General features: G+C 34.3%; 11 protein-coding genes and 3 long non-coding RNA genes across 27 annotated transcripts in view; 5 read left to right on the top strand and 9 right to left on the bottom strand.

The window, feature by feature from the left end:
* LOC133303473 (E3 ubiquitin-protein ligase UPL2-like) overlaps positions 1–4,523 on the bottom strand; it is a 17,013-nt gene extending 12,490 nt beyond the window's left edge. The window contains exons 1-5 of the mRNA XM_061503384.1: positions 4,385–4,523; positions 4,013–4,133; positions 725–820; positions 437–640; positions 1–311 (exon numbers count right to left, since the gene is read on the bottom strand). The exon at positions 1–311 is cut by the window's left edge and continues 6,251 nt beyond it. Coding sequence (XP_061359368.1) covers positions 1–311; positions 437–640; positions 725–820; positions 4,013–4,108 — 707 coding nt within the window. The 5' untranslated portion in view covers positions 4,109–4,133; positions 4,385–4,523. The remainder of the gene's footprint in view (positions 312–436; positions 641–724; positions 821–4,012; positions 4,134–4,384) is intronic.
* Positions 4,524–10,100: 5,577 nt separating this feature from the next.
* LOC133303474 (transcription initiation factor IIA subunit 2-like) lies at positions 10,101–13,667 on the bottom strand. Of its 2 annotated transcripts, none has more exons than XM_061503386.1 (4): positions 13,556–13,667; positions 13,235–13,383; positions 13,103–13,153; positions 10,101–10,560 (listed from the first exon to the last, which is right to left on the bottom strand). In XM_061503386.1, exons 2-4 carry the CDS (start codon positions 13,361–13,363, stop codon positions 10,420–10,422), a joined length of 321 nt encoding a protein of 106 aa, XP_061359370.1. In that variant the 5' UTR covers positions 13,364–13,383; positions 13,556–13,667; the 3' UTR covers positions 10,101–10,419. The 2 variants fall into 2 exon arrangements, with proteins under 2 accessions (XP_061359370.1, XP_061359369.1); XM_061503385.1 differs by having other exon boundaries at positions 13,551–13,664.
* A 3,949-nt stretch (positions 13,668–17,616) lies between these two features.
* Positions 17,617–18,475, top strand: LOC133303479 (uncharacterized). Of its 2 annotated transcripts, XM_061503391.1 has the most exons (3): positions 17,617–17,709; positions 17,804–18,008; positions 18,146–18,475. In XM_061503391.1, the coding sequence occupies exons 2-3, from the start codon at positions 17,862–17,864 to the stop codon at positions 18,269–18,271; spliced, it is 273 nt and encodes a 90-aa protein (XP_061359375.1). In that variant the 5' UTR covers positions 17,617–17,709; positions 17,804–17,861; the 3' UTR covers positions 18,272–18,475. The 2 variants fall into 2 exon arrangements, with proteins under 2 accessions (XP_061359375.1, XP_061359374.1); XM_061503390.1 differs by lacking the exon at positions 17,617–17,709 and having other exon boundaries at positions 17,755–18,008.
* A 409-nt stretch (positions 18,476–18,884) lies between these two features.
* Positions 18,885–23,616, bottom strand: LOC133303464 (probable rhamnogalacturonate lyase B). Its single transcript, XM_061503372.1, has 15 exons — positions 23,540–23,616; positions 23,321–23,442; positions 23,161–23,220; positions 22,893–23,012; positions 22,660–22,779; positions 22,340–22,481; positions 21,127–21,309; positions 20,825–20,980; positions 20,598–20,704; positions 20,393–20,483; positions 19,972–20,113; positions 19,674–19,830; positions 19,460–19,576; positions 19,246–19,372; positions 18,885–19,127 (listed from the first exon to the last, which is right to left on the bottom strand). The coding sequence occupies exons 1-15, from the start codon at positions 23,579–23,581 to the stop codon at positions 18,885–18,887; spliced, it is 1,929 nt and encodes a 642-aa protein (XP_061359356.1). The 5' UTR covers positions 23,582–23,616.
* A 10,315-nt stretch (positions 23,617–33,931) lies between these two features.
* Positions 33,932–38,630, bottom strand: LOC133303478 (uncharacterized). The gene is made up of 5 exons (XM_061503389.1): positions 38,464–38,630; positions 37,836–37,975; positions 35,876–36,012; positions 35,664–35,785; positions 33,932–34,216 (listed from the first exon to the last, which is right to left on the bottom strand). The coding sequence occupies exons 1-5, from the start codon at positions 38,505–38,507 to the stop codon at positions 34,177–34,179; spliced, it is 483 nt and encodes a 160-aa protein (XP_061359373.1). The 5' UTR covers positions 38,508–38,630; the 3' UTR covers positions 33,932–34,176.
* A 14,134-nt stretch (positions 38,631–52,764) lies between these two features.
* On the top strand, positions 52,765–80,431 carry LOC133303460 (MADS-box transcription factor 23-like). 3 transcript variants are annotated; one of them, XM_061503371.1, is made up of 9 exons: positions 52,765–52,853; positions 53,204–53,428; positions 69,472–69,550; positions 72,407–72,468; positions 79,574–79,673; positions 79,751–79,792; positions 79,866–79,907; positions 80,067–80,221; positions 80,301–80,431. In XM_061503371.1, the coding sequence occupies exons 2-9, from the start codon at positions 53,247–53,249 to the stop codon at positions 80,317–80,319; spliced, it is 681 nt and encodes a 226-aa protein (XP_061359355.1). In that variant the 5' UTR covers positions 52,765–52,853; positions 53,204–53,246; the 3' UTR covers positions 80,320–80,431. The 3 variants fall into 3 exon arrangements, with proteins under 3 accessions (XP_061359355.1, XP_061359352.1, XP_061359354.1); XM_061503368.1 differs by having other exon boundaries at positions 79,866–79,949; XM_061503370.1 differs by having other exon boundaries at positions 79,866–79,949; positions 80,304–80,407.
* LOC133303462 (uncharacterized) lies at positions 57,680–59,119 on the bottom strand. Its single transcript, XR_009750478.1, has 5 exons — positions 59,002–59,119; positions 58,585–58,892; positions 58,388–58,503; positions 58,096–58,300; positions 57,680–58,005 (listed from the first exon to the last, which is right to left on the bottom strand). It is a non-coding gene; the product is annotated as an uncharacterized LOC133303462 (long non-coding RNA).
* On the bottom strand, positions 59,136–59,724 carry LOC133303463 (uncharacterized). The gene is made up of 3 exons (XR_009750479.1): positions 59,522–59,724; positions 59,316–59,427; positions 59,136–59,238 (listed from the first exon to the last, which is right to left on the bottom strand). It is a non-coding gene; the product is annotated as an uncharacterized LOC133303463 (long non-coding RNA).
* On the bottom strand, positions 68,027–90,054 carry LOC133303461 (uncharacterized). 9 transcript variants are annotated; one of them, XR_009750474.1, is made up of 6 exons: positions 89,668–90,054; positions 81,085–81,275; positions 80,152–80,391; positions 68,940–69,003; positions 68,668–68,833; positions 68,028–68,515 (listed from the first exon to the last, which is right to left on the bottom strand). It is a non-coding gene; the product is annotated as an uncharacterized LOC133303461 (long non-coding RNA). The 9 variants fall into 9 exon arrangements; XR_009750471.1 differs by having other exon boundaries at positions 68,027–68,515; positions 68,668–69,003; XR_009750477.1 differs by having other exon boundaries at positions 68,027–68,515; positions 68,668–69,006; positions 80,152–80,351.
* A 14,325-nt stretch (positions 90,055–104,379) lies between these two features.
* On the top strand, positions 104,380–116,597 carry LOC133303468 (serine hydroxymethyltransferase, mitochondrial-like). The gene is made up of 15 exons (XM_061503379.1): positions 104,380–104,504; positions 104,590–104,634; positions 104,770–104,856; positions 104,976–105,097; positions 105,193–105,269; positions 106,144–106,268; positions 107,372–107,464; positions 108,464–108,556; positions 108,651–108,848; positions 114,419–114,523; positions 114,673–114,738; positions 114,870–114,947; positions 115,658–115,769; positions 115,856–115,966; positions 116,095–116,597. The coding sequence occupies exons 1-15, from the start codon at positions 104,421–104,423 to the stop codon at positions 116,241–116,243; spliced, it is 1,545 nt and encodes a 514-aa protein (XP_061359363.1). The 5' UTR covers positions 104,380–104,420; the 3' UTR covers positions 116,244–116,597.
* A 3,052-nt stretch (positions 116,598–119,649) lies between these two features.
* Positions 119,650–122,552, top strand: LOC133303469 (pentatricopeptide repeat-containing protein At3g24000, mitochondrial-like). Its single transcript, XM_061503380.1, has 2 exons — positions 119,650–119,832; positions 120,200–122,552. The coding sequence occupies exons 1-2, from the start codon at positions 119,740–119,742 to the stop codon at positions 122,366–122,368; spliced, it is 2,262 nt and encodes a 753-aa protein (XP_061359364.1). The 5' UTR covers positions 119,650–119,739; the 3' UTR covers positions 122,369–122,552.
* Positions 122,553–122,773: 221 nt separating this feature from the next.
* LOC133303467 (CBL-interacting serine/threonine-protein kinase 8-like) lies at positions 122,774–128,572 on the bottom strand. Of its 2 annotated transcripts, XM_061503377.1 has the most exons (14): positions 128,343–128,572; positions 127,451–127,513; positions 126,970–127,041; positions 126,737–126,844; positions 126,582–126,656; positions 126,413–126,466; positions 126,178–126,303; positions 125,791–125,880; positions 124,766–124,888; positions 124,179–124,298; positions 123,816–123,932; positions 123,540–123,596; positions 123,365–123,439; positions 122,774–123,278 (listed from the first exon to the last, which is right to left on the bottom strand). In XM_061503377.1, exons 1-14 carry the CDS (start codon positions 128,499–128,501, stop codon positions 123,177–123,179), a joined length of 1,341 nt encoding a protein of 446 aa, XP_061359361.1. In that variant the 5' UTR covers positions 128,502–128,572; the 3' UTR covers positions 122,774–123,176. The 2 variants fall into 2 exon arrangements, with proteins under 2 accessions (XP_061359361.1, XP_061359362.1); XM_061503378.1 differs by lacking the exon at positions 127,451–127,513.
* Positions 128,573–135,174: 6,602 nt separating this feature from the next.
* Positions 135,175–138,523, top strand: LOC133303466 (glycine-rich domain-containing protein 1-like). Its single transcript, XM_061503376.1, has 8 exons — positions 135,175–135,346; positions 135,514–135,631; positions 135,738–135,995; positions 136,330–136,785; positions 136,911–137,443; positions 137,669–137,864; positions 138,026–138,178; positions 138,274–138,523. Exons 1-8 carry the CDS (start codon positions 135,189–135,191, stop codon positions 138,355–138,357), a joined length of 1,956 nt encoding a protein of 651 aa, XP_061359360.1. The 5' UTR covers positions 135,175–135,188; the 3' UTR covers positions 138,358–138,523.
* Positions 138,524–138,793: 270 nt separating this feature from the next.
* LOC133303475 (protein PAL OF QUIRKY-like) lies at positions 138,794–140,437 on the bottom strand. The gene has a single exon (XM_061503387.1). The coding sequence runs from the start codon at positions 140,249–140,251 to the stop codon at positions 138,992–138,994; it is 1,260 nt and encodes a 419-aa protein (XP_061359371.1). The 5' UTR covers positions 140,252–140,437; the 3' UTR covers positions 138,794–138,991.
* Between the last annotated feature and the right edge of the window lie 3,043 nt (positions 140,438–143,480).

Genomic DNA, 143,480 nt, shown 5'->3' with positions numbered 1-143,480 from the left:
TCAAAATAAAGGGTAGTACCTATGCGATAATTGGATTGGTCATGACCAATCTCTACATCAGAAGGAAACAAGCACAGTGCTTCGTCTTGGGCTTTCTCATTTGCCATAACACAAGAGTACAATCCCAGGCCCTCCTCCTTGCTTCCCCATCCCTGTGCTAGGGACAAGAGATAGCTGTTCACCGAACCACAGCCAACCATCTTTGCACTTCCATGAAGCTTAGAGGGATTAATTTTTACAAGCGCAGAAAGGGTTTCCAAAGTAGCAATAAGAATCTCAGGATCTGTTGATGCAAGTAAAAGCTTGAAATGCTGAAGAGAAACAGAGGAAATATTAGAAATGAACCATTTGACTAAAATAAATAGAAGACGGAATTAAGGAAAATGTATTTAATTAGGACCAGCCTTAGATAGGGTATAATTTCTGTGAAACTAACCTCTAAGCCATCAAAGGAACTCTTGTTTGGACAGTTCTCTAAAATTATTTGCATCACCCGCAATATTTGCAGAATTGCATGTTTTGGTAAGGGGCTGTCATCTTCTAGATTATCTAACAAGGTCAGGTCATTTCTACATGACAAATAAGTCTTGAAGTATGTATCGAAATGAAGTAGTAAGGGTCGCCAGTGATGAAAATTCCCCTGATGTCAAAGCAAGGTATAAGGCACTGGGAAAATAAAACAAGTACTTAATGCAGCAAAATTAGCAGGTTATTATGGTATTACCTTATTGTATTCCCACCTAAAGCCAGAGAGTGGTATAGCTATATCTTGCAACGGACACTGGATGACCTTCTCAATGAAGGCTTTGATCTTTGGAGGCTGAAACCAATCAATTACCAAATTTAGATGACATTACAAGGATGACAAGGGAGGAATCAATGATGGAGTGTGTATAGATATAATTACACATTTAACTTCAAACATGAAAATACATACAAATGGATCTAAGAATATAAAATTACATTATTGAAGCAAATTTGCAAACATACTTATTTTACTTCATGCATTGTTCATGACAATCAATTATGACTGAGGAAAAACAGTATTAATCAAATTTTAGAAAAAAGAAAATCATCATCACCAAACATTAATTTCCCCAAAGGAGTATATGCAAATGGAGCACCTAAAATTTAAATGAACAGCCTAAGGAACTTGCCACTGAAAACAGTCCATGCACAGAAAAAAGTACCAAACACTAAAGCTGTACAAAAGCCAGAAGCTGCTATACTTTCTTGCTATCTGAGTAAGAGAGTAACTTTGTATTTCTTTACATAGGAAATAACACTCATGTAAGAGCAAATATTACCAAAACCTAAGATTCACTGTGCATAACATGAAACGTCAAAATTAAGTGCATAAAATGCAAATAAACTGGCTAAAAATAGAGAATGGCCGGTAAGTAGTGTCACAATGACATACTACTTGCAAGAATATTTTTACCAACCAATGTGCTCATTGGCATGGTAGTCAAAATTGTGTGTCAACTTGTAGGATTGTACGATCTTACGAGTTTTCCACCATTGACACGCCAACTTGATTGCAAAATCGTGAATAAATGGGATCGCTAAAGGAACATTCTCATATATTTAAAAGGACCATTTCCCATGGAATACTTCTGCAGCCAGCAACTTCCAAAGGTCTTTTTTCACTAACAGCCTTTTGTGATACAGATTGGGCTACAGATCCTAATGACAGGTGTTCTACACTTCTATTCTGGTTAATCTCATCTTTTGGTGGTCCAAAAAACAACCACTAGTGGCTCGTTTGAGTACAGAAGGCCAACACTGCTGCTGAGGTTTTGTGGGTCCAGACCCTCTTACATGAGCTGCAAGTTCCTATTCACACTACGGTCATCTGCTAATCAAAGTACAGTTTCTCTGGCTTATAGTCCTCTGGCTACAAGCAAACTTTGATAGATAGAAAATATTGCATTTTTCACTTTCGAACATCTCAGCATATCGATATGTTTTGACATCAATCCTTTTCACTTTTTTTCTATTATCTAAATTTACAGTTTAAAACTTTTTATATAATTAATAAAAACTAACTATTGAATTATCCTTTATAATTTAAAATTGCTGTTAGAGAATAATATAAACCATTAAAAAAGCCATCACCCAACACCTTAAGGTTTTGGGTTGAATTGGTTCTTTACATGGTATCAAAGCTTTTGTGACTATAAGGTCACGAGTTCGATCCTCACCGCCCCCCACTTTCAAATGTGATTAAATAAACACAAGGTAAAACAAAAAAAATTGGGACTGTACAATATCCACGCTTCAAGCCCAAAGGGCTCTTGCGTGAGGGAATGTTTTAGAGAATAATATAAACCATTAAAAAGGCCATCACCCAACACCTTAAGATTTTGGGTTGAATTGGTTCTTTACAATTGCTAACTAAATTTTAATAGTGACTTAAATGTTCTTTTTTTATTTATGTTATAATTTTAGATATAATTTAAGTAAGATCTTAACAATCCATGTCGATCCCACGATTTACAATATTTCCACTCCCTTCACATTTAGGTAAGATTTTGAGTTTGACTACCTTGCTCATTGGATGCGCAATGCAAGTGCATTTCATAGAATTGAAATTAACAGATGCTCAGCAACATAAACAGGAGAACTACAGCTAATCAATAATATTTAACTATTCTATGTTTAACGATTTGGGATACAACAAAAATGCATCCAGGAAGCCTGAGAGGTATTAGTTCCATTAATTATATAAATTTAAGCATATCACTAGTTCACTACCTTTTACAAGAAAGACATGTTCAAATCCTGTTTAAACCAGCACTAGTAAATTGCTAATGAAATCAGCAATCAGTATATTCCAGTATGAAGTACATCCTAATCAAATTTTGAGGTAACCGTACTTGTAAAAACACCATTTAATCTTAACATTTTTTTATTCCAGTAATGAACAACACAACAGACCTTTTAAAAATTTAAGAAACTAAAGTAACTATGCTTCAATTGTCTATTTTTTGAATAACACCTGCTTCGTAGGCATCCTACATACATTGTAATGGTATAAAGCAAAACCAATTCAACAGAAATTAAATACAAATCCCATAATCAAACTGAGACAAATAAAGAAGTGAGTTCCGTATCCTATTCAATCTTGCATAATAACTTTCTAGTAGTGGTAAATAGTTTTTGGACAACACCATATTCAGTCAATCTCAGACCAAACTCAAGTAGCTCATTTTGCAATTCAAAACACAGTCACCCACCTTTAAACTAAATATACACTACAAAAACAGCAATGCAGCAACCAATAAATCCTACCAAGATTATTGATTTGATAACATGTAGTGTTATTTTCCTGGTTATTTAACCAATCTCAAGAAAAAATCATCGATTTCTTTTTGCTATTTAAAAAAGCCATTTCCAGTTACAAATACGGTCTTCTTCGCAAGAAAATACTCTACTTTTGGATAAGCTACAAATTTTTCCTTCTTAACAAAGCAAAGAAAAGGTCAGCTTTTTTGTATCTAAAAGTTGATATGGTTGAATTATCCAAAAAAGACTTCCCTTATTAAAACCAACACCACTTTTGGGTTTTCAGCAAACAAAAATCACCTGAATGCGCTATTTGTTTTCCTGGCGATTTCAACTACTAAATGTACATGATATTTTCAATTGCTAACGATGCCTAATATTGATTTAATTTCCCTCACATATAAAAGCATACAGTAAAATAAAAACGGATTTTCGGGTGGCAAGTGCTATTTTCAAATCTTACTGGCAAAAGAATACAGATAGTAAGATACAATCCACTAAAAGGTGAAAAATAAACATAAAGTCTTTGAAAGTGCATTTCATAATGAGTGGCACTGCATACTAATTAATCCTTCATAATATTAGTACAAATGAATAAGAAGTGAATAAAATTCCCAATGGGGTTTACCCAGCACTTAAAAGTTGACCCCATTAAACCCTATTCGCGAACATAACAAAACGGTGAGTATACATTTGTGGAGAGAGAGAGAGAGAGCACACTCACGGGCTCAGAGTCCAGCTTGATGGAGGGGCCAACGGCACCCTCGCTCGAGAGAAGTTGGCGCAGCCTCGAAGGCCAGCTCGATCTTAGGGTTGTCATCTCACCTCAACTTCTTTACTCCGAACTACTTCCAAAAATAAAAATCAGAATTAAAAAAAAAAATCACTAATCAAATTAACAACCAAAAACAAAGCTTAAAAAACAGATTAGGTGATAATGAATGATTAAACCAAACAGATTCCAAAAGCGCGAAAAATCGGTAACTACACGATGCGAATCAGCAATTCGCATTAGGAAACCAGATCAAGTTCGTAACACAAAATAAACAAAGTTATGTGGTGATTAGACAAGCATGTGAAAACCAGATATGGATACCTGAGAGACGAGAGAGAAAGAAGATGGATGCGTACACATCCGAAGTGCGAAGAGAAAAGGACACGAGTGAGAAAGCGAAACGAAAACCCCAAACACGAAGAGAGAGAGGTTGAGAATCGCTGTGTCTGAGAAATTTTATTTACTTTCTACACAAAATTGTGCCCTCTCTGACGAGAGAGTAATATATATAGTGAGAACTTGCTTCCACTGCGGGCTCTTCCGAAGAAAGGTGGTTTTTTATCATTTTTGCCCCTAGGTTTTTGTGGTATTCCAACGTGAGCCTCTCTTTGTTTGTTTGCTGTGATAATCTGATTCCTTGTTTTCCGGTCCTAAACTTCAATTTGGTACTATCTTTTGAGAATGTGAAAAAAAATTAGGATGAGAATCTGTAATATTGTGTGACTTATTTTTTACAGTGAGAATCTGTAATATTTAAATTTAAAAAAATGCATTAAAGATTTTTTATTCTTTTCCATTATGATTTTTTATTATATGACAAGGTTCTCTAATCATAAAATATAATTATTTTATTTAAAATGATGCAATATAATATTTTTTAATTGAAAACTGTTTTCTTTGAAAATAATCTATGTGATTATAACTCTGTTAAAGAATTATATATGTTATTTACCACAAAAAAAAAAACAGAATGATATATGTTTAACATTTTTTCAGATAGTATTTTAGACAGTACAAACGTTGAGTTTATAGATGAAAAAGTAATAGCATGGCACCAATTATATAACTTATAGGTATTCACCAACTTAATATCACCAATCTGAATAATTATATAATATTTATCAATTTCAAATGAGTAAATCAAACCAATGTTAAATAATTCAATCAACAAACAATAAAAATAAAATAAAATAAGCTAACGATTACGTAGAGAGAGAAAAAAATAGAGCACATGCATTGTTGTCTCCTATTTAGGCAAGTTATTTATATTTTTCACTAAAAATTTTCATAAATTTTCATAAAAATATATATATTAAAGTATTAAAATATTAATAATAATAATTAAAAAAATTATATAACATGACAAGGAGGGAGCCATGTGGAAAAAATGTGAATAAGAAGAAACCAGTAGTGTGTGTGCATGCGTGCATGCGAGAATGTGCATGCGCGTGTGTGCGTGCACCCATGCACGTGTGCGCGCACACAAGTGTATATGCGCTTGTTTGTTATGTGTATGAACTTTCTCCCGCAAGTGACCAGTAAGTTATGCTAGGAACAAAATAAAAAAAAAATAAAGAGATAGAAGGAAAAAAAAAAGAATAGAGAAGGAAAAGAAAAGGAGAAAGGTAACATTAAGATAGTATAATTTTCTCTCATTTTTTTTTAGTTATTCTCTTAAAGATATTTTTAATTGTAATGGTGTTGTTACTCTACCAAATTCCTTTCATAAATTTCTTTTTCTACTTAACTTTGTTTTTATAACTAATTTTTTTATTATTTAGGTCTAAATTTTTTATTTCTTTTTAAGGTGATTATTAGACCGATGAATTATCCGGTACCAAAATAATTTTAAGAGAAACAAAGTTTGGGTTCAGACAGTTATACGATAAGGGATGCCTTATCTTGGCTTTAGCTCCACCAATTAGACTATGGGTTTTATAATTCTCATTCAACATGAGAATTAAAATTTTCCTACACACCCTTCGATTTTCGTGCTGACATGGATCTTACATATAATTTTTAACACATGGGTCCCACATGCTTTTTATTTCTACAACATAAGATTTCATTTCTCATTCAACATTAGAATTATAAAACCCTTAGACTATTTCGCATGCAGAAACTCACAGAGTTGGGCCTAAATTATTTTCAGTTAAATATTATACAATTTGTTATTTATCATTATTTTTTATATTATTTCATTTTTATGAAATTACTTGAGATAATGTTATTTTTCGTTATTTACGGCTTGAATGGTTATAGTTAAAAAACATTAATATTACTAAGATTTTTCTCACGTTATTTGCTTTATGCTAACATTTCCAGATAAGTATCACGCCGGATGGACGGTTACTATTTATCTTTATGAAGACCGATCGGAATTTTACATAGTAATTGAAATCAAAGGAGCTGTAGCCATATTCTATCTATAGTGTGTGAAGACTTATACTTATAGGCTAGATTAAAATGAAACTTATGTACTATATAAATTTTATAACTTTAAATAGTTAGAAATATAATATATGTATGGATCTGATATAAAATAATTTGGACGTAAACTTTATTGTAAGATATTTAGAACATAAGATGATATCAGTATAACCAGTTAATATACCTAAATTTATTTTCCTTTATATTCTTCTTCTTCTTATTAAAATATAATTTAAGAAATAATATGATATTATCTATACTAATTAATTTTAGAGGATGTTATAGTAAACATAAAAAGTATTTAATATGGTTAGTTCTGAGAGTCCAGTTAGTGAGCTTCATAACATGTGGAAGTGTTTTTTGTATTTTTATATATAACTAACTTAGGTAGTGTTTGGTTGAAGGTTTATTTTAAGATTGATGGGAAAGTATAGGTGGATATTGGAAAATACCACATTTGGTTCAGGTTTTTTCAAGAAATACCAGACAAATAGGATAGATGGGAAAATGACTTTTGTGTTGATTTTTTGATGAAATTCACTGTTACAGAATACCACTTGAGATGTGGTATTGTGAGATGACTGGGGAAGTGAAAAAACAGGTGCAAAGTTTCTCCCGAACATAGATTTTGCATATTTAAATAAATTTTCCTGGTAATATTTGGGTCAACCAAACAACTTTTTTTACATTTTCCTATCAAACTCACTTTCCAACCATTTTCCTATCAATTACATTTCCCTAGTAAAAAAAAATTTCTCCCGAACCAAACACTACCTTAGAGTCAAAATGATTTTCTAGACTTTAAATTAGATGAGTGTTAAAGTCTTACTATTAAATTGGTATCAATTTAGGGATTTGTACATTCTAAATAGATTATCGAATAAAGTTTTGTACAATTTGAATTTTAGAATAAATTGCTAAACTAGAAGAAAGGAAAATATTAGAAAACAAAGTACAAATGCATCTATGTTAATATTTTTTATTTTTACCGAAAAAAATAAAATATTTCTTATAAAAATAATATATTTATTTCGTAAGTAAAAATGATATATTTTAAGATATACAAATGTGATGAGTCCAATTACTATTGGATTGAATCACACACTGTTGAGCCCGATAAAATTGGAGAAATGAGATTAGATCTCTAATATAATGAACAAGTATTTCAGCAAGATGGTCCCATATCAAATGAGATTCTAGGTTAAGGAGGAGATTCGGGGTAACACATGTTTCTTCTATTATTCTTGATCTCTTCCATTAGGAAAAGACATGATCTGTTATGGGTGTTTGCAGTGATATTTATAACGTGAGGTTCCTTCTTTGAGTTGCCTTCGGATGGCGGTGTTTGCTTCTATTGTTAGGCTGGTGTCAACCTGCGAGGATATGTCGCAGGTAAATCATGTTTTCGGACTACATTTATATGTATTTTTGCGGAATCTTGTAATAAAAGGATCTCGCGGACGCTGATGCTTCTGAAAAGCTAATCTCGCTGAAATATTCTAGTTATACACGTTTCCCTTTATGGCTAAGTAATGATTATTGGGCCTCTTTCTTCAGTTGGGCTTTAACCTCATTCATGTAGGGTCCAGATTAGAATGATAAGCAAGGTCAATTTTTTGTTTCTAATCACTGTATTATTATTATTATTATTATTTTTTATAGCCACTGTATTATCTTTTTTCGTTATTAAGTCAAGATTAAAATTTTTATTTATAAATACTAGATGACGGATTGTTTTCAAAATAATTTTAAAGTAGATTTAAAAATTACATATTTATTATTTTTAAATTAATACAAATTTTATGAAAAATTTATTTTATTTAATAAAAATTAAAGAAACTTAAAATATTGATATTTTGAATAATTTTGAAATAATTAGAAAATTTACATTAATAAAATTAAATATATTAAAAAAATGTTTCTTTTATATATAGTTCTATAATATTGCACCTATATATTTATACACATCTTCCTAAAAAATATGTAAAAATGAGAAATAATTAATTTTGTTATTTTTTTCACAAAATTCTACGGGAAACTTCACTTTTATTAAATAACAATTTAGTACTTATCATGAAATATACTCGAATTAAAAGAATTACTTATCATGAGTTCTGTCTATAGATATTTTGAATAAAAAGTCATATTTCACCAATAGCAACGTGTGGGCAAGGTTTTAAGAGAAATAAAATGCTATCGGATATTTATATTGGGGTTTGCTGATAAGGTTTTCCTTTTGACGAAATTTGAAATAGGCAAGATTACATAAGCAAGTTTTGCAGGTATAAATATTGGAATATTCCTTAGAAACAGTAACGCTGCAATTATTTAAGGAGTTTTCATTATTATTATTATTATTATTGGATTTAAAATTTTTAAATAACTTTGTCTAATGTTCACCAAAGTACTCACAAAAAAGTGTGCTGAGACCATGTGGACCTATGTGAAGTGAAGAGAGAGAAAAAGAAAATATGAACCTCATATACTTTCATGTGTGTATGTGAATAAACATTAGATAAAGTTATTTAAAGTAACTTTAAAAACTTTAAAATCATTATTTATTGTTATTATTTATCAAAATTTTCAAATTAAATGTTAAATGGGACAAATAATTCATTAACGGATTCATTTTTTCTAAAGTTACTCTGGACAACTTTATCTAATATTCACTTAAACTAATTTATTTTAAGGTTATAATAATCTTTATCATTTTAATTTTTAATCTCAAAACAATATCATTTTATTGAACATTAAATAAAATTTTCTAAAATAACATTGAATACTGTTTTTCTCTCATTGATTTGCACAAAATATTAAGGAAAATGCTATCCAGTCAATAATTTTCTTGACAAGACGGGAAGCAAATGTGTTAGTATGATTTACTCTTAGCTATTTTGATGGATAATTCATGTACTCATTAATTGGCGATTTTTAAATTTCATTAGATTCCATTTTCTTTTATTTTTTGTGCATGTGCTCAGTAAAACTAATTAAATATTAATCGTTTGCAAATTGTTCACTTAACATCAAAAGAGACTAATTCTTCCATGTCTCTAAGGGAAAAATTTAATATACTCTAGGCCTACCATTTATTCAGTGATCCCTTTCTATAAATGGAAAACTTTCTTCCATTTTTACCGTTTTCTTTTTGATTTTTTCCCCCTCCGTTCCTTTTTTTTTTTTCATTTTTGGGAAGGGACCACCATGATCCCGTCCCATAAAAAATCTTCTCGTCTCTAGGTAGTCAAGGTGCTCTCATTAACCGTAGTCATCGAGCTAGTGGGTAAGAAGTGAAAATATTTAATATGCTCTAGGATCATCCAATGATTTGATGCTCCCTCTCACAACACTAATTTTTTCTTTTCTTTTTTACCCCTGCTATTTTTCTTCTTTTCCAATTCTACCCTTCCATTTACACTAAGAGACCACCTAAAAAATGATGGTCCCCGACCACAATAAATTCTCTCGTACTCCATACCCTAAACCTCACATCATCAGCGTGTATCTTTTCCTTTAATGCAACCGTACTTTAAATTACTTTCCAGTAACAAAATAATCAGAATCAAATTCTTAAAGACTGCGTTCCAGAATTTAAGATGGAGTGGGTATATTGCTTAGCTGTGCTGTGAGGGCAACTAACCTGTCAACCATAGTAATTTGACCAGGAAAAATTCTTTACTGGTACTCATGGAAGAATAGAACAGAATACAGTTAAAAGCGAGGAGATTCATCCAATTCCCAAGCGGTATTCTCAATGTATAATTCATTACCTAATGACATGGAAGGTTGATGGCTTTTAAATCTATACATACTATAGTTGCTAGTTCCTTAAGACCATCCATCACCATGATCTGACCACCATTTCAATAGCACCAGCAAATGACAACAATTTCTCCATGTTGGCAATGTAGCACAAATTGGGCATATTACTGTGTGAGCAACTTCGAGTCACAAGCCACTATCTTAACCCGTCCAACATTCTCTTGGCTATCTTCATTCTTAAATAAAGCATTTTGTAAGATAAAGGTCCAAACATTGTCACAAAATCTGTATGTATGGAGATGTCCCTGTGATTGAAAAGTGAAAAGAAAAATGAAACAGCTCAGGGGGAAGAAAAGGTGAATAATTACGTTCTTTACTTACAAAGACTTCAGCTTCAGCACGATTCATGAATTACAAATCAATATAATATATGCAGTATCGAACATAACATGAGCAGGTGTTAAATGGAGGTATTGGGTGATTCACTAATCACTACCCTCAACTTGTTTAAGGATAACTGTTACTGAACAAACTAGAAACATGAAATAGCAGCCGACAGTCAAATTAACATCGAATATTCCATGAAACAAGTAACAACAAACATTGCTATTTCAACATGCATTCAAAAGCACAAGAGACATTGCTCTTTCAACATGCATTCAAAAGCATCCGACTATCCGAGCAATATAATAAAAACAGTGGTGCCAAGTCATAAAACTTCATTCTCATAATCTGGTTTGGTCACATAAAATTAAACTATGTTGGAGAAATGAGAAAGATAAGCTAACCGAGAGCCAGTGAACAATGAATATATCAACTAGACACACTTCATGCGATGAGCATTCATTTTATTGTAGTGCATTTCAGGCTTCGTTTCGAACTACTGAAAAATGATCTAATTCAATTTTCTACGAAGATTTCAGTTTGTTAAACCAAGCTATCCATTTTCTGTTCCCTGCACAAGTTAACCAGGAGAACCAAAACAAAACAAACCCCTTCCAATTGGGCATCTTCACAAATAAAAATGCTACATAAACATACAATATCGGTCATCATCAACCTGAGACATGCTATACTTTACAGTCTCAGTATCTAACAATGTCTAGTTTCAACCTACTGCCCACCAACAAAAAAAAAAGGAGAGAGAGAGAGATTATAATGGAAAAGATTGCATAAAACAAAAAGGACACATACCTGACAAATGAATCTCAAATGTTTAAAGCCATATAATTAAAGTATTTATGGATGGATAATCATGCCAACACTCTTTGAATCTCATGTGTCGGATTGATAGTTTTGCAAATAGGAACATCAATGTCTTGTTATTGAGTTCAATAACATGTCATATCAGGCATGATTCAGCCATAAATTATATTTAAAAAATCCACTTTCCATTAAAGCTTGACTAGCGAGGGTAGGGGTGAGGGCACTTCTTGTATGCAACCTTACCCTTTATATTTGCAAAGAGATTATTTTCCGGATTTGAACCCATGACCTTTTAGTTACAAAAGAGCAACTTTACCACTACTCCAACTCGCCCTCAGCCACAAATTATATTTTAAATTAAAATATTTTTTCCACTCCAAAAACCAATACACAATCATGAAAATAACCAAAAAATGTACGAGAGAATATTTAAAAAAAATCTGTCCTTGGAGAGGGTATCCTCCCAGGGAATCTCCATATGTAATAAAATTTTATATTTGATCACCAACTTTGGCAAAATAACAAATATCAAAGAGTAGAATACTAATCGTAAATACAAACTAAAACAAAAGAAAAATGCATGAATAAAATTACTATTGTCCCACTTTATAAAATTACTTGTAACATTGATCATCAAGATCTCCCCAATATTACTCATTTAACGACTCTACATGATTCTTTTATTCCTTGTGTTAATAATATTCATGCATGGTCATAGCCATTCCTTATAGACACGAGTACCTAACTCAAAGCAATGGGGAAAAAGTACATTTTTGAAGGCAACAAGAAAATATTCTAACCAAATCTATTGATTGAAACCATCAAACAAATTAGACTTTTTGACCCATTTACTGAAGATAAGCAAACAAGCATCAAGATCAGTTTATCCCAACAAAGAATCCCTGTATAATCATCCTTACATGCTTGTTCTGTAGTACTCTTTCTCTTCCTTTTTGTATGTCATTTAAGGTAGTTGCAAAAGAATAATGGAAGTCATTAAACATTCTCTAATTTGATTATAAACAAAAAAACTACATTTGAATGACTTACTCTTTAATAATTAATATTACTTAAAATATTATTACTACTGTACTAATCTTATATTTTTAAGAAAATAATAATTAACACTTCATTTATTATCAAGTATGATAAATATAAAGATTCAGATGGAGTAGCCAACAAGCAAGCATATAACAGCAACTAACAAGCAAACATGATCCCACACACCATATTGCATGAACCTACAACTAAAGCTGGAGTGAGCTGAGCCAGCTCATAAACTTGCTTGCAGCTCGATTGTGGATTCATTAACAACTTAATGAGTTGAAAATTTTCACTCGTTTATAAATAAGCCAAGCTTGAGCTTTTACAAGTTTTACTCATTAGCTTAACTCATTGAGCCGAAAATATTCTAATACAATGCTCGATATTTACTTATTAGGTCAAGTAACTCGTCAGCTCTAAGGTGAGCCAAACACAGAGCCAAGGAAATAGGTTCAATTTCTTATTAAGCTGAGCTTCTCAGCTCTAGTCAAATCCAGTCCTAACTACAACCAACAGCAGAGTAAACGCACCTTGTCCATGCCCAAAATTTAATAGCTTATACTTAATCAAAAGAGAAGGGGAAAATAAGTTCGTCACCTTAATGGAGAACTTGCTCTTAACTTGCGTTTCCAGAGCCTCAGTCATAGACTAGAAATTCACATGCCATTGAAATAAAACGTTAAAACAGATCCAAAAACTGAACCACCAAGCCCCAATTCGTAAACATACCTTATCGAACTGGACGAGAACCTGAATAGCATGCTCGGGGCTGAGAGTGCCGTTCTGAACCATCTCATCCAAAGTCTCCGTGAGGCACATTCCGGTCGTCGACCTCCGGTACAGTTCGAACGTCGCCATGCTAGCTTGCGAAACGCGATCTGCGACGATTAACTTATATTACAATGCATGTATTGATAACAGAACCAAAACACGAAGAAAAATTTAGAAAATTGAAAATAAATAGTTATAAAAAAAATTGCGGGAAGGGTATGCGACAAGCAGCGAAGAAAAAAATGGAGATTTAGGGGATTGAAATCCATATTACGAAACTGGTGGCGACGTTTGAGACTTAAGAGTTGCTTTTTTCCCTTTCTTCTTCTGCTGGCGCTTCTCAGTGAACGTTTGGGTTTGGCTCGATAGCGTTTGCGAGCGTAAAAATTTGGGGCTTTTTATACCCTAGAATTTGGCGCTGAGGGTATATATAGTGAACATATGCAATGACCATCGTACCCTCCTTCACGTTTTTGTCACGTGAGATGTATCAGGTGAGGGACAGTGTGCCACTGTTGGCAAAAAAATATATATCAAAATGCTACGCTAATAGTAAATTTTGCCAAAATATCACGTGGTATATTTTGCTACACCGTGTCGCGAAATATTTACACACGTATTTCTCTACACGGTGTAGCAAAATATGTCACGTCAGAACCAAAAATGCCACGTGTCAGACAGGGAGAATTTCGCTACACAGTGTAGCGAAATTCTCTCTGTTTGACACGTGATATTTTTGATTCTGTGCATTCTGACGCGGCATATTTCGCTACACCGTGTAGCGAATTATTTGCACACATATTTCTCTACACAATGTAGCGAAATATGCCACGTAACATTTTGACAAAATTTATGACATTTTAGTGTTTTTTTTTTTTCCAAGTGGCACTTTGACCCGTGTTCCATCAGGTGACCCCGACGACTATAATCAATCATATTTTCTTTTTCGATTGAGCATAACATTAGTATTTACATTTAGTTCTCAACTACTATTTCTTCATCTTCTTCTTTTTCAATTGAGCTTTACATTAGTATTTATATTTAGTTATCTACTTTTAAATTTTTTTTTTTTTTAAGATAATAGTTAAAAAAAAGTTGATAACTAACTAAATAACTCTCATTCAGCAATTTGTTTGATAAATAATAACACAGTTGACGTATGCACGCACGCACTCACAAAAAGGTTTTGCGTTGTTTCTTTGTACTGAATTATAAAATATTTATAAAGAAATAAATGTTAATAATTGATGCATGAAAAAATATTTATTTATTTATTACTATTAGGGTCATTTGTCTCTCGTATATTAACATGACTTCAAAAAGACTGGACAGTCAAACTTAACCATACTTATAAAGAGGGGAATGCATGTGCCGATTGAATGCTAATTTTATCTAAGCATGGATGAAGATAAGCAGCATCTGTTATGGGAAGACCCTCCACGATCCATTTTCTCTAGCTGGCAGATCTTGCTGCGATGGGCAGACCCGGGCCCTGCTGTTCCAATAGTTTGGTTTGTTTCTTCTGTTGTTTTCGGTTGTTTTTGTTTGCTTTGGGCTTCGGCCTCTTTGTTTAAAAAAATAAATAAATAATTTACTTATATTTTGGTACATTTATGTCTGTTGGGATATTCAAGTGTGATGAGTCTCACATTGGTTGGTAATGGGTTAAGTGAATAGTATATAAGTGGAAGGACCCATGAACGCAATGCCTTAAGGTTTTGGGTTGAGATGTGGTGTCGGACTCACTTGGTGTACTTGTAGTAGCTTAGCTCATTGGTGGTGGCTCCCCGCCACGAGCTTCTCCCTGGACCCGCCTGACAGTGGTATCAGAGCCGGATTGGGCTCGAGCTAGCCTAGTGATTGGCTAGGAGGTGGGTCGAGTACTTTGCGCTTCGGGTACTCGGTTGAGGGGGAACATACCAATGGTGGGTTTCACACTTGAGGGAGAGATTGTTGGGATATTCAAGTGTGATGAGTCCCACATTGGTTGGTAATGGGCTAAGTGAAGAGTATATAAGTGGAAGGACCCATGATCCCAATGCCTTAAGGTTTTGGGTTGAGACATGGTGTCGGATCCACTTGGTGTACTTGGAGTAACTTGACCCATTGGTGGTGGTCCCCCGCCACGGGCTTTCCCCTGGACCCGCCTGACAGTGGTATCAGAACCGGGTTGGGCTCGAGCTAGCCTGGTGATTGACTAGAAGGCGGGTCGAGTACTTTGCGCTTGGTGTACTCGGTTGAGGGGGAGCATACCAATGGTGGGTTTCACACTTGAGGGGAGATTGTTGGGATATTCAAGTGTGATGAGTCTCACATTGGTTGGTAATGGGTTAAGTGAATAGTATATAAGTGGAAGGACCCATGAACCCAATGCCTTAAGGTTTTGGGTTGAGATGTGGTGCCGGACTCACTTGGCGTACAGACAACAAATTTAATTCACGGGAAAATATTTTAAATTTTCCTGAACTGATTCAGGGCTAAGATAGTCTGAACAATAACAAAAAACCCTGAAAATAATAATACATGCAAGTCTAAATTGTCTAATGATGTTTGTGTTGTCTATAATTTCCATCGGTTCCGGAGGAGGGGAATGGTGAATTTCAGAAGTAACTTTTGGAAGGTGTACACTGTTTTTAACATTTAATGATTCTTTTGTTTGTTTTTGTACGAATCATTTTAGGATTCATCTTAGTAGACTAGTAAATCTTCGTTTTGTTTCTTGTATTCGCACTCGAAGCATTTGTTAGAGACTCACCTTTTATTTGAGTACATCATATGTAAGACATTATAAAAACAAAAAGGTTTTATTAGTGTTATGTAACATAATGTAAGTGATGTTTTCAATTCTCACATCAAAAGGGAGAGAGAAAGTAGAATGATGAAAGAGAAAGAAAAACATGTGGACAACTCCTCTTTAATGTGTGTAGGAAAGTGAAGTTATATTATGTTAAATGATTAACATAAAACCCAAAAAAAAAAATGAATGTTGATATAAGCGACCTAAATTCACCATCAGACTTTGATACTATGGTAAACCAAGTCTAGAGGGACCTCGTGATGAGAGACTATTATCAATGGGTTAAGGTTGGACCAATCATATCAAGTGAGTTCAAGGTTTATATGTTTATTTATTTATATCCATTTCATTTTATCCATTATTAATCAATGTGTGACTTACCCTCAAATAAGAATCTAACATCAGTATATTCCTTCTCAACCAAATATTTAGGCTTAAAATATTCAACTCGTCTCGAAATACCTAACTAACTCGAGTTCAATCTGACTCTAATATTACTATCAGATAAGTTCATTAATAGCCCGTGATAGAGGAGTATCACTAAGGCTAAAGCACCATTTTAAAGTTTTTGGACAAAAGAATTGCCCGGTTAAAACTGATTGGATAAGTTTTTCCAAAGTAATGCAGTCAAACATGTCACCTATGCTAACGGGACTAGTCCCGTCACTGATACTGACGGAACTCATGCCACATCAGCGCCACGTAGGCAGTCCAATTATCGTAAAGCTTCGGAAGGTCATAACTTGTGACTCGGATATCCAAATCAGATGATTTTTTTTTATTTCACATAACTTTTCAAGATCTACGCAATAACACCTCATTTGATATATTTTATCTCCCACAAACACAGTCTTATGGATAAACACTCTTGTGATTGTGATACAATTGTTACAAATTCAAACTATGTTTGTGGGAGATAAAATATGTCAAATGAGGTATCATTGCGTAGATCTCGAAAAGTTATGTGAAATAAAAAAAATCATCTGATTTGGATATCCGAGTCATAAGTTATGGTCTTCCGAAGATTTACGGTAATTAGATTGCCTACGTGGCGCTGACGTGGCACGAGTCCCGTCAGTATCAGTGACGGGATCCGTCAGCATAGGCGACATGTTTGACTGCATTACTTTGAAAAAACTTATCCAATCAGTTTTAACCAAACAATTCTTTTGTCCAAAAGCTTTAAAATGATGCTTTTCCCCTATCACTAACAAGCTAAGTTAGATCAATCCGATATTATATCTAAACCTAAAACCTTAAAATATTGGATTCAAAAATACATCTACCTATATCCATTTTACTTATCACATTATCAATCAATATTGACACTCATGACACTTAAATATCTCAAGTGACCACCTCACAATCTTGAGCTAAACTGCAAATGCATTTCGGCAAACGTTTAAATTTCTAACGTACTTGGACGTTATTACAAATTGATTCGGTGGTATCACAAGTCACAATGAATGGTTGTCTTGTAAATATTAAAGATGTATATGATGATAATCTAGGAGTTCATACTTTAATAGACATAGCCCGAATAATATAATCAATCACTGAGGGATGACGAGAAAGGTAAATGACGCGGATAGGATGCATAACTGCCACGTAAAGAAAGAAGCCAGATTCCAGAAACGTGTGAGCCTAACTCTTATCTTTGTATGTTTCTTAAAAGGAAATGGGTTCAATTTCCAAGTTTATACTTTATTGTTGTCTCTTTCCAAATTCAGAGAGCAGGACAGAGCAGGTATTTTTTTTTTTTTCCAGCTAATAGTATAGCAAGTAGCAATGGAAGAGATGGGTTCTTCATCTTCAACCCCTTTGTCAAATCACAAGAAGACCTCCTTCATGTCTCACCTGAAGAAGAGTTGCTTATCTTTCGCAGCTTCTGTACAGGAAAGTTTCAGATATGTAAAAGCCTTTTTTGTTGGTCAGGTTCGAAATCCAAAGAGGCCCTTTGTGGCCCTTTCTATTTTTGGTGTAATACTGATTTCAATATATTTATTATTTTTCCTACAAAATTGAAATGGTCCCGTCTGATGGAGGGCTTGTGTTTTTTGTGTTGAAAGCAGGCAAAGACTATAACTGCAAGAAATGAGAAGGAAGCAAGTGAAGCTGAACTTGAGGCTACCAAAATGCAGGTTGAGGCTGCTGATGCTGCTGAAGATATCAAGAACAGACTCAATAAATCCGCGTAAATTTTCGCTTTTCCATCGAAACTACCGTTTTCTACAGAATTTCTTTCTTTTTTCTTCTCCTGATGCATAAGGGAAAGTGTGTAACAAAAATGTCTTTTATTAGCTCCAATATGTCCTTCTGGTTTAATTAAACATGATATATTGTTAATTAACTTTAAGAGTGAATTAATCTGACTTAATTGGATCATTTTATTCTATTTATTTTTTGGTTTGTATCTTTTATATTTGGTAGATAGATTAGTTTTAGTCTCTATTTTTTTTTTTTTCATGATCAAGATAACCAAAACATTTGACCTTCCATTGGCAAGGTGATGAGTTTTATTATAAGGTTCTTCTTGCTGTTACAATTGTCATGGACCTTTCACTGACAAATTCATGTTTGCGCATCAAAGCTCATTAGCAAGTTGACAAAATAAAAAGAAAGCAGCTCATAACTATATTTGTGGACCTAGAAAAAGGGAACAATGCGTAATGCCTGAAATATGTAATCTACTTTAAGTCTAATATCAAAGTTCTTATATTTTACAATACATAACAAGACAGCAAACAAGGTTGGAAATTTGTAACTGTAAAATCTGTGGAATGAGCAGGTTCATATTGAAAATAAGCTAATTTAATATTTTTTGTTAGGGCCTTCTAGACGAATATAGTCATACATTATCCCCTGGAAGGGGCCAGTAGCTATGGTCTGTGTTAGAAATATGGTATTAACGCCTTCCCCTAGCAGAAGACCTGGCATATCAATGCTGTATAGCCAGTAAAGTCCATGAATTCCATGTCTAGCTATTGCATTGTCCTTCCCAATCACCCCCGTTGTAAATAATGGAGGATCTCGTTTTAGATCATTCACTCTAACCTTCAAATTACAAACCAAAAAAACATCATGGGACGAGACATGGAATAGAAAGTGAAAATACTCAACAAATCATGGTTTATCTGGGAAAACTAGTAAAATACTTTGTGAGTTTCCAAACCTGTAATTCGGAGACATTTGCACTTGCAAGCGCCAATCGCAATTTATAGATTCCACTTGCCTCCACCTTATCAAGGTTGAACTTAATTTGCCATGTAGTTCCTTGGTAACTGCCATCATTTTTCTTCCTGTATTTCATGCACTAATTTCATCTTTCATGGATAACATAGGTGCTTTTAAAGAAATCAACTCTATCTTGTCTTAAAATAGTGTACCTGGTGACCTGTGCAAAGAACCAATCTTTTCTGTAGTCACTGACACCAACTGTATAAACCAAATCTTCATTTGGGTATAAATCTGCATATCTTTCCCACAAGCCATACTGCCTAAACCTGTCAATGAAATAGATGGTGGTTTTGTGGGAGCACAAAGCTAAAAAATGTTGAACATTTAAGGCTTAATTTATTATTTATCTAAAGAGGAACTGACTTGTCTGGATGGTCGACATAAAGCTTGTTTATGTACTTTGGATTAGGATCAGGAACGTAGAACTCAGCAGCAGAGCGATCAGGAATGCCTATCTCCCATAATGTTGGACCATCTCTTAGAGGCACATAAATAATGTCACCAACGTTTATTTCACAACCTACATATTGTATCGTTCTTATAGTATATAACAAACATTAACTGAAATATATAACCTTCACAGCTATATATAGAGTATCACTAAATTAGAGCCCATAACTATGGTACATCCTCTAGCCCTATATAATATAAACACAAGTACCTGGGGTTATGGTGAGGACAGCATTGTTCCAATACTCTCCAATGAAACCTGGGACCCAGGCGTAGAGACTGTAATCCCCACTACGTATATTATTGATTGAGAAGTAGCCGTTCTCGTTTGCTCTAGTCCAAAATTGGTATCCCTGAACAAAAAAAGCCTTGCAAGATAAAATTGCTGCCCAATCACTAATTGTATTCATAAATCTAATGTATGTTGAATACTTGGCCAGAACCATAGAAGAATTAAGGGAAATACTCTCATTTTATATGAGATAGTTATCCCCTCTCTTTTTTTCTTTTTTTTCTTCTCTTTAATGGTGGGTCCCACCTCACTTCTGGTACGAGATAACTACTCTCATGTAAAATTAGTATTCCCCAAGAATAAAACACAAATTTTGGGTTGTTTAACGAGCACATTCAACCTTGCATTCTCTTTGCCAGGACCCAGCGTCTCCAGGTGGTGCCAGTCCTACATACGCGCCTTGTGCTAACATGTAATCGTCACTTAAGCACCTGAAAATGGTCATGTTGATAGTCAATTCAATTTAAAAGCTGACGAAGATTATATTATACTTTTATAACAGTTTCAGATGTTGTTGCAAGGAGATATTGGTACTTTGGTGTTACCTGTCTTGAACTAGTAACGTGCCACACACACTGCCTCGTCTGCTAGATTTCTGAAAATCCTCTGAAGCTGGGAAATCATAGGCCCAACTTTGAACCTCCTCGTTCATCTAGAAGCCATTTTTGGTAGTCTTAGTTAGTACTTAAGTGTTAATTATTTGTAATATTTTCTTCCCAAAAGAAACTAAAGTTGTCCTTAACATAATTTTAACCTATAATGAAATTGAAACCTGATTTTTGGCGTCCTCCCAGAGCATCAGTGGGTCCTCATCATCTAACAAAGTGTTAAGATAGACAAAAGTTGGCCCGAAAACTTTTTTCCATGGCTCATTTGGCTGGAGTTTCAGAACTATATCCTCTCCGGCGTAATGAGCACTAAGAAACATCTGGCACAAACAAAAATATTGCTGATCAACATGAAATAAGATATAACTGTAATAGTTTTCCATCATTGAAACTAAGCACTTATCAACAAGTGATATTAAAGGGTAGGAGCAAAGTGAAGTGCATGCTTCACAAACAAAATACTTACTGCAAGGCTGATAGGGCCTACATGGGAGGTAAGGTTCTGTTTAACAGGGCCACCTGATCTGAACTCATTGCTGGGTATGATTACCCAAAACCCCATTGATGGATCAGTTTCGGATTCGCTACTTATCCACCCATGGACCTTAAGATCTTTGTTGTCACTTGAATACTGGTACTTGTCATCCACCTTTAATCAATCAATAACAAATTTTGTTAACCACAAATGATATTTTATAGAGTAAACCCTGTTTTTAATTCCTCCAAAGAAAAAGAATATTTTTATTGTCCAAATAAACTATGGAGATATTCAAGTGTGATAATGACATATTGGTTGCTAATGGGTTAAATGAAGTGAATATAAGTGGACGGACCCATGAACTCAATGCCTTAAGTTTTTGGGTTGAGACGTGGTGTCGAATTCACTTGGTACGATTGGTGTAGCTTAGTCCATTGGTGGTGTTACCCGTCAGGGCTTATCCTTGGACCCTCCATACAATGATATCAGAACCAGATTGGGCTCGAGCTAGCCTGGTGATTGGCTAGGAGGCGGATTGAGTATGAAGAGTCCTACATTTGTTGGTAATGGGCTAAGTGAAGTGTATATAAGTGGATGGACCCTGAAGCCAATGTTAAGGTTTTGGGTTGAGATATTATGTCGAATTCACTTGCTACTGTTGATGTAGCTTAGTCTATTGGTGGTGTTCCCGCCACAGGCTTCTCCCTAGACTCGCATAACATAATCTTACAAAGTTAATTTAATTCTTTAAAAAAATTACCAACAATTTAATATGTTAATTGCAGGAGATGACATTTACTTAGTTTTTTAATTATACAATGAATTAAAGATGCATTATTAAGCCAGTAGAAATGAGCTAGTGGGGAGGAACTTGGGTAATTGTATGAGATTATAAATTAAAAACTCAATGACATCATTGTATTAAAAAAATGACGTTGATTTAATCTCTCTAGAAAATAACATTAATTTAAGGGAAAATTATTTCTCTAGTCACTAATTTACCCTAAATTTAATTCTCAATCCTACTATAAAACAATTTTAATAATTAATATTACTTATCCTGATTAAGAACACTAATGTAAAATTTACCTATCTTTACAATTTGACGTGCAACTCAACAACTATGCAGGTTGTTTCTTTTTCTTATTTTCAAGTGTTGTACATCTAGTTAGTTGGTTATTTATTTATTTATTTTAATTACCTCTCCCTTGAACTCTGGCTCCACGGGGTTGACGAGCAAAACTGCTTCTGGGGGAACTAGTTCTTTTCCTCTTCTGGGTAATCGGTCTTCTGGGAGAGGCATGAATCTTTGTCTATTATCCGCTATGGCCATGTAATGAAACCTACATATAAAACCTCTAAAAATTATCTTTGCAGCAAGCTAATTTACATGTTCTTGTCAAATATCAGTTCAAGGCAACGAAGGGCATTAAACAAGATCCCTCCAATAGAATATTCAAGTCAGAAAATGAATTAAGATAAGGGAATATATTTCATAAGGTCACAAGGCGACGTCCATACTTGTCTTTTCGAAGCTTATAAACAATCCTGATTTGAGGTATGTTGAAAGCAGGCCACTCCTTTAGGTGTTCAAAGATGGCGTAAGAATAGAAGCCTGAGGAATTACGAAGCATCACATACCTGAAGAATTATTGTTGATATGTAATTAATTAATCATAATCATCATTTTGATTTTCAAAATAATTAATGACTGTGGACTAATTCCAGTCTTAAAGCAACATATGTAATGGTACCTTTTGTCGATATTTAGAGGCGATTGTTTTCCCTTCAGAGATAGATCCCACATTCTTGTAAATGAGATTTCAACCTGCTCCTCATTTTCCACTATAACATGAAACCTTGTTCCTACAACTCTGCATGTGTAGCCAATTAATTGCAAACTAGCTCATAATAACATCAATAAGACATCAATTGCAGCCAGAGTTCTAATGTTTTGGTTTATAATAAATAATCTCTGGCAACATTGGCAAAAGAAAAATATGAGAGGCAAGTATCACATACCGCTCAAATGTCCCTGTTGTTCCTGTACTTCCTGCTTCACTCCAAACAACGTCCCAATACCTAGGAATTCAATATTTCAGGGTAACCGTAAGTCGTAGTCACATGATAACTGACGAAAAATGATATAGAACACAAGATCTAAATCTCAATGTGCAGGTACCCTCTATTATCCCTTTCGTTAAGAACTTCAAGCAGATTATCAATGCCATTATATTGTATTCTAGTGACAAATCCACCCGGATTGGATAAATACACTTGCAATATGCCATTGTCCATGACCACCTGCAATTTGAAAGATCAGCGTCTCAAACCTTAATTTGTCAAAACTTCATAATATTATATTGAAATTCTAAATAACATAAAGAGAACAATGTCTTACATGGCTGTCTTCGATATGCAACCGTGCTGCTTGTGAGGACATGTTGAAGGAATTTCGTTAGTTGCTATATCTTGTCTTACAATATATGTTTGCTACAACTTGTTTTCTTCATATGTCATTTAAGTTCTTGAGGTTCAGATTTTCTCTTTCCTCTAGTTTTCTTCAATTAATGGCCAAGCAATTTTTTTTTTTTTATTTCATTGGTTTTCATAGTCAATTCTTTACTCAATGGCCACTGTAGCCGTGCACGTTTTGTGGGGACAAAACAGAAGCTGAAGCATTAGAATATGTAACAATTAGGACTGTTTTGTGACTTGGCTGATATTTACGTCATATGTGATGCCCTCAACAAAAATCACCAAATATATGTTTCATGTCAGAGGATTCTAAGATTGCATTATTGTGATGAATTATGATCGCATTTTTGGCAAATAGATCTCCTTAAAATTTTGATTATAATTTATACAGTCCTTAAATTTCGTCTCTTTAAATTCTCATCTCTTTGCCTTAGTGATGGATGAACTAATAAAAGATATTTACGAGAAAGTGCCATGATGTATGTTTTTTTGCAGATGATATTGTGCTTATTGATGAGACCAAAAAATGGTGTTAATAGAAAACTTCAATTGTGGAGAAGCACTTTGGAGTCTAAAGGATTCGTAGTAAGCCGGAGCAAGACTGAGTATATGAAATGTGATTTTTCTTTGGTAAGAGATGGAGATCAAGACCTCGTGCATCTACTTGGTCAAGAGGTACCCAAAAAAGATGCTTTTAGTCTTTAGATACCTGAGATCAATTTTACAAAAAGGTAGTGAGATTGATGAGGATATAAATCATAGAATCAGAACAGGATGGATGAAATGACAAAGTGCATATGGGTTTTTGTGTCATTGCAAAATACCCCTTAAGCTAAAAGAAAAATTCTATAGAACAACATTAAAACCTGCAATGTTATATGGAGATGAATGTTGGCCACTGGCCAGCACATAGGCAACATGAGCATAAAACGTGAGTAGCAGAAATAAGGATGTTAAAGTGGATGTATGGTTATACGATGATGGATAAGATAAGAAATAAAGATATTCGATGAAAAGTAGGAGTAGTACCTATGACTGAAAAGATGAGGGAACATAGATTGAGATGGTTTGAGCACGTAATGAGACGACCCCTAGATGCTCCCATAAGAACAGAAGTTTGTTACCAAGAGCTTGACACAAAGAGAGATAGAGGTAGACCGAAACTTGCCTGGAGAAAAGTAGTTAAACAAAACTTAATAGAGTGAGATATAGATTGACGGACGATGTATCTTATGATAGAATGGAAAAAAGTTATAAGCAGGGTGGAAGGTTAGATCTGTTGTTGTACCTATGTTTCAGATGGTCCCTTTTTAGTCATTCTCATCTTCATCCCCCTCTTTTTTTTTCTTCTTTTCTTTTATCTTATTTCCCCTTCCCCATTTTTTTTCGTACCAACGACTTCAATTAGCTTGGGTTAATTATTGTAAAGAACTACTTCAACCCAAAACTTTAAGGTATTGAGTGAGGATCTTTTCAAGGGTTTATATTATTCTCTAACACACCCCTCATGCAAGAGCCTTTTAAGCTTGAAGCGTGTATATTATACAGGTTCAATTTTTAATTTATTTTGTGCTTATTTTAATTCCACTAGAAAGTGAGAGTCAGTGAGAATCGAACTCGTCACCTTGTGCTCACTGAAGCTACCATATAAAGAGTCATTTCAACTCAAAATCTTAAAGTATTGAATAAGAATTTTTTTAATGATTTATATTATTCTCTAATACAGCTCTATACGGAAGAGTTTTTAAGTTCTTTGTGTTTAAAGCGTGTATATTATATAGGCTTGGGTGATGTCCTTTGTTAACGTTTATATTATTCTCTACCTGTTAATGAATTTATACAGAGGCGAGATGAAGCTCTCTTCCCCCTTTTTTTTTTCCCGCCTTTTTCTTACTTAGAACATAAAAGCCAGATCGCGAGAAGCAAAAGAACATTACTTGAGAGACAGAGGGCCAATAAGTTAAACTTTGAAAATTTGATTGATTTTCAAGTCAATCTTATTCATTTTGATAAAGTTTGAGAGAGAGAGCGCTTTAAAATTTTAGCAGAGAGAGCAGAAATTCTGTTTCAGAATATCCATATGATGTTAGAAATGTTCTTCAAAATCATGTGCGAGAGATCTTTTACTTTATTTTCGAATCTCGTCGTCACCCACTCACCCACTAGCCACGGCTTTGTTGTTATTTGCTGAAATCTCTGTTTAAAGGAAAAGAAATGAGAGAAAAAAAAAGATGCTGTAGTTAGAGTAGTTGAGTGATTGATTACAGTTTGTTTTCTAAGAAAGAAAAGCTTCGTTAATAAGAGCTTAACGGGTGAGCCAAAATAAGTAGCATCATCAATTTAAACATGGGTTCGCTTTTTCTGCAATTATTGCAGATAAGTTATCTGCAGTAAGTCCAATACGACGTTGTTTTGGGACGAAAATCATGGTGTTTTTGTAATTTGAATTTATTTTAGGGTTATAATAGTCTTTGTACTTATAATTTTTTAAGATTTCAATACCAAAACGACGTCGTTTTGAGAATAAATGCAGATAACTTATCTGCATTAACAGCAGAAACATTTTTTCCTTTAAATATTTAAAAATATTTGTGTAATTAATGCAGACAGTTATCTTTATTTATTTTCAAAATGATGTTATTTTGATATTGAAAGATTAAAAAATATAATTATAAGAACTATAATAATCCTGAAATAAATTAAAATTATAAAAACACAATATTTTTGCTCCAAAATGACATCGTATCGGGCTTACTATAGATAACTTATATGCAATAAATGCAGAAAAAAGTGAATCTACAAAGGAAAAAAGTTTCTAATGTTATTTTAGATAACTTTGTCTAATATTCACCAAAATGACGTCATTTTGGGATTGAAAAATCAAAAAATTAGAATGATAAAGACTATTATAACCTTGAAATAAATTAAAATTACAAACACACATGATTTCCGTCTCAGAACGACATCATCTCAATGAACATTAGATAAAATTATCTCAAGTAACTTTAGAAAAAACACACTCATAGACAAAAATCGATAAGGTGAGAGTAATTGTTCCTTTTAAACAAAACAAAAAAAAAAGTATAAGATAATAATAAAATTAGTAGTTTATTTGAGATGTTTTTACTGGGATGACCGAGGTGGTGAAACGGAAAGTACATTATACAGCGGAAATGGCGGAAATAAGCTTGAATGGTTTTCCGTCACTCCTCAATTGCCGGCTTCAATCTTCATTATATTATGCTTCACGAAAAGTAACAACGAAAAGCGTGAAGATATAATCAAACGAGATCAAGACAGATGGTATATTATCTTTTTCGATTTTTCATTATAATCAAGAAAAGAAAAGAAAAAATAGAAGATGAAAATTCGTATGGTATCAATTAGCGGTAAAACTGGGCCGGGCCGGTCTACAGGGGCCTACGGCTCGGTCTACATCAGGCCAGATCTGACCTAGTATATTTTGTACAATATGTCGGGCTTGGGCTTTAAAAAAGCTTGTTTAATAAAAAGGTCATAGGCCCACTTTCAAAAGGTCGGGCCTATAAGCTCACAGGTCAGCCTATATTGTACTATTTATTTTAAATAAAATAAAATAGAGTAATTATGTCTTGAAGAAAAAACAAAAGATATAAATTTAATCAATTACAATTATTTATAACTTAATTATATTCGATTATATTTTAATAGAAATCTTATTTTATTTCATATATAGGAGGAACCAACATCTCAACATGTGAGATTGTATATATGAATATATTAAAAGATTTTTGGGAGAGTTATACTTACTACAAGCATCATGATTTGTTTGTTGGATTCATGTAGTTATTTTAATTTACATAGTATGGATTTGTTTATTGGATCTGATGAAATATATGTTATTTAGTTTGAGCATTTTGCTTTCGAAAATGACTTAAGTGCCTATTGTATGAGTTTTGTTATGATTCATGATTCTGTTTGGACGTTGAAATTATGATTTTTGGTGTAGCAACTGAATTTGAGTACTTTGTAAAGTTGATTCATGGTTCTGCTTGGAAGTTAAAAATTAACAGGCTAACGGGCCAAGCCAGACCATTTGTTTTTTTATAAACGGGTCAAACTAGGCTAACAGTAGACTCATACTAGGCTTGGGCTAAGCCAAATTGAAATTTTTTGACGTAGGCTTGGGCTTTTCGGGGCAAAGCTTGGCCCAGCCCAGCCCACTTTCACCCCTAATATCAAAGTGGGCTGGGATGGGCCAAACTTTTCCCCGAAAAGCCCAAGCCTACGCTAAAAAATTTTAATTTGGCCTGACCCAAGCCTAGTACGAGTCTAACTGTTAGCCTGGTTTGACCCGTTTATATATAAAAAAAAAAAACAAATGGCCTGGCCTGGCCCGTTAGCCTGTTAATTTTTAACTTCCAAGTAGAACCATGAATCAACTTTATAAAATACTCAAATTCTGTTGCTAATCAAAAAATCATAATTTCAACGTCCAAACAGAATCATGAATCACAACAACACTTGGAGCCTGTTTGGATCCTCTTATTTTTAAGCTAGAAGCTACTTATAAGCTAAAGCTAAAAAAAGAGCTTAAAAAAAGAAGTTAAAAGCTGTTTGAAAATTACATACAAAATTTAGCTTAAAAATTACTTAAAAACACATATTTCAAGAAAATTATCTCTCTCTATCTTTATCACTCTTCATTTTAAAAAAAGCACATAATTCAAGAAAAATAGATAAGAGCTTAAAAAAAAGCTCCTCCTAGGAGCTTTTAGTTTTCAGCTTTTTTCTTCATTATAAAAAAAAGAGCTTTTGTTATACGATCTTTTATTATAAGAGTTTTTCTCAAAACCTGTTTGGCCTAGCTTATGCTTATAAGTAGCTTATAGCTTAAAAATAAGAGGATCCAAACAGGCACATATACAATCTGCATTTAAGTCACTTTCAAAAGAAAAATACTCAAACTAAATAACATATATTTCAAAAAGATCCAACAAACAAATCCATACTACGTAATAAGTATAACATCTCCCAAAAACCTTAACATGCTGAGATGTTGGTTCCTCCTACATAAAAAATAAATTCAGATTTCTATTAAAATATAATCGAATATAATTAAGTTTTTAATAATTGCAATTGATTAATTTATATTTTTTATTTTTTCTTCAAGGCATACTTATTCTATTTTATTTTATTTAAAATAAATAGTACAATATAGGCCGGTCTTTATGCTTATAGGCCAGGCCTTGTGAAAGTGGGTCTACGGCCTTTTTATTAAACAAGTTTTTTCAAAGTCCAAGTCCGGCCTATTTTACGAAATATACTAGGTCAGGCTAGGCCTGACGTAGGCTGAGCCGTAGGCCCCTGTAGGCTGACCCGGCCCAGTTTCACCCCTAATCACAACGGAATACTGTCCGCAAGAAATACGCCCATGCTGTATTTGGTACAAGATTTTGTTGAAGATATCTAAACAAATGAAAATAGTATTTTTATATGTCCATGTTTGGGAAAAAAATTAAAATATTACTATTTTAATAAATAATTACGAATACATAGCTGTTTCAAAACTATCTACGGATCTATTGCACTCATTCACGCCCAAATTAGGCGTGATTATTCACGTCTAATTTAGGCGTGACTCCCTAGGCGTTAACGCCTAAATTAGGCGTGACTCGTCTGGTGTTGGCATGTGGCACAAAAAATTATTAGTTTAAACCGTAAAAATTTATAAGGCCATAACGTTTGACTTGGGTATCCGAATGAGGTGATTTTTTTTTTGATTCCACCTAACTTTTCGAGATCTACGCAATGATATCTCATTTGATATATTTTTCTCTCACAAACACAATTCAAATTTACAACAATGATACTATAAAGATGGCACCAAAGTGGATTAACTCATCACTAAATAAGATGACACCAAATTTTCTATTAAATACGAAACGTAATCAGCTCCTATTAAATACAAAACGCAATCAACTCCTATAACATTAAATTCAAAATTCAAATAACCTCCAGCAAATTTATTTGAATTGGCGACAATCTGTAACCAACTCATAAAATTACAACGCAATCAGCTCCTATTAAATACAAAATGCAATCAACTTCTATTAAATACAAAATGCAATCAACTTATTGGAGGTTATTTGAATTTTGAATTTAATGTTATAGTACCATTATTGGACGTGAATGAGTGAAATATATTCGTAATTAGGTTCAAAACGGCAACTTATTCGTAATTATTTATTAGAAAAACAGAATTTTAATTTTTTTGCCTCTACCAAGTGTTTGAAAAAAATAGTGTACAAGGTTATTTATTTAATTATTAAAATATATACAAATTTATATAATATTCTACCAAGTGTTTAGAATATTTATTTAATTATTTTCTTTATTAATACATATTTTTCAAATTTATTTTTGAGTTTAAATCACAAATTAAATCTTTATTTTGTTTTCCTTATTAATAATATTTTTTTAATTTTTTTTTGGTAATACACTATATAATACAATTATTGTAAATTTGAATTGTGTTTGTGAGAGATAAAATATATCAAATGAGATGTCATTGCGTAGATCTCGAAAAGTTATGTGGAATCAAAAGAAGAATTACCTCCTTCGGATACCCGAGTCAAAAGGTATGGCTTTCCAAATTTTTACAGTTCGTAAGTTGACTTTTTTTGCCACGTGTCAACACCAGATGATTCACGCCTAAATTAGGCGTGAATGCCTTGAGAGTCACGCCTAATTTGGGATAGTCACGTCTAATTTGGGCGTGAATGAATGCAATAAATCCGTAGGTAATTTTGAAACAGCTATGTATTCGTAATTATTTATTAAAATAGTAATATTTTAATTTTTTTGCCGTCCATGTTTGTAGGGATGGCAAAGTGGGCAGTCCGTCCCGCCCCGCCATCAACCCGCCAAAAAATGAGTCAGCCTGCCCCACCCCGCTTTTGAAAGTGGGCTGAAAAACTCAGCCCGCCCCGCCCCGTTTGGCGGGTTGGCCCGTCAGCTCGAGCCTATTTTACACTGACCCGCCTCGGCTCGCCTATGCCCGCCATCAACCCGCCAAAAAATGAGCCGGCCCTGCCCCGCCCCGCTTTTCAGATGGGTTGAAAAACTCAGCCGGCCCCGCCCCGTTTAGCGGGTGGGGCGGTTTGGCCCGCCAAGCCGAGCCTGTTTTGCCATCTCTACATGTTTGGTATCATGTTTTAAAAAAATTTGCTAGGAAAATTAATAAAACCACCTACAAGGTGGTATTTGCTTATAGATGGAGAAATCAAAAAAGGATGGCAAGTAAGAAGACCAAAATGACCCTAATGTTGGAAAAAACTATTCAGCAAACTAAAATTATATTTTCCCACTTTATTTTACTCAATAGTTGTTGTGGTAATTTAACCATATTGTTTCACCTATATTTTATCTTCAATCAAACATAAATTTAACAAACTAAAATCAATTTTTTGATAATATTTCGACCTACTGAACAATTTTTTTTAAATTTTTCTACCAAACTCATTTTTTTACAATATTTCAAGTAATTATATTTTTTCTGATAAAAAGTAATTTCTCCTCAACAATGAAATTCTTAATAAAGCCCCTGAGAGTTCACAATACCTGTGTATTTATGGATGCTATTATATACTAATGACTACTAATTACTTCCCCATGGATCCTAAACTGTTTCCTCTCTAATGCCAATGCACATCACTGGTTCTGTCTTTCTGAACACTGATCCAAATGTCACATTTTTCAAAAGTAATTTTTCAGATGTTAAGTGAATAGTAAATGCCACATGTGCAAATTCATTATAATAGGTAGCAAATATAATTTGCTACGTGGCATGTTTCTGGTGACCACTTAATTCGTTACTGATAATAGTAAATTAAATGGTCAAATATTAGTATAGTTTGAGCAAAAACAGATCATGGGTTAGACGTGGATAAATTCACTACATCATATAGCGAGAAAAGTGGAAAATACGCTATGGGTTCTGCGAATATTTTCTTCTTATTTTTTGAATTGAGCTGCCGCTGCTACTCTTTTTTATTAAGGGGTGTTTGGTCCAGGAGAAATAATATTTTACTAGGGAAATGAAATTACTAAGAATCTGCAAGAAAAGTGAGTTAGATAGAAAATTGTAAAAAAAGTTGTTTGGTTGAGTAAAATTTTACTAGGAAAATTAAGTAAAATATCAGAATGAAGTGTTTGGTTGAATATTTTATATTGATGGGAAAGTAATTGAAATTACAAAACTATCCTTTTTTTAAATTGCCCTTTATACCCACAATTGTCCAAACGCACGGGTCGTATTTGAACACCAATCCCATGTTAAGATCGAACAATCCCACCAATCCGGAAAAGCTCATTTTTGAACACCCATGCCCACTTGACTGAAGAGCCTGACCATTACCCAGTTTTTAACCCCCATTTGGTATTTGTTCCTATGTCTGCTATGGTGTTACCCATCTAGCTTCTGTTCACGGGCATTGTTGCCTACTGGTTAGCCCACCGATCTGAGTTGCTATCCTACTGCGTTGGTGGTGCTGCAACTCTGAGTGGTGTGCTATGTGAGGGGTAATATAGTCACCAGTTTATATCACTTTTGTCACTTTTTCAACTTCTCTAGTTTTTACACAAAATACCACCTTCCAGGAAGCAATCTGAAACAGTGATTTTCAGACAAATCATACTCAATGCAAAATAGATGGGCAACAAGGAAAGATGGGTAAAAAAATGGAAATATGTGAACCAAACATGGAGTTACTAGAATGCATGCATCACTTCTCCATGAAACTTTGACAAAAACTTGAAACAAACACCCCCATACTTCTTGAAATTCTCACATTTCCATTTCAATCAATCAATGACCGTGCCTTATAAGGATATACCAAAAATAATAATTTGACAAATAAATTTTTTTGTTAATATATATACTTCAATGTTATATATATATGGGGAAGGATATTGTATCAACCAAGTTGTGTTATTATCAATCAATCTCTCCGTTAGATCGATTATGTTGATCCAACGGTTATATTTATTTCCATCTTTGTATGGTTATGATTCCCTATATTTAAAGTGAAAGCATTAAATATGAAAAATCATAACCATACAAAGGTGAAAATAAATATAAAGTATTAAATTATAAAAATCATGACCATACAAAGATGAAAATAAATATAACCGTTGGATCAACATAATCGATCTAACGGCGAGATTGATTGGTAGTAACTTGATAGTAACACAACTTGGTTGTTACATATCCTTCCCCTATATATATATATATATATATATATATATATATATATATATATATATTAAATATTTTTTAAAGTTTTAAGAGATTGAATACTTTTATTGAGTTAAACAATTATGTAATTTTATAATAAACATCTTTTAAGATATATGATAGTAAAACTCTTTTAGTAATTATTCTAATTATTAATCAATAAGATGTTGAACACTTTTTGTACAATTAAGACATTAGATATATGCCTTACCAAAAAAAAAATATTAGATATATTTATTTTTCATTTAAAATTCTTTACTAAATATTGAAAATATATCAAATATTTATCGTTACGCATCATATGTAAACAAATATATTTAAAAATACTTTTAAAATATATCAAGTATTTATTTTAGTAAATGTGTCTAATTATTACATACAATGTTATGTTAGTAACCTAATTCGGAGTATTAATATATTTATTAAAAATAAATAAAATGATATTTCCCTGCATATAAAAACAAATAAAATGTCCCTGTAAAAAAATATTTATATTGTAATAATTTTTAAAAAATCTCAGTACTATTTTGAAAGGAGTTTAAAGTCTTAATTTCGAGACCCGCTATGAATTGGACTAATTGCGAAGTGATGAACCGATTTGATTGGAATATCTTCAAAAAAAATTTCTAAAAAAAAAATTAGAGACTAAATTGACTTCTCTAAATGAAGGATACACTTGTTAAAGAAAAGTACGTGTTTATAATTTTTAATTAACTTTTTTATTTGTCAAATTACTATTTCACTATATTCCATAGGCCATAGTCATTGATTGATTGATTGAAATGGAAAGGTGAGAATTTTAAGAAGAAAGTAATAGAAGAGAGTAGCAACAGGAGCTCAATCCAAAAAATAAGAAGAAAATATTCTCAGAATCCAAAGCGTATTCTCCACTTTACTCGTTATATTGTGTAGCGAATTTGTCCATGTCTGACATGTGATTCAGTGACTATTTTTTTCCTGATTGTTGCACCTAATTTGCTATGCCCCATAACGAATGTGTTAATAGCCTATTTTTACTCATAGCATTTTGATCACCAGTAACAAATTAGGTTCTCACCATAAACGTGTCATGATTGCAAATTAAACTCATTACATGCTGTAACAACGAATTTGCATGTATGACATTTTTAAGAAATTTACTCTTCGCATGAGATTTGAAAAATTATTTTTGGAACATGTGGCATTTGGGCCACTGTTCCATGCCTTCCTCTATAGAAAAATAGATCCAAGTACAACAGCAATACGTGATGGCTATTGTGAAAAGAAGACGTCTAATTGAGAAGTCATTCTGCTGCATTCTCTCTTTCAGCTTCCCTCACGTCCCTTCAAACAAAATATAAAGTAAATAGCTCAATTACAAGGAAGAGAGAAAGCACGTTATGAAACATGGAAAAAGGATATAATAAATCTTTACATCAACGATATTCTAAGAAGGAAACGTATTAATTCAAATATGGGAAATTTAATTACATCCATCACAAGCTAGCATTTCTTGATTCATTTACTTAAATAACGAAATCAACTTCAAAGTATTGGTTAATGTCCTCACACATTGTAAAAGTGTTATAGAAATCAAATATTTTGCAGATGATAATTCCTTGTTCATAACTTAGAGTAGCATGTCTATGGCCATCGATAGTACTAAATTACTATTTTATCTATCCAATCAATATAAGCTTAGGTTCTCGCAATCCCATCTACTTTAATTTGTCCCAATAGGAGCAAGATATCTTGGTAATTTTCTAGAAGCAATGTAAACATAGAAAACAATGAGAATTAACCTTAGGAGGTTCGATTTGTTGTTATATGAAGTAAGGACCAACTCACCTAAAAGCTTCAGATGTTAAGTGGGAAGTTCCATATTGGTTTTAGATATCTAATACACCCCTTATGCAAGAATCTTTTAGGCTTCAAAGCATGGATAATATACAAGCTCACTCTACCTTATGTTGAAACTCAACTTAATTATAAAAAATTAGGTAGCAAGGAAAAAAAAAAAAAACTCAACACCACTTGGTTCTAGTGACATTTGATATTATTAGAGAATTATATAAATCATTAAAAAGGCCTTCACCCAACACCTTAAGGTTTTGAGTTGAAGTGATTCTTTACCTGATATCAGAGCTTCAATGACTATAAGGTCATGAGTTCGATTATTTCCCTCCACTTGTGGAATTAAGTAAGTATAAGGTAAAAAAAAAATAAAAAAAAATGGACCTATGCAATATTCGCGTTTTAAGCCCAAAGAACTCTTACGTGAGATGATGTGTTAGAGAATAATATAAATCATTACAAAGACTTTGACCCAACATGTGAAGATTTTGAATTGAAGTTGTTTCTTACACATATTATGTCAAGAACCAAAGATTCTAAAAACCTGAACTGTTAAGGGAAGGCTCAAGATTGGATTTATATCTCTAGCTAAAACTTTTAGTTAAGCTTGAAATGGAACAGCTATGTAAGTAATAACTCCACAACGAACAGGTACATTGACAAAACAGTGCAATTATGAACTTAATACTTGCACAGAGTGACCCAAAATTAGAAACAAATGAAAAATAACTGGGATACATAACCATTCCTTAACCCTCAGAGTGAGAGATGTATGTGTAGTGAGAAATAGATATGCATACTATAATAAGAGACAGATTGCGGGATTTGATCTATGAACAATTAGCTACGGCCTACAAGTGAGGAAATAACAACAAAATTTAAAAATAAAATAAAATGAATTTGAGGTTTAGTTCACATAAATTATGACATTTCCTACCTTGAAGAGCCCACTGTACTATCTTGGATGACGTTGCACCCAGCTTCATGGCTGTATCTTTCGCGGAGTCTAACATATTTGTTATAAAGGTGAGAAATTTCTTTTCGATTCCCGCACACTTCCTGAAAGTCATAAATATCAAACTGAAATCAGTTCAAAAGTACATATATTAATAATATCTTCATAATTCAAAATTTCTCTATAAACACCACCTGATGCTGAGCCAGATCAATTGCAGGCAGTGGGAACTCACAGAACTCGCAAGTGAATATCCTTTGAGGGCAATTTTCACCTTTATGGATATCTAAAATATCACACTCCATTGTCTCATTGCACAATGAACAAGAACCTGCAAAAATTCATATTTTTTGTTTAGAAGACTAATATAAAAGTGGATTTTTAATCTGACTTTAAGACTGTTGCATTGAACCAGGGAGGCTGGGGCCAGGGAAGGTTGCACCAGGGAGGGAGGTGACAGACATATAGCCAGCTTCATGAATCATTTCATTGTGAATCAAGGGTGGTGTTAGCCCTATCATATGTAGTAGGCAAAACATTCCAAGTTCTATTTTTCTTCCTTTATCTCCTTTTTATGAAGTGATAGGTTCCTTTATTACAATCTGTTATCATATCAGATCAACTTCAAAGAAAATATGGTCTTAAGCATCCACAGCCATACATCATACAATATGCATGATACAATCAACAGGCACAATAACTTTTCCTTATGTTACAGCAAATTTTCCATCAACCTCTATTCTGTACATGACTAAGTTCTGATAATTAATGCCTCAGATTTTGCAAAAGGAGCCACAATTGCTGAATAAGGGAAAATAGAAAGCCGTAATAAAGTTAATTTAAGAAGTCATCTTCACCAAACCTTCATAACACCAACTGCATACAGATAAATTATTAAATACCCAGCAATCCATCCATCCAGCTCAACCATACATAAATTCATTTATAGGGTGATTATTTGAGTATCCAAAATATCCATTATCCACTATCCACGCATCAGAATGCTTCTCAGCCATGCCTCCATCAATTTTGATTTTTCCAGCTATTAAAGAGCATTATTTGATCTGGTTGTTCAGGTAGAGGACTTTTATATGTGTTCTTGAGCCATGGTGTCTTTCTAAGAAGATATTACAGTTTTTGGGCTCTCGTGTGTTCTTAATGTGCTTCTTTTGGGAGCTTGCAAAATTTTGGTTAAGCTGTATTTATATGTTTGGTGTCAATGCATATGTGGTGGTGTTTCAAAGCATCAAGAGCTCTAACTTCTCCCAAACAAATTCAAAATTTCTAATTATTTTCACCTATAACAAGATTGCAGCATTTCATTGCTAAGAATGGCATTGTCATATTTTGGGGAGTGAAGCATTTATGATTTTCTACTCATGCCAATACTTAGAACCCTGAATGTTGAGGTTAGCCAGTTAAGTTCAGTATTTGTCTTTACAGTTTGATTTGGCTTGAACTCATCAATATTAGGCAGTCAAGAATCTTTGGAGTATCTATACCATAATCGTCCTTATACCCAATAGAACTAATGCAGCCTCAACCTAGATGACTTGTCAAGTCTCAACTCTCAAGCATGATATCAGCATATTGCTTTGCATCCTTCTCAATCTGGGATATGCTATACTAGGAGGTTCTGTTCATAGTTCACCATCATTGCAACCTTTCCAGATAGGTTCTTAAGGTCTTTTAATTAAAAGAGCAACCTAGTACTATAAAGCTTTCGCTCTGTGCAGGGTCCAGGGAAAGATCAGACCTGTTGTGTGGGTTTATAGTAGGCAGCCTTCCTTGCATTTGCAAGAGGCTCATTACATGATTTGAGTCTGTGACCTCTGAGTCACATGATGACAACACCAACCATTATGCCAAGGCTCCCCTTATTCCCAATGTCATTTAATTTTTATTTTTTTTAAAAGAAAGAAAGAAAACTAGATTCACTTTAAAAAAAATGCAGATAGATATTTGCTCTTTCATAAATTTCGTCTCTCTCTCTCTCTCTCTCTCTCTCTCTCTCTTTTATTTGAGTGGGAGGGGGTTAAACTCACAACTTCTTTTGTTTCCCTTGTTTTTCTTTTTCTCCAATTAACATGAACTTCATATATTTGTCACTACTTTCTTTAAAATTGAACCCTGGAACACAACACAAAACTTCACATAACGGCGCATGGGTGCTTAAATAGTGATCCTCTGCATTTTTTCTGGGAACCATATCACCACATACTTTGCATTTTTCAAGGTTCCGGGAGCAATGAGCATAATGCAAGTCAATATTTGCAGCAGGAACAACCCGATAACTATAACCATTAAAATAAAGACGAATCATCATTTAGTTTCTCAGAGTACAAAGCATAATTGCATATAAATTAGATGCAACCAACCACTTTCAAGATGAACAAAATATCAACCCCCCAAAATAAATAAATAAATAAATAACTAATAAATAAATAAATAAAATAATCATACACGATATTGAAAAATAGTCTAAGAAATTCACACCACCATTAGCATAGTCTTTATCACCCTGAACTGTCCTACAAGTCAAACGCGAATGCAACAACCGTCTTATGCTATACCACTTCAGTACGCTAATATGGAATTCATAAAAAAAAAATTTAAGAGCTTTTTACTCACCAAGCAAATATTCCCAATTTCCCATAAAAAAAATTTTAAGCTTAGAGCTCATGGGGAGGTAAGTCACGAACTTATATCAACCAGACCAAGTTTACAGATTTCGGGTCGAAAAATAATCCAAAATCATTCGAGAGAATTTGAGATATTTTACCAGTAAGTGCAGACACTAGTGGCTTGATGCGACACAGCTTCCATATCTTATTACAAAAATAAAGAGGAGATTCGGATTATACAAGGGTTCAGTATTACAAGTGGAAAATATCAGAGAGAAGAAGAAAACTAGGGGAAAAGGTTAATGCCATTTCTGTATGAATGAAGAAAAATGAATTGTCTCATTTACATCAGCTACACTATGAAAATATATATACTCCTATTTATAAGGGTTATATTGTAGGAAAAGTGATCGTGTAATGTTATAAAGATTCGTTTTGTACGCCGTAGTTTCTTTTTCTTCTTCTTCTTTTCTTCAAAAAGGTGTGGGCTCCACAAAATATTGTGTGTGTATGAAAATTTGTTGCGTCATGTTAAATGACAAATGCAAACTCCATACTTCTATAATAAGATCAAGGGTCTCTCTTTTTTCATGTCGTAGGAGAATTTTTTCTCCTACTATAGACACAAGATGTGATGGGTCTCATCTTCCATTAAAAAACAAAAATAAAAAAAGTTGTTGCACACACTTCGACGTATCACTAATAGGAGAAATAATTCTCCTATAACATGAGAATTTTTTCCCCTTAAGATTAAAATACATGTTAATTGAAGCAACTAATATCTAGCAATTATAACTAATTAAGAAGCTCTTTTTCACGTGGGGTCCGTAATATTCACTGAAGTAGTTGCTGAATGTGCAACTAAATAAGTGATATGGCTCTTCTTTTTAATCCCTTCTTTTTGTCTTCAGCAACAGTGGCACTACGAGGAACTTTAGCTTCTTCATTTATATCCAACACCCCCCCAAGTTTGACTATGGATGTCACATAGTCCAAGCTTGCAAATGAGATGCTAAAAAGGATGAGGATAAAGAGGCTTTGTGAATACGTCGGCTAGCTGTGAAGATGAAGGAATAGGAAGCAGACGAAGTGTGCCATCATTAATGTGTTCTCTAGTAATGTGACAGTTAATATATGTGTGTGTTTAGATCGTTCATGAAATGCAAGATTCTTCGCAAGGTAGATAGTTGAAAGATCATTACAAAAAATAGAAGCGGGCTTGAAGATAGGAACACATAAGTCTTGTAGCAGAAAACGTATCCAATTGATTTCACATGACATGGAGGCAAGGGCATGGTATTCGACTTCGGCTGAGAATCGAGATATTGTGTTCGGTTTCTTTGAGTACCATGACACTAAGGATGTCCCCAGGAAAGCGCAAAGACTTATGACAAAACGCCTTGTATTTTTACTGGAGAAGACTTCAAGTATCGTATTACACAATGAGTTGCTGCCATGTGTGAAGATGTGGGTGCAGAGACAAACTAGCTAAGCTGGTTAACTGCGAAGGACAAGTCTGGTCTCGTTGTTGTGAGATACAACATACCTTCTATTAAACGACAATAGACCTGAACATATGGTAGGAGATCAGATTTAGTAGTGGCACGATGAAGCTTATGAGAAGGATCCATAGGGGTAGATGTAGGCTTGCAAGCAAGCATTTCACTATCAGTCAATAGTTCAAGAGTGTATTTGCGTTGATTTACCACTATGCCAGATTTAGAATGGGCTACTTCCAACCCGAGAAAGAATTGAAGATTGCTCAAGTCTTTCATTTTGAACATTGAGTCCAGTGATGCCTTTACATGGTTTATTCGATCCAGATCATTACCCGATAACACAATGTCATCCACGTAGATTAAAAGGGCAGTGAATGAAGAGGATGTGTGCTTGACATATAGGGAGTGATCTGCAATTGATTTTTTGTTCCCCAAAGAAACTAAGGCTGAAGATAGCTTGGAGTACCATTGACGGCTTGCTTGCTTGAGGCCATAAAGTGACTTTTGAAGTTTACACACCTTGGGAGGTGAGGATGGAGAGAAGCCTTCGGGTAGAGCCATATAGACCTCTTCATTGAGGTCTCCATGCAAGAACACAATGTTCACATCTAGCCGTAGGAGATCCAACCTCTGGAAGTAGCTACGGTGAGGAGTACACGAACAGTGGTCATCTTAGCACCTGGTGAGAAGGTATCAAGGTAGTCCACCCCCTCCATTTGGGTGTAATCTTTGGCAACTAAATGTGCTTTATACCTCTCAATGCTACCATATGCTTTCAGCTTGATTTTGTACACCCACTTGCACCCTATGATGTGCTTGTCGGGTGGTTTATCCACAAGGATCCATGTGTGGTTTTGTTCTAAGGCAGATATCTCTGATTGTATGGCTTGTTTCCAGCATTCATGCTTGGATGGCTGAAGATAAGTGTGTGGTTCAATCTGTGTGATGGAATTGCAAGAAAAATGAGTGAAAGTAAGATAACATGTTTCATAGGATAAGACATCAGATAAAGGAAAATGAACATGAGGTAAGTTGTTCATATTTAATGTTGACGCATAAGTCAAAGAGAAGGAACAATGAAAATCACATAAATATTATGGATGTGACCTGATATGAGCAGAGCGTCATCAAGTGGGTCATTGGTAGTGGAGGAGTTTTCTGGAATGGCTTATTCTAATGCATTTGTTGGGGCAGTAGTAGGTTTCAAAGATAGAATGTCATATATGGGAAAATCAGGCACTATGTTGATAGAGGAATCAATAGTTGGAACATGACTCTTCATAAATGGGAATAGATCATCATAAAAAACAACACGACGAGACACAAATATTACATGTGAAGACAGATCATAAAGAACATGACCCTTCATGCTATCTTGGTAACCAATGAACACAAACTTTCTGGCTATGGGTGAAAACTTTTCTCGATGAGTAGTGATAGTGCTAGAATAGCTGAGGCAGCCAAACACTCGTAAGTGAATGCGTGTTGCAGGCTTATTGTAGAGAATTGAATAGGGTGATTTGTTGCCAAAAAGAAGAGTGTTAAGCATGTTAATAACATGTGTGGCATGAGTTATTGCAAAGCACAATAGAAATAGAGGTAATTGGAATTGAAAAAATAGAGCATGCGCCACATTGAGAACATGTTGATGCTTACGCTCAACCTTGCTGATTTGCTGAGGTATTTCTATATAACTCCTCTGGTGGATTATTCTTTCTTTTTTTCTGATAAAAATCTGGCATGATAAACTCGCTCCCATTATCACATCGAAGCATTTTCAATTTGGTTTCAAACTGAGTTTCTATATATGAAATAAAATTTTGCAATCATGTGCGTACATCTGCCTTTGTCTTTAGCAATATAACCCACACAAATTTGGAAAAATCATCCACAAGTGTGAGAAAGAAATGGTGCCCATGTACAAAAGGTAAGCCATATGGCCCCCCCACATCAACATAAAGCAAATCAAAAATCTTGTCAGGTTTAGAATCACTGGACACGAAGGATAATTTTCATTGTTTAGAAATATGACAAGTATCGTAAGGCTTTACATCAGCACAATTGATAAAAGGAAAAGCTAGGGACATCTGTCTTAATGACTCATGTGACAAATATCCTAAACGAAGGTGCCACAACTTTGCTTCAGTTAGTTTCTTGACTGAAAAGTCTGAGCAATTATTGAAAGTAGCAAATTTCTTCAAGGGCTGAGACTATTGTGGAGGGTCAATCTCGTACAAGTCTCCTTCCAATTTAATTGTACCAATCGTCTTCTTGGTATTGACCTGTTGTGTCAGGCATGAAGACTTTGAAAAAGTTAAACAACAAGCAATATTCACAGTGAGTTTTGATATGGATACAAAATTAACCTTGAATCTAGGAACGTATAAAACTTCTATGAGCTTTAAAGAATCCGATAGAATAACAGTTCCTGAGAGAGAAGTAGTGACATGAAGTCCATTCGGCATCATAATTGAAATATGTGAGATTTTATATAAGGAGCTAAAAATTATGATTGTTGAGCATATATGATCTGTGGCTCCTATATCAAGGATCCAACAGACATGAGATTTACGCGAAGAATCATTGGCAGTTGGTGAAGCCATTGAATTCAAAGCAGAAGTTGTGGCTAAGTTGGTAGAGTGAAATGGATTTTGTGTATTTTCAGGTTGAAGTTGAGTGGTTTGTAGAAGAGTCAAAAGCCTTTAATATTGGTCTTGTGATAAAGATACCTCAAGCTTTATGTCATCATCGAGCTTTGAAGCTGAGTTTTCTGTTTTAACTTCTTGTTGAACAAGATTCACAGCACTTCGTGGCCTTGCACCAGTCTTGTATCCAAGAGGGAAACCATGCAATTGATAGCATATTTCGATAGTGTGGTTATTCTTACCAATATGTGTTCACATTTTTGTGTCTCTAGCAGCAGGAGGACATGGCTTTCCTTTCTCGGTGGTGAAAGGTTTCATGCCATTTAACGGGTTAGAGAAATCATCTCTTGTTGTTCAACCAAAGAGAAGGCTCTGCTAACATGTGCTAACAGATCTACCACCATGATCAGAGATATGACATGAGTATATTGCTCATTCAATCCCTTCAGGAATCTTACAGTCTAATCTTGATCCATGTGTGCTCTTATCAGCTCAAGAAGACCACAGTTGCATGGATCAACACAATACATCTGTAAAGGGTGCAAATTATCAAACTCATCCCAAAGAGCCTTTAATTTGGTGAAGTAATCAGTTATATTCAGCTCACCTTGTTGGAGCTTGTAAATGTCTTCCTGGATATTAGAAAGGCAAAAAATGTCAGATTGACTAAAACGATTCTTGAGATCAAGCCAAACCTCTGAAGCTCGATCCATCCAAAGAATGGATTTCTAGATGGAGTTACTGATTGATTTGTGTATCCATGCAAGGACCATGGTGTTGCAGCATTGCCATGGCAGAAAAAGAGGATCGGTGGCAACTGGTGGGACAATGGTGCCATCAATAAATCCAAGTTTGTTCTAGGATAATAGTTCCATGCTCATGGCGCGCGCCCAGATATGATTGTTCTTTCCATCCAATGGTGGAGTAACAAGAACGAGAGCAGGATTCTCGTTTGGATGTAGAAAGAAAGAGTGTCCTGGATTGGTGAGGTATTCAGGAATCAGATTCGCTATTGAAAAAAGAAAGCAAGAATGAAAAACAATCAAGAAAGAAGCGGAAGAATGAAATCTGATACCATATTACAAGTGAAAAATATCAAAGAGAAGAAGAAAACTGGAGAAAATGGTTAATACCATTTTTGTATGAATGAAGAAAAATGAATTGTCCCATTTACATCAGCTACACTCTGCAAATATATATATATATATATATATATATATATATATATATATATATAAGATTAAAATACATCTTAACTGAAGCAATTAATATCTAACAGCTATAACTAATTAAGAAGCTCTTTGTCACGTTGGCTCTGTAATATCCGCTAAAGTAGTTTCTGAGTGTGCAACTGAATGAGTGACATGGCTTTTCTTTTTAATCACCTTCTTTTTGTCTTCAGCAGCAGTGGCACTATGAGGAACTTTAGCTTCTTCATTTATATCCAACATTCAGAGAGTTGGGTTTTTGGACAACTTTGAATTCTCGCTGAGAAATACACAACAAGGTTTAATGGATCTTTTTTGGATTACTCCAAGGGTATCCCAGTCGAAGCTAAAGATTAATCCCGTCGAGGCTGAGAGATCATTGAAGTGGATATAACCTCTATCAATAAAGCATTTTTCATATACACGACCAGAAATCGAACCTTGTCAATATATCAGCTATCTACGAAGTGTGTCGGACTTTGTTGGTTAGGACCCTTGGCCAAATTGATGATTAAAGACTCAAAGGTGCACATAATAACGGTAAGTTGGTAATCCAACTTGGGTTGTATATTAGCTTACGTGGGTGTAATCTTACATTAATGGGATAAATAAGAGTTATGTAGTAGGAAAAATAATTTGGTTATGTTAAGATAAGACAAAATAAAATCATTGAACAAAGTGTCTTATCATATTTTTTTTATTTTTCTTTTTGTCTTTTAGTGTTGCATGACTTCATGTAACATGATAAGTTAAAGACCCTACCTTAATTATATGAGGAGAGATATTTTAACTACCAAAAATTTTTACTACCAACTTACTACCTATCTAATCACCATTAGATTAACATTTTATCTCTCTTCAATTTTTTTTAAAATTCTCTCTCTTTGATCCAATGGTGATGTGATGGGTAGTAAGTTAGTAGTAAGAGTTTTTGGTAGTTAGAATATCCTCACTCTAATTATATAACATTTAATTAATACATATGAAATTAAGAGCCATCTCTCTCTCTCTATATATTTTGTAGACAAGACCTACGAGACCCTCCCACACTTTTTCTTTCTTTAGTCTTTTTTACTTAATCTTGCACTTATATCATTTGGCTGATGATTGACATTTGTCCACATACTTAACTTTTGCAACTTATAAGGCATGGGAGTCCATGTTATATTGTTGTATATATTGCTTGGCGTGGTTCTGTGTCCTTGATTTTCGCCTAATTATTCTCCGAGGATACCCGTTGGTTGATTCTTTTGTACAAATGAATCTCATCGATTGGCTAATCCAAAATCGTTCACGTGGGTTCTGCCGATCAAAAGCTAAGCGACAAGATATGGACCAACAAAATTTCAATATTCCTCTCTTTCTCTCTCTCTTCTCTATATATAGGCACACACTCTCTTGACTCTTCAACTCTTTTTAAGTCTAAAAAGTCATATTGTAGAAGCAAATCAAAACAATTCTGGACGAATACCCAAATAGCTAGAAAGGACCAACACTGAGTGATTAATAAGAAACATGTATATGTAACAAATGAGATATGACTCCACTGTTAGTTAGGATTGAATAACAACGTTTGAGTTTCATTTATTATAGTAATCTCTTATCAATAGCTTATTTGTAACTATTCCTGTAAATTCTCCTTTAGGCTTATGACATGTTTTAATCTTAAAATGAAGGAACCTTTTTTTTGTGGTAAACTTGAAGAAACCTTTTTCTATAAAACTTAATGTCAACTATCAAAATGGGAAATGTTTTCTCAATTGAAAATTATCAATGTTCCAAAACATATTTTTCCATACTTTAGTGTTGAAGATTTTATATATTAAATTTCGTCTGAATATTTACATTATTATAATCTTTTGTTTTTTCGGAAAATCTACACACCCATTATGGTCTTACAAAAGAAATAGTATTTATATATAAAAGTTATGTTAAAAATATTGTAATAAAGCTATGCATTCATGCGATTTCCGATATTTTTATTTTTCTTACTGACATACATCCTTTTGCTTAGCACATGCATGTTGTCCCTTCTAATTATGGAAGGCTTAACTTCACAAACCTAAAAGAGCCTTGCGACTCCAAAGCTGTTTGCCATTAGGGTCGATATTGCATTCACACCTTATCGCAATTCATAAGATGAGGAGGTGCAAATCTCGATCTTCTAATGTTCACAGGGCTGCACGTGCCCGCAGCTAATCAATGTTTGAAAAGTGTCATTGCTTCCCAAGCTTGTGGAGAACACATGCTCATAACACTTTTACATGTAACTCCAACTAGTGACCAGAGCAGCTACATTTATCTAACGGCTAAGTTTATTGGAATTGGTACTGAGATAAGTCATACATTTGTGTTGATTTTGTGCATGTTCTGCAGAAACACATGCTCGATTGATATTGTTGTACAGTGGCAAGTGGTAGTAATTGTATTTTTGCCTAGTGTTCTAAGAAGTTTCCTCGGGTGCATAACTTGCTTTTGGATATATAGTGACTAATATGCGAGATATAAAGCTCTGAAAATTCTCACCCTATTTTTCTTCTTCTTTTTATTATCTTCTCGTCCAAACAATATGTAAATATGTTACATTATATTCCTTAATCATTTTAGGCACAATGATATGCAGTCACACAATTCAACTCATTTTCCCCAAGTTGGGCAAATGCTGAACCTGTCACTAATTTGGCTTATTAAATTAAGTAGATTCCAATATCAACCAAAAACATGACGTCAGCAGAATAATATTTTACAAACTGCCAGAAAATAGTAACTAGCATCTTTTTTGCCTTTACAAATTAAGTTCATAAAAAATGGGTAATTTATTGTTGAAAATATTGACGTGGGTACTAGAAATTTCGCTGTTAGAACCAAAATATGACATGGGGAGGCGAACTCCATTAATCAACAACAACTAGTGAAGTATTGGAGCAGATGTAGCATAAAGTGGGCGACCCATGGTGGTACACAAAGCCTTGGCCTCCACTAAATATTTCTGAAATTAAATACATTTAAAGCAATTTTTTATTGATTTTGTTTTTCATGATGGCACCAGAACTATGCTTTTCATCGTGGTATAATATTTCTCATGTTATAGGAATGATTTTATCTCCTATATCTTAAAAGTGCATGGAGTCCATATGAGGTCATGTGAGAAAAAAAGAGTGAAAAATAAAATATAAATTTCACACTCTTTTATGTGTGTGTAGGAGATAAAAATTATTTCCAAGAAATATTATTCTCTTTCGTCATAGTCCGGCTCTCTGCTTGTGCAAAAGGTATATGTAATTTAATCTCCAAAAAAAAAAAGGTATATGTAATGTATAGAGTACGCTTGAAAAGTTAAGGATAACTATGAATTTTGTTATGATTGTTAACCCTGAGTCCCTGACTAAATAATTATTTCCTCAGTGCCAATAGTTTAATTGCCAAACAAAATATGCATATAAACAATCACACATGACAATCGTGTTAAGAATTTAATCATGATAATAAAAAGAATTATGTTTAGGCAAGCTTGGTTAGCAGATAAGGACTAATTACCAACCTTTTGTCATATTAATTAAACGCACATCTTGTTTATTGTGTTTCGCTGAAAAAGAAAATCCAATGTTTAGTGAAGTTACTTTCGGTGAGAAAATAGATTACAAAAAACTTTTAGGTTGTAAGAAACTAAGAATAATCCTCCTCAAATAACATACATATATTAATTATGAGGAGTGTTATTCTTACAACTTATTTTTTCACATTTGATTTTTGTCAATCTAATGATTATAATTTATTAGAATTAATAATTAATTAATAAATGTGACTTAATAAATCATAATCATTAAATTAACAAAAATCAACGATAAAAAATAAGTTGTAAGCGAAAAGAAATTAAAAGAATAACACTCCTCAATCCTAATTAATTATTACCAGGCCGATAGCCAAAACTCTATCAAAAGCTCCGTGATGTTACCCCTCGATATACATATGATTTATAAATTGTTGACTAAAAGTTATAAATTCTAATTTAAATATTATTTTTTATCAATATTTATTTTAAAATGGATTTAAAATTTTTTAGGCTCTTTTTTTTTCCTACTATGTGCTAACTTAATTTCACTAAAAAATGAAAGCAATAAAGATCTAAATCATGACTTATTATCATAGAGTCTAATATCATGTAAAACAACTAACTCACATGAAAGTTTAAACTTTTAAACGAAAGCCCATCAATATATAGTTTTATATTTTACTGACAAAACAAATTCTTAAAATTTAAAAATAAAATTATAAAAATTTTCAAAACAAATTTCTAAAATTTTGTGGAAAGTATTTAAATTTTTGTGTGTCAAATTATGTAAGTTTTGAGTTGTAAATATTTTTAATTTTTAATAAAAGTAAAAGCCGATATAAACATATAAAAAGTGACAATTATCTTTTGCTAAGCATGTTTCCGATGCCAAAAGTGCGAAAACACTAGAGTCAGACTCGTGGAGAAGGGCATAGAAATATTAGGTTACCTGAAATAGTTCTTACCAAAGAGAGAGAGAGAGTCTAGGCCTTTGGCAACCCCAAAGTGGGTAAAGGCATGGTCACCAATTCCTTATTTGGAAACCTTAAAGAAACAGAAAAAAAGAGAGTCCCTCTCTTTATGAACCTTCGCTTCTTCCCATTATCCACGTAAAACAGCGACACGTGCCATTTTTCCTTCATCGTACTTGGGATGGCGAGCACTCGGCGAGTTTTTGCAGATTGTTTATTCGTTTTGACACGCATGCCCTTTGCAGATAGGTCCAGTACCAGATATACCTTCGGCTTCCGTTAACAATTGTGGAATGCTAAGATTAAGATTAAACTAACAATTAATTTAAATATTATCCACTACACCAACTAACCAATTATGGCTCTTCACGCTTTATAATGAAAATACATTTAAAGGGTACTTTCTTCACGTGATCTCACCCAAATTATGGAGCCACTTGCATTTCTTTATCTACAATTTGTTAGTCAATTAGTACGGGTCTCCGTGCGCTTCCTTAATCCTAGTCCCACGGGAAAATGCTAGCATAGTACTATTACCCATATAAGGAAATTACACATGCCGTACAATAGTGATAAGTCAATATAAATTCACAGTTTTGAGCTTTTTTTATTTTATTTTAGGAATTTGAACTTATAAAAAGAGTACTCATACAAAAGGATACTCTAACACTCAAAACAATGATTACTACCAAAAGAGTATAGAAAAACTCTTTAACAAGTTTATGTATTAATTCGTACACTATGCAATATATATATATATAATATATATTCCATGCCCAAGCATAAACACTTAAGCTCAAGAAAAGCTTGGATATAACATTATTCACCCAAATACAAGTGCCCTTCCCAAGTAAGAGGGGACGCAATACTTAGAATTTAAATGATCCAACTTGAACGATTGTTATATATAAATATTAGATAGTGCCTATATTTAAGTTATTTAATGTACTGGGATTTTTTTTCTTAACAAAACAATATATATAAATCTTAACTGAAGTCGATTTTTATTTTAATTTCTTACATTTAAATAGAGAGAACGTCCTCTAACCTTAAATTTTGTGTTAGAAAAAAGTTGAAAGAAATACGTTGAGACAATGAATAAATTTGTATAAATTTGTTTTATAGTCATATGTATATTGTATGGGTTTGTTTTTTCTAAAGTTACTTTAGATAACTTTATCTAATGTTAATCGAAACGACGTCGTTTTGGAACGAAAATCATGGTGTTTTTATAATTTTAATTTATTTCAGGGTTATAAGAGTCTTTATCATTCTATTTTTTCAACCCTAAAACGACATCGTTTCGATGAACATTAGATAAAGTTATCTAAAGTAACATTAGATACTTTTTTCCCATATTGTATTCACTATATGTATTATATAAGTTTCTTTGGCACACGTTAAAGTTAACAGTTGCACAAATTATCTACTCTTTTCGGTTTCAAGAGCATCTCTTGGCTAATTCTTTTTTTTTTGGTAAGCTGAGCAGAAGTACCCCAGCACAAAAAAGAATTATAGATCATAAATACTACGAGGTCTACTAATAGACGTTAAGTCAGCATTAAAAAGAAGCTCAATTCTAGGGGAGGGGAGCTAAAACAACACATTTCAAGAGCATCAATATGAAATAGGGGAAGTTTGCCGGCCAGTCTGCATATTGGTTGTCTTCTCTATATGTGTGCCTCAATTGAATTCTTCAATTTTTATCCAACCATGCTTGTATTCGAGATATCATATGAGTTTCGTGGGCTGCATCTCTAGACTTAGTGAGCAATGTGATAGCAGATGTTTAATCACTTTCAAGTATGATGTTCCTCCAACCATGTTCTCACGCCAATTCCAACTTCTCGAGGATACCCCAAAGCTTAGCATTGTTAATGTTAATGTCAAAATCAATATATACAAATACAAATGCTATGTAATAAGAGTTAATTACTCATAAGATATATAATTAAGTCATAAAGTGAATTGATAATTTTATGAAAGAAAAATGTTAACTCATTGAAATAAATCTTTACAAAAATAAAATAAAATGATTTCATCACTAATTTATGATCCCAATTATAATACAGTTTCAATAAATAAACTAGTCATGAATCTTTAACTAATAGTTTAAGTTTTTAAAAGAGTTATTTTTAACATGGTATTTTGTGTAAATGGCGTAATTTGTTAATTAGTTAACACTACTAGAAAAGTTATTATTTTCGACGAAATTTTTTGACGGAAAAAATTTCCGTGGAAATTACTGATGGAATTTTCGACAGAATTCATTTATCGTTGAATTTTTTTACGGAAAATTGATTCCGTCAAAAACTATCGACGAAAAGTTGATTCCGTCGAAATGTTTTCGACGGAAAATGGATTCCGTCGAAAAAGGATGAATAAAATAAATGCAAAAGAAATTAATTTTGTGTAGTTTTTCGACGGACAAAGAATTCCGTCGAAGATTTATGACGGAAAACTAATTCCGTCGAAAACGGATTAATAAAATAAATGGAAAGGAAATTAATTTTGTGAAGTTTTTCGACGGAAAAATAATTTCGTCGAAGATTTTTGACGAAAAATTAATTCCGTCGAAAACGGTTGAATAAAATAAATGTAAAAGAAATTAATATTGTCAAGTTTTTTTTATGGAAAACGAATTCCGTCAAAAATGGGTGAATAAAATAAATGGAAAAGAAATTGATTTTGTGAAGGTTTTCGACGAAAAATTAATTCCGTCGAAAACGGATGAATAAAATAAATGAAAAAGAAATTGATTTTGTGAATGTTTTCGACGGAAAATGAATTCCGTCGAAAACGGGTGAATAAAATAAATGGAAAAGAAATTAATTTTGTGAAGTTTTTCGACGAAAAATTGATTCCGTCGAAGATTTTTGACGGAAAACGAATTCCGTCAAAAATGGGTGAATAAAATAAATGGAAAAGAAATTGATTTTGTGATGCTTTTCGACGGAAAATTGATTCCGTCGAAAACGGATGAATAAAATAAATGGAAAAGAAATTAATTTTGTGAAGTTTTTTGACGAAAAATTAATTCCGTCGAAGATTTTTGACGGAAAACGAATTCCGTCAAAAATGGGTGAATAGAATAAATAGAAAAGAAATTGATTTTGTGAAGCTTTTCGACGAAATATTGTCAATAAAGAAATATAAAATAATAGTATATATATCATCCATTTGTTGTCACTAATTAATATAAATATTTTAATATATAAAATAAGTACTTCAAAAATGTTTTGTTGTACCGTTTACCATTTACTTAGATCAATTAAAATTTAAACGAAATTAATAATAGGATTTATTTTGTTTCTTTTTTTTAGCAATAATAGCATTTATTATGTTCCTTATTATACCAACATCTATATATTTGTTACATATAGGTCACCAAATTTCTTTCTCTAAAATGGTCAAGAATATTAAACGAGTGATAACAATTTAAATATTTTAATAATATTAATTTTCCTTTGTTAACGAGTATATAAATAAAACATAAAATTAAAATAGCTAACACAACAATATTTATTGAAGTATATTAAATTTATTCAAAAATATTAACCCGTATACAAATAGTATGAATAGATTATTAAAAAAATGCAATTATATAGAGTATAAGGATAAGAGAATGATAAAGAATGAAAGGGACAGAGAGTGATTCCTATTCACAAGTGAGGAGGAGGAGGAGACATTTACAGGAAACAAAATAGGAGGTTGGCCGACTGATTTCAAGTGGATTAGTGTCTCTCATTAGATGGAGTTTGAAATTTTGTAAAATGGGTGAAATTGTAGGGTATGTTCTTCTTTGTAATATTTATTTCACAAAAAATAAAGATAATGCTTACAAATAAAAATTTGTACGAGTTTCGAGGGGCGAAATTACAACTATAATTATCTGTATATAAAAAAAATTATGCCTATAACTAAATAAAGGCCTGTAATTTGTCTGTCCCACTTTTTGACATAGATAGTGCCCTTCTCTCACTAGGAGCGAAGTTACAATGGTCCTGGAAAAAAAAAAAAATCTATGAGACTAATGTGAGACGAAGAGAAAAAAAGTTGAAGAGAAAAAAAAAAATTAATACAGATATCAATTTTTAATTAAAAAAACCACAATAATCATGGAGCACATTAAAAAATTCCTGTCACTAGAGTCTAGAGTCAAATTTACATACCAACATAGTATAATTTTATTTATTAACTATTATTATGTCTGTGATAAAGTTTGTAATGTAGTACTGATTAAGGGTTGTAACAGAGAAAAGAAAGATTGGACCGCGTTTGGGCCTCTAGGGGCATATTAGACAATCTACAAAGCACGAGTGCAATTTCTCGGTGCAGTCACCGCGATTATTTGAAAAAAGCGCTATTTCTGAAAATAGGAACAAACTACGATATACGGCATGAGTATTCGTAGTTCCACGCGTCAGCATATCTACGGTGGTCGGCACGAATTTCAAGAAACGAATAAAACAAGCCAATCGCGTCTGAGGAGTCAGAAGCTGATTGGGCCACGTGGTATTCCCCCCCAAAACCGGTAGTGGTTTTGTACGCCCCCGATTAGTGGTTTCACTATTCCAACCAAAAGCCGTTTCACCACTTTCCTTATATGGCTAGCTCATGCTGCTGATGTGAATTCAGTCGCATTTGTCTGTTATAACCATAGCTTTCTCCTGTAAGACTCTCTTTCTCTTTCATCTTTCCATTTTTTTTCTCTCTTGCGTTTTCTCTTTTTCTGCTTTTTTTTTCTTCTGTTTTTTTTCCTTTTCTAGATTCTCTCTGTCTTTCTCGGAAATCAATCCGATTTTTCTTCATCATTTTTGGTCGTTTTCTTCTGCATCCAACAGTATATAATCTAGCAAGGATCGATGCTACTCTCTTCTGTTTTTTTTTTTTTTGGAAACTTCATGCTACTCTCTCTTCGCTCTTCCAGGAGCGTTTTCTTCGGTTTTTTTTTTTTTTTTTCGTTTTTCGCTCTTTTTCTTCTTCGTGAAATTGAAGTTTTGCTTGTTGATCTGTTTGCAGCAAGCTTTGGAAGGATCTGAGAGCTAGGGTTTAATTAGGATATATGGGGAGAGGAAAGATCGTGATAAGGAGGATCGACAATTCAACGAGTAGGCAAGTGACGTTCTCGAAGCGAAGGAATGGTTTGCTGAAGAAGGCGAAGGAGCTTGCGATTTTGTGCGATGCTGAGGTAGGAGTTATGATCTTCTCCAGCACTGGCAAACTCTACGATTTCGCCAGTACCAGGTACTCGATCGCTAAGTTCTTAGATCTTCTTTTTCGATCGATCTGTTTCCTTCCTTTCTCATCTCTCTCGCTTTTAAATTTTTGTGCATCGATGTTGAGTGCTATGTCTGTTGTTTGTTTATAATGGCATTATTACTTTCGTTGCTGAAGATAAGAGTAGCGGTTTAGTTTTCTTATTTGTTCTAGTTATTTTTGGTGGATGTTATAGTATAATGGATAGTAAACTAATACTGCACTTAGTTGTCTTAGACTGAATTCACCAGAAATGCTTCCTTCAAGGATATGAAGAAGTTTTATAACAGTTGCGTTAACTAGATGAAAATTTGAAAAAAGAAGTGTGGGTAGTACATTCTGTTAGTCGCATGAAAAAGGGATATTGGAGTTTGTGAAATTGTGCTTGGCTGAGGGGAAGAATTTAAGTTGAAGAAATTTCGATAATATAACCATGCCAGTTACAGAAGGCAATTTTTATATTTATGGATATTACTGATCTGAAGCGCTGAAGAGACACACATTACTAGCATGCATCTATGTTGTGCTCTAGTAGGTGATCGTGAGATGTTTGTCAGTTGGCGTCATAGCAGTATGACATGGAACTTATTTTGCAGATCATACAGTGTAGTGGAAGTTGAATGAGCTTTGTGCGTTAGTGTATAGGTTTGAGTTCCCTAGGATTCTCCATTCTTGTGTATGTTGAAAAACATTAGGTACTAATTAGGCCTTTTCGGTTTGATATGATTGTTTAGTTTTCTTTTGATGAGGTAATAGTTACGAAGAGAATATGAATGATGCTTCTGTCAAATCAGATACATGCATATTCTTAGAGATTGAAGCCTTGTATAGATCAAAGAAGAACGGCATGAAATCCCAGCCTTAAAAATTGTTATATTTATGATGAAATTAAAAAAATATAAACATAACTTAATAAATATGACAGGTTCAATCAATATTACCTCATGCAGTTCTCTTTTCTTTTCTTTTTCCCGGTAGATTCATGCAGTTCTCTGTATTAGAAATGCAACGAATCTTTATAAAAGTTTTCTTTTAAAAATAAGCTAATCCAAATATGTTATTAAGTATTTTAAAGTAAATTTAGGCTGGTTGATCCGGATTTTCATCTAGTTTGTTTAGTCAAAAAATATAGAATAAGGTAATAGGTGATATATATTAATTTATGTTTTAAAAAATATACTAATGTTAAATTAAAATAAAAATTAATAAAGAATGAAAGAACTTTGATTGCATAAAATTTTATAGACTCAATGTGCGTTTGAATTAATTAATTTTATGTTCAAAATATCTTATAATTAAAATCTTATTGTATTTTTATTTTTCACAAAAGCAATTTTTTTTCTAAATATGAAGCAAATCCAAAAATGTTACATATTGAGAATTTTTAGTCTAAGTACAATTCAATTAATGAAAAATTTAACGTTTATTAAAATATTTAAAAGAGGGAGCGTTCTTTCTTTTTCTTTTTCTTTTTTAAAAAATAAAGAGGAAATGTTCTAAAACTTTATAGGATTGGCCCTGAGGCAGGTAACGATAAATTTTTGCTTAACTTGACCTGCATTATACCTGTAGGGATTAAAACCCGAACTTGCCCTAGCAAAGAAAAATATCATAAACCCCATTCACTCCGCATTGCATTTTAAACATCATAAGTTAAATTTATACAATACAATCAAAAAATTTAAAATTATTGATATCATCTTATATGAACTCACATGCAAAGGCGGGACTTGGGTTGGGTTCAATTCTTTATTGAGATTAATGGCTACCTCGCCCTTGCACGAAAGTGAGGATTCTTCCAATCTATTTTTTTTGGGTTTAATATTTTTACTATAAATAGAAAATTTATCTACTTCACACACATGTAAGTGGATGAACATTATATTTTCTCTTTTCTCTCTTCTCAATATAGGACCCCACACCCACCTTCATGTTTGTGCAAGACATAAAGTTATCTCATCCTTGTAGGAGAAACATTAACAACATATTTTTTTACAAAAATAAAAATGTTTAAAATAATCTTTTAACTAGTTACTAAAAATTAATTAATAGAATTAAGACCTTAGTTAGCTTCTCTCCATTTCTAGTGGAATTGAGTCAGGCATAAGGTAGAACTAAAAAATTGGACATATGTAATATACACGCTTCAAGCCCAAAGGACTCTTGCGTGAAGGAGTGTGTTTGATAGATATAATATAAAAATCATTGACTCATAATATACGTCTTAATCCCATCAAATGCACCTTTAGAGTCCTAGCTGGGAAGTTCTTTACCTTTATGCTAAAACATAGAGGCTAACCCGAACAAGTGTAAAGTTATTCTCGATATGCAAAGCCCCAAAGGTAAAAAGAAATTCAATAACTAATAGGGTGTCTAGCCGCCCTCACACAATTTTTTTGTCAAAGTCTGCATAATGGTCCTTACCTTTCTTTAAGCTCCTTATTAACATCATAGTTCCTTTATCATTTGAAGAAAGCCATTGCATTAGCCCAGTTTAGTGCCATACTAATTAAGTATGAATATATATCTGAGCAAGACAGGATATAATAACAAGAATTATTACTACTAAAGTGTGATAAATTAAAACTGAATTTCCATATAAAAAGCTTTTTGATGTAACTAATATACAATATATCTAAATTTATCAATGTCAGAATGTAGTCATGCATTAATCCCAAGGGGTGGCACAACTGGTAAATGAGTTTTGCCCAAGAAGATTACTGTTAGGGCCAATGGCAAAAATGTTCATGCTCTTCCCCACGAAGGGGCTTAGTCTTATTCAAATTGATAAGAACACCTATGGAAAACCGGAAAAAAATATAGTCATGCTTCTAGTTTATATTCAGAACTACAATTTGGTGCTTCAAATAAGGGAGTTTTAAATTTTGGATCTAATTAATTGATTTAGAATAGTTTTAGAACTCATTTTGTTATTCTTTTGTTTTGAGCTTTTATTTGGAATGAGGACTTGAGATGCGCAACACGTAAATTTATGTTTAGAAAATTTGACAACTTAAGTCTTATCTATGTAGTTATTCTGGTCCAGCCAGATGGCTTTGCCCAACCAACCTATGTGGTCCCTCGACAAGGTCATTATTACTTAGCACATGGAGCGTATGACTCCCTTGTACATGTGTCCTCTCATATCTCTCACACATGTATGGCCTTTTATACTTTAGCGGTCAAGCAGCCTTGACACCTAATAAGGCCTATAGGGTTCGAAGTGGTTATGACATCATGCTTTATGCACTTAGATGGGATCTCCAACACCCTATATAAAGAGATTTACGCTCCCTCTTTCTAGCATCTTCTCCATTTTACTTCCTATTGATGTTATTATGCTTAAATCTCTCCTCAAACCATAAATGTAGCCTAGTTACACCTTCCTCTTTCATCCTCGACTAGTCTAAGTCCAGTACGGTGACTCTCTAGAGCTTTGGTCCATACAATTGTCTGTCCTATCTCCATCAGATCAACATACTTCACCTTTAAAAGAAGAATATTAAATAATAACACTACAGGATGAATAAGGAAAATATTAATTAGTGAACTTGAAAAATCAAACGATACATTAAATTCATGCCACTACTTAAAAATGGGACATTTGCGACGGACAACTTCCATCACAAACTAGCCAAATTCCGTTGCAAATAGGGTTTTCCGATGCTAGTTTTTCGTCACAAGATAGTCGTCAATGACGCCTTTATCACCAATTAAATTTGAGATGATAGTTTTTCAATGGTAACTCCTCCACTTCCGCCTCAAAAAGCAGACATGGAAATAGAGAATTTACATTATTTTCAGTCATAAATGGCGACAAGAAATCAGTCGCAAATTTGTGACTGAATGATGATGATGAACCAATCACAAATATTGCGATGGTATTTTTTGATAATTCAGTCGCAAACTTTACTACGCTTAACAAAATTTCTAGTCACAAGTTTTGCAATAGAATTAATTGAAGATAAAAGTAGAAAATATTGCGACAACACAATTTGATGATGTCTTCACAATTTGCGACGAACTTATAAACATATAGGTCACAAATTGACGAATCAGAAAAAAATTATTTGAAATCCGTTTATTTTCCTACATGTAAACAACAACCATACAACAATAACAACACCCACAAGAAACGAATAAAAAACAACAAGTAACATAAACAATATATTCAATATCCAAGTCTGAATAAAAAAAAATACCAATGTGTATCAACAAAATGAAATAAATATTCCGTAATAATCCTAAACAATACAAAAATATGTATAAACCAAACAAGGATAAAAACAATAACAATTGTAAACAATGTATCAAAAAGTGACGCCTAATCATCACCAGAGGAAGATGAAGAGTCATCTATAAATACTGAAGGCTCTGTAGGTACAGAGGCTCTCCATCCTTCTTCTTCTTCTTCTTCTCTTTCTTTTTCATGAACTTGGAAAACAATTTCTGCATGTCAATCAACATCTTCTTTGTATCCTTTAGTTCGCCATCTAATTGAGATGTCATCTCTTGATGAGAAGCGTTCAATTGTTTCACCAACTCTTGCATTTTATTCATTTCATCTGCAAATACATCATTATAAAGTCAATTATTTTGTACTAAATTTAAATGGATTAGGTGGTTTAAATTTTAAATAATTTTGGGGCCTTTACCTTGAGATATAGCTCTAACCTGGATGGAAGACCGCTTACTACTCTTGTATCGGTTGGCAGATGCTCCTAGCCCGAACACTCTTCCATTCCTATTGAATCCTCCAACAGCCTGAAGGAAAAGGTCGTTATCAGACTGAGAAGAGGCATATGCACCATCTACAGCCGCCTGCGTCGCCCTCTAGTGTTGGAGCTTCTAGTAGGTCTCCTACAAAAAAGAAAACAAATTATGAATAACGATAAAACGGAATAAACGCTCATAATTCAAACAAAAGTGAAGTAATCAATGTCTCACCACTATTTCACCTTATTTGCGGTTAATCCACCGCTTCCCAGCTTGTGACTCTTGGGAATGGGTCCTCTCAAATGCAACCCAATCGAGAGATTTTGGAGGCACATCCCCACTAGTGACTTGCAAATAAAAATGAGCACTATTAATTAGTTGCAAGTGCAAACTGAAGGATACCAAAATAGAAAATAATATATACTTACAATTTTTCTCCTCCAGTGCTCACTGAATGGAATGGAGTCTCCGGCATATAAAGGTGTGGTCAAGTGCATCCTATTCAACTTGTGGTCAAGTGCATCCTATTCAACTTATTCTGCTCAGACTTCCTCCTAAACGCCTTATCTGCGCTCCACTTTTCCTTTAATATTTTCTGAGTTTTAGGATCACACCAGGCTTGATTGCCCTTATTAGTCCTGAATTTATACAATTTATCAGCATACCACTTTGAAGCTCAATGAGCCCAAGCAACAACCAAATCAGAGTGATGCTCGGGCAGCCACCTAAACTTCTCCTGAAAATTGCCAAAATGCAAGCGATTAACGCATAATTTGATACAAGTGATTAATTAATATGCATTTTGATAATAATGAATTAGTAACTAGAAGATGGGCATAACTTACCAAGAATTCCCTCAACCATCCACCCCTGATGTGATCAGGAACCTTTTTCCAAGTACCCTATGGTTGATTGAAATTGTGGAACATGAGGTCCTCAATGAAAGACTTCGTTAGCTTAATTCCCTCAACCATCCACCCCTGATGTGATTAGGAACCTTTTTCCAAGTACCCTATGGTTGATTGAAATTGCAGAACATGAGGTCCTCAATGAAAGACTTAGTTGGCTTCCGTGGCTCCAACCTGATAACAACATTAAATCATAATATTAATGTACAAATAAAGAAGGAAAAAAAGTAATTAGTAACAAAAAAACTTACTTAGTGGTGCCCAGAGGACGCATCCATATCTTCCTTGTCTCAGATCAACTAAACCCCACTGTGGCGGTTCAGCCGAAGTAGCATGTCCGGCGTGGCTTGAAGGGGACGCATCCTACAGAAGGCAAACATGTTATATGTTGTGTTAGTAACGAAAGTTATTAGCAAAACATTAAAATATATCCAATTCAATGAATGTTAGATTTAACCTGCTATGAAAAATCCAGTGGAAAAGGTGGAGTGGAAGGTATGCCACCTCTTGCAGAGTCCGTGGACATAGGTAACAATGAGAGACGTAATGGAGGAAACTCGGGTGATGACCTACGTCCTCTAGCAGAGGTAGATGATGCCCTACCTCATCTAGTGCATCTACCAGAGGACCCACGCTCTTGTTGTTTACCATCACCATAATCACTCTGGCTCGAATCCAACTGTAAAAACTTATAACATAATGTAAAAATGTTCTCTTATAAGAAATATGCAATAACAAATCGTACGTCACTAATATGCAATATCATATAGAAAAAAAGTGCAATGAAATTAATGAAAAATAATCTTGTTATATACAACATGTCATGTATTTAGTATACCAAATCGCAATAAACAATGCACAATTGAATGTAGCCGGATGAATCCTACTCTTGTACTTCTTCTTGCACACCTTCCTCTTCAGTCTCATAATCGTCAAATCCAGGCTTACTATCTGAATAATTCTTTTGTTCCTCATCATCTGATTCCTCATTCTCCACTTGGATAACAATCATCTCTAACTCTGTAGCAAAATCAAAGAGATTGCATGGTATACCATCCTCTACAAGATTTACGAACAATACATCTTCTATATCTGCTTGGAATGGATTAGATGTTTCATTTGATTCTAACTCTTTGGACTCCGGGATAATATTCGAGACTCTGGGTTTGATAACTCCTATCCACCCTTGTTGTGATGTAAGGTATGATGTATGATAAACTTGTTCAGCCTGCTGAGCAAGTATAAATGGGTCATAACCCAGTGTATATCTCGTTGACAGATGGACCTCAATATTTATCCACTCTTGTCCCACGCGGGATGTTATCAAACAAATCACATTTAAACAGAGTCAACTTCTTTTCCCATTTGTAATCCAGCTAAATTCTGACAACTAACTTTATGTGGTAGTCGCCCTCGGCACAGTCGACCCGTCCACCTCGAACACATACACCATAATTGCAACATGGCGTATTTTCATTTGCTTCAACAATTGCAAACTTATACCCGTTGATGACGTATTTTCTGAACTGGGTGATAGATCTTGCAGCTCCTGAAGATAAACCCCACACAACACCATGTGCAGTTGACAACTTTTCCACGAAGAAGTCTTGTAACCATTTCAAAAACTGAGAGGAAATGAACTGATCAAGTTCGGAATATGACTATGAAGGATTTCTTCATCGGAATATGACCATGAAGGATTTCTTGATCGCAACTTCTTGGAGAAGTAATTGTAAAAAAAATAATTAAGGCAACAACTTATAAACCATGCACAGCTGCAACATACAAATTATACTAAAAATAAATTATGTCTTACTCTATGTACGGAGCAGCCTCTGAATAGTTGTTTAGAATGTATCACTTCGCTACTTGTTTATCGCTTCCTTATTCAAGTCAACACATCTTGACAACTTGCATACACAATCATCTGGGAGTTTAAGATCTTTAACCTATCGCACAATTCTAATTTTGGGTATTTGTTCAATGTGTATGACTCTAACATACAAATTATACTAAAAATAAATGATGTCTTACTTTATGTACAGAGTAGCCTCTGAATAGTTGTTTAGAATGTATCACTGCGCTACTTGTTTATCGCTTCCTTATTGAAGTCAACACATCTTGACAACTTGGATACACAATCATCTGGGAGTTTAAGATCTTTAACCTATCGCACAATTCTAACTTTAGGTTTAGAAATATGACCCGTGGTGGACTGAACCAAAAGCAATGCAGGTCTTTTCCAAATCCCTGTATGTCCAATCCTGCGTTTGCAGTGTTCTTCATCTTGCCTTTGGTGTCTATCACAATATACAGAATTAATGAGAAAAAAGAAATATGCTTCATCCCTGACGCTTCGAGGTGTGAGTACTTTAATTCAATGTTAGAGGAGTGCAAAGTTATTGATCTTAGTTATTCAGACTCTCCCTTCACTGGCAAGGTCCCAAATAGGGCCATCTAGACAGGGTATTTAAAAGGCTTGACATAATAGTTGCTAGTACAATATGGCGTATGGAGTACAATAATGTAAAAGTAACATACTTGCCCAGAATCCACTCAGACCATAATCCAGTCTTATTCTCGCTATTTGAGGACAAGCTCGAAGGTATTAAAAGGTCATTCAGTTTCTTAGCAGCATGGTAGGACCACCTAGAGTTTAAACAACTAGTATTGTCCAAGTGGGATACTACTCTTGACTTTCCCTATATGCTCCACCGATTAGTCCCCCTCTGAAGAGTTAGAATAAACAGGTGTTTGGTAATATACATAGAAGGAAGGAAAGACTCACAAAAGGCTGTAATTAATCCAGAACCAGAAGATCCACAATGATGCCACCTGGTTACATATACAAGAAGAAAGATGTCAACAACAACTTGCAAAGGTGTTGGATGAAAAGGAAAAACTATAGTTTCAGAAGTCTTGTCAGTAGTGGATAAGAAATGGGGGTCAAAATTCTAAATATTACCATATGAGTATGATCATCAGGAGAAAATCCAACAAAAAATTTCTAGGCTACTCTATGAGTCCAACCACTGAATCATGAATACGGATGACTTGAAGCAGTTAGTGTGTAATTTTTATCAAAAGCTTTTCAAAGAAGAGATCCCAGACAGAAGGTGGTTGCAGTCTGAGAACTTATGGCCATAGTTGACCTAATAAGATAAGATTACCCTGGACAAATGTCCATCGCAACAGGATATTCAGCAAGTAGTGTTTGGAATAGGCCCTTTCAAGGTGCCGGGTATTGATGGCTTTTCAACTTTCTTTTTCAACAGAATTGGCATATGATGAAAGACCAGGTAATCAAGCTTAATTGTGATGTTTGGAATTACCCTGAACTCATTGCTACCATTAGTTCAACTCTCTTGGTTATTATTCCAAAACTGCCTGCCATATATCCCAATTCAGACCAATATCTCTTTGCGCTATCCTCTATAAAATAATCAATAAGCTCCTCGTCCAAAGGTTTAAGCCTATTATGGTATCTATGATCTTCCTATGCAAGCCAATTTTGTACCTCGACGACATATACAAGACAACATAATTGTTGTGTGGGAGCTTATTCATTCTATGCACCGGATGAGGGGAAAAAACATTTCTGGTAGTGAAAGTGGACCTCAAAAAAGCCTATGATAGACTTAATTGGAAGTTTATTTACCAGATTCTAAAAGAAATGCAACTTCGTGTATAGTTGGTAGACATCATAATGCAAGCAATATCATCTACCAAAATCAGCATATTGTGGAATGGTAATGTGACAAAGGAGTTCCAGTCATCCCAAGGAATTCAGCAAGAAGACCCCCTACCCTTTTATCTTCTTGTGATGGTAATGGAGAAACTGACCCACATTATTACCATAGTTGTCAATCAAGAGTAATGGAAACCTATTCAGGTAGGAAGATGTGGACCCAATATATTTCATCTTATGTTTGCAGCTTATGCTATTTGCAGAGGCCAATGTTGAGCAAATCCATATAATATTGAAGTTCCTAGAATTGTTTGGGGAAATATCTGGTCTAAAAGTTAGTGCGCAAAAAACCAATATTTTCTTCTCTAAGAATACTCTAGAATAAGTCATGAAAGATATAGTTAGTGCTAGTGGTTTTAAGCAAGTCAGGGATATGGGTCGATATTTGGGAGCCTTGGTGCATCAGGGATGGGCAACAAAGGACACATATAGTGTTATGGTTAAGAGAATGAGAGAAAGACTCTCAGGGTGGCAGTCAAAGTGCTTGTCATATGTAGGTAGAATCACCCTATCTCAATCAGTGTTAGCTTTGATTCCATACTATAAGATGCAATGTGATAAAATCCTGACTTTCGTGTGCATAGAAATGGAAAAAATTCAAAGGAAAATCATTTTGGGGAAGGGGGGGTTACAAACAACCAAAACCATATTCACCTTGTTAGATGATAAACGATTACAAAGCCAAAAATGAAAAGAGGTTTGAGTCTAAAGAAACTTAAGCTCAAGAATAACGCTTTCTTGGCTAAGTTGGCCTTATTGATTTACTCTCAACCTCAGGACTTATGGGTTCAAATACTGCACGCAAAATATGCCCCTCGAGGTAATGGAGCTGATTTGTTTTAGATAAGACCAGGTGCTTCCAAATTCTAGAAATACACGTATTTAGCTTGAAAAAGAATGGAGGAATGCCTAATGTGGGAAATAGGGGATGGTTCCACGATCCAATTTTGGAAGGACAAATAGGTTAGCAACTCCTTGAGGATAATGGACCATAGCTCTCACCCAATCCCTTGGGAAGTTCTAGTAAGATGGTTAATGAGTATATGGATGCTCACAGTAATTGGAGAGTAAAGGAGTTGAGGAACTGACTTTCTATAGATACAATACAAGTTATTAAAAGCGTCTTACCCCATAATCCTAGTGATGGTGATGATCGGCTGGCATGGATATGCCTTACCATCCTCGGTTATCTATTAAAGGAATTTATGAAGCTTTCTCTCGGAATCGGGTGGACTATGTAAGGTCACTAACTCTATGGAGGACAATTTGGAAATGGAAGGTTCCTCAACGGATAAGACTATTCCCCTAGAAAGTAGCACATGACAGATTACAAACAAAGAGTAGATTGCATAAAATGCAACTTGGGGATATGATTTTCCTGATTTGCAAGTAGGGTGAAGAGGACATCCTTCACTTGTTGTGAAATTTCCCGTTAATTAGGAACGTTTGGGACCAACTGCTACCACATGGGTAATGGCCCTATTTTTTCAGTGTTGATTAACATAATTGGTTAACCGAGAATATCAGGCAGATGGAAACCTTCCTTGGCATTCAATATTTGGGTGACGTGTTGGCTTGCATGGAATTGGAGGAATGCATTAAGGCACGATACGGGTGTTGTGGCAAGCATGTATAACATTGAAGCAATAAGACACAAAGCTATAAAGTTGCACAAAGCTTTCTTAGATGATGACAACATCAACATTCAGAGGACTATGTTAATATTTCAATCTAATGGTCCCCATTGGAAGAGGGATGTATAAATCTTAACACCAATGAGGCCTCGCAAGGAAGTCTAGGGTTGGCGACATGTGGAGGTTTTTTTTACAACTTAAGGGTCAATGGGTTAATGCCTTTTCATACCATGTTGGCGACTGTAATGCACTGACAGCACTGTGGGGTATGTTAAAGGGATTGCAACTAGCGTGGGAAGGAGGATGTAGAAAGCTAATTTTAGAAAGTGATTCAGCATGTGCTATCAATTTGTTCGCCACACATGTGATACAACCCGTGAGTCTCAGTTGGTGACTCGTATATTGGCAAGGCTCTCTAAATAGTGAACTGTTCGACTTATGCACACTTATAAGAAAGGAAGCACATGTGCAAATTGGTTGGCTAATTTCTCATTGGATAAGGTAAACCAGGAGGATTTTGAGACCTTTAAAACCCTCCCATGACATTTATTGGTTGTATTTCTCTGATTTGGTTTCTATTTGTAGCTTTAGACGTAATTTGATGTTTTGATTTGTTGTGTGCAGTTTTTTCCCATTACCTTACCAAATAATAATACTAAAAATCAATCGATAGTTGGAGACAAATCACAACAATATCTACTTAATGAACTCATTTAAGCAATAAATCATTTTCTTTCTGAGCACTTTAATGAACAGGAACATTGTCTTAGATCCTTGGACCTTTCCAAAACAAACCACCAATAAAACTTGGTTTTTTCTTAAGGAACTTCATTACCCAAGTCGAAAAGTCACATAGAGATCCACGACTTCCAAGACCTTTGCCTGAAAAACTTAAGCAAAATGTTTTTTTTCATAAAAAATAGATTACAGGCTTAGTTTCAGGCTTATGTTTCTGCAAAAAATTTAGTTGTGGGTCATCCGTAGTATAATTTGCCTCTCAAAAGGAGTATATACTGTTAGAAAACATAATTACTAATCCTAGGAAATCATTAAACTCACACGGTCGATAAAATAGAAAACAATAAAATACGCGAAAGAAAAAAATACTATAATATCATAAGTTTAAATAAAAACAATTCTATTATTCAAAAAAGAAAAATAGATTTAATATTGCGGGAGGGGGGGGGGGACAACACCAACCTAGATAGGGCCAAGAGTCAGTATTACGCTGGACAATTTATGCTTATTTATGAATAAATCTATAGTGCAACCGATATACTGAAGATTTGGTACAACTGCTATTCATATTGTGATACGTAAACAAAAAATATCACCTCATCTGAAAAAAAGAAAAAAATTAAATGACAGCTGAACAAATGATGTGATATTTTTTTATTCAAATGTCATAATATAAATGACAATTACACTTAATCTTCGATGCATTGGTTGTACTAAAGATTTATTCCTTATTTACGAAGAGTCAACATTCTTGCCCCACCCTGTAGGCCTTCGAATGGATTAGTTTAGGTTTAAACTATACATCTTAGTCTAAAGATAACTAGGGGATGTTAGAGAAATCAAGGAAATGAACATTGCTCAAAGACATCGATATCAACAACACCTTTATCCCAAATTAATTGGGGTCAGTGGTAGATGAACCCAAATAAAAAATACGAAAGGAATTGAAAAAGATAGAAAAAATACAAATACAAATGAAAATAAATAAATAAAAAATAGTAATAATATATATATATATATATATATATATATATATATATATAAGTGATAAAATAAAGGGAAAAGAAGAAGATGGGGGAGATGAAGAGGAAAAAAAACTAAAAAAGGATCATCTGGAACATAAGAATAACAACGGGTCTAACACTCCACCATGCTTATAGCTTTTCTCCATTTCGTTCTAAGGCACACTGTCCGCCAATCTATATCCAAATCCATTAAGTCTTGCTTTACTACCTTCCCCCAAGTAAGTTTCGATCTACCTCTACCTTTCTTTGTGTTGAGCTCTTGGTAACAAATTTTTGTTCTTACGGAGCATCCAGGGGCCTTCTCATTACGTGCACAAACCACCTCAATCTATGTTCTCTCATCTTTTCAGCCACCGGTAGTACTCCTACCTTTCGTCGAATATCTTCATTTCTCATCTTATCCATCCTCGTATAACCACACATCCACTTAACATCCTCATCTTTGTTACTCCCATTTTATGCTCATGTTGCCTATGTGCTGGCCAACATTTAACTCTATATAACATTGCAGTCACACAAAAACTCATATGCACTACGTCATTTCATTTATCCTGCTCTGATTCTATGATTTACATCCTCATCAATCTTTTCACCTTTTTGCAAAATAAATCCCAGGTATCTATCACACAAAAACTCATATGCACTACGTCATTTCATTTACCCTACTCTGATTCTATGATTTACATCCTCATCAATCTCTCCACCTTTTTGCAAAATGAATCCCAGGTATCTAAAAACATCTTTCTTGGGTACCTATTGACCAAGTAAATGCACGGGATCTTGGTCTTCATTTCTTGCCAGAGAAAACTCACACTTCAAATACTCAGTCTTGCTCCGACTTAACGTGAATCCTTTAGATTCCAATGTGTTTCTCTACAATTCAAGTTTTCTATTAACATTGCTAAAAGACAATTTAGAAAAATGACTAGAATAATAATAAGCCTAAAGAGCTGGTTGAAATGTCACATGACTAAAGAAAAGAGACTTTGTTGGCAAGCAATTATATATAACAAGAATAAGAATTTTTCCAAGTTCATCAAATATAACATTTAAAATTTTAAAATCACATGAAAACTTAAGAGACCCAAAAATTAAAATTGAGGTTGGTGTACATCATGGAGATAAGGACATCGTTACAATAGAGATTTAGATTTTAGATAACTCGATAGTTGAATAATGTTGAGATAGGTCACAAAGGATGGTATCGGTGTAGTACCATATTGAAATTGTAGAGATTTAAGTAAGGAAGGAAGAAAAAAAAAAAAAAAAAACTGAAACATAAAATTGGTATTGATTTGATATGCTATGATGTAATACAGAACATAAAATATTAATCCTAATTTATATTAATATTAAACTTTGAAACCTAACTAAATAAAAAAGAATCATAAAATATAAAAAAATTAATCTTGACGGATCATTTACGTTTCTCTACACATTCTAAAATACAATTAAAATATAACCCTACCTTATGTCACACACTATACAAAAAGTTTTTAACTTGTCACCTGTTACTTGTGTTCTTAGAAGTTGAAACTATAGAATGTTATCAAAAAAAAAAAAAACTATAGATAGTAGAGGTACCTAACAAGTCTTTCAATTATATGAGAGTAATGTTAATTTTTAAGATTGTGATTAATCGTGCAACTAGAATAAATTTATGTTCTAGGTTTTCATGGGATAAGGCTCCCTGAGTGTGGGTTTTATATTTGTTCAAAGGTAGATTTTGTTCCCAATACCTACTGCTTGAATAGGAACAGGTAGGATAGCAATTTAGGAGGGGCATAGCAAAATCACAATCCAGCGTTGTCAAGCCTGCGTTATATATAACCTTCAAATGACTCAACCCAGGAAAAATTCATGGTTCTTTACTTCGTTTACGAATCCAAACATTTCCTTATGGCTAATAAGAAACTGTTCATTATCCTTAGTAATACACATTATGTCGATGTACACTTTTGAGTTGCAAGAGTTACATGCCTTAAGCTTGTACGTACCATTAATACAAATAATTGATTTTAGCTTTATCTAGGCGACATTATAAGGAAATAATATTTTATAATTCACCAGCCAAGCTTCTCTCTTTAAAATTTTGGAGGGGGGCCTTTCTTACTGTTATTTATCCCAAACTCCGTTCCTTCTACCAAACTATTTCACACACTTCCGGATTACTCATCACTCCAGATCTTTAAATGTGCTTGTTTTCCACTGCTCACATCATACAACAGCCACATATCAATCCTAATTCTCACATCAGTCACCTTCATTATTTGAAAGAAGGGACTGAAGCATTGAGAATTTGAAACCTGAGGAATCAAATTTATAAAATTAGTCTGGATTAGACTAAATAATGTGCATATCTTTAATGTTATAATAATCTTTCTAAAAGTAACATCTGAATATGATTTCTTATCAAGGATATACGGTCAAAGAAAGTAGATGAGAACTATTCCTGAACCTGTTAATATGTTTGTGTAGTAATGCCAACAGCTCCACCAACAACCAATCATCACGTGGCTCAGCACTAATATTTCTTCCCTATATTCCCTTCAACTTATGCAACAAATGCAAAAATCACCCCTTCATGCTGGCATTATAATGAATTGCACCATCAGTGCACATGGCTGCATCAAAATCCCTTTGCCCACCGTAAGGACAAAAATAAAGATCCAGGGATCTTACAACCATAGCTTTAAAAATTACATTCTGTTTACCCAAAAAAAAAATTACCTTCAAAGCAAAGCATCTTGTAAGACATCCATCACACTTCTTAATTAGAGCTAGTCCAATAGTCCTGCTAAATAGCACAAACCAATACATTGCCAATTTGAACTTAGTCATTCCGATAGAATGATTGCAGCTTACAAAACTTATGGATAAGGTAAAATCACTTCAGGGTTCCAAATGATTGACATACGCATACAGTAGTCATGAATAACATTCCAGGCTAGCTAAAGTGATGAACATCACTTACATTTTAGTCCCCTTTTCCCCGAGAAAAAGAGGAGAGATAAATTTTGAAGTTACACAAATATAACTATTGGATATAATTAATACGTCAACTAAAGCATCTATCCCCAAACCTGATATTCCTGAGAGATGTGAGCCTGCTTGTTACTTGATAAAAGTTTCAGAAGATTATTATGAGATATACATATTTTGTATCCGAATATGCATAGCTTGATCCTAATTCTTTTATTGAATGTTCACAGTCAACATAGCACATATCTGATGCAATTGAATTTTGAATGACTTTTTCCAGCATGAAATCAGTAATTGATCGATACAACAAAACAAAAGAAGAACTTAATCAACTTGGGAGTTCAGCCACTGAAATTAAGGTATTTATAAATATCTTACATCAATATTTGCAAGTGAGTTTAAAATCAACATATGAATTTTTAACAGAGAAATATTATATTATGCATCAAACATTAGTAACATCTCAATGGGAATAAAGGAAGCTAAAAAATATGAATTATAACAGTTCTATCCTCAAGTTTCCCAGATTCTACCTTTTTTTGGGTAATCAAAGAATGACACTTGTCATGTTCAAGAAAAAAGTTATTTTTTTTTGGGGCGACAGTACAAAAATAAGCAAACCAATTTGGAGGACTTCCTCCCAGCCATTCTTTTCCTGAGTTCAGGATTCAGTAAATCATGACAAAACCTCGATGGCTAGAAGCAACAGATTATTCCAATGTATGAACACCTACTTGAAACAAAAAATCTAGCGTCTAGAGTGTATGATGAAACAAAAGCGGGAACTTAACAGGACCTCTAAGTTCTTGATTGGCTTGACCATATATGCCAACACAGATTAAAGGCTTTATCTGTCTGCCCTACGGAACACCCATGTTCATAACAAAACATGGTGTCAGTTAAGCACCATGAAATAAATAGTATTACTCAAAAGGAGACTAAAAAAAAAATTTAAATTTTAATGACTTCCCCTTTTCATCTCGGACAAAACTCCACAACCAAAGGCACATTTGGGAAGCGTAAAATGGAAAACGAATACCAACAGGAGTTGGGTGGATAGAAGCACTTTACTAGAAAGGCTTAGATTCGATTCCCTCTGCGAGCAATTCCCATTGATAGGAGATATATAACTACAAGCCCTACCTAAAGCTTATGGAATATTTGATTATTAGTTCATAGAGATCAAGCTGCAATAACAGGAGTCATCCACTGTCTTACAGTTAAGATCCTAGTTGTTCCTAGTTTAGAAGCAAGCTGTAATTCAATTATCATCCGCAATGGCATGATTAAGGAACCTTATATTTGCATTTGCAGGAGGTGGAAAAGGCATGCATAATCAAAAATACACAAGCTAGGAATAGAAGATGCAAAGATTCAAAAAGAATTCCGTTAAAAGATAGTTCGTTTATCTTGACAAATAGGTTCCAAGAATGTCAGAGTATCAGGGAGGAGGGATAGATTGAAAAGATGACTTGTCAAAGGATGACCAGGAAACTTGGAGAGTAAAATCTCCTAGCTCCATATCTGTGGGATACAACGTTACTGCTGATACAGAGCAATCCAATCTGGTGTCAAGGGAGTTCTTTTCTATACAGTAGAACAATGTTTCTTAATCCCAGGATCCACTCTGAAAATTAAGTTCCCTATGGAAGAACAAGAACTGAATTGGGTTGAAGGAAGCATGGTTCTCTTAACAAGGTTCAATCAATTAATCGCTGGTAAGAACCCTCCATTCTATTCCAGTAATATTTGTAGGTTTAAGAACATTAAGATGTGGGGAAGAGGGAGTAGAGAATGGAATCCATCCTCTCATGTCAAATGAACTAATGTGAAATGAACTCCGCCATTCGTACACAAGTCAAAGGTGAGAGAAAGAAAGCATTAAGATAGAAAATGAGGAAATGATAACGGTTGATTTATTTATGGACGACAAATATCGTTTCACATGAGGTCATGTGACATGTGAAGATCCATTCATGTAGAGAATACATCAGTTGCAAAATTCTTTTGCAGTATGTTTTTTTTTACCAAGCTCTTCTACCACAGAAAAGTCTAAAATGGATGCCTGTAAGCTCGTAATCATGCACCACAATGTACCAAAATATATTACCGATTGAACATGGGTGTGATAAATATGTGGTGTATTAAAACCCAATTAAAACCCAAAACACACATTTTTATTTCTGGCAGTTAATGTTCAACTCCACATACAATTGGGGATATGAACGAAGTCTACTTTTAACTATAAATAAATAAATGTCCTACATATTTATCTGATAAATATTTACTGCAGAGAGCTGGTCTAGCATGTTACTATTACTCTTATTTTGATTGACAAAGAAGATATTTTTTAAGAATGAGAAAAGGGATACTAAAAGGAAGGAGGGAAGGTATACTCCTTAGATTCAAATAAAGAAAAACATCTCACAAAGAAACAAAACATACCAATGAGGCATGCTCTATATAAACTTCTTCTGCTAGATTATAATGGAGAGAAACATTTAAAATATCTAGCTGATGAACAAGCTCATGATGAATTGCAGCCATAGATAAAAATAGGCGAATAAAAGCCATTTTTGCCAAAGGCAAGACTATATTCTCATAATTGGAACAAAAAATCTAAATATACCCTTTAGCCACTAGACAAACCTTTAGATGGCCAATCTTGCCATCAGTGGTAACCTTACCGGCAAAAATCCAGCCAACAACAAGCTTCCAAGAAGGAAGAGAAACCAATTCCCAAGTACTAGAGCTCTAAAGTGCATTCATCTCATCAATCATAATAGTTTATAAGGTGCCAACGAACTTCATCCCAAGTACCCAACAGACTTCAAGAACTTCATAAGTTGCCAATTTAAATGGTAGTTCTTGTTGCTCCATGCATATTTTATATTTTGTATCATTTAACTAAGGGTAATACTTTTCTTATTTTCTTATGCTGCATAAGAAAAGTATTATCTTCTATACTCACATTTTTCAAATGGGTCCCACAAGAATTTTTTTCTCACCGCCAACTCTTTTCTCTCTCTTATTTATTGTTTGGGTAGAAGATAATACTTTTCTTATACAACATAAGAAAAGTTTTACCCTTTAACTAATTAATTACGAGAGAACCTAAAAGTTATCTTAAATGCTTATTCTAATAAAACCATATCTAGTTATTCCTTTTCCTATAATATCTAATCACACCGTATTTTGTTTCTTTCATTTTCTAGTTTTGGCAAAGGGAGGCAGCAATGTTAAGACAACAGTTGCATAATTTGCAAGAAAGTCACAGGTAAATCCTTTTCTATACAACATGTGCTTATTTAAGATATGTTTTTGAAAAATTCACATAAAAAAGGAGCTGCTAGAATAGCATTATAAATTCATTAGCATATTTAACACATGTTAGTATCTTAGTAGTTAGTACTGTAGTTATTATATAGTTGTTAATAAGATTTGGGATTAAAAAAGCTATTTTATGAGATAATCACTAGTAACCAGTGTAATATATCCCTGCGTGGTCTGCTTATGACACAATCCAGCATTCTCTTTTATTTCTATAAGAAAATAAGGTGAAAGCTCTAATAAATTTGATTACCTTAAATCATTACAATAGAAATAAAATATGTCATCAAACTCCTATGGTGTAAATCATAGGCAATATGGAATTACCAGACTTATTTGAAGCACTTACATCTTTAAGGGTGTCTCTTTGCCCATGAGACTTGCTTTTGCAGAAGTTTATGTCTATGGTTTTTCTTTAGTGTCTTTTTTCATTTATTAAGTTTTGAAGGGTATTCTTGGTTAAGTGGGCAGGGGATACCTAGATCAATGAACTAAGTGACAAATCATAATAATGGGCTTAACATTACATCTTAACCTAAAACCTTAAAGCAATGAGTTCATGAGTCTTTCAACTTATATGGTCTTCACTTGACCTATTCTTATCCAATTTTAGATTTCGCCACTCACGCTTGAATTTCCAACATTCTCTCCCTCAAGTGAAGCCTTTTAAAATATTCATGGGATTACCGACTAAGAGCCAAATCTTGGCCAATGTATCCACAACATTAGTTAGGTACAAACCCAACCACCATTTCCACATACTTGGTCAAACCAAACCATTGGCCCCAACATCACTATTAGGCATGCAAGTGGGGGGCCTAAAAGTCAGAAATACTTTTCCATCAAATGGGCTAGTTTTGACATGCTCCCTACCATTATCAAAGTTCCCATTCTGGGATACTGTGCATCCACAAAAATCTAACCCTAACCTACCTTCATTCAACTCCAAGCTACCGAGCTTGCCATAAACACAGCCAGAGACCCACCAAATGAATCCACAAAAATCTAACCCTAACCTACCTTCATTCAACTCCAAGCTACCAAGCTTGCCATAAACACAGCCAGAGACCCACCAAATGAATCATCCTCTGGCTAGCAACTACCTCTGATACCCATCTTTCACATGCTAGTGAAGTTCTTAGTCTGGCCGTCTTTCAAGCTGTCATTAGTAACCTTCTTCAGCTTCTCTCAATCTCTTTTACCCAAATATGCCCCTATCTGGTCCAATTGGTATCTACTCGTCCATTTCTCCTTCCCAAATAACAAGCATGAGCCTTTCCCGACAACCTTTTCTCACCCTTTGATACACATCCACTACCATTTTCCTGAAACAAAGAACACCCATCACTCTACCACCATCCATAATACTTCCCAAGTTACCTTGGTCGTCATGCCCCTCACACCTAATGTTCTACCTATTACACATTGTACCTACCTTACCAAAGTTTGATTAGTGGGATGATGGGGACTTTCTTATGACATAATTGTTGGATTTTGCGACACCATAGGTCGATTGGAATTGCATATATGTTCTTACACGCGTGTTATTTAGGATATCCTTTGTAAGACTTACTCCATTAAATAGGACATAGTCACCTGTTATGAGTTAAAAACTACGATTTTTTCCCACCAAACAAGGAACCCTCTCAGTTACAAATTACCATATGATCCTTAATGGGTCATATTGAGCAAGATCAATATTAGGATATGAAAATGGAGTGCCCATCTTTGAGTTCCTTTCAAGTTTAAACTTATAGTATGATCCTATTAGGTTTCAAATTCTAGGAAAGGAGAAACTTCCCTCTCTTTCTAAGGTGTTCCATACTTTTCAAGGAGAAGAAAGTTGAAGGGTTGTCGTGCTTAACGAAAAACCCAATGATGGTTCACCTTTGATCACTAACGAGTAATGAGTCCACGAAGCCAGATTCTTTGACTTCTAGTGAGGGAGAAACTTCCCTATATGAGGTGTTCCACACTATTCAAGGAGAAGATAGTTGTAGGGTTGTCGTACTTGTTCACCTTCAATCACTAGTGAGTCCACAAAGCCAAGTTCTTCTTCTTCCATGGGCAAAGACCTACTAGAAGGAGTATGGTATTAGTTAAATGTAAAAGAATATGTTGTGTATTGATCTGTGTCAGGGAGTTACAATATATAGAGACCCTAATGGGCTTAAGTGTAAGGCCCAAACCTAATCCAAACCTAATCCTAATACAGTCAGAATACAGTCAGACTATTTACGGATAAGACAGAATCCAATCATATCTAATCAAATCTAATCATATTATATCTAATATTCTAACACTCCCCCTCAAGCTGATGCGTATATATTATGAGCACCAAGCTTGTTACAAATGTATTCAACCCGAGGACCTCTAAGAGCTTTAGTGAAAACATCTGCTAGTTGATTAGACGAGTTGACAAAAGCTGTCTTGATTTCTCCTGACTGAATCTTTTCCCGAATGAAGTGACAATCAATCTCTATATGTTTGGTCCTCTCATGAAAAACAGGATTAGAGGATATATGTAGCGCAGCTTGATTATCACAGATGAGTGTCATGGGTTGTTTCTGTTCACAAAGATGAAGCTCCTGAATCAACTGCTTTAACCAGATCAACTCACAGGTAGTATTTGCCATTGCACGATACTCAGCTTCTGCACTAGATCGGGAAACAACAGATTGTTTCTTGCTTTTCCATGAGATTAAGTTTCCTCCGAAGAAGACACAATAACCAGAAGTAGAGCGTCTGTCCGAGGGTGATCCTGCCCAATCGGCATCTGAGTAACCACAAATTTCTGTATTTCCCTGGTCCGAATACAACAAACCTTTTCCTGGTGCTCCTTTGATGTATCGGAGGATCCTCACAGCAGCATCCCAATGTGAATCACAAGGGGAATCAAGGAACTGACTGGCCGTACTGACAGCGAAAGAAATATCTGGCCTAGTCACAGTAAGATAATTGAGCTTCCCAATCAGCCTTCGATAACGTCCAGGATCAGATAACGGCTCCCCCTGTCTGGGCAATAACTTAACATTAGGATCCATTGGTGTATCAACTGGTTTACACCCCAACATACCAGTTTCCTCTAGGATATCCAAGGCATACTTCCTTTGACAGATAGAAATGCCCTGTCTAGATTGCGCCACCTCAATTCCCAAGAAGTAACGCAGCTTCCCAAGGTCCTTTGTTTGAAATGCGCTGAATAAATGTTGTTTTAACTGATGGATTCCGTCTTGATCACTTCCGGTGAGGATGATGTCATCAACATAGACTAACAAATAGAAGCACTTGTTAGGAGATGTAATCCTATAGAATACATAATGGTCAACTTTACTGCGAATTAGGCCAAACGCCTGTACAACAGAACTGAAGCGACTGAACCATGCTCGAGGAGACTGCTTGAGACCATATAAGGATTTTCGAAGACGACATACCTTCCCAGACTCCCCCTGAGCAACAAAACCAGGTGGTTGCTCCATGTAAACTTCTTCTTGTAAATCACCATGAAGAAAGGCATTTTTGATGTCAAGTTGAAGGAGTGGCCAGTGACGAACAGCAGCAAGGGCAAGAAATAGGCGGACGGACGCCATCTTAGCGACGGGAGAGAATGTATCGCTATAATCAAGGCCAAAGATTTGAGTAAAACCCTTGGCAACTAGGCGTGCCTTGAGACGATCAACATGGCCATCAGGTCCAACTTTCACAGTAAACACCCAGCGACAACCAACTATAGACTTCTCTGGAGGAGCAGAAACAAGGTCCCAAGTGCCATTGGTATGAAGTGCGGTCATCTCATCAAGCATCGCTTGGCGCCATCCTGGATGGGAAAGTGCTTCACCTGTGGTCTTAGGAATAGAAACAGAAGAAAGACTAGAAACAAAGGTGAAATGAGGAGCAGAAAGGCGATCATAGCTCAAGAAGGTATAAAGAGGATAAGGGTTACGAGTAGTACGTGTACCTTTTCTTTGAGCAATGGGAAGAGCCTCTGGTGAAGGATCCGGAGGGGAAGAATCAACTGCAGAGGGCAATGAGTCAGCAGGGGTCGAGTCGACTGGAGGTACTGTCTTACGACGCTGATAAGTGAGAAGTGGACGGTCCTTAGGTACTGGAGCAATAGGTGATGGCTTATCTGGAGTAGAAGCACCTGCATCTGGCAAAGACAAGTCAAGAAAAGGAACAGGAAGAACATGATCAACCTGTGACAATGGAGATGGGATAGAATTAAAGGGTTGTTGATCAAAAAAGGTGACATCCGCGGAAACTAAGTAACGCTTGAGGTCAGGAGAGTAACAGCGATAACCCTTTTGAAGACGAGAATAACCAAGAAAAATGCATTTAAAGGCTTTGGATGTTAACTTATCCTTACCAGGAGTGAGATCATGAACAAAACAGGTACAACCAAAAACATGTGGGGATAGAGGAAAGAGAGGAACATCTGGAAACAATAAGTTATGAGGAATATCATTATTAAGCACAGATGAAGGCATGCGGTTGATGAGAAAGCAAGAAGCAAGGACTGCATCAGCCCAGAAGTGAAGAGGAACATGCATGTGAATAAGAAGAGTTCTGGCAATCTCAATGAGATGTCTATTCTTACGTTCAGCTACTCCATTTTGTTGTGGAGTGTGAGGACAAGTGGTTTGGTGTAAAGTACCCTGTGTGGCTAAGAAGTGAGAAAAGTCAACAGAAACATACTCCTTAGCATTATCACTACGTAAAATACGAATAGAAGCACCAAATTGAGTATGAATTTCAGCAGAAAACTTTTGATAAATAGAAAACAACTCAGAGCGGTTTTTCATTAAATAAATCCAAGTACAACGGGAGAAATCATCAATAAAGGTGACAAAATACCGAAAACCTAAAATAGACACACTACGACTAGGACCCCAAACATCTGAATGAATAATGGAAAAAGGAGCATCAGCTCGTTTATTGACTCGATTAGCAAAGGAGGAGCGTATGTGCTTTCCTTGCTGACATGACTGACAATCTAAAGTTTGAAGACCGGATAAAAGAGGAACCATCTTCTGCAATTTCGCAAGACTAGGATGCCCGAGACGACTGTGGATGAGTTGTGGAGATTCTGTGAGAGAACAAGCAACTGAAGGACTCGGCACATCAAGGTAGAACAGACCCCGTGACTCACGGCCCACTCCAATCATCTTCCCCGTACCCGGGTCCTGCACAGAAACAGAATGGTTTGAGAATGTGACAATACAATTAAGAGAATTGATCAATTTACTAACCGATATTAAATTATAAGGGATGTGAAGAATGTAATAGACAGATGTCAAGGTCAATGAGGAGGTTGGACAGATTTGTCCAATCCCATGAACGGGGGCCTTAGTTCCATCAGCAAGAGTAAAAGAGGGTAAATTATTAGAATATGTAAGGGAAGAAAAGAGTTCCTTATTACCACAGAGGTGATCAGTAGCACCTGAGTCAAATATCCAAGGACCAAGTGATGCAGAATGAGAAACACAAGCAACAGGATTACCAGTTTCTGAAGCAGAGGCCTGAGATTGAGGAGAGGACTTCCTGAGAAGGGCCTGGAATGCTGCATATTCTTCAGAGGAGAGAGAGACTGAACCATTTGAAGCAGTATCCGATTGAGCTACATTAGCAGCAAAAGAAGGTCGCATGTGAGGATACTTGGTGTAGCAGCGTTCCTCATAATGACCAAGTTGCTGACAGTAATGACAACGAGGTCGCTGACCACGTCCGACTGGACCTCCTGGGCCTCCTGGGCCACGACCTCCTGGGCTACGTCCTCCTGGGCCTCCTGGGCCTCTACCACGACCACGTCCGCCTCCAATATGCCCGCGAAAATCAGTACGAGAAACTAGAGCAGTAGAATCAACAGCAGAAGACGATGCAGGAGCAGATTTCTTATTCAAATTCAGAAGACGCTGATACGTCATGGATAGATCAGGCTCTCCACTAGTCAAGATAGTATCACGAACATTATCATATTCTTCGGGAAGGCCAGAAAGTGTGGCAACCATAAAGAGACGTTCCACCTGTTTCCGATATGCAGTAGCATCAGTAGGGTAAGGCAGCATATCCAAATATGCCTGCATCAAAGAGCGACTCTTGCCAATATATGTCTCCATTTGAATGTCGGATGATTTGCTCAATTCCATAAACTGAGAGATGATGAAATAGAGCTGCTGAACATCATTAGTGTAGAGGTTTTTTGCTTCCTCCCACACTTCAGTGCAAGTTTGAAATGAATAAAAGATATCCAAGACAATCGGATCAATGGATTGCCAGAGGATACTCAGAAGTTGGTTGTCAATCTTTTCCCAATCAGACTTGTCCTCCTTAGGGACATAAACTTAGACCAGTACTCTTACAATCTCCCGTAAGCTGGAATTTACTAAACTCTCAATTCACTACAAATAAACACACTTAAAACAACCCAAAAATATAACGCGGGCTCCAAAAACCATAGTTGGAAAGGCAACTTAGCAAAATAAGGCATCTTGCTAGAGGATGGAGAGCAACACAAAAAAATGAAAGGTGTTACAAAGATAACACGGCTAGAAGATGGCTGGAATGATGAAAAACATGGTTCAAATGATGCATGGCCATGAAAATACACTTGGAAAGATGAACAGAATTTTTAGGCGAGGCAGTCATGGATAGCATGGCCCAAACTTCTCCAAATTCAAATAATATCAATAACGTTAGGAGTAAGACAACTGTTGAAGCTTAAAAACTTAAAAGAGTTTGGAAGAAACATCACAAGGAGTGAAGTTCTAGCTTCAAAGGAAACTAATAAGGATCTAGAAGCCAGGTCTTATAAATATATTAAACATAATTTAACTCTCCAAGTAACAACCCTTGAAAAGACAATAAAAGTGTTAATAAAATTATATTTACGAAATACAAAGAGCTGGAAGCATCTCTCGGATATTGCCAAATAGTAAAAATACCAAAAAGAAAAAGTACTGTCTGGATTATATACTCATTGTCTCTAGCCTTGATAGTTAACACAATTATTTAAGGTTCCAGTCCAAAAGTTTTATTTTTGCATGACTTAACAGGCAAATGCTGGGGGAAGAACTGTCAGGTTTGACTGTAAAAGAATTACGGGGTTTGGAGAACCAACTGGAAATTAGCCTTCGCGGTGTCCGTATGAAAAAGGTTTAGATTTTCTATCCAAAATGCAGTGCTCAAGTTTGATGCTGATACAATAGTTAACATAAGATTAACTAATGCAGGATCAACTTTTAATGGATGAAATAGAGGAATTAAATCGAAAGGTCAGTCTTGAAACAAAGAAACTAATACTTTCACTATTTTCATTAATTGAAATATTTGTTTTATTTTCTGCAGGGAAGCCTCATACACCAAGAAAATGTGGAACTGTATAAGAAGGTAAACCTAATTTGTCAGGAAAACGTGGAATTGAAAAAGAAGGTATTGATTTGGATAGCAATACAAACTAAAATAATCTCTTAAAACTTACAATCCACTTGAGGACAACCTTGCTAGGTGTTTTATTCTGAACGATAAAACTGAGTTTCACTAACCCAGGTCTATGGAACAAAGGATGAGAATGGAACAAACAGAAATTCTGTCCTTTCAAATGGTCTAGGCATAGAAGAGGATTTGGAAGTACCTGTGAATCTCCAACTAAGCCAGCCACAGCAACAACATTACGAGTCACCTTCAGGAACTACAAAATTAGGGTATGATCTTTGATCATTTAGTTGGTAGACCATTGATCATGATGCAAATGCATTGACATCAGATTTGTTTTGATTGCAGCAGATTGCAATTGCACTGACGCATTTACAGGAGATAAGTGCTTCTTGATTGCTATCAAGAAAAATGGACTCATTTTAATTTTGATGCTTTCCTATAAACAATGTGGCATATATGCCACAAACCATTTAGCTCAAAGATTTTTATTTGAAATTATATATGAAAAAAAAGCAACTCTAGCATGTATGCGATAAACAACGAAGTATCTTAATGTGAAGTTAAGACTGAATTAATTAAGAAATTCTCCAAATTGATGTGTAATTTTACTTGTATTTTTGTGTTAAAAATTATTACTGGCTACAAATAGGTGACAAATACCAGAATAAAGCATCGATGATGTTATCAATATATCAGATAAAATCAATGCATATAGAGTACAAGGATTCCAATTTCCAGAAAAAGGAAATACAATATTGCTGCAAATGAATTCAAACATCAATGCATGAAAAAAAAAAAAAACCTACCACAAGTAGGATGCATCCAAGTATAATATCAACCTAAATTTCACTTAAAAGTCATAAATGAAAGATTAATATTACCCAACTTTTTGTACTTCTTGACTCAATTTCATTTAATCGTAAAAAGGGGGACAAAACCACAGCACTTAAAAGAGCTCTACAGGGGACATACTAGATGTAAAATTATTAATGAGCCTTCATCTAACAGCAACTAAATGTACAGAGTTTGAAGATATTTAATGGTATAAAAAAAGAATCTAGAATAAAATTTCTTTCTTTCTATATATATATATATATATATATATATATATATAATTTTATTGACATACCTAAATCCAATAAAATTGAATCATTCAGATCCAAATGGTCGCTTCAGGCATGAAGAGAAAACCAACAAAGTGAAGAATGTTGTACCATCCGTGGCAAACTTGAGAGCACCCGCCAATAATAATTAAGAACCACATTGTACTCCAGATAAATTGCGTTAGAGTAAAACTGAGGCAAGCGCTTTGCAGTTTCCCTGTCAACATAGAAAAACCAGTAATTGAATAATGTTGTGATCGTAATACTCAGTTTAGCTATTGTATAGTAATAACAGAGATCTATGACAGAGTACAATCTATATGACCATTACAAACATGTTTCCCGTTGCAAATGATCACCAGATTTCAGTAAAAAAACAAAAACAATACAAAAGTTTAAGATGCTAACTTTCAAGAAAAATGAAGTTGCTAAAAAGCAAAATTCACTATTGAGGGGGTGGGCAGAGAAATATAAACACAAAGCAGGTTGTTCAAATGCTAATCATCCTCTATTCACAGAAACATGCATGAAAAATACTTTAAATTAGAACTTGGTTAGAAATAGGAAATATATATATAATCTCATCATATACAACGAGATACAAATTCTATCATGATAAATCCCTTAACATGTTTACCGCCTCAGTTTGGTGTTCAGCACATTGATCCTTTACAGAGTCCTATTCATAGGAATTGAAGAGCTCTTCTATATTCATGTTCTTCTTGGTTCTTTCCTTTTGTTTGTGGGTGCGTCATATAAGGATAAAAGATGAAAGGATGGAATTCTCTCATTTCCATTGCAATAGAAAGTTACAATATACACAAATGTTGGGTATCTTTAACCATGATTTTAGGACCCAAATCTGGTACCTAAAAATCAGAATAGGATCTGTCTAGGATTTACCAAATTACATATAATAAATAGCTATTGAATATAAGGAACCAAGAGGCATATACTAAAATATGTGTATTTAATAGAGACTATTATATAATTGAATGAAAAGGAATTACAAAAAGATATATATGATGTGGAACTTCGTACCTCACACTAAATTACTCTATTTTTAATACTCTCCCTTAAGCCGAAGCATATAAATCATATGCACCAAGCTTGGTGCATATAAATTGTAAAAAATAAATCCGCTTTTACTGAATTTTTTCTTTAATATGAATTTGAATTTTGAATTTACTTCTATAGATAGGATAGTGCTTATGACTCATTGTTGAGTCATTCTTATTCATTTTTTTCTACTCATTTACACTTGTATAAATACTCTCTATCAGTGTAAATCAAATGCATCAATTTAGAAAACCCTTTTTTATATTTCAATATGATATCAATAGCTAAGTTATGTTCCATCCATAAAAAACCCTAGTTCTGTCCTAGCCAAACACGCACTATTCTTACCGGAAACACTGTTCGTGCACTATTCACGTGTCTGCCAAAACACTGTTCACGTCAGACACATTGTTCAGGCCGGAGACACTATTCATCGAATCTCATACAATTTGTTTTACCGTACTCAAGCCATTTAGAAATCCCCTTCAACATAACAACCCATTTGCGAAGGCCTAATCAAACACTGAGCAGAACCTAGCCCGTCATCACTATCAAACTCCGTCGGAAAAAAATTTCTGCGACTTTTCTGGGTAAACTTTGTCTTCTCTCATGGCTTCACCCGTCTCTTTCGTTGCGCCCAACACGCCATCATCTGAAAAAGTTTGGCATTGCAAATCACCAGTTCCGTGGCCCAACAAGGTACTGCCTTTCATGTCCATAATAACACTCGTTGGATTCTTGATTCTAGTGCATCCTATCACATGACAGGTAATCCAACATTATTTTGCTCTTACACTCCATGTTATGAGACCTCTTGAGTAAAACTAGATATGGAAGTTTTTCACGAATCGCAGGAAAAGGGTCGGTTAAACTTTCTTGAGGATATTACGTTGACATCTGTTCTATATGTGCCGACTTTGGCGAGTAACCTCATTTCTATTAGTAAATTTACATTTGAGCTTGATTGCGTTATAACGTTCTCAATTCATGGGTGTGTCTTTCAAGAACAGGGCTCGGAGCGGATAATTGGCAGTGCTAGAGAAGACAGAGGAATTTACTACTTTGAGCAGCTAACTCTTGTTAGTTAAGACTCAAGCTGCCTTCGTGGAAAGCTGCCTCTGTGGTTTCATTTCTAATTCTAGTACTGACGCAATGTTGTGGCACCGTAGATTAGGCACCCTAATTTTCATTATCTTCAAAAGTTGTTACCAGATCTTCTTTATACTAGTAATGACAGTTCTTTCTCTTGTGATATTTGTCCACTTGCAAAACACTCTCGAGTCACATATCCTCCCATGACTTATAAAGAATCTTCCCCTTTCTCCCTTATCAAGTGCTCGGTGGTTTATCACCTTCATTGATGATCACACCAAGGTTTGTTGGGTATCTGAAAGAAAAATCAGAAAGTGCACTAGTCTTCCATAGTTTTTATGGCATGATACAAACTCAATTCTCTACCTCCGACAAAATCCTTCGTACTGACAATAGTAAAGAATACTTTAATTCAGTCCTTGGAGATTATCTCTACGCCATGGCATTATTCATCAAAGTTCATGTCCTAACACTCCTCAACAAAATGGTATAGCTGAAAGAAAAAATAGTCACCTTCTTGAAGTTACTTGTGCCCTTATGTTCACTATGAATGTTCCCAAATACTTATGGAGGGAAGCCGTCCTTACGGCCTCTTACCTAATCAACCAAATGCCTTCCCCTGTTCTCAAATTTAAGTTTCCCTTATCATGTCTTCTCCACACCTTTCCTTCCATTTGATCCATCTCTTATCTTCCTCCTAAAGTTTTTGGTTGTTTCGTGTTTGTCCACATCCTTCCTCATCACAGGTCCAAACTTGACCCAAAGTCTCACAAGTGTGTCTTCGTTGGATATTCTCTTACTCAAAAAGGGTACAAATGTTATTCCCCGTCTTTGCGTAAAGTCTTTGTCTCTATGGATGTTTCCTTCTCTGAAACATAATCCTACTTTACCTAGTCTTCTCTTCAGGGGGAGCCTCTAAGTGAGATTGAAGATAAGTTTGACCCTCCTACTGAACCCACAGTGTTACCTCTTCCACAGTCCCCACATCCAGAAACAGGGGGAGATGTTGAGTTGCAGCAACCATTGCTAATCTATAGCAAGAGGGTGCCTCCTCAAAGTGTAAACAATCCAAAACCTCTACACTGCCAGGAATCCACTTCAGAGTCCAGTTCCAGCAGTCCAAAATGTCCACACACTGATGACCTGCATCTTTCGATTGCTTTATGGAAAGGTACTAGATCTTGCACTGCCCATCTTATTTCTCAACATATCTCCTATGATAATTGTCTCCAGGTTTCCGTGCATTCAACACAGTGTTGGATAGCACAAGAATACCATGCAACATTCATAAGGCTTTTGAGGATCCCAAATAGAGGAATGTTGTACTTGAAGAAATAGATGCCCTAAAAAAATGGAACTTGGGAAACAATGGAATTACCAAGAGAAAAACAAACAGTGGGATGCAAATAGGTATTTAATGTTAAATTTAATGCTGATGGCAGTATCAACAACAACAAGGCAAGATTGGTAGTAAAAGGATTCACTGATAGACTATCAAGAGACCTTTGCCCCAGTAGCCAAGCTCAACATTATCCGAGTTCTTCTATCCTTGGCAGCTACTCTTGATTGGCCCCCACCATAGTTGAATGTGAAAAATGCATTGTTGAATGGTGACCTACATGAGGAAGTGTACATGGATCCTGCACCCGGTTTTGAGAAAGGAGTTGGCCAAGTGGTAACATGAAAAAGTCTCTCTATGGGCTCAAACAATCTCCTAGATAATGGTTTGAAAAGTTCACTCAAGCAGTCAAGGGGAAGGGATTCCTACAGGCACAAACTAATCATACCCTTTTCCACAATCACTCAAAAGATGGTAAGGTTGCTATTCTTATAATTTATGTGGATGACATAATTATTACAGGTGACGATCATGAAGAGCTAGATTCCTTAAAAAAAATATCTAGCAAATTAATTCGAATTGAAAGACCTTGGAGCCCTCAAATACTTTCTTTTCATGAAAGTGGCACGAAGTAAGATTGGGATCACTATCTCCCAGAAAAAATACATCCTAGACCTGCTTCAAGAAACAAGTATGTTGGGATGCAAACCAGTTGACACCCTTATGGGACCCAACATTAAGTTAGAGATCGAGATAGGAAAGAAGTGGATAAGGAACAATATCAGAGATTCATTGATAAATTAATCTATTTGTCTCATACCCGACCTCACATTGCTTTCGCCATAAGTATGATCAGCCAATTTATGCACTCACCAAAGGAGAAACATCTTGAGGCAGTCTACAGGGTCTTGAGGAATCTCAAAAATACACCTAGTAGGGGACTCTTCTTTAACAAGCAATACAACAGGATGATTGAAATCCACATTGATGCTGATTAGGCAGGTTCTGCAGTTGATAGAAAATATACTATAGGACATTGCACCTATGTATGGGGCAACCTAGTAAAATGGAGAAGTAAAAAGCAAACTATTGTTGCAAGGAGTAGTGCCGAAGCAGAATTTAGAGGACTCGCCCATGGAGTCTGTGAAGGAATTTGGCTAAGAAGACTTCTTGAAGAATTGAAGATCAACTATTCTTTACCCATAAGGCTGTATTGAGCTAATAAGGCAGCTGTAAGCATTGCTCAGAATCCAGTTCATCATGACAGAATGAAGCATGTTGAAGTCGATCGTCACTTCATTAAAGAAAAATTAGATGATGGAAGTGTGTGCATGACATACATCCCCACCAAAGAACATATCTTCACTAAAAGTCTGCATAGACCAGCATTTGAAGATCTGATTGGCAAGTTGGGAATGATCAATATCTATCTCCCAACTTGAGGAGTGTAAAAAATCTTTCCGCTCTTATTTCCTATTAATTAGTGATTGATTTTTACCTTTAATAGGAATTTGAATTTTGAATTTTCTTCTATAGATAGGATAAAGCTGATGACTCATTGCTAAGTCATTCTTATTCATTTTTTTTTTCTCATTTACTCCTGTATAAATACTCTTTATCATTGTAAATCAAATGTATCAATTTAGAAAACCTTTTATTTTCAATATAAATCATATGCAACTAATCTATTCGAGGACCACTCAAAGTCTTAAAGAGTCACTTGATTGTTTGAGTTAACTCTCGAGAAAGCCTTTTCTCTAACGAAATGACAATCTATCTCAATGTGCACGGCTTTTTCATGAAACATTGGATTGAAAGCAATATGCAAAGCAACTTGATTATCGCAAATGAGAGTTGTTGGTCCAATGTCTCCAAACTTGAGCTCCTTGAGCAGTTGTTTTAGCCAGATGAGTTTACAAGTAGCTTTGATGTAAGATAAATACATAGGGTTTCATAGAAGTATTTGATATCTTCCTTTGTTGACCGGAGTACCTTTTTGCTTTAGACTTACTCCAAGTTGAATCCACGAGTGAAAAGGGGGGAGAATTGTGGTTAACTTCTATTGCAAGAAACTTTAAATTTCAAAACCCTTTTTCAAGAAACTTCACCAAAACATGATAGAAAAGAAATTGAATCTTTTTCAACCCAAAAACAAAATCAATGTAATCCAAAAAAAATCACATACAGAGATATAACAGCAAAAACTAAAAAGGATAGGGAAAAGAAGAGACGACACCAAGATTTATCCTAGTTCACTCTCAAACCACTAGAGAGAAACATTCAAACCGAGGTCGATCATCCACTAAACTCAAAACTTCCAACCGGTGTCTGAGAAACCGATGTACAATGGAATTTCATAAGAATATTAATCAAACCTTTAATCAATCTCAACCTATACATCTGTTGAGATATATAAAATCATTAATGTAGCCTCACCCAACAACTTAAGCTTTTGGGTTGAATTGGTTTTTTACATGGTATCAGAGCCTCGGAGTACCGGGTTCGATCCTCACCACCCCCCACTTTCTTTCTAGTAGAATTTCTTTCTTCGCACAGATAGGTGGGCCTGTGCATTGTCCACCCTTCAAGCCCTGTAGGCTTTCGTGTGAGGGGGCGTGTTGAGATATATAAAAGCCATTAATGTAGCCTCATTCAACAGCTTAAACTTTTGGGTTGAATTGGTTCTTTACATGGTATCAGAGCCTTGGTGTACCGGGTTCGATCCTCGCCGCCCCCTACTTTCTTTCTAGTGAAATTTCTTCCTTCGCACGGGTAGGTGGGCCTGTGCATTGTCCACCCTTCAAGCCCAGTGGACTCTCGTGTGAGGGGGCGTGTTGAGATATGATGAGACCTTAGGATGCACCACCCCAAAAGCTAGCTCAAAGGGTGGGAGTGCCCAAGGCCTTATAAACTCCACATTAGTTGCCCATACAACCAATGTGAGACTCCAAGTCCCATACCTTGCAAATAGAACCCCAACATTCCACCACGCTTCCCTAGTGCGTGCCTCCACGCACAACTCCACGTGATAGATGCTCTGATACCATTTGATGAGACCTTGGAATGCACCACCCCAAAAGCTAGCTCAAAGGGTAGGAGTGCCCAAGGCCTTATAAACCCCACATTAGTTGCCCATACAACCATACCTTGCAAATGGAACCCCAACATTCCACCACGCTTCCCTAATTTGATGAGACCTTGAGGTGCACCACCCCAAAAGTTAGCTCAAAGGGTGGGAGTGTCCAAGGCCTTATAAACCCCACATTAGTTGCCCATACAACCAATGTGGAACTCCAAGTCCCATACCTTGCAAATGGAACCCCAACAAGATATATAAAATCATTAATGTAGCCTCACCCAACAGTTTAAGCTTTTGGGTTGAATTGGTTCTTTACAACATATATAGGATCACTCCAAACCACCAAATCGAATTCCAGCAGTAAACAAATGTCAAACATATGTAGAGCAGCCTCTCTACGTTCACAATTACAACAGAAATCAAAAGAAACGATGAAGAGAATAAGATTATTGAGTTTTACTCTCAAGACATCCAAATAAGCCTAAATGAGGATTAATCTTTGAATTTTCAATAATATTTTGTTTTTTTCTCTTGATTCTCGATTAGAGACTCTTATTACATGTTTATATAGGAGTCCTATAAGTTGGTATCTCTGCATGGGCCAATAGCTCATTGAAATCGTAGAGAGCAATCTTCCCCAAAGATGCAAACATAGAGTCATCAATATTTCGAGGCGCAATGACGCTCATAAGGTTATGGAAAACCTCATAAGGGGCCGAGTATCACTAGTATAAAGGACTTTAGCTTGCTCCAAGACAGATTTGCAAGTGACGTGACCACAAAAGATCAATTTCAAAGATGAATGAATAGTGGATTTTGTGAGGCTGCTGATTTGGGCATCAATCTTAGTCAACCTAGGGCGCTCAATTGTAGACATAGAATCAGCCTTTGTGAAGAGGTGGTCCGCATAGGCTTGCACCTTAAGCCAAAGTTTAATATTCAAAGTCCATTTGTCATAGTTGCTGCCGTCCAACATGCTAGCGGAGAGAGGGGCACTGACATAGTTGGTGAATGGGCAGCAGATAAGAAGGCTGGAGGATTGGAGGGTGTAGGCACCCTGGGCATTGTGCGGGTTAAGGTGGATTACACCAAATGATAAAACTATGTGTCAATGTTTTAGGAAAATAAATGTGGTCAGATATCTCAATCAGATTCCACAGCGGTTAATTCCATTACTCTTTAAGTTATTTTCCGCCAACTTTTATAACAAATTAGATTAGATAGGCGGACTGCAAGAGATAGCTCATGCGGTCAGCATATATTTTTTTTAATGATAACGATAGAACAAATCACAAACCAGGGTGTTATTCAATTTTTACCGTAAAACAAAGGTACAACTAAAGGTCACATTAATTATAGACTATACTACCTCCAGTTAGACCCAAAGGAGTATTCCCTGACGAAATACCAACCTCGCTGTTGAAAATAAAGAAAAGGATAATAGCAATAAGTGAGGGAACAAAAGTTAGGACATTCGACAGGGTAAAGTTTACGTTTAATTGATGTAATCAAAACAACGAACCAACAAAGTCCACTACTGAAGTAAAGCTGTACTGAAAATTGCAAAAATAAAATAGAATAACACGATTAACTAAACAAAAAGAACTAAACTGGCATGCTCCGTACTTGTAGTTTCTTGGTTAATTGAGGTTCACCCTTGGTATTCATCCTGTTCGGGCACTGTCGGACCCAAAACAGAGATGGCTCTCCTAAGACTATTTTTTCTATTAGTAGGACTTGAACTCGAGACCTCGGGAACACAAACTCCTTACCACTTGTGTCAAGGGTGTTTGGTGAGATCCAAACGGACGTCTCCGTCAAAAAGTGGTCACTGTTCCCGTAAAAACCATCTCAGGGAAACGTAGATAACATGAAAATACACGGCTAAGTGTACGACAAGAAGAAGCACCACGTGATACCACGACAATGCCAAAAATAAACTAAAACGATTATTCTATTCGCTAAAAAGCATCTAAAAGAGGAGAATTCTTAGAACAGATAGGTTTCGGTGCAATTAGGATAACCGTTTTTATATTTTACCTTTATTTTCTCGCAGCTTCTCGGCAACCAAACGGATTCAGGAGATGAAAACACCTCGCCGGTGTAGGCGGAGACTAAAATCCCGGCAACTCGTTCCATGAAAGCGGAATCCACGATACACCGAAGCTGCGAGTAGCGAATCAAGCAAGCAAGGTTGGCGCATGAATGCAGCTCAGAAACGAACTTCGATGAGAGAATCGGTTCCCGCGGGGAAACTGAGAATCGGAATCCATTGATAGATCGGAGAAAACCAGAAAACGAAGCATGTTGAATATGGGATCTGCTTCAGAGGATTCAAATTACGATTGATAGCCTGTAACCGTATGCAGAAGGAGAAAGAGAGAGAGAGAGGAATAGAAGAAATGCGAGAAAGAGGTTTGATGTCACATAGAAAATATCTGGAGCGACCGGGTATTTTTTAATGGGAAAATATATTTATTATGGATATTAGAAAGGATCGCATCATGATATATATTTTTTCTTTTGCATTCCATAGAATTAGTTGAAGAAAGAAAAAAAAAAATATTGCAGAGAAGAAAGAACATATTATTATTTTATTTAAAATGATATAAAAAAAATTAATTAAAAACAAAAATGTTTTATTTAAATAAATAATTGTGGGATTTGCATCGATCCCCTAACTTTAATTATTAGAGCTTTACGTTAAAAAATATTATTAGATCTGAGTTAAACACTTATTAAACAATTGTCAACTAGGGATTTTTTCGTTAATTTTTTATTAATTGATTTATTGGGTTTCTTTTTGTTTTGTTAAACACTTAAGCAGCTTTTTGGCTCTCGAATTCGTACGGAGGGTGCTTCATGTCAGCACGCACGCATGAAATGGTAGAGTTAATTAATCTTTAGTAACAACGTACAAAACAGTCTACAAAAAAAAAATAGTAGATACAACAAATGCATATTAGTTTATTGATTTTTTATACTATTTCTCATTATCAGAAAATTTGTAAATACGAGTATCTCACCATAAATTTTAGTTGAGGTGGTGTAGCATGTCTTATCTTGAACTGAATAGTTTTTTTTCTTTCTTTTTTTTCAATTTTATTAAGAATCCAAACTTGTATTTGCATTTGGTAATAACATTTTTTTTAACAAAATGATGCCAAAAACAACGTTTAAATAAATGGCTTCTTCTGACTTGTCTAAAATCCTATTTATCTATTTTGGTTATCATAAAGATAATTCTGTAAGAAAGGCGAAGAATTTAATAAAGATTAAGTCATATAATTTGAAGCATTGATTTACATCATGATGAACGAAGGTTAATTCTTGTTAACCTAAATCTATATATATATATATATATATATATATATATATATATATATATATATATATATGAAATTGTAAATTCTTAAGATCCTTATTCATATTATTGAATGATTGTTAACATAAAATTATTGAATTTTTTACAAATTTCTCGTGTAATTTATTCTTTCTAAGTGTCATTACTTCTTAAATTAAAACATTTTTTATTATTGTTTTTTCATGCTAATAATGAAAATTATAGTTAGTTAAAAAAATTGGAGAGAAAAGAGTGACCATGAATGCAATGATTTTGTTAATTATTCTCATGGCCTTGTTAATATATATTTTTACGGGTTTACAAAAAAATATATATATATATATTTTTATGGTACAAATTAACAGGTAAAAATTAAATATTTATTATGTTTCATCAAAACAACATATATTTTTTCATAATAAGGTATTACATTTTTTTATTTTTATGAAAGGACATTTTTTTAATTTCAAGATATTAAATACATTTACTTTTAATTTAATAAAAAAAAATTAAATTTCTTAGCATTTACGGTAATAGCACATGGTAATCGAACCCATAATATTTTATCTTTTTCATATCCAATTTTAGTTTTGTTACAATGGCAATACTGTTTGAGTTTAATTTTGTATGTACTGATTAGTTTAAAATATTTTTACATTATCATCAAATAATATAATATGTTATCACATTATTTAATGAATTTCTGTCAGTTTTATTGATAATCTTACATTACATCATTAAATTGTAGTGTGAAACTTTTTTATTCTAATAATTTGTAATAAAATTAAGAGGGAGGTTGTATTACCTATGAGTTTAATATTCCTACCTTTTAGTATCATTTTTTTATTGTTGGATGATATCTAAATCAATGACTTCTAAACACACTGATCCCACTACTTGAAAGATAGAGCAAGAAAATAAAGACAAAAGAAAGAAAGTGATGAGTCTAATGTGTTAAGAAACCATTAATTTATATATCATCTAATACTACTAAAATGATAATGAAATTAAAAAGATTGAATTGATAAGTAATATATCTTAACCTAAAATTAATTATTCTTATCCTGATATAAATTCATTATTCCTGAATTAAAATTAATAATGGCTCATCTTATTAAATAATACTTTCCCCAATCAAATCTGAATAGTCTAACAATATGTCGAACATGATTTGTGTGTAGCATCTAGAACAACCACTTATGAAAATAGGTATTATGTCGTGGCTCTCTACGCAAATGGAATCTTGACACATACCGTACGAGGCCAAACCTCACTTTTTGTTTTTTTATATAGAATCAAAGAGTTTAATTTGCTCTTTAGCTGCCCCAGCGCCATGGGAAGCTTCGGGAGCATCACTGGTAGAAAATTCTAGACGTAATTAATAATTTAAGAATAGAAAAGAAAGATTTAAAGGTACCTACTGTAAACCTGTCACATGGACACTTGTCGACCAAATAGGCTTTTCCGTGTAATATATATTCTTTCCTCACACTATGCAGTTGCAAAAGGCAAAGATATTTTCTCCGGTTACAATTAAAATATTTTGAAAAAGTTATTCCACTTGTTTTATTTTGACCACAATCTTTTATTCTCCTGACTCCTACGTGCGAGAACTCTTTTTTTTTTTGTCTTTTTGATATATTATATCGAGGTAGGATATTTATATTACTAAATCTTTCTACTAGCACTTCACTATTACTCTAATTACCATTGCATTAGAGGAAAAGTTGAATGAAGAGAGAAAAGAAAAACAACTTATAAATTCAATAATTATTAGAGTGGTAGTGAAAAAATTTGATAGTATGAATATCCTATCTCTATTATATTTATCATACTTAAAACGAATTTTAAATTATATCATTTTTTAGTTTAAAATGTAATTATTTTTCTATTTTAAAAATTAACTTGTGTTATATGGTTTTTATTTTAATGTGAGTGAGTTTATTATGGATAGTTTTTGAGTCGATTGTATTCTGATTTTTTTATGCATATAAATTCTGATTTTTTTTTGAATTATTTTGTAAAATAATTAATAAAATATGTGTTTTTTATTTTTATTTTTTTAAAATTAAAAGTTAAAACAAAATAAAAGTAATTTAGATATGTTCTCTAAATTTGATTTAAAAATAATAACATTTTTTTTGAAAAAAATTACAAAACAAATCTTATTAAATAAGTTTTTTATTTTTTTCTTAAAATCAAAAAAATTATTTTTCAAATCAAATTTTAAACAGGCCTTCGTCTCTCTAATTCTTGAGCACATCTTTACGCTATTGTAGTATGTACTCTTTTATTAAAAGTAAAAAAGAGTGATAAATTTGAGAAAAATAACTATAAAATGAAAGGTAAAATAGTAAAAAAAACTTATATTTTTCTTGAATAAATGATGCACCCAGTCTTTATTACTACTGTAGTATTGAAAATATTTCCTTAATTCTTATCCCAAACGACCCACCCTTGGCTTTCATTTTCCATTGCCGACAACGCAGGCCTGCCATAAAATCTCGGCTCCCTCGTATCCTTTCAATCGTTATCTATAAGGAATAGGAATAGGAATAGGAACAGGAACAATAACAAGGGTCAGGGACGCAGCTATGGCCAAACAACGCTTGCAGTTTGGGCGACTCTGACACGCAGATTGTGTATTTGGACACCATGGAAACTGGGGATTTCGCTCTGTTTAGAAATTCATTGGAAAATACACTAATAAAAAATTTATTCAAAACATTAAATTTTTTAATATTAAAAGACTTTTATTCTTAAATTAAAAACTTCGTTACATATCACTTCTTGAAAAAATCTTAATTATCATAATTGAATATCATGTAATATATTTAAGAATTATAATTCAAGAGGAAGGTTATATTTACAATCTTTTTTTTTACAACCTCTTATAACCATATTTTAATATCGTTGATTTCCGTCAATCAACGGTTATTATTTTTAATTTTTAATTTACAATAAATAATAACCGTTGATTGGTGGTAATCAACGATGTTAAAATATGATTGTAAAAAGTTGTAAAAATATAACCTTCCTTATAATTCAATATCAACGAATTTTTATTAAAGAATCTTTTAAAATTTTGATTGAATACACCCGTAAATCTCATTGTCGAAAAGTTTTATATCTCTAATATCAATTTTGAAAATTTTAAAAAAAAATGAAAATTATAAATGAAATCGAATGATATAAACAATTTTGTACATCAAACTCTAATAGGATAAAATCTACCTAGGATCTAGATTTCGCTTGAGCATTCATCTTCAAAGTTGCTTGTACTTTTAAGTCTTCATTTGACGTAATTTTGACTTTCATCCTCAAGCTTGCTTGTAGTTTATTCTCATCTTTTGATGTTTGACTCATCAAAATTTCTTGGTGAAAGTGGTGTTTTGATATTGTCAATGTACTTATTTCTAAGTTAATCGAGTTCACAATCTCAACTTTAGCTTTTATTTTGGACAGAACACGTGTGGGAGAGTGTTGAAGGGCCTAGTTGTTTGCAAATTGTGAGGACTGGGGACAAGGGTCGTTTGTGGCGAATTTATTCATTTTGCTTTCCGATTCTCCACTTTTTCAAAAGCTGGAATCTGTAGTTTTTCTGCCACTTGATCCAGTTGGTTGCATGCTGACTTGATCAAAGCGTTTGAAATGAGTACATAATGGCTTGATTTATTTAATATCTGCAGTTGGAGAGAAGTGCTACACTTATTAGGCCAAAATTAACAGTTGCTGGTTCTAGTGCCTAGCCTTTATGATTGTGCACGTATTCACAAAGTAAACTACATGTGATTACAGAAACTTATATTTTATGTTTGAAACAATTCAGTGATGATAACATTATATCTTTTATGCTTGAAATTTTACAGGTATGTGACAAGCAGAAGGCAGTTCTATTGGCTGGTATAGCAGACATAGTGGATTGGTTGCTACAGGCCTTTTTCCTCCTTTTGATTATGCACACACATGTCACTTTGTGGACCACGTGGAGCTATGATCTCCTTCAGGAAGAGTGTGAAAGAGAACAACCAAGGCAGGAGGTGAGTCTTAATTCTTAAATACTAACTTTATCGCAATAAGGAATTGCCCTCTATTTGCAGTAGTTGTTATAGACATTTTTATTTTTATTTTGTAATGGGGAGGGGCATAGCCCAAAAAAAAAATAGATTACAAAACAGTATTCAAAACTGACATAGCCCTAATCCTATCTTCTTCCAGCATTTCTAGTAAACGCTGAGGGGGAGCTTGATAGATATTAATCATATTACAAGTCCTAGGAGAGTACTTCGCTAGCTAGTGAGTGCAAGAATTACTATCTCTACAAATATGCTTGAAACGTATGGTCCCGTCTTTTGACAACCATTTTCAGATTTGTTTGACTATCCTTGAGTTCTTGGGATCTTTATGTCTGTCTTGTAGTAAATTGATGGCAATAGTAGAATCACTCTCGATCACCAACTTCTTTATCCCTGTACCCCATGACAATTCAAGTCCCTTTAAAATACCCCAAAGTTTAGCATCTAGTGAGTTGCAATATCTAATATTATAGCTAAATCCTCCTCTGAATATGCTATTATGATCTCTCAAAATACCTCCACATGCTGCTTGATTCCTATTACTGGATGAGGCTCCATCTGTATTGAGCTTAAACCATCCCTCTTCTGGAAGCATCCAATTTCGTAAGGTGGGGACAAAAGATGCATTTTGCAAAGTAGCATTCATTCTGGCCTTCTTGATTTGTTCTATAAAATCCGAAATCAGAATGAAACCTCTGGAAGGTCTGCGAAAACCATCTTCATGGATTTGTTGGTTTCGCCATTTCCATAAAAACCAGCATGTAGGAAAAAATATATCTCTCCAATCAGATGCTCTATAAGAAAACCATTTCTTCATCACATTTCTTTCAAACTAGTCTTTTGTTTCCAGCCTATATAGAATTCATGTGGCAATCTCCCTCTAAACCAATCATTCCAAATCTCACAGGCAAACTTACAATCACCCAACACATGGAGAATAGATTCCTCTTGATTGGGACAACTTTGGCAAACATTCGGACCATTGCTCCATTTACTGCGCTACTAGAAAATTCACAATCAGCGAGGGAAAAATTTCCTTGCTAAACAGAAAAATTCCCTTGCAAAAACTGTCTGCAACAAAATTTGTGAGGGAACACGGTCCCTCGCTAAAACCCTCGTCGAAAATAGATTTGCAAGGGAAATTTGTCATATGACAATTCCCTCGCAAATTGCTACAGAAAAGTTTCCTTGCAAAAAAGTAAATTCCCTCGCTAACAACAAACCTATCTACAGTGTTTTTTCATCGCAGATTGCGACAGAAATTGCGAGTATAATTTCCCTCGCAAATTTCCGTAGCAGAATTTGCAAGGGCTGTATTAAATTTTCGTTGCAAAATTTGCAAGGGAACATTTTGATTTTTTCTCGCAATAGGCTACGAATTTTGCAAGTGAATTTTGAAAATTTTGGCCACATATTCTGGAATTAAAATAAAAAAAATAAAAAAAATGTATTAAACTTTTGTTAATTTTCCTGTAAACAACAAGAATTCCAAATGAACATAAATACATAAATTGAGCAACAGAAATCCAAAAAAATACTGGATAAACAATTAAATTAAAATTAAATAGTATATTAATAAAAGTGAACAACAACAACTATCAAATTAACATGGTCTTTTCTCGAACAGGTAGTTTGCCTTGTAGTGATAACCACTTCATTGACTTTATATGCTCTGGCCCTTTCCATTCCCACAATTTCTTCCAGATTGCAGTGTTCTGGGAGTTTGGGAATTGCATTATATTTTTATATGCAACTTTTATCGCTATATTTGTTTAATACTTGCTTCAAGTAATTTCTAAGCATTTTGGATTATTTCAAAGTTCTTGAAAAAAAATCTTCGTTGGCTAAATTCATCCTACAAATGTTGTATGACTATGAAGACAAAATAAATCGAGTTGTTTTTCCTGGACTTCCATCCACACAGTCACACCATTGCATACTTAGCAGTTGGGTTTTTATTTTCTAGCCAAAAAAACAATATTCTCGTGATAGTTTTCCTAGCAAATAAATATTTATAAGTAAAAGCATAATAATCCTTCTTGTCCATCTACTTGTTGTAAGATACAAACGGATTCTCTCGTGTTAAAAAAAAACATATATAACATGGTCATATGAACAATCATCGTCATACAAAGGTAAATCAACGGTTATAATTTTGTAACTACCTATTTTAATATATATTTTTCTGTCTTCCTTTATCACCATTGATATACTTTTGAATGATAATGATTGTCCATATGACCATATCATGTTTATTTTCAAATGAGAGGATCTATACCATTGATATACTTTTGAATGATAATGATTGTCCATATGACCATATCATGTTTATTTTCAAATGAGAGGATCTATATCCTTCTAAAGTTGATTAAGTGCCATGGGCTAGGGGGAACCTATCGCTAGGGACCATCACTAATAGGCTAAGTTTTACCAACTGTAGCAAGTGAGCTCGACACTATATCTCAACCCAAAACCTTAAGACATTAGGTTATAGAGAGAAAGACTCTAGCCAGGAAGTTCGAATGCCGTAATCAAAAGAGTCTAGTCTGTAACTCTGTATCCACTGAGTCCACCCATCATGAAAAGCAGGATCACACTAAAACTTATTATGTTATCCAACTAGTCTCAATCTAATCAGATGTCATAAGCACAAAAACAAAAATGATTGCAATGGGCTTGAATAAATAATTAACTGAATTGGAATATTATTAACCTTAATATTTTGAAATATTAAAATATGTAATCAGGATCACACTAAAGCCTACATTGTTGTCCAACTAGACCAAGTCTAATCAGATTTCATAATCACAAAAACAAAACATGATCACAATGGGCTTGAATTAATAATTAATTGAATTGGAATATCATTAACCTGAATATTTTGAAATACTAAAACATAATTAATTAATAAAGCCATATATTGTGAAAAAAAATTATCAGTCTCTCACTTGAGCCATATTAATTAATTTATGTGGTCACAATTTTGTTTTGAAAACGACTAAATCAAGTTAATAACTTGAAAATCATTTTATGTGGTCACAATTTTGTAAAAGTAATATTTCAATTCCAACATCTCAATCCAATCCAATCCAAAATAATCTTATCATAGGAACATGACGGTCAATATACTGAAAATAATGTAACATATGATCTTCCACACTCACATATAATAAGTATTACATTTTTATGAATCATGGGCTAGTAGTGTAGTAAAAATTAGTACCAAAATGTGATTAACGTATATAACATACTAATTTTTTTTTATAATCTATAACATACTAATTATTATCGATCCTCAATGTAATTTATCAACAACATGAAACTGCATTACTACAATTTCTAAAAAACATGAAATTGCTACTTTCAATCTAATTTCTTAACAATATGAAACTATATTAATCCAATTTTTGAATGACATGAAATTGCTCAAGTTAAACCAATATGTCATAATATAATATAAGAATTAAAAATTTGTGACATACAGTCATCTTTAAGTTCATAACATGCTTAAAGATACTATTTTATCCATATATTTTTTAATCGACAAGAAAAATAACAATGATGATGATGATGATCAATCATGAAAATTCAAACAAAGATCACAAAATTATCATCAATTTGCATACAAAAATAACCAAAAAAAGTAAACAAAATATAATCCATTATTAAAGGAATCAAAAAAATCTAAAATACTCAAAATCAAGTTTTGAAATATAACTTCTATTAGTTAAAAAATCAAAAGAATCTAAAATACACAAAAACAAGCCTCTGAGTATAAGAGTGAGTTAAGTTATTATTATTATTATTATTTTCATTTCTCTATATGTAGGCTAAGACACCAGAATTTAAATTACCAAAACAGCTCAAATTTTGCACAAGTAAAATAAATGGAGGGCGCATTCAATCTTTATTTGTCCATTAGTTGTCACACTCTAGATGGATCAACTGGGTAGCTCGCAAGGCTCATAAAAGGTCACAGTTACAAATCCTTGTCTCAGCAACATTGTTTTTTAGCAAAAAATAACTGGGGAAAACGACAAGTTTATATTCTTTAACTTCCAATAATCTCTTCCAAGCCCAAAAGTGTTCACTCTTTTGACCATTAATTAGATTCCGTAAATTATATTATTCTATACCACACACTCAAAATCATTAGCAAAAGAAAAGTAGGTAACAAAAAATGGCCTCACAAAACCTTTGGTACTGAAGTTTCGTTCCATGAAGCTATCTCGAAGTCATGGATAAAAGTCCATCTCCTAGAAGAACAGCACCCGGAGGCTTGCTTTCGTGTTGGGGGTGTTTCAAATTGAATTTTCCATGGACAAAGCGAACCAACACTTACAAACCCATTGATGGTTTTGGATATGACCCTTTAAGCTATGCTCAGAACTTCGATGAGGGTTGGGTGAACAACGCCGAAGAATTTTCACGCCGTGGATTCTCTGCTAGATATGCAGCCCCTTCATCTTCAAATTCAATTAAATCGCTCAAGTAGCAATAAGGTTGAAGCTTTGAAGGTAAGCTAATATATATATATATATATATATATATATATATCTGTATACAAATTATTAATGGTTCATGCAGCGAATACGGAGTACAGAGAACACTGATCTGCTCCAGTGTATAAGCAATTTGTACCCAAAACAAAGAGAGATTGGTTATTCATTGGAATAACTGGAAACTTTTTGTTGTGAACTTAATATTCGTTTAGTATTTGCAATGGTTACTTAGTATTTAATGAAGCACTTAATTCTCAAGTTTAATGCTCTGTGACAGTTGGCATTTTCCTATTTCCAAGTTTTCTTAGACTGTTTGGAAAATAAAAAATTACTTGTAGAAAAGTACAACAATGTAACGTACTGATTTTCATCATTGAACGTTTGTGATACAGCATAACGAAGCAACTCCAGTATTGATGTTGCTTTTTTTTTTTTTTTTTGGATACAGTATTGATGTTGCTTGAATCAATTTCTTTAATTTTCTACTTGGTTATGCATAGAATAATGGGGAGTGGTGAGCAAAATGAGTTTACATTGAAACGTGTATAGTTTGTTTAAGATTTTAATTAATCCTAGAAATTAATTTTGTGATGAGTATAATCAATTTCTTAAACAAGTTACACACGTTTATGTGTAAACTCGAGTCTGAAATTTATAAAATTAAGAAAGAACCGTGGGTCGTAAATGGTAAGGGTATTCTTTACGACAAAGTCAAGGTTTAGAGTTTAAGAAGCACCGTTTTGCAAAATACAAGAATAAAGTTGACTACAAACTCACCCTTACCCTCATAAAGTTAGGGGATTTGCCCCAAAGATTAACAAATTACAATAAAACATATTTGCATTTACATTTAAAAGTAATTTTATTTATGTACCAAAAAAAAGCAATTTTATTTTCAAATACTAATTTTTTTAGGGATATGATCAATTTAAATCGGTGTAAGAATAAAAAGTTTTATTTCAAATCTTAACCGTTGATTTATATAAATATGACAATTATGATTTATCAGGCTATATTAATTAATTATTAATTTTCAATAAATCATAAACGTTAGATACACGCAAATCAACGATTAAGATTTGATATAAGACTTATTACTTTTATACTAATATAAATTGATCTTGTCCCTATTTTTTAACAGTAGTAATTTCAAAATTGTTTTTTATTAATTATTTCTACAAAAATCTAAAATAAATGAACCCAAGGGTTAGCTAACTATGGTTTCTTCACTACATCGAAAATTGTGAATATATCACGTTCATTAAACTCTCATTTGAGTTTCCAAAATGTAAGATAATATTTCTTTTACTTTTACGAACATAATTGTCTCACATTTTCCAAATGATTTCAATCCATTTCAATTTAAAATTTAAATTACATTAATATTAATGTCGTTTTAAGCAATTAGTTTTCAAAAGTGATTCTATTTTAAATTAATCAAACAGTTAATTTGCAGAAGTGTTATTCCACAATAGTCAAAGTGCCCAAACAACCTAATCCAACAAATACGTGCAAAAGTATACTTCCACATTTTCCCTCGCTCGTCATTTTACCATAAAATCTACTGGCAAGTCAAAAACTTAATGGGATTTACACTTCTCCCGTAGTTAATAAGTATATTATTATTTTATTTAACCATAGTTAACTATGATTAAATAAAATAATAATATACTTATTAGTAGTAGGAGAAGAAAATCCGTTCGTGTTTATACTTCGATATTGCTTCTATTCTTAAAAAAAAAACCAATGGTCTGGGCTCCGGGAGCAAAAAAGGAAAGCTCTTGCTGAGGATAGTACACGATTAAGATGATAAAAATAATAATATTAACAAGGGGAATATTAATCTTATGTTACATGAGAGTATTATCTCATGCTATAGAGAGAGTTTAAGTGGGGTCCACCATTAAAAAGTAAAAAAGAAAAAGAAAAAAGAAGGGGTGCGATTTTCGATGTGAGAGAAAATGAGATAACTACCTCATGTAAAATGAGAGTAGTATTTCCCTATTAACAAAGACAGAAAAAAGAGACCATGCAAGATGCCATAACTAGTAAAGATTAAAGAATATACTCAAGTTGACAAAAAGCAATCCAACTTCGGTAGGTTTGTTTGAGTTGAGTTTTTTTTTTTTTTTCTCTCTCTCTATTTTTTGACAAATTCCAAATGTCGTATTTATTTTAAAAATTTATTAACCTAATAACGTCATGGACATTGTATTGGGTAGTTGAAAAATTTAGACGGAGATCAAACAAAAAATTTATTGATTTAAATCATGTGAGATAGTCCTAACCATTAATAAATAAATCAATGGTAATGATTTGATAACTTTTTATCTTAATTTTTTTTTCTCTCATCCGTTATCAGTACTTATTTACTCTTTTATAATTACATTTTTTTTTTCACAATAACATGATCATGTTATATAAGATATGAGAGGATTCACTCAAAAAATATAATTTTTTTTTTTTTCACAAAATTGGTCAAATTTTTCTGGTATAAAATCAGCCACTCTTTTTCTAATTAGTTACTGGTTTAAAGCAGCCGATTTTTATTCGGTTCAATCCAGCTAATTTCTTAAATTTTATCCAGTTCATCAAGTCTTGATCACGTTTAACCCATAAACAATAGAGGACTAATATGCAGCCCGGCCAGAAGCCCAAGTCACAGTTTCGGACTGAACCAGACTATCCAAGATTTACAATTATGCTGGAGAGAATTATTTAGGTAGATCCGGTCCACCGTGGAAACTCCATCTAACAGTTAGATGCGTATAAGAACATTCTCTATTTCTCAACATATAAGAAATTACATTTTCTCACATAGTACTTTTACATGCCGAGTAAAAAAAAATTGTTTCCAGAAATCATAATTTTTGAGAATATGCAGGGAAATTAAATTTTTCGAGAATATTACCAAAAAGTTATTTGGTAGACCAAAAATATTGGCTCAAGTTTCTTAATTCGTTTGATTAGTTGTCAAATATTATTGCAAATGTGAGGTGATTTTACAAAAATTATTTTATCCATCATTTTCATTCAAAACTTGTCCAATTTAAAATTAAAATAAACTTTTGTATTTCTTCAATTCTATGTCCAAGAATACATGTAATCTGAGAAGAAAAAACAAATGGTGAGAAATAGGAAGAACAAGAAATACAACAACAATCCAGATAACTTTGAGGAGATCCTCGACACCGCTAAAGATGAAGGCACCACCCTCCTCCAAATTGAAGAGCTTCACAACTCCATCCTTAGCTAAGAGCACGCAATGCCTCGATCTAACACCCAACTCCACAAACTTATCACTCAAATTGACCTAACGCCTAACCGCAAACATTACAACCTTCTTTCCCTTGCTCAATTCCGACACAGTGGTCATCTATGAAAATTTCTTTTATACATCAGATGTACCCAAGTGGGTACATCTTTTTACTAAACAGAGAAAGTTTTTTCCCATTTAATCCATATCTTTTTAAGTATTTTTCATCAAATTCCAAATAATTTCTTTTTTTGACAGATGTATGGTGCATTGGATGCACAAAAAAGATGTCGTTTGCACCTCACCAACAGCAATGGCGGGCCTAGAAAATTGTATTTATGTCTGCACATTTAGTGACGAGGGTGCTGCCCCCAATTTTTTTTTTAAAAAACTCTCACCATACACAAAATCCATGAAAAGATATATGGTAAATAGCCTTATCTTGCATTTGCAAAAAGTTAAATATAATAATTAAAAATGTGACTTTTGGGTACATGACCACAACACCAACCATTAAGACAAGAGAAAGTATCAATTTAGTAAATCTAAACTAATATAAGCACAGTGACACAAATATAAGCACAACAATATTAATTTCAAGAATGTAGTATAACATATCTATTATTCAAACATACAGGTCATAAATAATTGGGAGACCGAACGCATTTGGTTGCTTATAAGTTGGCAACTCCAGAGGCAAAATAAATCAATTTTTTAATAGAAAAAATAATTACTTTTGCAAGTTAGTGTCTACACTTGCTCACGTGGGCAATAGTGCAGGTCCGCCATTGACCGACGGAGTCCAAGTAGGAGAATGTGGATTTCGAAAGCTTGTCGCCGATTGCAATTAAGGAGAGATGATAGAGGAGGAGGATGAAACTTTTTGTCTGAAGCTCATCTACTCCTCGAGGTATTTTTGTCTCAAAAATAGAAAATATTCTAATGAAAATCTAAAAATACCATCCAACAAGTGGTATTTTAAGTTGACATTTTCTTTCACAAAAATTAATTTGGGAAATCTGATTTTTTTCAGAAATTTTTTTACAATTCTTGTAGCAAATGTGGGTAAATAGAATTTTCAATATCAGTTTTCTAGTAATCTTACCCCCAAGTTATAACAGATGATATAATTTTAGGAATTTCTGCAATGCTCCACTCTGGCAGAGAAGGTAGTTAAAATCGAAATTTTACGTAAAATCAAAAGGGGATAAAAAAGCATAAAACGTAAAATTATAATATAAAAAAATTATAAAAAAGTAAAATTATAATGATAAATCAAGATTTTAACTATCATGATAGTAGTCTACAAAAATTCAAAAAAAAAAAATATTACCAAAGATGTCGTGTGAGGTACCCGTTGGCCGTTTCGATGGTACTTGCGCCAACCAAGGCCCTAGTGGCTAGTGTCCCGCTTTTCGATATGCAGGAGGACCCCACATTTTACAAAAATACAAATCAAAATCATCACCAACATGCTCACCCACTCACCCTCGCTCTCAGTCTCACTCTCACCAACCCTCTACCACCAACACATATATACCCATACGAGTCTTCGAAGTTCGAACCTAACCACCACAACACCATTCCCTGTTGCGAGAGACAAAATAAGCATCGCAATGGCCATGGCTCTTCGCAGACTTTCCTCAACCATCAACAAACCAAGCTCATCTTTCACCAACGCCGCTTCTATTTATCGCATGGTAATATATCATTTCTCAAAACCTGCTCAGTATTTCCTCTTTTCGTTAAATCTATATTCTCTTGCGCTGAGTTTTTTGTTTGCAGTCCTCTTCGCTCTCCGCTCAAGAAAAAGAAAAGTCTCGCGCTGAAGTAAGCCACTCCAGATTCTGCTTCTCTTCATTTTCCAATTGAAATCTGAGTTATTCCGTTAATTGCATCATAGCTTTTATATGTTTTTCGTTAGCATCTATTTTGATGAATTTTCCACCCTCCTAAAAAACGCAGTGGATAAAGCAGCTCAACGATCCTCTCGAGATCGTGGATCCTGAGATCACAGACATAATCGAACTCGAAAAAGCTCGTCAATGGAAGGTCGATGGAAGTTTGGTTCTAAATTGTTATTTTATTTTATTGAAGAATCAAACGAAGACTAACGTGTTCAGTTTTTCCGTATAGTTGGTTTTTATGGACGTTTCTATATGGATGTGTAGGGGCTTGAACTTATTCCTTCAGAAAATTTCACGTCGCTGTCAGTGATGCAAGCCGTTGGATCGGTGATGACAAATAAATATAGTGAAGGGTATCCTGGTGCTAGATACTATGGAGGAAATGAGTATGTGGATCTACTTATGAATGTTTTGTTTCAAATTAAAATTTTTAGAATGGATTGGTATATTGATTTTGTGCATACATCTATATTCCGTTCAGGTACATTGACATGGCTGAGACCTTATGTCAGAAGCGTGCACTAGAAGCTTTTCGGTTGGATCCAGCAAAATGGGGAGGTACGTAAGCGCAAAGACATTTAAGTTGCAATTTGAGTTTTCTTATTCTGGAAAAGAGTGGTCTTCTGTGCGTAAAGGCGTCATGCCAAAGAATTTGAGAAAGTTATAATTTGTATTTGTTCAGTTGTTACTTTTTTGTTGCAAAGTGCAAAGCATTGCCAATATACTATAGGAGATATAATATAAGTGCTTTTATCTTGCTCTGATTATTCATCACGGATTCAAGGTACCTGATTCCGGGCATTTACAAGTATATTTGATTCAGTCACAAAGTGTATTTTTACTGTGTTCAAATGAACATTTCAAGTGATTTTGGTTTCTTTTGTGGTAAAACAGCCCTTTATGATTTTAGTAAAATATCCATTGATGTTTTATTCCTTGTAACAGAATTGATTCATACATATATGTGTGCATCTACACATGTGCGCGTGTTGACTTCATTTCTACCTTGTTGATTTCTGGTTTTAAATTCTCAATGTTGTTTATTGGTAAAATTAAAAAAATACGATCCCACATTTATTGGGTTCTGTGCTTTAGTTTCTGGTCAACAGGAAGTAATTATCCTGCTACTAATAGCATAAGCTACAAACCGAATTTGGTTGCTGAATGCATGTATGATAAAGGGAAGCCAGTTGCAAAACGCTCCTGCTATGCGCTAGGTGGAGTGGAGGGTTAGATCCATGGCGTGGGTCTATATAGGTAGCCTTAGTGTGCATTTGCGTGAGGCTGATTACATGAATCAAACCTATGATAGAATAAAAATATAGTACGCCTTACTGTGCATTTTCTCTATTATTTTACTCCGCAAGTTGGTTGAACAAAATTTTGATCATATGCTTTCTTTGGAGGGTCTTACATACTCTACTTTTGACAGTCAACGTGCAGTCATTATCTGGATCCCCTTCTAACTTCCAAGTTTACACTGCTTTATTGAAACCTCATGAGAGAATTATGGCACTCGATCTTCCCCATGGTGGGCATCTATCACATGGCTATCAGGTTAAGTTCTGCTTCAGATTATCAGTTGTGATCATTATTGCACTTGCTGCTATGAGTTGAAAATTATAGCAAGTCTGCAGTAAGACATGATGAATGAATGTTGTAGCAATAGCTCGTATGATGTTTTGTTTGGCCTAATAGGTGTTCAAGTGATCAATATATGGCTTTTGTTTTTGTTTTCTTTTTTTTGGATAGGAGAAGAATTTATTTGGAAAGAAAAAATTTAAATCAGGAATGCTTCTATTGTTACAAGAAACTATTTATTAAAGAAAGAAAAGAAAAGAAAAAAGATCAAAAGAGCCACCTGATCCCTTCGCATGTCACACCTCAGAACACCCTTAAGAAACCCATGAACATAAACTCACAAGGAAGCCAAGAAAAACATGCCTTTCCCATAAAAGGTGAGGGGCGAAGAAATTTATGGATGGAAATTTTGAAATCATAATCCAGCCACATAGACTTTGTGATTGAAATTATTTCTCACTAAACTTCTCTTAGTTAGATTAATACAAAGACCAGAAGCAATCTAAGAGAATTTCATTAGAGCCAAAACATTTCTAAAAATATCTGCATCTTATGAAATTGAAAGAACAGTATTATCTGTAAACTGCAAATGAGATACCTCCTTGCTCTTCAATCTCACCAAAAGTCCCCTAATCTAACCTTGCTCACAATCTTCCATTAGCATTTCCCTCTACTATCTCTTTTAGTGATTGAATGCCTGTATTAAATTTGGGCTGTATAAATAATTTTATAGCCTTAGTTGGATTAGACACAGGCAGAAATTTATTGTCTGGTTCAACTTCAAAGTGTTCCTTCATTATTTTGTGGCTCTATATTCACATTTTATTTTTCTGTTGAATCATTGATTTATAAATTTTGTATTCCCTAGTTATTGCTGAAAGCTGACCTGTGTCAGTTTAGGATTGTCTGGAGGAAGTAGCAACTGTTATATGCTACATGATGTCATTCTTGAAACTTTTATGCAACACATGTATTTGTTTTAGCTTGGGATGATTCTGATGTTCGCTTATTGAAATTATGATAGCAATGTGACATGTTCTTTGTGTATAAGTTTTCAATTATATGTTTGTGTCATGCAGACTGACACCAAGAAGATATCAGCTGTATCTATATTCTTTGAAACAATGCCGTACAGATTGAATGAGAGCACTGGTTATATTGATTATGACCAGGTAGGCAGGTACCATTGTATTTCTATGTTGTGGATATTTCCTTTCAATCAAAGAGAATCTTCTAAGCAGTCAGCACTGTTTCTATTTCAGTTGCTGTCACTGTTATCTTTGCCAACGAGTTAAAGTATTTTCACATTTGATGTTTAATTATAGAATGTTTCTGCAGAAATTATGGTATAATTAGCCTATAAAATATTTTAGCGATTATGAATCTTAGACGTATGGATGTTGATTGGTCCCCTCCCATAACTAGGGTATGCAGTGGGGGAAAAAGGAATAGTGGCAGAGGATTGGGGGACCCGTGTGGGTATAAGGGAAAGGTGTGCAATTGGCATGTTTTGGGTTTGTTTTGTAACAGCCTGCTTATATGGCAGGTGGGAACAGGCAGAATCGGGTAGTGGGAATGGATTAAGAAGAGAGAGTGGTATCAAGAACTTGAGTAACGGTTTTGGGGCTCTTTGGGCAGGGAGGTGGGCAGATCCTCAAAAGTTCTGCAGGTGTTTCTATCTTATTTTTTCGTTTTTTCAGTGTAATCAAAAGGGGTTTTACCTATTGTAAGAGGGGGACTCCATTTTTCTTTCTCATTAATACACGTTCCTATCAGATATCCAATTTTAGTCATTTGACTAATTGCTTTTGATGAGTTTTCTGTGTTAAATGTTAATCGTTATTTCATTAGATGAAAAAAAATATCCAATGTGTTGTGCACATCATTTATTATTTTATGTTCTAATGCCAGTACATATTTGTTCAGATTTTTCAAAATTTAATAATTTCGGGCCCAGGTTCAAAGTATTTTATCCTCTTATTAGCTGATTGCCACAGAATTCATCATTCTAATATCTATTCTTGATTATAACATGAAGTTTTCCTTGTAAATGAAAAAATAAAATAAAACCTGAACATGGTCAGGGGTTAGATTTACAAAGGTTATGCTGTTTCATGCATACTGAGGGCTTGGACTTGTCTATAATGGCTTGACTTATTTAATATCTACAGTTGGAGAAAAGTGCTACACTTTTTAGGCCAAAGTTAATAGTTGCTGGTGCTAGTGCTTATGCTCGCCTTTATGATTATGCACGTATTCGCAAGGTAAACTATATATGATTACTGAGACGTAGAAATTGGATGTTTAGAACAATTCAGTGACGATGATATTGTATCTTTTATGCTTGAATTCTTATAGGTATGTGATAAGCAGAAAGCAGTTCTGTTGGCTGATATGGCACACATCAGTGGATTGGTTGCTGCAGGTGTTATTCCTTCTCCTTTTGATTATGCAGATGTTGTAACAACCACAACACATAAGTCACTTCGTGGACCACGTGGGGCTATGATCTTCTTCAGGAAGGGTGTGAAAGAGATAAATAAACAAGGGAAGGAAGTGAGTTTTAAATTCTAAATTTAATGCTATAAGGAAAAAAAGGAGTTAATAAATAGGGTAGAATACATTCCTCCAGTGAAGTATAGCTTTTTCTCAACTTACTTCCTTGAAGTATTTTTGTTATTACTTAACCCTCATGTAATTTATTCTTAGTACTTATTTGGATTCTCTTTTTTTGTAGCTTCTCTTCTCCTTATAAGCAGAAGATAGGCAAAATAGGTTTTTACAAAAATCTTATAATAAAAAAAGCTTTTTTTATAATACTTAAATATAAAATAATATGTTGTGTATTGATCTGTGTCAGAGAGTTACAATATATAGAGACTCTAATGGGCTTAAGTGAAAGGCCCAAACCTAATCCTAATACAGTCAGAATACAGTCAGAATATTTACGGATAAGACGGAATCCAATCATATCTAATCATATCATATCTAATATTCTAACACTCCCCCTCAAGCTGGTGCGTATATATCATGAGCACCAAGCTTGTTACAAATGTATTCAACCCGAGGACCTCTAAGAGCTTTAGTGAAAACATCCGCTAGTTGATCAGAGGAGTTGACGAAAGCAGTCTTGATTTCTCCTGACTGAATCTTTTCTCGAATGAAGTGACAATCAATCTCTATATGTTTGGTACTCTCATGAAAGACAGGATTAGAGGATATATGTAGCGCAGCTTGATTATCACAGATGAGTGTCATGGGTTGTTTCTGTTCACAAAGATGAAGCTCCTGAATCAACTGCTTTAACCAGACTAACTCACAGGTAGCATTTGCCATTGCACGATACTCAGCTTCTGCACTAGATCGAGCAACAACAGGTTGTTTCTTGCTCTTCCACGAAATTAAGTTTCCTCCAAAGAAGACACAATAGCCAGAAGTAGAGTGCCTGTCCGAGGGTGATCCTGCCCAATCAGCATCTGAATAACCACAAATTTCTGTATTTCCCTGATCTGAATACAACAAACCTTTTCCCGGTGCTCCTTTGATGTATCGGAGGATCCTCACAGCAGCATCCCAATGTGAATCACAAGGGGAATCAAGAAACTGACTAGCCGTACTAACAGCGAAAGAAATATCTGGCCTAGTCACAGTAAGATAGTTGAGCTTCCCAATTAGCCTCCGATAACGTCCAGGATCAGATAACGGCTCCCCCTGTCCGGGCAATAACTTGACATTAGGATCCATAGGTGTATCAACTGGTTTACTCACCAACATACCAGTTTCTTCTAGGATATCCAAGGCATATTTCCTTTGACAGATAGAAATGTCCTGTCTGGATTGCGCCACCTCAATTCCCAAGAAGTAACGCAGCTTCCCAAGGTCCTTTGTTTGAAATGTACTAAACAAATGCTGTTTTAACTGACGAATTCCGTCTTGATCACTTCCGGTGAGAATGATGTCGTCAACATAGACTAACAAATAGATACACTTATCAGGAGATGTAATCCTATAAAACACAGAATGGTCAACTTTACTGCGGATTAAGCCAAACGCCTGAACAGCAAAACTGAAGCGACTGAACCATGCTCGAGGAGACTGCTTGAGACCATATAAGGATTTCCGAAGACGACACACCTTTCCAGACTCCCCCTGAGCAACAAAACCAGGTGGTTGCTCCATGTAAACTTCTTCTTGTAAATCACCATGAAGAAAGGCATTTTTGATGTCAAGTTGAAGGAGTGGCCAGTGACGAACAGCAGCAAGAGCAAGAAAGAGGCGGACTGACGCCATCTTAGCGACCGGAGAAAATGTATCGCTATAATCAAAGCCAAAGATTTGAGTAAAACCCTTGGCAACTAAACGTGCCTTGAGACGATCAATATGGCCATCAGGTCCAACTTTCACAGTAAAAACCCAGCGACAACCAACTATAGACTTCTCTGGAGGAGCAGAAACAAGGTCCCAAGTGCCATTGGAATGAAGTGCAGTCATATCATCAAGCATTGCTTGGCGCCACCCTGGATGGGAAAGTGCTTCACCTGTGGTCTTAGGAATAGAAATAGAAGAAAGACTAGAAACAAAGGTGAAATGAGGTGAAGAAAGACGGTCATAACTCAAAAAGGTATAAAGAGGATAAGGGTTACGAGTAGTACGTGTACCTTTTCTTTGAGCAATGGGAAGAGTCTCTGATGGAGGATCCGGAGGGGAAGAAGCAACAGCAGTGGGCGATGAGTCAGCAAGAGTCGAGTCGACAGGAGGCACAGTTTTGCGACGCTGATAGGTGAGAAGTGGACGGTCCTCAGGTATAGAAGCAATAGGTTGCTCATCTGGAATAGAAGCACCTGCAGCTGGCAAAGACAAGTCAAGAAAAGGGACAGGAAGTACATGATCAACCTGTGACATCTGAGATGGGATAGAATTAAAGGGTTGTTGATCAAGAAAAGTGACATCAGCGGAAACTAAGTAACGCTTAAGGTCGGGAGAATAACAACGATAACCCTTTTGAAGACGAGAATAACCAAGAAAGATACACTGAAAGGCTTTGGATGTTAACTTATCCTTACCAGGAGTGAGATCATGAACAAAACAAGTACAACCAAAGACATGTGGAGTTAGAGGATAAAGAGGAACATCTGGAAGCAATAGATTATGAGGAATGTCATTGTGGAGCACAGATGAAGGCATGCGATTGATGAGAAAACAAGAGATGAGTACAACATCTGCCCAGAAGTGAAGGGGAACCTGCATATGAATAAGAAGGGTACGGGCAGTTTCAATGAGATGTCTGTTTTTACGTTCAGCCACCCCATTTTGTTGTGGAGTGTAAGGACAAGTAGTTTGATGTAAAGTACCTTGTGTGGCCAAGAAATTAGAAAAATCAATAGAAACATATTCCTTAGCATTATCACTACGTAGAATACGAATAGAAACACCAAATTGAGTATGGATCTCAGTAGAAAACTTTTTATAAATGGAAAATAACTCGGAACGATTTTTCATTAAATAGGTCCAAGTGCAACGGGAAAAATCATCAATAAAGATAACGAAATACCGAAAACCTAAGACAGACAAGGTACGACTTGGACCCCAGATATCTGAATGAACAAGAGAGAAAGGGGCATCAGCTCGTTTATTGACTCGACTGGCAAAAGAGGAGCGTGTATGCTTCCCTTGTTGACATGACACACAATCTAAAGACTGAAGACCGGACAAAAGAGGAACCATTTTCTGCAACTTTGAAAGACTTGGATGACCAAGGCGACTGTGGATAAGTTGTGGAGATTCTGTGAGAGAGCATGCTACTGAAGGACGAGGCACATCCAGATAATAAAGCCCCCGTGACTCACGACCCACTCCAATCATTTTCCCCGTACCCGGATCCTGCACAGAAACAGAATGCTTAGAGAAAGTAATGGTGCAAGTGAGGGAGTGGATCAACTTACTAATAGAAATTAAGTTATAAGGGATGCCAGGAATGTAATAGACAGATGTCAGGGCCAAGGTAGAGGTCGGACGAGCTTGTAATCCCACGAACTGGGGCTTTGGTTCCATCCGCAAGGGTAAAAGACGGTAAATGATCAGAATAAGTAAGAGATGTAAAGAGTTCCTTATTACCACAGAGATGATCGGTAGCACCGGAGTCAAATATCCAAGTGCCAAGTGATGTATAATGAGAAACACAAGCAACGGGATTACCAGTATAAGGCTGAGACTGAGGAGAAGCCTTCCTGAGAGGGGTTTGGAGTGCAGCATAGTCCGAACCTGAACCAAATAATGCATTGTCTGACTGAGCTATATTTGCAACAATAGAAGAAGAGTTAACCTCCGAGAGATCAGGAGATGCTGCTGCCATTTAAAGATAAAATATAAAAGCCGTAAACGAAAGCAAACGATATCCAATCAAGAAGAACCACGCGTCTAAGGTCAGACCCACAGAGAAACAATCACAGATCCAGAAAGGGGAGGAGAAGGCGAGCTTCTCTGTCCAAGACCGGCCGGAAAAAGCCGCCGGAATAGTGCTCACGCGCCGGCAGAAGGTGGCGCGTGAAGCCCACGCGCAGAGAAGACAGGTGGCGCGTGACGGCGCGTGGGAGATGCGTTGCTGACCGGACCACCACAGACCTGGTCGCCGGGAAGAGAAGGTCCTGATCGCGTGAAGTTTGGTCGGAAAAGTCGCCGGAAAAAGTCTCCGGTTGCCTGAACAATGATTCTGACGACGGGCGGTGGTTCCGGTGGCCGTCGGAGGTGCTGACGCGTTTGAAAAAATCACTCAGAGGCTGTTTACAACCCTAGAAGGCTTGCCGGAAGGACGCACGGCAAGAAAGAGGACTCCTAAGCAGTGGGCTTAGGTTTTAAAGCAAAAAACAAGGTTTCTAAGCGGAAGCGAGGGTTCCCAGAACGAAAGAGCTCTGGTACCAACTTAAATATAAAATAATATGTTGTGTATTGATCTGTGTCAGAGAGTTACAATATATAGAGACCCTAATGGGCTTAAGTGAAAGGCCCAAACCTAATCCTAATACAGTCAGAATACAGTCATAATATTTACGGATAAGACGGAATCCAATCATATCTAATCATATCTAATCATATCATATCTAATATTCTAACAATAATGAAGTAAAAAGCTAAAAGCTCCTAGGAGGAGTTTTTTTTTAAAACTTTTATCAACTTTTCTTGAAATGAGGTTTGAGCTTTTAAGCTAAATTTTTTATGTAATCACCAAACAACTTTTATCTTTTTTTTAAGCTCTTCTTTTAGCTTTAGCTTAAAAATAGCTTTTAGCTTAAAAAAAAGATCCAAATAGGCTCTCTTATTCTTATCTCAAAACGTCTCTTTTTCAGTTCAATCAAATGGAAGTTAACCTCCCAACACTTAAAGCCATACTTCAAGTGGGTTAAGTGATTAATAAACTATTTTAGGGGGGATCTAATTGATAAAAGATAAACTTCTTCTTTGAAGTGGTGAGGTCAAATGGTGTGCATGTGCCTGATGTTCCTTTGAATTAACTTAAAGTTACATTTTCACTTAAAATCAACTATGAAGAGGGTTAAGTGATAAAAATAAAACTTTCTTTTTTTGGGGGTGGGGGGAAGTTGAGAAAGGGCTATACTTCATGAATGTAAAATGTATTTTCCCTAAAAATTATAAGTTCTGTATTTGCAATCGTTGTCGACAATGTTCACCAATGTTTCTTGATATACTTGTTTAATACTTATGTTTCTTTGGTTTAACATAAAAAGTTACATTTTCACTTAAAATAAACTATCAAGGGGGTTTAGTGATAAAATTTTTTTTTTTTAATTTTTATTATTTTATTTTTTTGGGGGAGGGGGGATTGAGAAAGGAATATATCTCATATAAGTTCTCTATTAGTTGTAGACAGCGTTCACCAATGTTTCTTGATATACTTTTTTTAATACTTTCTTAAAGCAATTCTCGTTATTTTGGATTTGCTAAGATCCCACATTTGCTAGATTCAAAGCACCCCTTATAATGTCTTGAGCAATCCTCCCCGCTCTTAGCTAGCTTTTGGGTTGAATTAGGCTCTGTCAGTTCTTAATTCTAACAATTTCTAAGTTGGATAACTTGAAAAAGTTCTTAATTGGCTGGATTCCATCTTACAGGTGTTGTATGACTATGAAGACAAAATAAACCAGGCTGTTTTTCCTGGACTTCAAGGTGGTCCTCACAATCACACTATTGCTGGCTTAGCAGTAGCACTGAAGCAGGTTCTTTAATTCACTAGCCAAAGATACAATTCGTTATAGTTTTCGTAGCAAATATGTATTTTTCTATAAAAGCATAATCATCTTTCTTGTGCCTCTTTTGTTGCCGGGCTGATGTAAGTTCAGTTCTTTCTTCATTTCTGTGAATGTAGGCTATGACACCAGAATTCAAGAATTACCAAAAGCAAGTTCTTAGTAACTGCTCGACATTTGCACAGGTAAAATAAATGCCTTTGTATGATGTGCACCAGTGTATTGCAAACTAGTTATTAGGTGTCTCTTCTACTAATGGTTTAGCCTAAATTTTTTGACTGTTAGTGCTGACTCTGCTGTGTTGATTGAACTCCAGAGTTTGTTAGAGAAAGGCTATGAACTTGTATCTGGTGGAACTGAGAACCATTTGGTGTTAGTGAACTTAAGAAACAAGGTAAATGGTGTGATCCTTTCCTCTGAAAATTTCTTGGTCATATTCTTTTCTCAAAAAGAATTCCAGATGGTGCCAAATTGTTTGTACATGTTAATAAACCTGTTCAGAACAACCTTTCTATGCTTTCTGTAAACTTACTTTGAGTACTGAAAATGGAAATCAGCTACTAGTATGGGCAAAATTGACTTCAAAAGATGCCTATTGTGTAAAGCCCACTTGAAGATTTAGGAGGGAACAGAAAATAGTATGACATATTCATACCAATTGTTTGTTCATGCAAGGGAAATTTTATTGAGAGAGTAGAATCACAGGAGGATAAGATTTTCTCTTTAAACAAGAAATAGAAATCTTATAGACATCGATAGACTTAATATGATAGTTATGCTATCTTATTTCTTAGTAATTTGTTAGAAATTGGCATCTAACATTATGGTTATTCTACCAACCCAAACTACTAGAAACGTGTCAAGAATTTAAAAAGCTTTTTCTTCTTGAACCTTCAAACAAATCAAAAACTTCCCAAATCTTTGTAAAATGACAAAGTTATTTTATGGGGTGTTTCCAATGTTGAGATAGGTACTTAAAGTATTTATTTGGTAACCCTAGATTGTAAAATATTTTAACATTTTAATTGGGTTTGATTGATGTGTAATATTTATGTTTGATACCGCCATGGGGAAAGCTCTTTATAATGCTGTGCTTTTTGACAGGGCATTGATGGCTCAAGGGTTGAGAAGGTGTTAGAATCAGTTCATATGGCTGCCAATAAAAATACCGTTCCAGGGGATGTGTCTGCTATGGTTCCCGGAGGCATTCGAATGGGTATGGTTTCTGTCAGTCATCTTTTTTCCTGCTTATTGGTGAATCTATAATTACACGTAGATAAAGATTATCTTGCCGTGATTCAGGAACCCCTGCTCTCACATCCAGGGGGTTTGTTGAGGAAGATTTTAAAAAAGTAGCTGAATATTTTGATGCGGCAGTCAAGTTAGCCTTACAAATTAAGGAAAATACCAAAGGTTGACCCCACCTTACCTTCCTGCATCTTAGTGCTCTGTCATGATATTTGCAGTTTTTAAAGCATAGCAAGATATCTTTGATGTCACTTATGCTAGTTCACTCTTGTTATTGGTTACATTAAGTTCAGGTACAAAGTTGAAGGATTTTGTGGCTGCTATGCAATCTGATGCACACGTTCAATCTGAGATTGCGAATCTTCGTCATAAAGTAGAGGATTATGCTAAGCAGTTTCCCACAATTGGTTTTGAGATAGAGACAATGAAGTATAGCAAGTGAAGATGACATATGAAACTGTTGGAGTTTTATCAGGAAGTTTTTGGGATTAATGACACAGATCTTGATGTGATGCCGAACGGTGTTGTACTTGAGTCTTGGATGTAATTGTGAATTATATTGTCAGTTAAAGAGAAAAGGGAGAAATTTCTTTTCAATAATGATGAACCGTTTATGGGGTTGAGCATTTTCTTTCAACATAGAGAAAAGACATTATTGATTTGAAGTTAAAAATTCCTTTTAATTGTCAGTGTTGTGGTGTAGCAAAAATGAGGTTGATCATTTGTGAATTCTGCTATTTGCTTAATTTGTATTAACTTTTGCATTAAATAAACTCAACCTCCCCCTCTAATTACAAATCCCCTTCTTTTTGCTATTACCTGAATAAAGCATTGGCAATTTCTTTCTTATTTGTCAACAGCATTAAAAAAATCTCTTCAATGTTGCTTTCCTTTCTACAATAGTGGGCTTATTTCCGGCATTAGCACACAATTAAATGGTTAGAGCTTCATGTCACTCTGCGTAAGCGGGGTACTATAACCTTACAACCAATGAGTACGCTTGGCATCGAAAATTGGAAAATGGGGTTGCATGTGACGTAGTTGTTGGTACCATCGACGCACAGCACATGCATGCCATTTTTAGATGCGTCGTTGCTGGATGCCTTTATTAGTCCTGAAAACCATTGGTTGTTTTTCTGCAATAAACGAAGGATTGTGAAACAGAATTAAAAATTATGAGCGGTCGAGAAAGATGGGACTATTGGTATTGGAGTAATGGAGTCTTGTGACTTGCAAGAAACAAAGTATGGGCACGTAGCAAGTCTAACTGCTTAGTTAACTTATTCTCTTGAAGTGTTTTTATCATCATTACACTCAATTTGATTTTAAGTGTATGTTACCGTTAAACTTAGAACAAACTCCAAGTCCAAGAGGATTAATTGATAAATATACAAACATTAGGGGTAAAATGATAAAAAAAATTATTTTTGTAATGATAAGACCATGTGGCATGTGTATGTTTGGCTTTCACTTTCAAATCAAATATGAATGAGGTTAAGTGATAAAAAGACAACTTTAATTAGTAAGTTGAAAAAAATTATACTTTAAGGAATTTACTCTCTTTTTTGTTTGGTAAACAGAATTTACTGTATTTTTTTGTCACACAAATATGGTAATAGGTATATTTATAAATATATTAATTAAAAAAAACTATAAACAAGTAAATTACTTTTTATTAATTAAAACACATAGATTCAAATTATAAAAATATATGATTGTGTTATTTATTTGTTTAATTGCTAATTACATTATATAATTATTTAGTCCTTATTTCAGAATTTCATTATAGCATGATCCTCTTTTTTAATTCCTTTCCCCCTCTTTCTTATTTTGTCTTTTATTTTTAAATTTTGAAAACACTTTAAAAATGATAATTTATAATATTGCATACTTTTAGCAATATGCATGCTTCTATTATATAAAACTTCGTGCATAAACGCACTATAACATTTTTCTGTTAAATTTTTTTAGTACATTTTTCTGTTAATTTTTTTTTTTGGTGGATTTTCTGTTAAAATTTTGTATGTACTTATAGATGGTAAAACTAAAATTTGATTATCATAATAATTATTTGAGAAATTTTTTTAATGATATCAAATAAATTATTAAGTTATACTCAGCATGAAAACATTTAATAATAAAATATATTTTTTATTTGGTTAATAAGCAATAGTAATATTTTTTTACCAACTTAATCTACCTATTATGTAGACTAAGTGTAGAGAATAATATTTCTAAAATTGAGTTATGAAAATTCGTTTGAACCCCTGACTCAAGCAAATCATTGGGAGCTCAGTTGCCAACTGAGCTACCCTTGGAGTTTAATTCGTTTTGTTTTTAACATTAAGATAATTCGTTTTACTTTCATGCAATCTGTTATGTCATTAGAAAATTTAACCTATTGTAGGAATTATTATTTTTTAATGATATAGTAAATGACAACTGAATATGCACAAAAAGAAAAATTGACTTATGAATAGTAATGTTAAAAAGCATTACACAGTTAAACTTATTTTACATAATGAAACTCAGATTATCATACCAGATACCATAATTAGTTGATTCAAAATACTCTACCAATATTGATTTTTATTTATGATTAAAATAAAAAATTAGTTCCTATGATTTTACTTAATTTGATTATGATTCTTATTGGTTATAGTTTATTTTTAAATTATAATTTATCTAGTTTTATTTATATAGATTTTAATCCGTCAAATACTAATATTTTAATATTAAAAATGAAAAAAAAAATGTTTATCATTTTAAATAACACAATTTTGCATTATTTTAGATGAAACAACATCATTTTGGTATATATTTGTTAATATTTCACGTTTTCTCACCTCCATAAAATTAGGAAGAGAGAAAAAGTGGATGAGAGAGAATATAAAAAATCACCAATATGCACTAAAATGATGTTGTTTCATCTAAAATGATATAAAATTGTGTTGTTTAAAATGATAAATATTTTTTTCTTTAAAAATTACATTCAAAAGTGGCAAAATGGGTAACTTGTCCCACTTCGCCACCAACACGCCTTAAAATAACTCGTCATGCCCCACTCCACCCCACCCCACTTTTGAAAGTGGGTTAAAAATTTCAACCCCCATGCCAATCCACCAATATATTAAAAAATGATTTTTTTTTTAAATTATACTTCCCATAAATATAAAAAGTATCAAATGAAAATAAAAGAGGTATAAAAAATATCATTAATTAATGTCTTTTAAAAAAAAAATTAACCTAGTGGATTGAACTCCTTTTGACCCACCTTTAAACAAAACAGATTTAAGCGAGTTGGCGGTTTGAAAATTTCAACCTAACCCCGCCATAAATAGTGAGTTCTCACTATCTTATAAGGATTAGATTTTAAAAAGTAAAAAACAATATCTTATAAAAAAATCTATAAAACTTAAACTTAAATAAATAAATAAATAAAATATTATTTCTCATATTATATGAGACAATTTATCTCATTCAACACAAAAAAAAAAAAAATGGATGGACCTACTTATTTATTTTCTTTCTCTCTTCTTAGTAAATCTCACTTACTTTTTTTTTGTATTGTATAAAATAATTTATCTGAAACATAAGAAACAATATTCTCTAAATAAAAAACATAAAAATCAATACTTTAACAGGAGAAAACCAAATACAAATAAAAAAGGGAAAAAAAACTCATAAAAAAAAAGTAATTATACGAACTAAAACTCAAAGCGGATTCAACTAGAAGTAATAGTTTAGTTTAACTTCATTTATTCCACATATGACCAATACTCAGCGATTGGTTGACATTGGATAACCGTTCCCTTCCTTTCACAATTTTTCTATCCAAGCAACAAGAAGATATTTTCCAAGCAAAGCAACCCAATGAATCATGCTACCAGTAGTAAAGTCCTTCCTTCATAGAATCATAGTCATAGGCTGAGTCTGCCATGGCTTCTTTCCCTTCCATTGCTGTCACTGCAACTCTTAAGCTCCACCCACAATTCAGAAAATACCCGCCAACCTCCTTTACCGTAGAGAAGGTACTCTCTCTTCCAGTTGTTGATTCAGAACATGTGTTTCATTTCTCAGAGCAACGAATGTACCATTTTGTTTGGGCTCGTGTCTTATATTAACTCCACTTTTATATTTTGGTCTTTTGTGTAGACATTTTTCTATTCATCACATAAAAATTAAACAACTACTTTAACTAGAATTATATTAATCTATTTCACTTAATTTCTTAATAACTGAAAAGTCATCGGTTCCTACGTTAAATAGTTTCTTTGCAATTATGCAAGGATAAAATGGATTTCTTTCACCCCATACTCGCTAGTCCGGTTTACCGTGGAGTGGTTTTTTATTTCACTTAATTCGATATTAACCCTGCAGTTTATATTATGCTTTCAGAGTCAAAGCATTTCTTTGCAGAAAGGCCATTTGGATCCCAGCGGGTATCTGAATTTTCGGGAAGAACTAAAAGAGGGGACAGAGGAGTTGGAGTCATCTTTCTACGTTCCCTTGTTGCAAGAATGCTTAGACAAGTGTTCCATTTCAGATACAAATATTGTTCACGGTCACGTCATGAAAACGGGTACCCATGAAGATGTTTTTGTCATGACATTTCTGGTCAATGTTTATGCCAAATGTAAGAGCATGGAGGATGCTCGCAGAGCCTTTGACAACATGCCCAGAAGAAACGTGGTCGCGTGGACCACGTTAATGGGGGGTTATGTGCATAACTCACAGCCAAAGCATGCAATCCATGTGTTTCAAGAGATGTTACATGCTGGAAGTTATCCTTCCATTTACACTCTTGCTATAGCTCTAAATGCTTGTACATCCCTGCAATCTTTTAAGTTAGGGGATCAGTTCCATGCTTACATAATCAAATACCATGTTGACTTTGACACTAGTGTTGGCAATGCACTTTGTGGTTTGTACTCCAAATGTGGCAGGTTGGAATTGGCTCTTAAAGCATTTAGGAGAATCAAAGAAAAGAATGTTATTTCGTGGACTTCTGCTATTTCCGCTTGTGGGGACAATGGTGAAGCTATGACTGGTTTAGGAATTTTTCTTGAGATGCTTTTTGAGTACATACAACCTAATGAGTTCACCTTTACTAGTGTCTTGGGTCAGTGTTGTGAAATTCAGTCTTTGGAACTTGGGACTCAGGTTCATTCGTTGTGTACTAAATTTGGCCATGAATCAAACCTACGTATCAGGAATTCTTTATTGTATTTGTATCTCAAATGTGGTTGTATTGGGGAGGCGCAAGTGTTGTTTAACAGAATGGATGATATGAGTTTGGTTTCGTGGAATGCTATGATTTCTGGACATGCACAAATGATGGAACTCACAAAGGATAATCTTTCTGCATGCCGAAGTGGATATGAAGCACTCAACATTTTTTCCGAATTGAATCGGTCAGGCATGAAACCTGATCTATTTACTTTCTCAAGTGTCTTAAGTGCCTGTAGTAGAATGGTGGCTTTAGAGCAGGGGGAACAAATTCATGCTCAGATCATCAAAACCGGGTTCTTGTCTGATGTTGTTGTGGGTACTTCACTGATTAATATGTACAATAAATGTGGAATCATTGAGAGGGCAACCAAAGCATTTCTAGAGATGTCAACTAGAACTATGATATCATGGACTTCCATGATTACAGGTTTTGCACTGCATGGCAAGTCACAGCAAGCATTGCATCTTTTTGAGGATATGAGACTGGTAGGAGTTAGACCAAACCAGATCACTTTTGTGGGTGTTTTATCAGCATGTAGCTGTGCTGGCATGGTTAGTGAAGCACTCAATTACTTTGAGATTATGCAAAAGGAATATAAAATTAAGCCTGTGATGGACCATTATGCTTGCTTGGTTGATATGTTTGTGAGGCTCGGTCGGTTGGAGGAAGCTTTGAATTTAATTAAGAAAATGCATTATGAGCCTAGTGAGTTTATTTGGTCAAACTTGATTGCTGGTTGTCGAAGTCATGGGAATCTGGAATTGGGGTATTATGCTGCTGAACAGTTATTAAGTCTTAAGCCAAAAGATAGTGAGACATATGTATTATTGTTGAATATGTACCACTCAGCTGGGCGATTTGAAGATGTTTCTAGGGTGAGGAAGATAATGAAAGAGGAGAAAATTGGAAAATTAAAGGATTGGAGCTGGATTAGTATCAAAGACAAAGTGTATTCATTTCAAACCAATGACAAGGCTTACCCACAGAGTTCACTATTATGTAAATCATTGGAGGATTTACTTGCTAAAGCAAAGAATCTTGGATATGAGATGCTAGAATGTATGGAAATAAGTGACGAAGAGGAGGAGGAAAAGACGTCCTCCCCTACCATTTATCATAGCGAGAAGCTGGCAATTACATTTGCTTTGGAGAACTTGCCAAATTCTTCCCCAATAAGAGTTGTCAAGAGCACCTTAATGTGCACGGATTGCCATAATTTTATTAAGTACGTCTCAACACTGACTGGTAGGGAAATCATCGTTAAAGATAGTAAGCGGCTTCATAAATTTGTCCATGGACAATGCTCCTGTGGGAATTTCGGTGGTTTTCTCTGATATTCTCGAAGCAGTAGCAGCTACATGAGTTAGTAATCAAAAAGCTGACCATCAAAAGCTAATACATTCTTTACACCTCTACAATTACTATTGACACATTATTGATTAGTTTTAAATTGTTATGGGAAGTTAGCTTTTAAATTGTGATTATAGCTTCCTAAAAATATAGAATAGCACGTATTGCTTGGACATGTTTACTCTTCTTAGACATGAATAGCGTGTATTACTAGGTTATGCATGAAAGCGTAAAACTAAAATAAATAATGCTGGGGCAGGATATGCGTACCAGACATTTAACATCTCAACAGTAAAATGATGAATAAATTGTATTTCGTGGTTTTTTCTGCTAATTTTGGTCATGCACCGGGAAAAAAAAAATCACATCAACTAACATAACTCGTGCACTGCAATATACTGTAGTGGTGACTGTTATGATGAGACAAAAAACCTGAAATAAGATTCGTACTATTCAATCAACACTTCACTCTTACTACAGGACCAGGATGCCTTGTAATGGTAGGACAAAAAAAACAGAGATTTTTTGAGATTTACAAACCAACCTTACAAAATTGTAGATATATAATTTTCGTGAATCTTTTCTCTTTAGAATGTAATTTGATCTTCTATAGGGATAGAAAAAGCCTGGATGGATTAGCCGAGCTGGCTTTTTAACCTTTACAAGCAGGGCTCAGGTGTTTCTATTCTATGTGAACACTTGTAAACCCCAATGTATCTTCCATAAGCAGATAGCTTTTGTTTTTTCTCCTTTTCTTTTCAATCAGAGCAGAAGATACCACAGGTGATGAAACTACTGTCTTTTGCTTTTAGTCTTGGAGATCCTTAATTTGCTTGTTTCATGAGGCGGTTTCCAGATGATATCCTCAAGATTGCTACAAAAATTCTTGTGGAACTGAAACATAGAGGAGCTACCTTTTTGTCATAAAATAAAATACAACTAAGGTCAAACAAACCGCAAAAGCATATCTCAAAACTGACCTCGAGATATTCACCTGCGTCTCCAGCTGCTTTCTGAATGTCCACCAAGAAAAATGTGGGAGCAACTTCAAAAACCTTTTCAAGCAAAGAAGGGAAAAAGAGATCAGGAAACAATTAAATTGTTACGCAAAATGTTTAGGGAATGTTGAAGTCTAGTAGAGAGATAGAAACTTACTTCCAGCATAACTGAGATATAAGAAGTTTTATTCGCTGAAATACCCTCTACTCTCATCTGAAAATTTAGACCAATATCACTTCAGATTAATAAAAGTAAGAAACTGTGGCAAGTTTAATCTTCAGAAGAATTAACAGATGGTAAGTATTTAGGTTGATTTTTAAGAATAGATAACAGAACAAATGATACAATATTATCCAGAACAATAGCGGTGGAAAGATGTGAGAGCGGCAAACTGGTAAAGCAATTTACTGTGACATATTAGAGGCCACAAACCTTATAGTTGCGAATATGCGTCTTAAACCCCATTGATTGTGCCACAACTTCCATACTCGATAAAACCACCTTTGCAGGCTTTTGAGTGATGAAGCGCTTTTGGTATTTTGTAGAGTCCTGTAAGAAAGGATATAAGAGAAACAAACATGACTCACACCTTAATAATGCAGAACATGGGAGGTGAAATGATGCATTTTTGTCATAGCATGCCACCTAACTTGGACAGGACTACAACTACAAGCTATACTTTTGCAAAGTTTCATTAAGATATTAAATGGGAAGTTATTTGACATCTTAAATATTTGCAGATATGATTATTGAGCCAGAAAATGGCAAGCAAACAACAATGTCATGATAAAATACCTGTCTACTATCAAAGAGTGTTGCAAGGTTTAAGCCTTCAGATAAAATTATCAAGTCGAATGCATTAAGAATTAGGGGACCCCTGCTCTCATTCTCACATTGTTGATTAGCCCTCTGATCCTTCAGTGACAAAATAACATGTCAACATAACAGAGAAGATAATTTCCATATGAATGCACCAGGAAAAAGTAAGCTTACTCCTGAATTGAAGAGAAGGGACCTAAGTTATAAAAGACAACAGTGACAGTTTTTGCAATCGCATCAGTTCCTTTCAATTAAAATTTGCTTCTTCATCATTGATCTTTTGATTTTTCAGCACACCATAAGTTTGAACGCATTAATTGTTTTCAGACATTGTACAACTCAAAATATCTTTTGCTAATATTGTTATTTTGTATCCTTGATGAACTACTCTAGAAAAATTTAAAGGCATCTAGGAGGACAGGGCATTGGCAATACATTAAGTTCATTCTAAAGATATGAAGCTGATTGGATACATTAGGAAAAGTTAAGCTGGATTAGCTTAAATACAAAAATTTCACACAAAATTCAACTGGACACAATGCAGAATTAAAAAATAAACAGACCTCGGCATTGTCAAATGCAGCATTTACATCATCCAGATTTACATCTTCATACTCAAGGAGACTGACGGGAACATAGCCTTTTTGAAACCACTCATCATTTCTAATCTGCTGAATGGTTATACGCTGAAATCAACATGCACACAGAGATGGGAATGGGAAAGAGACTTGTGAGAAACGAGTTTTACTATAAATGAAGTACACATTAAATACACTAGGACATTAATATAAATACATTATAGCGTTCATGTAAACTAAAACAAGCTCCACAACAAATAAATGCAAGAAATGCATGAACTGTAAGAATGAACACAACATGTTCGTTGATACTCATGGAACCAATATCTCTAAAGGATCGAGAAGTATTTGGTGAAATATAATTTTTAGTCAAGTTTGTCTTGATGAAATAGATAAATGAAAAAAGTCAGATCAATCCAAGAAAGCAAGATATTGCTGGCCTAACAATATTAAAATATTACGTAAAAGCATAAGAATATTAATTTCCTAATTCATCTTTTATATCATTATTTGCCAGCCAATATTATTAAGGGGGAAAACTGAGCAAGAACTTTTGTTTGGAACACAAACTTTCACCGGAGGTCATCCATTTTACATTTTAAAATAAGTCTAAATAAAGAAGTTAGCATTATATATCAACAATTTGAAGGACAACATTACATTAAACATCATTTCTAATGGTGAACGAAATTATAATATATATTCAATCCCAATGACCCATGCCACAACAGAAAAGCCACCAAGAATTAGATCTGAACAATCATTTTTTTTCTTCCATTTATCTTTAAAGGAGAAAAGTCATACAGCTCATAATCATGCTTGACAACTACATATCATCACAGTCATAGCCTTTCTAGATGCCTGGTAATAAAACATGAACAACTCAGAGACCCAACTTATTTTCTGTTTCTGTGCTCAGACAACATTAATTATAAATTGACAGTGAGAGGCTGTCTCAAAACTATTTTGACAGTTAGAAGAAAATCTTGTTCTGCAAAGCCAATTCTTACATGTTCAGGATTTGGGTCCAAAATTCTATGTATCAAAGATTTTGCTCCCACATGAAACCAAGGAGGGCATGAAAACTCTGCTTTCTCAATCTGCAAGGGAGTAAGAAAGGAAAATCAACAGCATTAATAATAATCTGAATTTTCATTTTGAACAAAGCATGTTGATAAGAAGAAACTATTAGACAAAGCAGTATTTCCGGAGCATTTCAAAAAAAAAAAAAACTTTTTCACATGAACTTGTAGGAACAGCCTGGCGCCTCTTAAATAATGCAAGAGACATTATTCCATTTCACTATATGCAAGATAAATATTTAAAACAAATATTTACAACTGGGGATCCCATCTACTCTACAGTAAAATACATATTTGACAAGTCTAAATTCATGCCTTCTTGTATAACGTGGTTAGATCAAGCTCATCAAAGGGAAGATAACCAGCCATTAGAACATAGAGGATAACCCCACAAGACCAAACATCTGCTAGAGCACCATTATAACCCTTGTGACTGAGTACCTGAGATCACAAAGATAAATGTCAAATGCAGAAGCCATGTAACGAATATTACGTAGCTGAAGTTGAAATAAATGCATATTCACAAAGCAGTAAGAAACACATGTATTACCTCAGGAGCCACATAATTAGGAGTTCCACAAGTTGTCCGAAGCATACTAACCCCCTATGAGAATTTTCACAAATTTAATAACATTCGACAAGTATGAAAACATTTTATTATATCATTTCATCCACATTAATTGAAGTCAAATTTAAGAATTATTTGTAAACAAACTCACCTGTTCAGGAAATGCACTCAAACCAAAATCTGAAATCTTTATATTTCCTTGTGAATCAAGTAAAAGATTTTCAGGCTGCAGAAGGACAAAGAAAACAGTTAAAAGAAATCATGATAAGAACAAAGACAGCATTCCAGATCCAAGCCAATGCAAACCTTTAAATCTCTATGATAAACTCCCTTACTGTGGCAATAATCTACACCATCAATAAGCTGTTGGAAATATCTTCTAGATTCAGCTTCACTAAGACGCCCATGGTGTACCTGCACCATTATTTTTATTTTCATTGTCAACATCTTCAGTAACAGGAAAAGTATTGATAAAAAATCAAGATAAAAGCTAAAAAAATAAAAATAAAATCAATAGATCCATCTTGAGCACTACTCACAATTTTATCAAACAGTTCACCACCTGTAATGAACTCCAATATGATATAAATCTTGGTACGGCTTGCTAGAACCTGAAGAAAATCATATTTCAAAACAGAATAAAGCACTTGTGTATGGGGACAGCCAGCAAGAGAGAAGTGTTATAATGACTTATTGGAGAAAATATTTAGTCAGTGTGGCTCTTCTTCTAAAACATTTTCAAGGAAAATAATATGAATAAGAGAAAAGGAAATTTTCAAACCAAGACAGATTCTGCAAAGATATTTCAAATATTTGTCCTCTCTCCAAGCATTTATAGAACGGAAAATTCTATAACTCTAGTTTACTTTATTAACCTGAAAGGACTTATAAAACTTACTTGATACCATATTTCATTGATATTCAGTCATCATGAATTGGAGAACAAGTAATTTATTTCAGAACATAAGTCAAAATGGCCCTTAATGAGCTTTAAGAATGTAGAAAGAAACAAGGTCATGCCTCATATAGACGAACAACATATGGATGTCTGACTAGCTTCATTATAGAAATCTCCCTCTTGATCTGCATTATATTTAAAAATAAAAATAAAAATAAAATACAAATTTTAAAAAAAAAAGTCATAACAGTCACATATATATTCATCAAACCTCTTGTATCTCAAATTGGAAGAAATCCAAGCCTAAGCGCCTTAGAGTCACTCTGACTCAGTGGGATGCCAATCCAATCAAAGTATTACCATCACTCAGCAGTCAGCATGATTAATACTCATAATTCATCTTTAAAATATTAATAACCACACCGGAACTCCCACATATAACTGATCACTGCCATATGCACGATGCATAGTCACAGTGATTTATTATATAATAACTAGAAAGTGAAGCACTGAAGACACTAAAGCTTTGTGTTTTGCGAAGGTTATTGTCTACGTTGTAAAGAACCAATTCAACGCAAAAGTTTAAGCTGTTGGGTGAAGCTATCTTAATAGTTTTATACTTCTCTAACTCGCCTCCACACAAGAGCCCACTGGCCTAAAGAGTGGTTAATGCAGAGTCTCATCTACCTGTGCTAAATACTTATCTAACCTTAATGGTTTTGTTCTGATCTGATTTAGAGCAAAAATGAATTAATTGGTACTAAGTTACATTTATGTAGACGTATTTTTAGTGTGCTAAACTGATGTAACTGATCTGTTGAGTTGTTATGACAGTTCGAGACTGTTGTAACAACCTAACAGACAACTCTAAGACATAAGCAGTTCTAACTAACAGACTCAGTTATAGTGCTTTGAACTAACAGAGAGAGACAATTATAGTATGTGTTTATACTCTAATAAATGAAATGAATCATGATGAGCATGAGAAAAAAATAGGGAGAAAAGAGAGGGTACCTGGTCGACCATTTTGTGCTTGATGATGGTGCTACGATCGAGCACCTTCATTGCGACACTCTCACCAGTTTCAGTGTTCTGAGCGAACTTGACCTTAGCAAAGGTTCCTTCCCCGACGGTTCTCCCAATCTCATACTTGCCTACTTTCCTCAACACCATGCTTCTTCTCTCTTTGTTTTTCTTTCTTTTCCCAACCAGGAACTTCACCACAAAACCATGTCACAAATCAAACTTTACCAACAAGCTTCTCACTTTTTTCTGCATTTAATTAATTAATTAATTTATTTATTTATCTTCGTTGCTGTTTGTGCGGAATGGAATGATAATATAAAAGGAAGGGCAGCAGAGAAGGGAAGTTGATTGGCAGGTCTGAAAATATAATTTTCCATTTATGAAAATTGAAGCCACGTGGAAGGGCGGGGACATTGTTTGAAATTTGGAATTTCAAATATTTTGTAGGTGATCCATTTATTTTGTTTGGACTTTGGATACAAGCCGAAGAGGTTACTCATAATTCGAAAATTTGAATGAAATTTGGGATAATTTGTTAGTTGTCCAATATATATTATCCATACTTAAATAATAACATATAAATTTATTTATATCAGGATTAAGGAACCTGCTAAATAAATAAATAAAACTATAGTCGGTTAAACTCATGTATTTAATTTAGGAGAGCGTAACAAATAATAGACTAGAAATATATAATTAAAATTGGCAGAATTAGGTTGCTGGACTGGTAGAATTTGACATATGGAAGTGTATTTAATAGGTGTTCAGACATTCCACTCACGCGTTTTCAAAGCACCACCTAATTTTAAGGCTTTCTGAAATCCTTGACATACTTCTCCTTATTTAATAAGGGATCAGTGTTTTTAATATTGCAGAAAATATTATTTTTTATACACATAAAAAAATATATAGAAATTATATAGATTCACGTAAAAAGAGTAAGAAAAAAAAATGTATACATATATAAATATTTTTATATATATGGAGGAAATAAAATTATCTTCTATAATATTAGAAATATTAATCTCTTTTCAAAACATATATTCAGATATTTAAATAAAACCTAATATTTATAGAGATATGTTATTCTACTTATTTTTTTCTTACTTATTTTACCTATTTATTTTGAACATGGGTTAGAATCATTTTACAACAGTGTAAGTTACACTCTCAATCTTGTCCGTTGATCTCACTTATATCTAAGTGCTCTAATTTTTTAGTAATGTGAACATTGGATATAGTGGCGGACCTATTTGGTTTTCTACGTGTGCAAGTGCACACATAAATTTGGTCATACATTTTTTTTAATAAAGAATAGATATATTTTTTAATTAATTATGAGTGTCACTCAAGGAGCAATTTTAGTAGCTGTATTATCAGGAATAAAGCGCAGATATTAAGAAAGAAACACATCTTATTTACTGCTTATGTTTTAATAGTTTTATATCATTAAGTTGATTACTATTTTTTTATGTTAAGTTCAAGTTTTTTTTTTAGTATTATATCCCTCATATTATATGAATGAAATTTTTTTTCAAGTTATATAATATTAAAGAAAGTGAGATGACACGTTATTCAATGAATTGGTCTTGTCTTTTTCTTAACATGACAACAAATTTGGTTCATGTAACATAAGGAATATAATTTTTTTTATATTCTTTTATTTTTTAATGCATTTAAAACTTTGTTCAAAAAAAATTTCACGAAGCACTGCCCCCACATCCCATCCACTAAATATTCGGACTAAATATGCAAACATAAATAAAAATTTTTGGGTCCGCTACTAATTGGATACAAGTGGATCAATGGTCAAGATTGAGTGTAAAACTTTTAACTCTTACACTGGTGTAAGAATATCCTGCCCCTTTCAACATTATTGAATTAGAATCTCGAGAGGAGAGAGAAAAATGAGATTCTGATTCAATAGTATTGAAGATAAATAAGTAAAGTAGTCAAGATAAAAAATAGGTAAAATATCTTATCGCATGTTTATATTTATATTTGATGGTATATATAATTCATCGAAGGTAGGAAGAATTTTATATTGATAATATTAATATATTAGTTATGTCACTTTACCTTGTCTAGGTGCACATTCTAAGTCATTTAGGACGTGCATGACAACCTTTCTCGAAATAATTTTTTTTTAATTTATGTTCTCGGGAACAGAAATGGATAGAAAACTCGTTTGGTAAAACTGATATACTTTTTTGTTGATGAACCGGTTTAATTTTTGTTCTGGGAAATAAAAAAATTCTGCTTTTTTGTTCGTGGGCACAAAAGAAGAAACACTTGTCTCTCTCAATCACTCTCCACCATTACCATCACCAACATTGCCGCCTCCATCACCACCACTACCATCACCACGCCACTATCATTGCCACCACGACTGCACCATCATCGCCACCACTACGATCACCACGACGCCACCACCACTGTCATCAATCACCACTACCACCGTCACCAACCACCACCAGTATCGCCGTAATCACTGCTGTCATCATCACCATCATGCCATCACCACCACCATATCACTACTACCACCATCGTCACCGCTGCCACCACCACTATTATCACCACCACTACCATCACCACGCCACCATCACCACCACCACTATTACAATCACCACGCCACCGCCACCACCATCATCGCAGCCACTACCGTCACCATCACCACCACCACCATCGCCACTATTAATGTCGTCACTACCACCACTACCACTACTATCACCACGCCACTGCCACCTCCATCATCGCCACCATTACTACCACTGCCGCCACCACTACCGCCACCACACCATATGAAAAGGAAAGTGACGATCTTAAATTTTTTTGTGATTAATAGGAATTATTTTTTATTATATTATTTTTTGTGTTATCAAATACAATTCTTATTTTCGGAATAAAAATAGAACTTATTAAAAAAAAACTATTCCAAGGCACATAAATAAAAAAGAATTATTTCTTTTCAGAAACAGTGCCAGAAAATATAATAGTTGTCATGCACACCCTTATTCCGCATAGAAAATTTTTAAGGGAAAAGTATAGATAAAGTTATCTCCAGTGAGCACAAAACGACGTCGTTTTGAGGTTACAAGATTAACAAATTATAATGATAAATACTAATATAACTCTGCAATAAATCATAATTACAAAAATACCTTAATTTTTGTCACAAAACGACGTCATTTTATGCTCACTTGAGATAACTTATCTCCATTGACTGGAGAAATACTTTACGCAAAATTTAAATAGCTTTTCCTATAAAAAAATAAGGGAAAAACTATTCTCATGTTGCATGAGATAAGTTTTTTCTCCTACATACTCTTCGATAACTGTGCCTTATTTTTATTTTTATTTTTTTTAAATTTTTTCAAGTGGTGGAACCCACAAGTTTATCCCTATGAAATGAAATAACTTATCTCTTTTAACATAAAATTAATAAAACTCGAAAAACAATTCCTGGGCTTGGGTGCGAGCGAGAGGGCTGTCTCTCTGTTTTGTTTTCTTTCTTTTTATTCCCCTTGCTTTGCCCTCATTTTTTGTGTTTTTTTTTATAAGGAAGAGTAATTACCCTGTCACCTTTGACGGCAATTCTTTCTTTCTATTTTTACTCTAATTTCTCTAATAAAGTTATTTGAATTTAAAAATTAGATACATTTTAGACTAATTTGAAAGTTTTTTTTTAAGTAGATGACTAGTTTGAAGATTTTGGTTCTAAATGTTTTATATCGGTCATTATAATAAATTTAATTTTTGTTTTCTTAAAAATATTATCATGTTTAAGCCTTACAAATCACTAAAACTCCTAAAATTTGCGTTATCATCAATAACTTTCGAATAAGGAAAAATGTTATAAATAATAAGTTAACCTCAAATAAATTATATTTTTTCCTTTTTATTTATTTTTTTGCTATATTATAAGTATTTCTTAGCTATTATTTTGAAGGAGATTTTATTTAATATTTTTTTTGTATTTAGATTTAATTTATTTTGTTATTATGTATATTATGTATTTTATTTATCTTTGAAAAAATAATTCAAATACTCACCGGGTATATTTTTTAACTAATCATTGACAAAATTACAAAAGTAGCATATAAATGGGTTTGGTGTTTGTCATTTTAAATGATATAAGTTATGTCATTTTAGGAGAGAGACAGACACAGAAAAATGAAAATCATGAGAGAGAGAAAATGAGTGATTTTTTAATTTAAAATTTAAATAAAATTTGTTTTTCTGTGTCTGTCTCTCTCTCTTAAAAGGACAGAGTTTTATGTCATTTAAAATGACAAATAATTTTCCCTATATAAAACTAATATAATACCACCTAAACTCATCATTTTTTATTGTAATCCTGAAAACATCTTTCTATAAAATTTCGAATGCTAAATACGAAAATATTTAAGTCCATAAATTTCCAAACCTCTTAAAATTAAGGTTTTGAGAGACTAAATATTCTGAAGGAAAAAAAAATCGAAGATTTGACGAGTTATATTTTTTAAAATAATTTAAATACGTTTCTTTGCCTAAAAAATCTTTACAATATTTTAAACTCATGCTGTCATGCAAGTATACATAGTATAGTACTTTGCATTGAAATTAATTTTAATTATAAAAAGCAAGGATAAAAATAATTAATTTTTTAACCATTAACCAAAACAGATTTGGTGTGTATTCAGATAAAGCTTTTATCTATCACTTAAAATTACATTAAATCAGTTATGAATTTGAGTTGAATTCAAACCTTTTAAAATTAATTTTTTTTTTTTTTTATAACAAAAATTAAAATATTTGAAAATGAGGCCATATCAAGTGAGGAAATTTAAAGGGAAACAAAAAAAGTTGACATGAACCCAATTTTATTTTAGGGTTGGAATTGTACAATACAGTACGAAATAACGTAAAAACACATTCATTAATCAAATTTGTTTATTTTAAGGCTCTTGAACCTATATATATGTCGTCTGCTAATACACGATCAATTAATGCTTGTAAGATGAAATGATTTTTTATTATCTTAGTTGAAGTAATGAGCCTCCCAATATTGGGAGGCTCCTTACTTCAACTAGTCCCCATTTTAATTTTTATTATTTGAAAAATAATGTTTCAGAGGGAATCATATTAAATATCTTAGCTTAGTTTCTATTTTCTTCAACTTAGAACCGGTCGGACAAGCGGATTCACACCTCTTACAACCAACACAGTCCTCTATTCTTGGGGCAAAATATTCCATTTCTTTTTTTTATGTTTTTGCAAAGTGAACTTCATAGATATCATTATGGGAGAAGTTGATCGTTGAAATGATAATTTATACATCAGAAATAGGACAATTAGACATCCAACCCGTAATCGCAACGACCCAAGTCAATCTTCAAAAATTTCATCGCAATAAAAATGGGAAATATTTATACCAAACTTGCCAATTGCAAAATATCTAGTTGTTTTCAACATTTGTGGATTTATTATACTATTTTTTTTCGCATTCTTTATTTCAACATAAGAGATAAAAAAATTGGAGTTTCAAAAACCCATATAAGCAAAAAATCTCAAATATCCTTGATCATGAGACATATAATTATCACTGTAAATAAGAACATCTGAACTGAATTCTTTCTAGATAAGGAATCTCTTTCTAGTTGCTCTGGAACAATTAGGAGATTCTCTAGAAGAATTTCATCTTCGTGCTTAGTCTAATTGTTGGTTCAATTTATGCATGGCGAAAGAGGGTGTTAGAGTGGTCTGCAGTTACTGCAAATAAGTTATTTGCAGTAAGTCCAATACGACGTCATTTTGGGACGGAAATCATGGTGTTTTTGTAATTTTAATTTATTTCAGGGTTATAATAATCTTTATATTTATAATTTTTTAAGATTTCAATACCAAAACGACGTCATTTTGGGAATAAATGCAGATAACTTATCTGCATTAACTGCAGAAATATTTTTTCCTTTATTTTATGGGAAAAATATTTGTTCTTTAAAATGATATATTTGTGTCATTTCACTCTCACAAAGAGGTAAGACCCATATATTTATTTATTTTTTTGTTCACTCTCTCTCGTGATCTATCCCTTTCTCTCGTTTAAAATGACATAATTTTACATCATTTAAAATGACACACACTTTTTTTTATTTTATATAATAATATATGGGTTTTATAATTCTCATTTAACATGAGAATTTGAATTTTCCTACACACCCTTCGATTTTCGTGCTAACGTGGGTCCTACACATAATTTTTTCTTACATACGAATCCCACATACTTTTTGTCTCTACAACATGAGAATTCAATTTTCATGTTGAATGAGAAATATAAAACCCATAATATATATCTAGATATAATGCCAAGTTTCAAGGTTTGTTTTCATCATGATATTTTTTCATAGGAAATGAAGCCCAAACAAAAAGTTTATAATTTCCAACTCATGATTTTGACCAGCTCGATGAAATGAAGCCCAAGGAAATGCGTAATAGCCAATAAAGAAAACTCGTGGGTCTGTTGAGAAAGAAAATAACAAATACAACAAACCCCATCATTTCCGGACAAGAATATACGAAGTTTCGATAGGCTAGTACATCTAAATATCTAAATCCAATTCAAGGCAAGAGTATCCGCGTAGCGTATGCAGTTTCAAGTTTCAACTCAAGACTTTTCATTTTTTCTAATATGATGGCTGCTACAGAATGAGAAAGAACATTCATAAAACTTAATAGTTGGATTAAAAAATAAAAATAAAAAGACCTTCATAGCTAGGTTGATCCAAAGTTTTAAACAGTTAAACTGATCTCTTTGCCCTGCAAAGTTATGAAGGTGATGTTAAGGCAACATTAATGGAGACTCAGCAAACGTTAGAGTGGGGTGAAGCCCAGAATATCGTCTTAAGCCAAGACCTCGTAGACACAGCAAAACAACAGCTTCTGTTCCTGGCAGAGGTTGATAGGAATCGATGCCTATATGATGGCCCAGTTTTACTCAGAGCTAATTACAGGTACATACTTAATTTTTACCTAATTTTCCATTGGCATGTAACTCAAATCCTAGAATATGTGTAGTGTCTGCATATTTCCTCTGTTGTAACTTGTAATTTTAACGTTTTTTTTAAAAGGCTTGTTTTTTAGTTGTTGTGTTTATGGGTTCCTTTGTTGAACAATGCAGGTATAAATACTGTTGGCTTCCTTTACTAGCCAAGCATGCTGAGTCACCTGTGACAGAAGACCCTTTGGTTGTGCCTTTTGATTGTGAATGGATTTGGCACTGTCATAGGCTTAATCCGGTACTAATGAGCACTGAAACCAAAATCACATTCTTTCTATCTGTGAACTTGTTTTGTATAGATTTTGTTGCAATTACCCTTCAATCTGTGTGTACTTGTTTGTCAGGTGCGCTACAGGACTGATTGCATGGAACTATATGGGAGAATACTTGATGATTGGAATGTGTTATCTTCAATTCAGGGAACCAGTCAAGAGGAAACTAAAAAAATCTGGGAGACAATGTATCCAAGTGAGCCTTATGAACTTGATCTGAACAATGACTCATTGCAAGATTTTGATGAAAATTTCATGGGAGCCCCAGAAAGTACCACCAAGTATAATCTGAGTTCAGCTGTTAAAAGACAAACTACTTTCTTCTATCAGGTAATTAAGAAATTTTAGAATACCTTGTCTTTTTAAGACCTACCTACAAACTGTATCATAAACAAGTAATTGCCAATGTCAATGCTCTCAACTAGTTCATCATGTATTTTTATTGCTAAAAATATTACTGATTATCCGTAGTAGAGTAAATTTGTTTTGGGGGTAACACTTGAATCAAAGTAAGGGTGATTTGCATTCTTGACTACTCTATCAATAAAATGACTCAAAACCCTACTTGCTTATGCTTATTCATTTGTCTCCAAAATGGATGACTTAATCTTGTCCTATGTAGAATGGCAACATGAGGTAATGATGGATGCTGATGTAATGACAGGTTTCCAGGCCTCATTGGAGTGATGATACTTTTCTTGAAGGAGCTGTGGCCCGATACAAGGGGTTTCTGCATTTGATCAAGAGGAATAGAGAGAGGTCTATAAGCCGGTTCTGTGTTCCAACTTATGACATTGACCTCATCTGGCACTCTCACCAATTGCATCCTGCATCTTACTGTGAAGATCTAATGGCAATTATGGGCCAAGTATTAGAACATGATGACACCGATTCTGATCGGACCAAGGGCCAAAAGCTTGATGTTGGGTTTTCTGAAACCACCAAACAATGGGAAGAGACATTTGGTTCAAGATACTGGAAAGCAGGAGCAATGCACATGGGTCGTCCCCCTTCTCCTCTTAATGTTGATAAGTACAAAATAGATGCTATGCACAACAGTTCAGCTCCATCCAATAAAAACCAGAACCTGATGCAGATTCCACAGAAAATGCTTGTGGAGGTAGCCTTCAATATGTCTTCTGCAATTTTCTTTGTTACATGAGAAGACTCTAGCTGCTGTAATTTGTCACCTTTTTTTTGGGCATAAAAAGTTGTAACTTTTTTGGGTTCATGATTCTTATTCAGGTGATGCTTGAGATTGTTGATGTGAGAGGCTTACCATCCACGAATAAGGGCAAGCTAGTTGTATCTTTCAAGAAGAAACAGGAAGATACATTTTTCAATATCAAGAAACAAGTGAGCATTTCCTCACAGTCAGAAGGGAAACAAGTTGCTGTTTTCCAATGTGAAAGTAGTGGAGAGTTAGTCTTTGAACTCATTTTCCGTCCAAGTTTCAACTTTCGATTAGTAAGGCCAGCCAAAATATTGGGAAAAACTTCAATCAATCTGGAGGATTTGCAAAATGTAGCGTCTAAATTGCCAGTAGAAGACTGGTTAGATTTGACATCTGCAGTTAACTGGTCGAAGCCTATTAGTATTCGCATTGGTTTCTCTTTAACTCCTCCAGTTCCAGCACCATATGAGTTGCACATGGTTTCCACGCCTCCATTCATAGGAAGTTATTTTTCCTTCCTGCTTCCAAGAAAGTTCCAGCAAATAAAAAATTGGACTAATATTGTGGATGAGGCTGGCAATGTGATCATCAGCATCCAGACGCGGTAAGCCAAACTGACATGTGGAATTTTGAATGTCATTAGCTGAGTTGTTTAGCAGTTCATAAAGTTGAACTGCTAGTTCATGTTTACCCCTGAGAATGAGATTTTCTTACATCATACTGATAAGTTCTTATTGAGATATGACTACTAAGTTGAGGAGGAATTGAACTTCTAATTGCTCTTATGTTAGATTTATGCACTTTGATTTTTATTTTTTTTGCATAATAGGAACTTGACAACTGAGAAGACGAAGATTAATAATATCAATAAAGAAGTGATTGGCAGGACTGCATCCGGCGAAACTCACGTTCTTGCAGAGTTAAAGGGAACAATGTGGTCTATGTTGAACTCTGACTGGATGTTACAGATAAAGAAAACCAGTGATGAAGATAAACATGTATTTGAGCTCACAGGCGCTCGGAAGGTCATCTTCTTATTCTTGTCTTAGTTTAGATTCTTAAATCTAATACCATGCGCAGAGTTTATCATCTCAGTCACATTTCATATAAGACTTGTGCTAGGTATGCATTAATCTAAGGTTCAATATCATGCTCGTCATTACATAGGATTTATGCTCTTTCCCAGGTGATTATTTTTCCCGGTAGAAAATTGGAGTTTGAAACTCGATACTACGGAAATGAGGAAGGAAACTGCTTCATGACAGCAGTCGAATTCTCTCCAAAAGATCCCAATGGAAAAGCAGTGGCTTTGATGGATTTAGCATATGGATTTCTAGAGGTATTTTTTTCTTGTTGAACAAAAAGCGCCCCATCTAGATTTTTTATTCTCCATATAACACCCCTTTTGTCACTGTTTTAAAATTTGATGAACAGGTCAAGGAAGAGTGGCTACTATTGCCTGCGATATTATCTGCATTTGTTCTCTCTAATTTTCCTGATTTCAGTAATCAGGAGTGAGGAAGCAAATGGGAATAATTCATGCAAAGAAAATCAGAAAAGCTGCAGAAAAATACAGATGGAATCCTTGAAAATTTTAGGATCCTTTCCTCAACAAAAGCATACATATCCAATATAAAGTTTTTGGAAGTTTAGACCTATTTACGATAGGATGACTTTATAAACGAGGCTATCACTTTGGTGTATTCAGTTTTAGCTTGACATAAATTATTTATAATGTACCCTGTCCGTCTTTATAATTAGCTTATTTGAGAACAATTGACCTAGCTTATAATCCACCTAGCTTACCCACTTAATGATGTACACCAATTTCATAATCTCGTTGCTCAAGACAGCAGCAGCATCCTCATTGTTTAACAAGTGTATCGAAAAGGATTATTTAACAAACTGCAAATTCCATTTAGTTACACCCTTAAAACAATTCATGAATCCCTTCAAGTATGAATGCACCTATGCACAAATAAACAATGTCCATACCCATATACCAAAATAAAGCAAAAGAAAAACCAAAAACGACCAGCATTGTGCTACGAAAAGGAGAAATCAAAATCAAAAAGACTTATATCCAGGATCACGCACGCAGACAACAGAAAAATAAACCCTAGCAACAATCTCCCAGCACCCTTGCCTCTGCTCAATTCCAGCCTTCACCGCCGGGCGCCGCCGCAGCCTGTCGCCGCAAACCAGACCTTTCAGGTAAGTACGCAACCTGCGAATATCCACGCTCAGACATTCCCCCAACCTCTGAACCATTGTAAGCAATATTGTTAGCTGAATGCGAGTGCGAAAGCGAAACCGGTGTTTGAATGAGATACACCGGTTGACCCATTGGTCCAGTCACGGGCCGCACGGCTTGGTACATACCAGAAGGTGTTTGGATGAGATAAACCGGCTGCTGCTCGGAATAGCCACCTCCCTGGTTATGCCTTTCCTGCAAAAAGGATGCCTGGACCGATACCGGTCCAGGAACAGTAAGCGGACCGGAGTTGACTTGAGCATGAGCATGAGCATGAGCATGTGCATGTGCATGTGCCATTAACGGCGCCACATTCTCCGGATTTTTCTGAGGGTAACAGTCCACGCCGTAAACTCTGCTATTCTCTTCCTCGATTTTCCGTTGCAGAAGTTGCTCGTTGTTCCCATTCTGCAACCACTGTTGCTCTTGGATCTCCGGTTCTCTAACCGCTTGCGGATCCTCGGACCCGCACTCCGATCCCGCCGCAATTTCCGGAACAGTCGGAACAGTTTCCGCAAATTCCTGCGCTTTCGCCGCCGGAACCGCGGGATACGCGTTATCCAATCCAAACAGAAAATCAGGATTAGCCGGCTGCATTGGTGGCGGTGGAGAAGAACCTTCTAGAGGCGGAATATTCTGCACGGAGTTAAGAGCATCCACGAACCACTGCTGCTCCGGTTTCGATTCGGTGGGTTCGAGATCGATTTTCGGGGCAGAAGAAGCATTGTTAAGAGGGAAGAGGAACAACCTCAGTCTTGCTGGCTTAGGTGAGGCGCGGCACAGGCGATCGTACTCGTCCATCATGTGGTCGAGATCCTCCTCGTTGATGAGGGAGATCAAGTTGTCGAGCTCTTCGCCGGGGAGTTGGTACTTGAAGCAAACGTCGGCGTTGATGAGCGCAGAGAGCTTGGCCATGATTGCAGAGAATTTGATGTTGCGATCGACGGCGATGATCTTGGTGTCGCCGCCGACGTATGCGAGCTGGTTGTCGTGGGGCCTAGGTTGGATTTTTCCGCCATAGCTGCACACGAGCTTGACTTTGTAGGTGGTGTTGGAGGGAGGGGGTTCGTCGAAGGAGGTGTTCTCGTTTTCCACCTCGCGGGAACGAGGTGAGGAATCGAGGGAATCCGGGTGGGAAGAATGGGAGTAGTTCTCCATGAACGAGAATTTCGAAAATTGGAGAAAGGTTTTGGGAATTTGGGGAACTAGGGTTTCTAGGAAGGCATTGAAAATCAGAGGAAATTGAAGAGCGAGAGAGTAGTTGTTTGTGTGTCGAGAGAGAAAAACGGCGTGACGGCGAACAAGAGCAGAGTGTGGTTTTATGGGAGATGTTGACGGTGTGGGTGTGGGTGTGGGTGTGGGGTAGGGTGCTGAAAAAGTGTCAGATGCAGTGGTAATGTGAAAGCACCAGACAATCGCAATACCCCATATTTATTAACGCGCTATTGATTTTCAATTAATTTTATACCTTTTTTAATCAAATTTTTGATTATAAATTATTTTATCCATTGATTAAGATTATCTAAATATAGAGTAATTTATTCAAGATCTTTAGTGCTGTTGCAGTAAAAAAAGAAACAATTTCAAAATTTAGATATTGTTATGGATCGATATGAAGTATCCTTATTTTTGAAAGTTCAAAAAAGGCAATACAGAGAAAAAATTAATATAAATAAAGAAAAGCATCAAATTAAATATATTAATCCTAGGGAAAAGTGTCTATACATTTAAATTACACAACTTACATCCTTTCACTCTCACAAAGAGGTGAGACCCACAACTTTATTTTTTTTGTCAACTCTCTCTCCTCCTTTATCTATCTCTTTCTCTCTTAAAATGACACAACTTTACATCCTTCAAAATTATACACACTTTTCCCTTAATCCTAATATGATAACAACGAATTTGAACGTGAGTTTTCACGAGAGTTATCCAAGATTTAAAATTCTATTATTCACTCCCTGCACATATCACTACTCTTTCTCCATGATTGTTAAGTTATCATTGTACATACACATTATCTTTTTAACTAACACCATTATTATTAATGCACAATAAAATGTTAAACTCGAAGGCATGTGATCCATAGATATCTAAAAAAACTTTTACAAAAAAAAAAAAAAACTTGTAAATCCAATATTAATATATTAGTATCTTAACTAGACATATCTATCCTAAGACATAACAGATATTATTAGATGATAAAAATAATTTGATTCATAACAAATTATTCATATGTTACATAAAAATTAGATTCTTTACAAATTTGAATAAGGTATACATCTGGCGTCAGACCATGGACCATAATAAAATATTAGGAGCGAAGTTATAAAATCGTGACATGATTCAGTTTTAAAATTCATAGTAACATCTAAACAACTACAAGAACATGACATTTTTAAATTAGTTGAAAATTATATTGTGTTAATTTTAATATAAAATGACGAAGAAAAAATATTAATTTATTTATATTATATATTTACAAGTTTTGTACATTTTTTATACTTGGAGTTTGAATTTGAGTTAAGAGAGGGAAATACTCATTTATTATTAAATGGATGACAAAATCATAAGCCCAAAAGTGTTACTTCAAATACAATATGATAAGTATATAAAGTAAGTTATTTTGCGTAAAAGTTTTACTATTATATTTTGAGTGAAATTTGTATCTTTATACTCCAAGTTAAGTGTTTGTTTTCATATATTAAGATTTCAATCTTATGTCCTTAGTCAAGTTTCTTATTGATTTGAGCATTTGAGTCCGGAACAGTTGTGTGTGTGACTGGAACCAAATAAAAAATTAAGAAAGAATGAAACAAATAAAATAAATAACTTATCCATACTGCTATATTTTTTTTTATTTTTTAGAGAGGGAGAGACTTATTCCTTCTTAGCTTGCTGGTAGGAGTGTTCATCAACCGATCCAAACCGATTCAAACCGCAGAAACCGAACCAAAAAACCGAAAAACGAATAAACCGAAAACTGAAAAAAAACCGCAAATTTTAATTGGATTGGATTGGTTTTCGGATGGGTTGATGAAAACCGATCAAATCCAAACCGATCCAATATATTAATTCTCCTCTACTTACTTGGTCCTTTCCCCAACCATAACCCAAAAATTTCTAAATTCAAGTCCCATTAACTCATCAATTAAACCAAAAAAAAACTTAGTCACGTCTCATCAACTATAGTATTGTTTACTGATATTTTTGTATTTAAAAATAAAATAAAATTTACAAAGTCAATATATACAAAAGGTGTTATTTGCACAATAATCATGAAACTAATTTTAGGATATTCAAAAAACCGAAAATCAATACAATCCAAATCGAAAAAAATTGGATTGGATCGGATCGGATTTGAAAAAAATCTAGACCGAATGGATGATTAGACGATCAAACCGAAAGGATTGAATCAGATGAGTTTTACTTCCAAAACTGATCCAATTCAGACCGCGAACACCCCTACTTGCTGGCAAGGTAAACGCGACTTCAACGTCGTAACTCCTAAGCAAAAGACGAAAAAAAAATGGTGAGTGATAGTTTCTAATTTTTTATTCTGATTCAAATTCATTTTTCTCATAGATACAAAAATCGATCTTTGTTATCTTGAAATTTGATTTGATTGATTACCACAATTATCATAAGTTGCTCAAAATTTAAATTTAAATTTAAATTTATTATCTTTATAAAAAAACTTATATTAAAATCAAAATTAAACACTTCCTTTTTTGAGGAGAAAAATATCTTTATTCAGAATGAATGTAAGAAGCTACAGCCAAACAATTGAATTAAAGTATTACGGCATGTTTGGTGCATAGTATAGGATAAAATTTGATAGTATAAGATTTGATAGTATAAGATCTGATTGTATAAGACCTGATTGAATATTAATATTATCCAGCGTTTGGTAAGATATTGTATAAAATAATATATTATATAAGATAATATCATATATTATTTAGTAATGTACTGTATAATACTAAATAAGATAAAAATAAATTTTTCATAAAAATATCCTTTAATAAAGAATTTATATAATTCTTCCAAAATACCATATCATATTAATTTTTATAAAAATCTATTGATCATTGTGTCCAAAAAATAAATTAATTTTTATAAAAATAAAAATATCCAATTTTTAAAAATTAATATATTGAAAAAATAATTTTTATTTTAGTATATTAATATTAAAATAATATATTAATTCTTGAAAATTAGCATTTAACGATATTAATACACCAAACTCCTAAATATATTTCACAATGACTATTTGGACATTAATAATACTCGATTCACTTTAATCACCTGCCTTTTATATGAATCACATAGAGAATACGATAAATAAAGGAATAACTATTATTACATAATAAATGAAAAAAAATTT

This window comes from Gastrolobium bilobum, unplaced genomic scaffold, assembly GCF_033153095.1.
Source record: "Gastrolobium bilobum isolate Gb01-03AN ecotype WA unplaced genomic scaffold, APGP_CSIRO_Gbil_v1 utg7546, whole genome shotgun sequence".
Lineage (NCBI taxonomy): Eukaryota > Viridiplantae > Streptophyta > Magnoliopsida > Fabales > Fabaceae > Gastrolobium > Gastrolobium bilobum.
This window is presented reverse-complemented; position numbering and strand designations above follow the sequence as displayed.

What these genes read in the sequence shown, in the direction of transcription:
- LOC133303474 (XM_061503386.1), bottom strand. Translation starts at nt 13,363, where the DNA reads ATGGCGACGTTCGAACTGTACCGGAGGTCGACGACCGGAATGTGCCTC. An exon ending in TTCTCGTCCAGTTCGATAAG is followed by an intron (nt 13,154 to 13,234) that starts GTATGTTTACGA and finishes GTGAATTTCTAG; the next exon opens with TCTATGACTGAGGCTCTGGA. An exon ending in AGAGCAAGTTCTCCATTAAG is followed by an intron (nt 10,561 to 13,102) that starts GTGACGAACTTA and finishes TTTCAATCACAG; the next exon opens with GGACATCTCCATACATACAG.
- LOC133303479 (XM_061503391.1), top strand. Translation starts at nt 17,862, where the DNA reads ATGGAAGAGATGGGTTCTTCATCTTCAACCCCTTTGTCAAATCACAAG. An exon ending in AAGCCTTTTTTGTTGGTCAG is followed by an intron (nt 18,009 to 18,145) that starts GTTCGAAATCCA and finishes TGTTGAAAGCAG; the next exon opens with GCAAAGACTATAACTGCAAG.
- LOC133303464 (XM_061503372.1), bottom strand. Translation starts at nt 23,581, where the DNA reads ATGTCCTCACAAGCAGCACGGTTGCATATCGAAGACAGCCAT. An exon ending in TGCATATCGAAGACAGCCAT is followed by an intron (nt 23,443 to 23,539) that starts GTAAGACATTGT and finishes TTCAAATTGCAG; the next exon opens with GTGGTCATGGACAATGGCAT. An exon ending in TATGTCGACCATCCAGACAA is followed by an intron (nt 19,577 to 19,673) that starts GTCAGTTCCTCT and finishes TTTCATTGACAG; the next exon opens with GTTTAGGCAGTATGGCTTGT.
- LOC133303478 (XM_061503389.1), bottom strand. Translation starts at nt 38,507, where the DNA reads ATGGAAGCTGTGTCGCATCAAGCCACTAGTGTCTGCACTTACTG. An exon ending in ACTAGTGTCTGCACTTACTG is followed by an intron (nt 37,976 to 38,463) that starts GTAAAATATCTC and finishes TAATGGTTATAG; the next exon opens with TTATCGGGTTGTTCCTGCTG. An exon ending in AGTACAGTGGGCTCTTCAAG is followed by an intron (nt 34,217 to 35,663) that starts GTAGGAAATGTC and finishes TTTTGTTTGAAG; the next exon opens with GGACGTGAGGGAAGCTGAAA.
- LOC133303460 (XM_061503368.1), top strand. Translation starts at nt 53,247, where the DNA reads ATGGGGAGAGGAAAGATCGTGATAAGGAGGATCGACAATTCAACGAGT. An exon ending in TACGATTTCGCCAGTACCAG is followed by an intron (nt 53,429 to 69,471) that starts GTACTCGATCGC and finishes GACTTTTTCCAG; the next exon opens with CATGAAATCAGTAATTGATC. An exon ending in ACGTGGAATTGAAAAAGAAG is followed by an intron (nt 79,950 to 80,066) that starts GTATTGATTTGG and finishes TCACTAACCCAG; the next exon opens with GTCTATGGAACAAAGGATGA.
- LOC133303468 (XM_061503379.1), top strand. Translation starts at nt 104,421, where the DNA reads ATGGCCATGGCTCTTCGCAGACTTTCCTCAACCATCAACAAACCAAGC. An exon ending in GGATCCAGCAAAATGGGGAG is followed by an intron (nt 105,270 to 106,143) that starts GTACGTAAGCGC and finishes TACTTTTGACAG; the next exon opens with TCAACGTGCAGTCATTATCT. An exon ending in TAAATAAACAAGGGAAGGAA is followed by an intron (nt 108,849 to 114,418) that starts GTGAGTTTTAAA and finishes TCCATCTTACAG; the next exon opens with GTGTTGTATGACTATGAAGA.
- LOC133303469 (XM_061503380.1), top strand. Translation starts at nt 119,740, where the DNA reads ATGGCTTCTTTCCCTTCCATTGCTGTCACTGCAACTCTTAAGCTCCAC. An exon ending in CCTCCTTTACCGTAGAGAAG is followed by an intron (nt 119,833 to 120,199) that starts GTACTCTCTCTT and finishes TTATGCTTTCAG; the next exon opens with AGTCAAAGCATTTCTTTGCA.
- LOC133303467 (XM_061503377.1), bottom strand. Translation starts at nt 128,501, where the DNA reads ATGGTGTTGAGGAAAGTAGGCAAGTATGAGATTGGGAGAACCGTCGGG. An exon ending in AGCACAAAATGGTCGACCAG is followed by an intron (nt 127,514 to 128,342) that starts GTACCCTCTCTT and finishes AATATAATGCAG; the next exon opens with ATCAAGAGGGAGATTTCTAT. An exon ending in ATATCTCAGTTATGCTGGAA is followed by an intron (nt 123,440 to 123,539) that starts GTAAGTTTCTAT and finishes TTGCTTGAAAAG; the next exon opens with GTTTTTGAAGTTGCTCCCAC.
- LOC133303466 (XM_061503376.1), top strand. Translation starts at nt 135,189, where the DNA reads ATGGAGACTCAGCAAACGTTAGAGTGGGGTGAAGCCCAGAATATCGTC. An exon ending in ATCATCAGCATCCAGACGCG is followed by an intron (nt 137,444 to 137,668) that starts GTAAGCCAAACT and finishes TTTGCATAATAG; the next exon opens with GAACTTGACAACTGAGAAGA. An exon ending in TAGCATATGGATTTCTAGAG is followed by an intron (nt 138,179 to 138,273) that starts GTATTTTTTTCT and finishes TTTGATGAACAG; the next exon opens with GTCAAGGAAGAGTGGCTACT.
- LOC133303475 (XM_061503387.1), bottom strand. Translation starts at nt 140,251, where the DNA reads ATGGAGAACTACTCCCATTCTTCCCACCCGGATTCCCTCGATTCCTCA.